The sequence below is a fragment of the Vidua macroura genome, chromosome 11, assembly GCF_024509145.1.
Source record: "Vidua macroura isolate BioBank_ID:100142 chromosome 11, ASM2450914v1, whole genome shotgun sequence".
Taxonomy (NCBI): Eukaryota; Metazoa; Chordata; class Aves; order Passeriformes; family Viduidae; genus Vidua; species Vidua macroura.
The window spans coordinates 6749086-6870981 of NC_071581.1; the positions used below are offsets into that span (position 1 = coordinate 6749086).

Below are 121896 nucleotides of genomic sequence, written 5' to 3' on the forward strand. Positions count from 1 at the left end.
CCCATTTTGTTTACACCATACTTTCAATGCAGTTCTCTCTGCTTCATCAGTGGCAGTCACATTTCTGTGTTTCACATAGTATGTTATTACTGATTTTATTATAGCTGAGAAACGTGTAATTATTCATGCCATTATTATGGCTCTGATGGAACAAGTATTCTGTACTGCTTGGTGTGTGTTGTAAAATCTGTAACGCCCACTGAATGCTCCTTTGTTATCAGCAATTATTCAGCAATGAAAGGACAATAGCAGTGTCTTGATGTTCAAAACACAGATGTATTTAAAATATTTTCCAATATAATAAAACTCCATGATATAAACAGAGTTCCTCAGTTCCATGCAAAGTTAGGTCTTCAGGACTGTCAGGAACTTCCAGAGCCTGTGGGTATAGACAGGATTTGAAAACAAAGCTTCAGAATTGGAACCTCAGTTTTCTGCTTGGGCCTGTCGTTCCTTCTTCAGCCATAACTGGAATTCAAATCTAATTTGTGAAATATATATTTGAATTATTTCCCTAATAGGGACAAGGAAGTCACCACAGTAGTAGTGATTTCTCTTGCACAAACAGCTAATTTCTAAAACATGCACAAAACCCAGTCTTGGCTAAGCAGGCTGTTCATAGTCACCTGCATGGGTCGCAGGGTGTTCCAGAGGATCTTACTACCTCTGTACTCCTGAAAGTGCATTTGCACTCCTGATTACGAAGAGTTATGTCTAAATATCAAAGTAAAAGGGTAATTTTTAACCCTGTGGTAGCCTACAGTGGAGTTAATTACATGAATAATTCAATATATCACAAGCATTCATTGTAAAACCCAGGCAGAGGAAGTGCCTGTGTCTCTTTGCCCAAAGTGCACTGAGACTGAGAGCTTTAGCCTTTTTTTTTTTTTTTAAATCAGTGTTCTTTTTGAAGTTTTCAAACAGTTTTATCCCACAGATAAGAGGAACAATGGTACCTGTGTTGCACTGCATTGCAGCAGCATTTTGAAGGGGTAAGCAAACAGCTAAGGAGGGGTGCTCTAAGTAGCCCCCAAAATCAGACTGAATTTGGCAGTCAGCTGCCACCCCATCTTCTCCAAGGTTTCCTTGTGCTCCTTAACCCTCCTTGAAAACCAAGCAAAATGTAAATCATGAAGTTGTTCCTTTCTTTTCCTTATCCTGATTTTTGAGATCTTGGCATGGTACTGCCAGGTGGGAAGAATCTGCAGCTGCATGTACCTTCTCAAGAGCAGGACAATGAGCATTCACTTCACTTAAATAAAAGGCTGGGCCAGGAAACTTCTTAATAATACTAAAACTAATACTAATACCAATACTAATAATAATAATAAACAACCCCTCACAAGCAAGGAAACATTTTTTTCTCCATAAGGATAAATTCATTTAAAACATATTAGAGGGTGTGTCTCACATGCTTTGATGAGTATGTCAGACACATGACATTATTTAGCATTACACAGCACAAGGCATCATCTTTAAATCAAAGTGTTGGCCCATATTTTCCCTTGACATGTAGCAGATGCCATTTGCTTACATAAATCTTTGGACGAGCTTGTTAAGTTACAAGAATAGGCACAGTACCAAACACAGAGCATTAGAGACCTCTGCAAGAAAAACTGTTCACTCCCAGGAGAAAAAGAGCCTGAACTGTACCAGTTCTAGTGCTAGTTGTAGGCAACACCATCAAGCAGTGCTCTCAAAGTATCATCCTGGTGTTTAAAGGAAACTGAGGCAGGTGATGACATTTACTTGAAATGCTGGTTTACCTCCCCGGTCAAAATAAAAATGCAGAGGTAAAGGCTTTTCTCTCCATCCTCACAACCAGCTGGGTCTTTATAAAGCTACCCACAGCCTTTGAACATAACCTTCTTCCTTGTTCCTCTGGCACATTCAAGAAAACTCCAGTTGCTCATATTCAGGATCCAAATCTTCCAGTTTAAGTGCAGGAGCAATTCAGAGGATCAACCCTTCCTTGCAGAGCCACATGACATGGAAGGAGCAGAACCTCAGCACTGCACAGGGTGTGAGATCTGCTGCACTGGACTGGAGGGAAGGCTGGAACTCTGGGCAAGAGCTGCTCCTAAGGAAGCCAAGGAGACAGCAATGTTCTAGCAGAGGAATTACATGTTTTGGAAAACAGAAAGTGACTGATTGGTGATTTGAACCGTATCAATACAATGCTAGATGAGAGGACACGTGAAGCAAAGCTGTGGCCAAAGGAGATGAGTGCTGGTGTTCCTGGGCATGAAGAGATTGGTCGAAAGTCTTTTAAGCCCAACTTTTGTGAGGCCACTGTTGGCTGCAGCTGTAGTAGCAGTGACACTGGAACAAAAATTCATTGCTACTTCTCTTTGGAACTGTTTCTCTGAGAGTCATCCCTGAAACAATAAAGGTCTATTCATTAATCAACTTTCATTAATAAGACTTATTTCTTCCCCTTTCTGTCCGCTCTTTTTTTCTCCTTTCTTCCTCTGCCCTTTTCATCTGTACACACATTGCCTCAAGCATTTGCATGTTCACTAATCTTTTCAATATTCATAAAGCAAAAATAATACATAACCTGTGGGGAAATGTATTCCTATTGATATCTTTTTTCAAGCTGAAGTACAGACCTTTTCTGAAATGATGAGGAAGCTTTGTCCTGGTCAAATGGCTGTCACACATGGCCTGGACACACAGGTGTATTCAGGGTTAGAGTGTGCTCCCAGTCACTTTGCCAGGCACAGATTGAAGCCTGATACTAAAGAGAGAATGAGCACACAAAGTCTCTAGGATGTTCTTTAAGACAGAAAAGACAGAAAAAGCAAAGATAATGTAGCAAAAAAATAAGAAATAATAAAGAGAAGAAAATATTAACAGAAAAAGCAAAAAGCAAGTGAGCTGCCATGTAGAATTTGTTTGTACACATCCTTTTGAAAGAAACTGCGATGTATTCTTCACAAAGAGTAGGAACACAGCCCCATGTACTGCACACGTCATACAGGGAGCCTTTAGAACTCCATTTCAAGTCCTTGCTAAAACAAGTTTAGCAGTCTACAAACAAGAATGCTTTTAACGTTGCAACATCCACAGCCATTTTATAGGTCTTGTGGCTTGGATCTCATTCTTGGTAGGGATTGCTCTTTATTTCTTATCCAGAGTGTTTACATCTTTGTGGTGTCGGCAATACAGATCCATCTTTATAAGAGCAGCAAGGAAAAAAACCAGCAATAAATCTCTGCAATGTGTTTTCAGTATGTCTATAAATCTGAAATATTTAAATGTAAAACAGTCCCTTTCTTTGAAAACTGTGGATTAAAACTCAGAAAAGGATTGATTACAATATTTTTATTCAAGATTATCTGAACAAAGATGAAGCTAATATCTTTCCTTGAATGTACTCTTTAAATTAACAGGCACTGAGAAAAAAACCCACAGTACTTTATAAAGGTATTGTTGGTGGTTTGTCACAATGGGACTGAAGCCAAAACTGTTCTTACAGAAAGAAATACAGTTCACTGACAAAATTGTATAACCTGTGTCTTAAAAAGAGATGGTAAAAAGTTCAGCTGTTTAGGTGAAAAAGAAAAACAGGTACAGATAGATTTCTCTTCTATGTCTATATTAATCATCTTAAACGTAGTGTTATTCAGGCAGGTGAATACAGATTCCCATAAGTAATCTATAAGTAGCTGGGGAGATTTTGTACACCCAGACGTCTGTGCTGGGTTTTTTGATGAAATAGAAGCTTCAATCTCCTCTTTGGACAAATGATAATATTTTCATAACAATGTGATCCCCAAAGGATCAAAGATTCACTTTGTTAAGTGCCTTTACAGTATTCAGCACTTTCTAGAGTCAAAAAGAGTTTCTGCCCAATAGAGACTCAATGCCTGAGGCCTGAGACAGAATGATAAATAGATAACTGAGGTTTGAAAGGCAGGAGAGAGACAGACCCAAACAAAGAAAACTACACAGCAAGGTAGATTTGAATAAATCAACAGGTTCTGTCTTCAACAATGTAGAGTGAACAGAGAAGAGGTAGGATTACATGGGTTGTCATTCTCTTATCAACTAAGGCTGAACCTAACAAAGCTGGAAGAGAATTAATAAGGAGATTGGAGGAAATAAAAGAGATTTTGATAAAAACAGAGTCCTTCAAAAGACTCAAGACAAAATCTGTGTTTGGGGAGACTCATCCCACAGTAAAGCCATTCTAATAGAGGTCTGCTTCATATCATCCTTTCAGGAATGAGAAATACATCACCTCAGCCCTTCCCCAAGGCATGTACCTTAGTGTGTGTACCCACCTTCCAAGGGATAGTTATATGCCAGGATTCCAGTAAAAAAACACTCTGTGTTCAGCTATCTCCTCTGAACACCAGCGTTTTTTACCGCATCTACTTAACACACTTACTGTTCTGTCAACACACAGTCCTTGGCCCTGGTCTTGAGAGCACCTGGTAGGATTTTGGCAAGAAAAGAGGGCACAGAGCATTGAACCTGAGGCAGCCACACCTAAGATAGAAGCTGGGTCTGCAGCATGTCCATAGGCTGCCCATGGGGATAATGCACAGGCGTTTTCAGAGGTCAAGTTAGCCCACTGAAGCTCTGGATTCTGGCCACCTTTGGCGTTCCACTTTTCGAGAATTTTTACAGCAACAGCTTCAAAATATCAGCACAGAATTTATAAGCTGCACATAGACAGATTCCACAAATAGTCACACAAGGCCAACCCACACACCCAAATGGATATTTCCCAGCTGCTGGAGGCAGCAGGGTTCCCTGCTGCAATCTCTGTGCATCTTAGCAGCTGGGAAGGAGCTTCCTGCTGCTCCAGGGGCACGTGGTCCTTTTTTCCACTTTTCGGATGGAAAGAATGGAGGACTTCTAGAACATTCCCTGTATCTGGGAAGAATCCTTCACCGTCAAAACTGCAAGAAGGAAGTGAGTCTTGCTTTTTGGGTGAAAAACCATCAATGATTTTATGTTATATTGTGTTGCTTTGCTTTGATTTAATGGGGACAAGAAAAGAAAGACAGAAGGGAAAAAGAGTTAATATTAAGCATAAGCACTGGTGGTACAGAAGAGGAGCTAGCACCAAAATTCAAGCATCCTAAAAAACGGAGAAAGTTGACTAAACTATTTTAGTGACTATCACGGGTCAAATCCTGGAAAAACATTAGCAGATATATTCATGCCAGCATAAACATTTAAGTAAATCAGTGTGTGTTATTATAATAGCATTGCATTTGAACTGAAGTTGTTAGAAATCCCCTTTCAGAAATTAACCCAGTTGTTCTTAAGAGCAATTATGGCTTTTTACAACTACATTTGCATTCATAATCTTAGAAACTGAAATATGTCTAATTAGCAAAATGTCAATAAAATGAAAATAGTTTGTGTATTAGGTTAGTGATTAAAAGTGTGTTTTTCTCTCAGCTCTGAGCTGTGTTGCTCCATTAGCTTTCAGAATGATTGCACATAGTAGTTTGCCAGGAGATTTGCTCTCTGTAAAGTTGAACAAGTGCTTCTGTACTCTAGAAAACAAGAAATGACAGGAATATGTTGTAAAAATGTATCCTCTCTGTTGGGAGGTTTTTTATTACATATGCATTTAGTCCAAATAATTTTAAACTTACATTTCCACCAAGGCTCATCTTTGCTTTAACAAGTGTTTTTTATTAACTGGAATGATGGGTTTTTCATTTTGAACTGAAATCTCCTTTTTGTGTTTTCAGAAGGGCATATATCTGAAGGCTTATTTTTAAAGCTGAAATGCAATATGTTGAAAAAGCATTTGTGAACTCTTTTTCTGTAATTGAAAAAATACATGAGTTAGACTTTAAAGTGTGAAGAATGATACAGCTACTATCTGTGCTGACTCAGGCCAACTTGCTTCCATGCTGGTATGACCTTCAAAAGGAGTTAGAAAAATCACTTGAGGAGAAGAGAATTTCTGTCTAAAAATGTGAATCAAAACTTTTCATCGCTGCATGCAAAATATCAAGTGTAATACATGTTATAATTTTGATCCTAACATAGCTTTTTTTCATGATGTTGGCAATATGGTCTGGCTAGATCAGGATCCTAAAAGAACACTGTTATTTTATAGTTGGAAATGATGCAGTAATAAATTCTGTTTCTCAAAAATGTAATGAGAAGCAAGTGTCATCACAGCCATGTGTCTGTAACAGTGCATTTTTTATTGTATCTGGCTCTATGTTATTAATACCCAGATCCAAATATTTTGGTTTGATTTGAGGGGCTTTTTTCCCCATATATTCTCTAAATAGTACTTAGAGATCAGAAAGGCCATAGTAATCTGAATGGTCATAAGAATAAGTAAAACATTTTTCTTGGTCAGGTAAGAACTTTGTTCAGTTTTAAGGGTACATAATCCACACTGATTATGTTCAAAGAATTAATATGGCTTTATGTTCCAGAACTGTCCCTGCAGGTCTCCATATCAGCCAAGAATAATATCTAGACAGATTTACCAGCCTGAAAAAGTTTTAAATGAACTTCATACCCATGCTCAACGTAGCTTGATTTAACTTGGTCAAAGTCAACCCTTTCACTAATGTGCAGTTTGCAGAAGGAATGTGAACCACAGCATGGAGGGATTTTCTGCTCCTCATCCACCTCACCCGTGAGGAGGCTGGGGATGCATTAGAAGTTGGAAGGAGACAGAGCCAGGCCAGCTGACCTTAACTGACCAAATGCTATACATGGTTTCACATTTCACCTAAGGTTTAAAGTGATTATTCTTTTTCTGAGCACTCTTCATTTATTTCCTTGCACCACTGTCCTCAAGTGCTACCATCTAATTAATACAATTCACCTCTGCCATGCCTGTCTGTACCTGTTGTTTCTTTAGGGAGTCAAGAAAGCCCCAGAAGGTCTGGAACAAGCACTGTAATTATCCCACTTGCCTTTTTCACTCTCCTAGTTTTCGTTATTATTGTTTTTCATAGGTGTCTTATCTTTATGTGCTGGGAAAAGGAGTTACTGAAATTCCTTCCCAGGCACTCACTACCAGTGTCCATTGTTGAACCGTACCAGGTCCAAAGAAGGAAAACCAAAAAGGGTCACATTGCACGTGTAGCCCAGAAACCACACCAACGCAGACATTTCTGTGACCAGCATCCCAGCCTGTTCCTCAAGTAAGAATTATATCAATACCATCATCATCATCATCATCATCATCATCATCATCATCATCATCATCATGATGCCGTAGCCAGGACCACTCAGGTGTTTCCTCTGATTCACACACCATAATCTAATGATCAAGATCAATGTACATTAGGATTTTGCTGCAGTGTCAGCACACCTGAGGGAATGGCAGAATGCATTCCTACCAAACTCCTTTCCCAAAGTCAGACAATTTTGTTTTGTAGCACTTATTATTATTATTTTGCTGTTTTCTGCTTATAATAAAGAATTGACAAAGTGTTGCAGTTGTGTTTTGTAACTAGAGTTCTGCAAACAGTATAAACTTAATTTTGTGAAAAGGAGCAAATTTTTTTTCCCATAGTTCATTCCTGTTGAAATGTTCCTATAATGTCCTTCTTATCTATCTTGGCATCTTCTTCCCTTGGGCTTCTTCTTCCCCATGGGAGAAGCATTACAAAAAGTGCCAAGTTCAGGCTGGGAGCAGAGTCCTTCATAACCTAATAATGTGGGATCTCCATGATTGCCTGATGCTGCTGTTCAGTGACCAGTGCAGCCTTTTCTGGAGGAGGTGGCTCTGTAGCTCCCACAGGAGCAGCTGAAGGACTGTATCGTTCCAATGTTGTTGCTCCATGGGGGTCAGAGGCTCAGAGGATGTTAAGGCCTGCCATGGTTGTGCCTTGCAACCTCCCAGGAAACTCTGGGATTTAAGCCAGCGAGGAGATCAGTGCACTTGATCAAAAAGAAAAGCAGTTCTTGAATGTTCTCTTTTTGACCTAACCATCCTTGTCCATGATTTGGGCTGGGAGCACTGGTTGACAGCCATCTGTGCAGAGCATACAGGTGTATTTTCTTTCCTCAGCTCAGGTGAACAGTCTGAAACTGCCTGAAGTTGGTAGCACAGAAGCCACAGTGCAAACTTTGGGGTTGCACACGACTGCGATGGCTGCTTACATAAACAGAGAGTGTCTCCAGGATCTGTGTAGTTTCAGATCAGAACTAGTTTTATTAGTAAGTGCTGGCTTGCCAGACAAGAAAAGGTGATTCACTTGGATGGGGGGAGAACTACAGTTCTTTTATAATGAATTTGTTATTAACACAGTGAGAGACAGAACCAGGCAGTTTTAAATTCACAAATCATCTGTCTTTTTACTAATATCTGTGTTTTTTGGCACCCCAAGAGCAGTCTTTGTTCCCCTGGAGAGACTCTTTCATAATGCTCAATAATGTATCTGTTATTATGAGAAGGATGTTGAGAGTTTAGAACACAGCAGCTCAGCTGAAGCAGCTGTTGCTTCAGAGACAGCAAAAGCAGAAAAAAAGACATTTAAAATTTTTAAATGTATGTTCCCATGTGGTCTATTTTGCAGTCCAAAAAGGGGCCTTTGCATTGCAGCTGCCACCTGTCTGCAAAGGGGGAAGCTTTCGAAAGGATTTTCCTGGAGCTGCTCTTGGCGGCCAATTCCAGACCACAGCCAAAGCCAACTTTTAAGAACCATTGTAAAGAGTGAATTCAGCTATTCCTCTCTGCTTAGATTTCTCATGACCCTGATCTTCCACAGGGGCCTGCAGTTGTGGAGAGCAACATGGTAAATCTTGGCCAATGAACAGCCCAGCAATCTCCAGAAACAAATTGCATTACCTGGCTGGTTACCTGTAGGTGATCCAAAGTGCCACAGGAAGCAGGAATCACAATTTCCCAGGAAAATGGAGTGTTGGTAGGCACAGCAGAGCTGTGCATCAGCCAGGCAAGGACTCTCAGAGCAGAGAGCTGCTGTGGGCATCCCTTAGGGCTCTGACCAAGCACAGCCTAGGGAACAACTTCCTTGAGAGGATGCCAGGAGCAAATCCTGTGGATGAGGTGTGCATGCCTTCCGAAGGCTGTACCTTATTGTGTACAACCAAGCTGCCACACTATGTGCCTTCTACAGCTTTTCTTTCCTGAATGGCAGAGATTTGCTGTGGTTGAGATTCTGCCTCGCCCTTGGAGCCACTTTCTCACATGAAGTAACCCCACACTCCTTGGTGAATACAGCTCGCTCAGCTGTGACTGCTAAAGAGCAGGGAAAAGCAGTCCTGCAGGAAGCCTTGTTTTTAAAGCTGTTTCATATAAGGTTTTATATCTACCTTCTTTAAGTGTGGAGTGGAAAAACTGAACTGTAATTCGTGCAGTAGTTCTCTTTCCCTGTGTTTTGAAAGTGTTAAATCAAAAGTAAGATTTATACAAATAAAAACCAGCAAGTGCCCGTTAACGCGTGGAGTGTTAGAATTCTAGATTTGCCACACTGATGTATAGAGACCAATGGGAGTCATATATATTTTAATGCATTTTTAGTCATTTCTAGAATTCAAGAAGTATCCTGTCCCTATTGCATATTATTTTGTTTATCTTCCTTGACTTTGCCAATTAACACGCATGGCCATGCTTGAAGTTATGGGATTTACAGACCCTTGTGGCTTTATGCTGACACAAATTGCTGCTCAAAAGAAAAGTAAGGGAAAGGAAAATTTATGGTTCAGCCCAACGCTGTATGCCAAAATCTAAAAATGGTTTAAGACAGCTTCTTAAATAATCATACTTCAAACAGCATGCTCAAGCTCTTAGGCCAGAAATTTCAGGCATTTTTGTACTTCCCCAAACTCTGTGGAAATAAATTAGGTTGTTGTTTTTTTTTTTTTTAATTACACAATTGTTGAAGGAAGTGCTGGACAATTTTCATCCAGACTCAGAGCTGCCAATTCTCACAAAATTGGGATTTTAAACAATATTTTCAGTTCCTATAGCATGAATTACAATAGTTTCCTAGTTCTTGTTTTATTTTTTTAAAGGTACCTTCCTTGTTCTTCTAACAGTGGAAAGAAAAACATAACTGTCAACCCTTAAGGCTAAAGCAAATTTCATAGTGCTATTCTAAAGTTATGATGGCCAAAGTTCATTTTGGAGACCTAACTGATGATACTACAGCTGGGCCAATACTGCTAATTTAAGATAATAGGTATTCTTCTGTCATCACACAGCTAAGTTGAATACTGTAAGGTTCATGTTTTATACAAAAATAATGCTCAAACTTAAGTGTTTTTACTGCAGATTCTAATGTCATATATGAGCAGAAAACTGAACCTGTATAATTCTTTATGGCCTACATAAAATGTCCTGTGATTGCCTCAAAATACTATTTTTAAAAATCCTTTAAACAGCTCAGATTATTATTGTTCCAGAAGATATTAGGGAAGGAAAGAAAATCTATGATGGTTTGAGCCCTTGTGCCCATAGAAAGGGCTGGAATTAGGTTTCTGATCCATCCTGCTGTGCAGCACAGACGAGCAGAAGCGTGTTAAAGGATGTGGTCAGTTTGTGTCTCAGGTGAGCTACAGACCATAATTATAGTAGGAGGAGGAATCTCATCTAGAGACCTGCTGTAGATTATTTCACTGCCATTACTAGTTGAGATTAGCTAAGCAAATTTTCAGCATTATTAACTATGGAAGAAACGTATTAGCTGTGAAAGAGATATATGTTTGGAATTTTTCTGCAGTCAGCAGAGTTGCCCAGGCTGTGTTCCAGGCACATTGGTGGCTTGCAGAACAAAGTGATGTCTGAAAGGTCACATAGACACCAAGGATATAATTTGGTCATATCTATGCTTAGGTGTGGCACAACCACAGTGACATTGACAGAGTTTATTTGAATAGTGCAGAGGACAAGGACCCAAGGTTTGGGGCCAGTCCTTGGGCAGCAGGATACGACTGCCCTTTGTGTGGAGGCAGGTGAGGTGTTCCCTGCCCAGCCCCTGCTCCCTGCACTGCTAATCCCAGTCTGCCTCACGGACCTGGAGAGACGATACTCCTGTCTGTGAGTGGCTTGTGGAACAGCTTGAATTTGACATTATTTTCTTCCTGTTGGTGCATAGTGACTGTATCAGTGTCTCCTTTTGTCAAGAAGGAGAATATCCCTGTGGTACTACAAAGGCAGGAGGAAGGGAAGCATGAAGTGCAAACCAACAATGAAGTGCATAGAGCAAAGAGATTATCCTACAGAAATGAAATACTGACTGCTGGAGACTGATGGCAACATCTGTACATTAATTTCTTTATACATTTCCTAAATATATAATAAAAATAATAACATATAAAAGTTATTATATCTATTATATATAATAAATATACTATAATATATATTTTATTATATATTTACAGTCGTTGACACAGAGAAGAGAGTGGGGCTGAGTAATATCCCATAATTGCTGGGGAAGTATTCCAATTTTTAGCTATTTATTCATCATTGCAAATCTCAAATCTTTCATGATAATCCACTGTTTCTTTTTCTTCCTAATCCCTTCTAAAATTAATCTATGTTAATACCTTGTGTTTATGTATTTGAAGCATGGATTCTAGTGTGTTGCACAGCTCTGGCTCTCCACTTAACTCTGCTTCTTATTACATTTATTTTTACATATGTGTATGTATACATGTATATACCCACAGACACACATCTAAATATTAATGATGCATAAATATGTAAGTTTTTCTATATGTATAAATATGTGTGTATTTGGCATTTAATTTGTGTGGCTAAGTATGTGGATACATACCTATATGGTTTTTGCCTTTTGCATACATATTTTTCCTTAAAAAGGTATTATGTTATGACAGATGTTGCTGCATGCAGAAACACCAAGAATTGCAGAAAATCAAGCAGCATCAATTTAAAAATAAAGTGTCAATGCTGTCCTAAGTATTTTTGTGTAACATATAAATACATTTGTGCAAAAAACTATTGTTCCATTGCTGTAGAGATTTATGCATGGGCTTAAGTCAATAAACTGTGGATAATCTCATTATGATCAGTGGATTGCTACCGGGGTTTAGTTAAATGTGAACATAAGTCTTTCTAGAATTATGAATATATAAATTAAATTATAAAGAACAGATGTTTATATGGATGGTTGCACGCCGAGAACACTTGATCACACTGTAGCAAATGTTGATCCTTTTCCTTGGTGGCATTTAAGTCCACTGGAAAACTGCCTTATAGTTGAAACCCTGATGTAACTCTGATGTATTGTCAAAACTGAGGGTTGGGAGGGTTGTTTTGTTTTGCTTTTTGCCTTAAAGATTGTCAGGGACTTAATCAGACTTGCTGGTTTATTTCTATATCAAAGTTAAGTAGGAAATATTTTATTAACAGATATCTGCAGATATCAAACCCTTCCATTTGGATATGAGCTCTCAGTACCAGGACTGACTGCAGAATCAAACAGTTCCTGCTCTGCAATTAGAGTTGTGATTGTTCTCAGACAGGAACCAACCAGTGCCCCACTAATGAATGTCCTTACACATTTCCTCCAAGGAATAATTGCGAAAAAATCAGAGTAATCTAGATGGGGCTCAGAGCTGAAAACTTCAAAATCACTTTAGTGAACATTTTCCATTAGTGTAATAATTTCACAGGGATCCTAAGTTGTAATCATCCCTAACTCGAACTGATACTCAAAATTATGGAAAAGAAACAAGCACTTTCAAATGAGTTGATTAAATGTGCTGAAGGAGAATATACCAAAGATAATCCCTCAGATATTGCAGAACAGGATTTTACAAACCCACCCATGGAAGAGCTGTTTATGTTTCAGAGAAATCGGAAGTTGAGGTAGAAATTCAGTTACATGTTATTAATAAATTTGCTTTTACAGTGGTCATTTTGGTGGGGAGTGCAGGATCCAGCAGACCTGTGACACTTTGGGATAGTTTATTTTACTGATTTTTCAGCCTTACTGCACCACAGCATGTATGTACACTGGAGTACAGCAGTGATTTGGGGACCGCCTAAACTGGGATTGCAGATTCATTCCTTCTTGAAAGTCTTTTTCCTCTCTCAAAACAAACATATAGAGTGGAGCAGCATCCCCCTAAGAGTAAAAAACCCATGGAGTCACCTCAGTTAGAAACCACAATGGCCAGTTAAATAATTTACTGCATGCTCCTGAATAGAAGCTGATTGCATTCTCTGTAAATGGAATAGAATTATCCTCTCTAGAGCTTTAAACACACCAGCTTTAAATATTTTAAGTGATGTGGCTTTTATCACTTCCTTTGGACGATATTTTCATTGTCTAATAGATCTCACTTTGAATTTTCTTCTGATATCCTGCCTAAATAGCTTAACCACATGTTATTATCTCTTATTCTACTTAGCTAAAATTCCTTACAACAAGCCCTGTCAATTACTGTTCCCAGGAGCTGCTCCTTCAAATGCTTTAGTAGTGATCATATAGCTAAAATCCTTAATCAAAGAAGGCATTCTCATTGGTATTAAAGCATTTGGCATTAAAAACTATATCTATTTCCTAGATCACTTCAGTTTCCAAGCCTATAAAATAATCCTTAATTCAGTTATGAGAACCGTATCCTTTATAATTCATGCCAAGTTGAAGATTGACCTAATGCCAAGGAAGATATGCCTCTCTGGGAGCCCTGTGGTTTGGGATGGACAGTGGGAAATCCTCCTGCTGGGTATTGAAGCATTTGGCACAAGGTGCCCTGATTTGTCTACAAACACTGTCCACCTCCTGCAGCTGTGGGCAGGAGCAGGCCTCCCTCTCTTCTGGAAGGCACCGGGGTCAGGGTTGTTGTGCCTGATGGCTGTGGGATATTGGAAAAGCAATCCTGCTTTCCTGGTGACAGGGCAAACGAGCCAGGGAGCCTGGCTGATGGGGAAGGGAGGGAGCTGGGAAAGGGCAGGGCTGGGTTCAGGCAGGTGAGTGGGTCTTGTCTGTATTGGCCAAGTTAATCCTGGGAATATCAGACTGAGTGCAAAGAAGGGAATGCTGATGAGAGCTCAGTAGCAGAGGCTACAGAGCTTTTCCAGTGCAGTTCTGATATCCAGGGTTGCTGATTAACTCAGGGCAGCCTGGCCAATGCCATGGATATGATGGGCATATCCACCCTTTCAGTCACATGCCTTTTGGAAAGCTCTGGTTACAGGGGCTCTCCTGAGACATGCCACAGTCTGAGTCCCCTCAACCTCAGCAAACACAGAATTTATATTTTTGTCAAGTTCAGTCAACAGTAAATGTTGGCATCAGCTCATTCTCTCCAATCTTTACCCAGTGTGTCCCACCATGTGTAAGGGCATCAGCCCAGTGCTTGGCTTCTGCTCTGAGCAGAAGATGCTGTGCAGACCCAAGCTGGTGCCAGGCACAAAGGTGTTTCACACCCAGTAACCAGATCTTGGGCACTTGCATTAGACCTTCAAATTTACTTCTCTGTAAACATTGACTGCCACTTGGCTGACAGTGTTGTTCCCAGGGTGTGCTCTGGAAAATGCTGCAGTGCAAAGCAATCTGCTGCCAGGTACAGATGCAGTGATTGCAGTAAATGCTGGGCAATGTGGCAGGACCTTTCTGGTGTTGCATGTTTGGCACAACTAATGGCTGCAGTGTACCCTCAAGTTGTTGGTGAGACATGCATTTAGAAGCTTGTCCCATAATCATGTGAGATGGGAAAAAGATTCCTGACCTATTTTCCTTCTCATGGGATGGCAACATCTGCAGAAGTTGCTTTCAAGTGGGTTTCACTCATGATTTCAACAAACTCTTCCTTTATGGAAAAAAAAAAATTGTCCAAAAAGTAAGATGATTTTATGTATTTCTATTCTCTCTCAAACTAGCATGATATTTGCGAAGAAGAAATGAAAATTACCTGAGATAAAGACCAGTTTGAAGACCAAGTCCTATCAGATCTGTCCTGCCATGTGCTGAAGTGATGAAAAGTGGAGATAGCAGAATTATGAGTGTGGTCTGGGAAAAGGATCTCATTTGAGACATTCTCTATAGATACAGAATAGGCTGAACTAAATCACTCAGCTACACATATATGATCAAACTTGCAGTTATTCCTTTTATTCAGCTCTGACAACTCCTGCAATGCCTTGTTGTTGAATACTTCCTTATGAACACTTTACTGTTAAACTAAATCAGTTGTCTGTTCAAGAGATTGTCTTGAGGACATGTGACTAAAATGTTTAAATTACTTACTGTCAGAAATGATGGACTTTCCAAGGACTGAACAGTCCATAGAGTTAGAGGACATGAGCCATATGGCTGATGAGATCAGTGTGAGCAAATACACTTCTAGGGCAGGGTTTAAGGAGCCAAGACAGAGAAGCAGACCCTTCATTTCTGGGCAGTTTCACCAACTCACTTAATAAGAATGAGTTAAGGTCCATCCTTTTTTAATGCATTAAGCATAATAGATATAAAAATGCAAATAGCCTCAGATAAAGGCAATAAAAAATAATATTTTGAAGATATTTGTTAGCTGCTGATAAAATAAGAGACCACACTAATAGTTTAAGGCTTGGTTTCCTAATTTGATAAAACAAGCTCACTCTATCTGTAATATGTACCACTGCTGCAACTCATACAATTTGTCACATGTTCCTTGAAACTCAACGTCTTTCAGCTTTAAAGCCTCACATCTATTTCTAGGTCTTACTGTATTTTAACTAAACCACATAATCTGTGTTTGCTTTGGAAAAAGCTTTTCTGATAATGTGACTGAAAAATCTCCAATAAGTCTGAAAAGAATAGCAGAGTGTAACTGGTTTGTATTTCTGCCTTCCATAGCTGGAGATCAGAAGTCAGAGGACAAAGAGAGCTCCACATATCATCTCTAAAAGCCCAGTCTGATGATCCTGTGCTTGGCTCACGCTGGCTTTAGCAGCTGGGGCTGGCAGAGACATCAGCATGGGCACTGTGCCTTCCAGTGGCAGCTCCTCCTGACATCTCCTGGCTGGGCAGGTGCTCCTGTGAGTGCTTCTACCACTGCAGCCACACGAGGAAGGTTGGCTCACTGCAGGACACTGTGAGGTGTAAAAACAGGCCCAGATACTCATTCAATACATTCCCAGGAGGAGATCATAAACAAATGAACAATTTTGTGTTCTAGAGCAGCCAGGGAGAGGAGAGAGGCGGCCTGAACACATGCTGTGCTGCTGTCCCAACCAACAGGCAAGTCAGCTGGGGCAGGGCACACACAAAGCCTCTTTCTTCAGTTGTTCGGGGACTCTTTCATTGTAATACACTCCACAAGCTGTACTAGACCTTGTTCTCCTGTCCAACAGAATAGACCAACTCTATATTAGCAATTTAAACCAGATAGGCACGGCAAGCAGTTTAGAATAGATGAAAGACTGCTGAAAGAAATGTCAAAATGATACAGTCCTCATGCAAAAACCACTTACTTCGTGGGCCAGGTCTAAGATCCTGTAACAATAAATAGAATAAACAACAGAATTGTAAATAACTGACTGAAAGGACAAAGCTGACTGCACATAATAAGGGAGACTACAATAATTCTTCCTCCTGACTGTTTTTCAACTTGCTGTGCCTCATGGAAGGGGAGTTAATCTATGCTCACCCTCAACATTGCTCCAGCACTGCACTTCCATACACAAAGCAGCTGAAAAGCTGGTCGTATATATTTTGCTTCTGCTGGCAGCTCCTCTCATCCCATCGAAGGCTAATAAGGCATTTTGGATGCTTCATCTCATTTGTTCTCTTCCTGATGGCATTATCATTCCAGTCAGAAAGGCACTGAGATTTCCATCCCTTATGGCCATGCCAGCAGGGAAAGCACATCCAGAATTATGGTCCCCCTGCAAGTTCTTCCTCCTGCTACTGTCACCACAGACATGCACACCTTCAGAGACTGTGTCTCCCATGTTTTTATTGAAAAAGTCCACAAAAACCGACAGGACAGCTCTTTTTCCTGTCCAGCCCTTGCTGTAAGGGTGCCTTAGCGCACTGCAGAGCACTCACTGGGTTATTTACATGCTGCACACACAGTCCTGTTAGGTTGGTTTCAGCTGGCATCATGAAAACATTTGATTTACACATTGCTAATGCTCCACTGCAGTACATGAGCCTCCTCCTCTGGTAACTTCTGCAGACAGTGCCCTGGAAGAGCACACTGACCACTCACAGGCTGAAGCTGTCCACGGGGGTTGGCCATGCCAAGATTCAGGCTGTTCTTTTGCAGCACTGGCACCCAGCCTAACTACACAGCAGATTTCAAATTGGTGTAGAAATCAGTACCTAAGATGCCATACCCCTGAGATTATTTATTAAAAGATTTTTATCTTGTTAATAATGATCTCAGAACCACCCACGGGTGTTTTGCTTTAAATTCTGTTTTTGTAAATTGATGATTAAGAAGTAACACCCAAGGGTTTTGTTCCAGTGGAACATTATTTTCTCCTTAATTAATACAGGATTTTCAGGGGAAGACACTCTTATCTTTGTCTCCTTAAAGGGAGAGGGAAACTTCATCCCAACATCAGTAAAGCTTAAAACACAAGCACTGCTTGATTTGCATGTACGTGGGTAGTCCCAAGTAGTTGGCCATAGCATATTTGCTCCTTGTCTTCAAAGGGGACAGTGAGCTTCACAGATTTGGATCAAATAGAGCTTAAGGGCCAAAAAAAAAGAGGTCTGAGCAAAAGAAAAAAAAATTGTGAGAGTGAGACAGTGAGACTCTCTAGTGGACCTCCTCAATGCTTTGCTGCTTTTATGGGAATCGGACAGAGAACTGTCAATTATGTCTCAAGGCTAATTAGGGAACAACAGGAAGAGATCGTTGCTCTGTGGATCTTTCTGTAAGATAAGGACATGATCATTAAGCACCATTCACAGCCTGAAACAGGAGTATGGGAGCAGGGAGGCAAATGCAGGTCAAAGAAGTCAACTATACAAGGAAAGTCCTAGACAATGGTGATTTAGGAAAGGTCAGCCTCTGGTGAGCAAAGTGAACTGCTGTGCATTTTGGCTGGTAGATATTTATGAGAAATCAATCTCCTTGGGTGCTGCAGTGACTTTTATTTCTGAGGCTGTATGTGGACCCTACCACAGGTATGTGACATAACATGCTCTCTGGTCATAATTTTCCAAACTATTTGGATTAGGAACCTGGCAGGATCACATAGGGACTCCTTTTGAAGACCTTGGGCAAGAAAAAAAATGTGTGCCAAATTCTCCTCCCTGATAGAAATCTATTGAGAAATCTACTGAGATCATTTATCTCCAGGTGTTTAGTTTACACAGGCTAAAATAAGCTTTAGTCCTGAGGAGAAGTTGCTAAATAAGTGCCAGATCAAAGTGATCTCCAAGGAGATGTGTTGTGGCTGCAGAAGAAGGGGCAGAGGATTCAAGTATTGAGACAAATCAGTGTTTGTGCAGTGAAACCCATGTCTGAATGATGTCTTTGGCACACACTTCTGTGCAGTCAGCAAAGGAAATTATTGAAACCAAGGGTTTGGAGGTGGTAATGCTGTGTTCCTCATTTTCTGGGGATCCAGCTTGAGACATCTAAGCTGATGTTTCTGGTTAGCAGATGTAGCAAGACCTCTGTTGCACTGACATCTGTTCTGAGTGGAAGTGTGCTATACATTGTAATTGCTTCACAGAGTCAAGCCCTGTGCTTCTTAACACAGACGACCGAAGGACAACGGCAGATTTGGCAGTTGTGGGAGACTCACCAGCCTGGTGAGGTGCAGCAGGGAATGCAGGGAACAAAACAATTTCCTCCCTAGTGGCAGTGAGCACTGCCTGTTTCTGTACAGGGAATTTGGTTGTGTAATGAGAGTCTGCACCATAACACTACGGGCACTCATGTCACCGCTGCAGCAACTGAGGAGGAAACCTTCGTTCTGGGACCTGCTGGTACCTTACTTCACAAATCCTTACTTCACAAGCTTAATGTCCTTTTGTAAATAGGGTTTGGGAGACTCGATGTCATTAATTTGCACTGCAGAACTCCCCAAAGGTAGGAGTTGTTGCATTAGGCACTGTTCGAACCTATAAAAAGGGTTTGGTCCTAAACCAAAGGGCTTCTAATTTACATTTAACAAAATACTTGATGGGTGGGGACAAAATGCACATAAGAGGTACTGAAAGAAAAGTGTGTCTCTGAGATGTATTATTGTGATCTCTCCAGTCCCCTATCAAACCTAAAGAGCAGCAGCTAATTCATAGTGGTAGCAGATGTTCATATATTATTGAACCCCAGCTTTGTACTGACACTGAACAAGTTAAAGACCCTTTAATCATCACAAGACATCATCCCTTTTGACAGTCCTATTTTCTTTAATAAAAACTATTTGTATCACATTAAAGAACCAAATCACCTCCTACTAGTTCACTGGAAACCAGCAATAACGTACCATAGGGTGCCTACTACAGGAGGGCTCTGAGCCTGGAGCCACCCAAAAATTCAACAGAACTGTCCCAGTAATAGCTTTGAAACCAAAGATTCTTGAGACCTTCTTAAGTTTCCTTATGAAATCCCGTTGTGCTTTTCCTGACCAACCAAAACAACAAAGTACAAGTCCACACAAGTCAAAGAGCTGCAGGAAAACCTGGTGCAAGCTGAAAAACAGAAATCCCAATGTTGGAGGATTGTGAACTCTGAAAATCTAACAAAGTACCCCCCTAATGTTCACATAGAGATGTAAACAGAGAGCCACATCTGCAGCACTTGGACTGGGTTTTTTCTGTGGGGCTGTTACTGCTTCAACCAGACCACATACACAACAAAGTAAAATATATCTTGGTCTTTCCTTGGCCTTACTTCTTTCAGAATTAAGTGTACCATGAACAGCTTTGGGGAGGTAATGGGCAGAAATACACTCAGGCTGCTTTCTTCTGTGTACTCACCTTTGTTAGCAACAGAAGAAATAAAAATTAATAATGCTATTATTCCTTCCCCCTAATCCTTCTCACCCCAGCTTTACGTCTCTTCAGCAAAAGGTCAGTCTTTTCAAGCATGATTTAAAATGTGCACTCATGAAAAGAAAAGAGCCAAACCACACAAATCCTGGATGTTAAAAATACACTCCTCTGTAAAGTGTGCATTCCTCTTGTGTCAAATACACACTCCCTTGCTGAGGTCTGGCTGTTTTGTGGTGCTGTGAGATACGTTTGCATGGAAAGAGCTGATACAAGTGATATCAGAGGAGCCAGTGAAGGACCTGAGATCCTGATCATGCTCTTCTATGAGACAACTCAGCAAAATGGAGCCTCAATAAAGATCCTTAGAAGACGAGCCACACTCAAAGAGCATGACCTGGGAGGGGACAGGTTGAATATCTTCAGATTCACATGGATTTGCTGGGTAAGATCCACATGCTTTGCTGCTGCTTCTCTGATAGCACAGAATAACTGAGGCCTCGTGCAATGTTCTCCAAACTCCCCCTTCAAGCATTGCACAGCCTGGTGCCATTCTGAATAAAGTCCTGTTGGGTCACAGAAGCATCTCCCAGTGACCTACGGGGACTCAGAGCTGCCAGGAAGCACAGGGCAGACACTGGGAGCACTGCAGGACAAAACAGCTGGCAGAGGTGGTGGGGGAAAGCACCACGCTGCTGCCAAGGGTTCTGCAGGCTGTGGGGATGTGGGGATGTGGGGATGTGGGGATGTGGGGATGTGGGGATGTGGGGATGTGGGGATGTGGGGATGTGGGGATGTGGGAAGCAAACCTGCCCTGCAGCTCTGGCTGGCAGGCAAGGAACTGATCCCTGTGCTTGGGCGGGAGTTCAGGTTTACTGGCAGGGTGTAATCTACTTAGTGTGGCAGTAAAACACTCTGGTTTTCCAACTTTGCATCCACCGAGGCTTTTAAAAATCCTTTGAATTTATCTCTAGTCATTTGCAGACACATTTTAATGGAGAAAGAGACATCATTATAGATTTCTTTACCTCAAACAACAGGGAAGCAGGGTACCCACTGGCAAAAACCAGAGCCAGAAACAAGAAAATAAATCTCTAGGGGACCAGGAAAATACAGTTCTGCCTAGAGATAGCATTTTTTATTTAAAGCTTTTATTGCCTAGATTTTCCAACTGTGGCTTCTGCTGTGTGTGAATGGGCTGTGTATTGTGTATGTTTGGGTTTTTGCTTTTGTTTTCCCAGGGATGTTTGGCGTCCTAAAGGAATCTGTGAACTACAGATGGTGCCCAAAGCAAGGAAATGTGGAATGTGGAGTGGAACACAAATGGAGCATCTGAAAGGCTCCTTGTCTGCTCCTGCAGGCCAGGGGAGCAATGCAGAAGAGACTCTTTGCTCCTTTTCTGTTGTATCAATGTGATGGCTGCAGGACTGTTCATTTTCCTTTTCTTGCTCTCTGTCATCCACCCCCAAAACCTAAACACTTAAAAGCCCAGTTTGAACAGTGGAATGTGTGGTACATTCTTGCTCTGTCTGATGGGACAATGTCTGTGCCATGGGGAGTTGCTGAGGTAATTCTTTATTGACCATTAGTAATTCTAGGAGTGCATTGTATGAAATTCCAATGAACTGTATTGTGTCAAAACCATGCTTAATTTAATATCTAATTTAATTAACTTTTATATTCCCTGTGCTGAAGAATGCTGATATGGAAAGACATCTCCCAGGTATTGCCTGAGCATTTCATGGGGTACATGAGCTGTTTTTCAGTGATTATTTTGGGTTTGGATTTAAGAGTTTTTGCATACACACAGAGGTCACTTTTAAGCAGCAAAAGCAAATTTAAAAACCCCAGTTGTTTCTTACATTGATAAAGAAAATTAAGAGTTACTGTATGATCTTTGGGATTTATTTATCTTTTACTTTTGCATTAAATTGTCAAAAACAGTGTTTTGTCTAAGTGAAGACATAATTATAGCAAATAAAGGGGCTGGCTCCTCTGTCTGCAATCCCAGAGTGAGGCGTCTGCCCTTTCTTCTGAGCTGAGTTCAGTCACACCAAGGCTGTGCCAAACCAACCAAACACATCTGATTGGAACAGAAATGCCTAATCTTCTAAAAAATATCGACATTGCATAGAAAAGGATCATTTTGCCTCAAGATATAATCACAGGCTGTTAATTATTTTGAAGGCTTTATATTCTGAAAAAGTTGTTCCAAAATTTTAAATAAAATCAGATCTTTCTTAGGTGAGGCATATCTAGATGGAACATTCAGCCACTTTCAATTGTATTGATTTCATTAGAGAGTTTGTTGGAATGGACAAAGGAGTCACCTGGGTATCACCAAAACCCCCTTCAGAACCATTCTCCCCAACACTATCCAGCCAGGATAGCACCATGCAAGATGCCAGATTATATTTCCTTCATCAGCTGCAGGGGCAGCAGTTGTAGCTAGAAAAAGGTCAAACAAGTCACGTGGTGTGATCCAAGCAGAAATATTTTTTCTTAATTTGTGTATTCACCTTTAGAGAAAGTTGAGGCTGTATAGTGTTGCTTGCAACTGATTTAACCCCTCTGTGGCAGCAATGCACTGGAAGAGGAACGGAGTGATTTAAGTGCAGTCAGAACATGAGGTTGCTGATGTAGCAATGACATTCACATATCTTGAAGATGTACAACTTCTGGAATACAAGTAATCAAATTTACTAGATAATTTAATTCAGATGTTTTGTGGTTACTGGAAAACAAACACCACAAACTGAGAGAGGGGCCTAAATATCCACTAATGATTTATTAGGAAGACTTTCAACCTACATAAGTGTTCCTATAAAATTGACTTAATAACCGAGATACAGAACACAGTAAGACCAGACATTTTTGTCTTACAATTCAGTGTAACCATATCCTACAGCAACATTCTGAAAACTCAAGCAGATGTTGTTTAAATAAATTGCTTCAGGAAAAGTGCTGCTCTTTTCTTAAGAACAAATGTCCTTTTGGCTGGGCTTTAATGGAGATACTTTTTTGACTTCAGAGAACAGCAGAGAGAAAACTATAACCATATTGATTAAAGCAGACATTTTTGTTCAAAAGCAATAACAATAAAATAATTGAAGACCTTAGTGAGATGAAAATTCATTCCTTGGTAAAGCTCCGTAGCTCTGACTGCAGGAATGGTAAAATGTTTGGTAATTTTGGAGCAATGCAGTGCCCTGATCCCAAACCCCAGGCAGTAGGGATGGCCCCACTGCAGGGTATGTGCTCGCAGTGCTCATCCTGCTGCTCTCACAGAGGGGATTTGCTGGCAGACAGCTCAGGAGGCTTCTCTTGGTACCTCACAGGCAGAGATGCTCTAGGCAATACCAGCACACCACGTTCCAGGGCAGGAATAAGGACAAGCCTCCCCTAAAAACAGTGAGAGGGAGTGGAAAAGACCCCTCTGCTCAGTTTCTAAAGCATCAATGACCTTTAAACCTACAGGAGACTGTAGCTGGGGTGAAGGGAATAATGCAGGGAGCTTTTTTATCCATATCCATTAAGGTCACCTCTATTTTACAGTGAGGACTACATGAGCAGCCTGTTGAAATATTTTATATGCCTGTAAGTTGCAGCAATAGATCCACTCAACAGCATCTATTGCTTCCAGTGTGTTTTGAAAATCCTTTGTGGGTACATATATTTCAGGCCATGGCAGTCAGCTGGGTAGGAAGTCAATTTTCAAAAGCCTTGTCTATTTTTTTACTCAAAAGTGAAATTGTCAAAGGCTTTATGCAAAACCCAAGGCTGCAAAGTAACCTGGGCAAAGCTTCTGGATTTTGTTTTAAGAATCAGTTCTTCAGATCCTGAAAGATTGTACCATGCTGATATGAACAGCTATTTAGGCAATCCACTTTCTCTCAACTGATTTGTTTGCTACCCTAATGTCCGGCTTTTGAGAAAGAATTTTCTGTGACAAGTCCTTTGGGAATGAACTGTCCCTGGATCCTTCAGAGCATGTGCAGTATTGTGATCAGACAATGCAATAGATGGCAATATTAATATTAGTAAAGGATCTTCTGCTAGGCAGAAATATGAGGAATATTCAATTTACTCATCACAAGATGACATTTGTGATTATTATCAAGCAGACCATAAATATGAATTATTTAGTGTCAGGTTCTTTGTAAAACACAGGTGATATTCATCACTAAGAAAACTCACTGTGTTGATGTGTATCTGGAAGTGACAGATAAGAGCTATGGTATCAGAAATGGGCTTTCCCTGCAGAGAAACAATAACTTAATCAGTGTTTCAAACATTCAGGACATCTCTCATCTCTCAGTATGTGCTGCTGTTTATTATGGCTAAGTGCACATGCCCTTAGATAAACTTCTTTATCCTCCTCATATCTGAGTCCTTTCAGCTGACAGCTCTCACTGAAAATCTCCTTTGACCTTTGGACTGTTTTTTGTCTCTAAGTGTCCAGATTTCCATTTGACTTGGGATGTTGAAAAAGGACAAGTGTGCTCAGAGATCTGACCTCTTTTCCATACAGGCTGGTATCAAATAAAGCAATAGAAAAACATTTGTCACTTCTCTGACTGAAGTGCAGTAGCTGCAGTGGCAGAGCAGCAGCCACAGCACATGGGAATTATTTTGCTATTGCCAGTTTTCAAAGCAGGTGAAGCCCACTGTGATACAGAAGGCCATGAAACTCCAGTTCCTCTGCATGAAGCAGTTCTGGGTGGAGATGATGGTCAGTTGGTCAGTGGATTGTTCTAGTGTGCACAGTAAAGGTGTTCATGGCACCGGCACCAGCATCAGCAGTGTGGCTGGACCTGACTGGAGACCGCATGCAGGGTGTATGAAAACACAGATTAATGAAAACACAGATTATTTGGCCTTAAAATACTGTGCAAGTGGCACAAAAGAGGCTGGGTTACCATTCGCAGAGTGCTGGCACACACAGAGTCTCCGAGTGTCCCTTTCAATGTACAACCTCTAGCTTCCTTATGCTTGATATAAGTGTAATATAACTTCCCTCTGCATCCCTGCATGGGTGAAAACAGTTAAAACCTTTTGCCATTTAAGAAAATAACAGTGATTTATGTTCTCTTCATCATTTATTAACATTTATTGCTGCCTCAGGGAAATTTTCTATTTGGCAACTGATAGATCTGGTGTTCAAATCTAGGAATTCTGCTCAGCAGTATTGCTGAGCCACAGGCTTGGGATGCAGGGGCATAAACATGGAATGACTGTGAAAATAGAGAATTTCACTGGATACAACTGGTGCTGTAGGTGTAAATGATGTCAGTAAATTGCCATCAGACACTAAGGCTGCAAGCTGCTGGAAATATGGCAAGAAAGGAGCATCTATGCAACTCTGAATCCCAGCAATGAAGGTGCTCCACAACAGTGTTGGTATTTCCTTTTCACTTGAGAGATGAGTGGAATTTACTTGCTTGAGTTCATCAGGAATGCATGTTATAAATGATGCACCAAGCACCTGCACCTGTGCTCAGTTTTGTAGTCATAGATATTTTAGTGGAGCTATTCATAAATGGGGACTTTTCTAGAAGATAAAAATTCCACAGAGGCCTTTTTTTTTTTTTTAAGTAGATGCAGAAATTCAAGTGAAGAGAATTTCAAAGACATGCACAATTCTTATACGTACTATGATTGATAAATGGTAAATTTGTATTTGATCTTGTCAAAAAAAATTACAAGAAAGAGTTCAGAAAGCTCAAAAGCCACTAAAATTCTTTCCTCTAGAAAAAAATTCAGACTGTTTGGAGGAGTTGTTTTTTCAGTCATCAGCATTAGACATCTCTTTTATGTGTTTGGCAAATTGTTACCTTTATTTTTTTCCCTTTCACTTTGATTTGATTAATTAGACCACATCGAAGACATTGGAATAAAATGGACTGATTACTTCTTTCTTTGTTTGAAAAATAAACATTGGGTTTGAGATCACATATTTCCACTCTAGTGCATGAGAATATTCTTTCAGGAGGCTTAATTTTTGAAGATATATTTGAAAAATATCAAATGTTTATGTTTAGCTTGCTTTAATTGCAGTTGCAATTTTTAAAATTCATCAATATTATTTGAACCATGTTCATGTTCTTTGGAATACACAGAGCAACTTTCAGCTACTGGAGCACTCTGGTAAAAAGATGATGTGAATGTTTTCAAATTCATGAGGGAAAAAGAAAGAAAAAGCTTACCATTTTTTCCCAGCAGTTTTAAATCTTTCCACCTCTTGACACACAACTTGTACAATCATTAAAGAGTTCTGTGACATAACCATGTGAAATTATGAAAATATATGGGGTGAGAGTATTACAAAGTGATGACAGCTGATTCCTAATTTCATCATCCATTATAGTTCTTGTCTTTCTGAGATAACCTGATTTTTGTGGTTGGTGTATTCATATGTTGCTATGTTTCTTGAGACATGTGTACTCTGCAAAATATGTTAACCAGTGAAAGCGCCTGTCTGTAAAAAAAAGCACCTATAAGTAAAATAAGGATAATTTAGGACATGATGAACCCATGTAGAATTCTTCCTGCGTAAGAAATGAGCCATGAGTCAGATCAAGAAAACAAGTTTGACAGTGCTTCATTTGCAGGCCCACAGAATAACATGGAGAAAGATGGAGTGAAATAAGGATAAAATCCAGCTTCAGTCAAAATTTAGATTGTTTACCTGTTTGTCTGTGAATCAGGCTAATGTAACATCATCACTTAAAGAGCCAGAGAGGAAGAAAAGGAAAACCCTCACCAGTGTCCCCTGGCATGATATTTTCACTCCTCATTACAGTAACTTCTGTATTTACTGGGAATCAAAGTAAGGTGGTTCTCCAAAACCTCATTTCAAAGTGCTATCTGCTTGCTACATTACAGCTAATTATTGAGTGATAACCCAAATACTGAAATAACAGGTGAGAATAGGCCTGAAGTAATTTCTCCACTGTTAGCATGTTCTTCTATTTTAAGATTTTTTAATGCATTTTATGGTATGCAGCAAGTGCTGCCACATTAACATGTAAATACTTATATTTCTATCTCTGTACTTTAATCTTATTCTTACATCCTTCAGCCTTTCATTGCATTACCATTATCTGATAAATGTACAGTTCTCTGTGTCCTTTGAAGTAGTGAATTATTATACAGCATGGACTAGATTATCCATAGATAATTTTCCATGCAGCACAGTCAGGAGATTCTTGAGAGCCTGGGCAAACACTCTGCATCAAGCTGCAAGGTCTGGCTTTGTACTTGCTCCAGGATTAGGCAACCGAATTTTTCTTGTCTGGCTTTAAGAAGCATCTGTAGCCACAGGCACCTGAAGACAGCGTGTGAGCTAGAATCTTCACAACAAGCAGCACTTAGTTTATTTTCTCTGAAGTGTGATTTCCTCATCTAAAAGCAAAAATTGTCCCTGCTCTAAGCATCGTCAGTCAGTACTAAAAGAAAGCTCCAAATTCCAAAATTCTGATTTTTCAGTCCACTGTTTGATGCTTATTTTCAATTTTAGTAATGGCATTAAGGAAGAGGTAAATGCCCCAACATCCCTGAAATCATGGGATCATTTAAGGATCTTTAATTTTTAATCTAAAAAAGGAAGTTTCCACCTTGTAGTTGTAAAAAAAGAGTGAAGTCTACAGAAAACTAAAGCAAAGAGAAGAGGAGTATTGATTTCTGCTGCACAAATCCCCCTGCAAACAGCAGTACACAATAATGTAATGGCTTGTACATTTCCCTCATGATTCTTAAGACAGCTCTGATGCATCTGGTTTGACATGGAGAGCCAGAGTCAGGACTGGAATGGTGCCTTGGTCTCTGCACTCTGGTGACATGGACATGAGGGTAGTGAGATGTGGATTAAATCTGTGCCTAAGTAGCCCCAGGATCACACACAAGTGTAATGTCCTTGCATTTATGCTCAAGACTACAAACTCCAAACAGTGTGAAAATTGCTGCCTATAACATCTCAGACCCAAATATTCTAAAATAAAGGAACAAGAGGAGGGAAGACATTTTGTTAGCCAGAGGTCTAAATGAAGAAAGGTGTCTGAAGCTTAATGAGCTCTGTAATTCTGTGTGTGGCTCCTATTACACTTCTTTCCTCATAGGGCATCATCAAACTCTGTGCTATTCATAGGAGTTGCAGTGAAAATAGTTTGGAATCAAATGGCAACACCTCCACCGCCCTCAGTTTCTGTTTGGAGAAAATATTCATCTGCACATAATTGTTTAGGATAAATGGATAATTCCAGCAGACTAAGCTGTTCTTTATGCTGGACAATTGTTTTGAAGCTTATGGTCCATGCCCATTTCCTAATAACTTTTTCCACTCCACAGAAAGTCGAGTGGTGCCCTTAGGAAATGTGTGATTCAGTCATTCCAATTCTCTTTTAATTATTAATTTCTAGTCTTCATTTATATTTTATTGTACTGCAGAAAATCTCCAGTCACCACAGTGCCATTTCCATCTCTTAACAGCCTGAAATATTTGTTAAACTCATTAAGCTCCAGTCTTGGTAGCTAATTACAACAAACTTATGTTTGTGGAAGCAAATCTAGCTGTGAAGATTAAATTTAAATGAGTGCCAAAAGCTCCTTGCCTTTGGAGATTTTTGTTTTTCCTCTTTTTAATTTGTCATGCTGATTTGTAAAGCTTCCTAGTTATTCTGGTAACACTAATACTGCTGATAACAACAGACACTGTTTGTCTTGGAGAAGTGCCAGTATTCTAAGTACATGCCTAATTTGTCCAGACAGTTTTAAAGTCTCTTGAATTAAAATTATAAGTTTATTCTGAAGAGTTACATGAGACAATTACAGATAAAAATTTGAAATGAGAATTTTTTTAAATAAAACGAACTACCAGAATTCTTTGAGGTTAAAGGCACTGAAAAAGTTCAACCCCTTTAGTACAATGAATGTCACCAACCCATGTACTCGAGCAGGGCTCTCAGAGGGTTCAGCATGTGGACTTGATGCTGTTTAAAGGTTTCAACAGACCTTTTGTAGCTGATTTTGAGGCCACTGCTAGATTTAAACCTCTGTGTGTGCATTTACTGGGACAAAGACTGTCTTTGGCTCTTTCTGAAATGCTGTCCAAGGTAAACCTCCCTTGAAGCACCCCTGGAGGACCATCTTCCACTCCTGAATGATGGATGGCTACTGGGATGAGGGCTTTGATAGGAGGCATTCCAGAGTAGTCTTCAATTTAGGGGGCATTCCAGAGTAGTCCTCCATCTAGAAGTCTTCCACAACAAAATCATGGAATGTTAATGGTTGGAGGGGACCTTAAAGATCATCCAGTCCCAATGAACCTCATTATTTTTTCAGCAGTGTCTTCCCATGAAGTTAGAAAAGTGAGTTTAGGCAGCTGCAGCAGACATTGTAGCTACTTGGGCATCAACTCTTACTGGCTAGGAATAGCTGTCTTCACTTCTACTTGTGAGCCTTTCTGGAAGCTTTCCCCAAAAGTATCACTGTACTTACCCAAGAACCACTGGAATCATTCTGTGAACATCAGGTGTCCAAAGCTTTCTGTGAGAGCACTCTCCTCTCTCCAACAGAAAGGGAGCAAGCTGAAATTGTAGTTTTTAAATAGCATCTTTCAATTTGAGGGTCAACAGGTGAAAGACAGAGATTTTTAAAAAGGCAAAAGGCCTCTCACATAGTCCCCCCTGCAAAGGAAATATTCACTGATCTTTTTAATATAAAAATGTATTTCCTTCTTGCTTCATATGTCAATGACTTTGTCCTTTTTTTTTTTTTTTTAATAAATTGAATTCCGTAAATGCCCTGAAAGGAACAACAGCAGAGTGTGTAACCTGAGGACAGATGGACGGATGTGTAAGTCTCTCTGCTGACATCTGCTGAGGGGAATTTCAGGTTTACTGGCAAAGGTAATTTTGTCTTGACTTGCTCCTTGGCTGCAGTGGAGCCAGGATATAAAATGTTATGGTGGTGTAGAACAGAGAAATTCCTTTATGCACACAGTAGGTGTAGCATAACCTTCCATGCACGGAGTCCCACCATTCCCACACCAACTGCTTTTCAGGCTGGAGCATGTATAGGGACTGGATGGAAAAGTGCTCCTGGGTTTGTCATCGCCTGCTTCTTACCCTATGGATTTAGAAAAAATTGCTTGGCATTATTTTTACTCTTTAAAAGAATACTTGTGGGTATGCTTCGAGTTAGGTTATTTAGATAAGCTTCAAGTTGAACAGGACGTGTTCCTCTGGCAGTGTATGCTGTAATGAGGCCCATTTCTAGGTCAAAGTGGTCTTTTTTTTTTTTAATCCAAAGAAATAGGAGTCAGATAAGATACTGTAGCTTCATGGCCATCAGTGTACATTGGAAAGTGAAATCAGATTATGTCTTAGAGTGCTTCTGTAGCTGCCAGTCACTCAGTACATGCAGAACTTGGGTCCTGGTCCAAGAAAGAGGTGACAGAGTGTGTCTGGTTGGGTTGTGCTCAGCCCCTCTGGAGCATGCTGCACTAGCTGCTCCTTATCCTGTTCTTGTCTTCACTCTGCTGAAATACTAATGATACATTGCTGAGGATATAATTACTTCTTCATTCAACTTTCCAGTTTTATAGTCCAAGACAGGGAATGTGGGGATGCACAGCAAGTGCACGTTGTGGAGTTCCAAAAATTTCTGAATACGAAGGACTGTCCCCAGATGAGGACTGCAGAGCCTCTTCAAAATACAAATACTTTGGAAGTACATTTCCAAAAAGCCCTGAAAGTCCCTAAAATCTATGGTAAAGATCAGGATTTTTAGTGTATATTAACAATACACATATAGGCTGGAAAGAAAAAGGCTTATTAGACTTTTAATGTTTCAAGGAGGATCTTTCCCTCTTGAACAGCAGCACTTATTTCTGTCCCTTTGTAAACAAGAGTGGACAATGACATATTTTTCTCTGTGGTCACTCAGGGCAATAAAATTTCCAGTATCTGTGGATACCATTCTTTTTAAAAAAAATCTGATAGTAATGATACCTTCAAATGTTTCTCAAAGATACCATTAAGCACATTAAATGAAACTTCTACTTATGCAGTTTACCTAGGACGGCATCTAACTTATTCCAGGAACATTGTCTTTTTCTACCTAGATATTATGTCTAGGAAAAGCCAAGGTTTAGTCACCTGATGAGCAGACCAAGGCCATTTGCAGACACCTCCATTGCACAGGGTCAGATCTGTTCTGTGGCACATGGACAATGGATCTCCTGCATTTGGGATGCAATGGGATCTGACGTGTGTGCGCTGAGTAGGTGATCTGTGTGAGCACAGTAAATCCAATTCACCCTGAGCTTACTGTATGGGTATAAATCAAGGATGCATCCCAGACACATTAGTCTCACTGCATTTCATTTTGTCTGGGAAAGCCTGGACAGAAATATGGTAGCCCTAAGCTTCCCACATTCCACACTCCACACACACACATAATAGGTTCATGTCTTGAACCCTTGGTCTCTCTCGGGCTTTCCATTATTGTTGATACAACACATAAATCTCAGGTTAAGTGTTCTCCTGACTTTGCAGTTATTTGCCTTTTTCCTATAGGCCCAACAGTCTTTAAATCCTTCCGAGTTGCTTATTAGAGTTTTAGGTGGGACATAACAGACGACCGACCTTGGTTTTAGCTCTCAGGCTGATTCAGGAGAAATCTCTTCTCTGTGTAATGCCCTGGTCTCTAACAAACCACTCCCAGTGATTTTTGCAGATGTGGCCATTGTTCTCTTTGTTTCATGTTCTCTGTTGTTTTCTTAGCCAAGTTGCTTTGGTATTTATTAATTGAGAGTTGTAAGTAATTCACTTAATCTAACACTTGATCAGCAATTTCAAAACAACATTTGAGAGGGAACATACCCTCAGGCAGTTGTTATTTATTCTGGTCAGGTAATTCCTTTCTGGGCTGTTTAAACAGCAACGTGTTTTTTGTTACAGTGAGACTGCCTAACTTAGGAAAAGAGTTTGCAAAAGTCTGCCTTTCTGTTTCTTTCAAAGTTTAACTAAGTAGACTGCTTAGTGTGATAACGATAACCAAGTACTGAGGTGGGCAGATAGCAGCATAATTAAGAATATGCAACACTGCAGTATAAAGTCCAGGCATCTGGTAAGGATTAGATTTGCTGGTTATACAAAATCATGAAGATACAAACCATTCTGACAGATCTGATAGATCTGATAGAAAGAAGAAAGATGAACACATTACCATCTAAGCTGCCCTTGTAGCACTGAGAAATCCTGTAGTGCTGTCCACTTAAAATATTTCACCATCAAAAGTTAAACATTTGACTCTCAGGGAGAAGTTGTATCACCCATTGCTAAATTTTCCCTTAAGTATTTTAAGTATTTTGCTCCTCTGTGGAGGAAATATTGACTATACAACTCACGTTTGAGTTTTAGGAGATTCTTCTTCTCCTTTTGGAGTTTTGGAGTATGAGTAAGCCTGACTTAGTATTCCAGAGAAGTCAAATAGTTATGAGGCTCCAAAGTAGAGTTCCTTCTGGCTGCCCATGAGGAAGTCAGAAGAATCTCACTGAAATATGGAAGACTGAGCTTTAATAAGAGCAGTGTGATAATTCAGGGGCTAGCATCTACAAGCCACATTAATAGTTAACAAACAACCAACCTTTAATCACTGCAAGGAGATGGATCCCTTTACACCTATTAAAAAGTGCTTTAAAAGTTACACAGGCACTCAGTGACAACTCTGGCATTACAGAAGTTATACCTCATCATAGTTAACAACAAGATAAAGCCATAATACAAGCCTCCATTCCCCTTTTCCTTCCTCCTCCCAAAAAACAACCACCAGCAGCTACCAAAGCATTAAGTTCTATTTAGTGAATCCTTAGAGCAGGTTTGTCCTGGACCCAATAAGGCAAGTGTCTGCAGCTCCAGAATAAAGTGGGAAACTGAAGAAAGCTTTGAATTTCAAACACCTTTCAGTGAGGAATTAGTTTTAAAAGACATACAACAATAAGCCATGAAATAAGTCCAGACACCATAATTCAGGGATAGAATATGCTATGAAACTGGCAGGCATCCAGGCCAGAGCCAGGTGCCTGTTTTGGATTAGATTCAAGTGGCCTTAGGCCACCTACGGAGCTTTCAGGTAGAATCTGGAATCCGCTCACCTCAATGTGCCCTACCTTGCTTCTATTTCAGGTACTTGTGAAGGATTCCCAGATGGCTGGCACTCGTCCAGACCCATCTGCTTTCACCTCTCCTTGTCTCTATACTGTCAGGAGACAGGCTGCAGAAAAAAAATGTATCTGGAAAACAGAGACTTAATAATTAACTGCCCATTTTCCTCAGTTTGCAGTGAGAAAATTTGACTCATGAGAGCTGCATTTATGTCTTGACAACCTGAGTGTGGGATTACAGATGAACAAGGCACAAGTGTATATTATAATCAAGGGGAAACAAAAGGTAGATACTGAAAAAAAAAATCTTGAAGCTTAGACTATTATAGGCCATAAAAAGTAAAACTGCTTTGTCAATCTAATGAATATTTTACCTGTCGCATTCTTCTGTTTACTTTTAATTCTGTTTTATACTGGACCATGAAAATAGGCCAAGATAACTCAAGTCCTGAATGTCAGTTGTAGAATTCTGACTGTAAATGGTTTTTGCCTGACTGTGGCTGAGTCCGTGATGTGCTGCCTTCCATATTTTTCTGGAAGATCCTGTGCATGTCCTGCTGTGGGACTCCAGTTTCATTCTATGAGGGTGGCTGGCTGGAAGGGCAGAGCTGGAGCCAGCGAGGTTCTTCCTGCTAGATTCTGTACAATTATCCTGGAAGCATAGGGAAAAACTAATCAAGCTACCCTCAAACAGACTAATCAGTCTGAGTTTCTGTTATGAAGCTCTAGCACAATGTTGCTGTGTCTGCCCTGCCAAGGAAGTTTAAATCTCATTTAAATTCAAGCTAAAATGCTCCTGCTCTCATTAAAAGTAAAATTATTGAAATGGCCATGAAATCACATTTATTTCTGTTACAGTCTTAAAGAGTTCATCCATGGAGCAAAACAACAGCACTGTCACAGTATCTGCTACTCCTTAAAGGGGAGAAAGGGAAGGATTTTGATTATGAGGCACCTCCCAGCAAACATAAACATACCTGGAATTAGACTTGTACATAAGGGTTTGCTGAAGAAAGCCTCAACCTTCAGGACTCCAATTTTCTTTAATATTCTATTCCACGTTTCTCTTATTGTAATAGGACTCGAAATCACTCTCCTAGCTTTCATCCATGCTCCACTGCAGCACTTTTCCTAATATGCCACTATAAAGGCCCAACTCTTGCCTCACTAAATTCATTTTAAGAAGAGCTGCTGATTTCAGTATTACAGGCATACAACATAAAATGATCTAATTCCTTTTTCTTCCCAACATCCCGCTCTATTGAAAACAGGCAAAAATCAAACACTTTCCACTCGGTACACAGACACACAGTACGATATTATTAAATGTTGTCACAGCAACTGGTGCAACACTGAGTTTGTAAAACAGCTGTTTGATTCCTCAACATGCTGAAATCACTTTGGAAACCAACACCACATTTGGGGAATAGTTTTGTTTGCAAATTAGGAATGCAAAGAAGGCTGTGGTGAATTAAAAACAGAAGCTGAGCTCTTGGGACAGGGACCAGTTTTCTGTTCTACATGTGTTCGGCACCTAGCTCAAGGAATCCTCTACAGCTACTGCTACCATATTCTTCATCTGTTCTCATCATCTTTTGGCATAAAAATTAGTGGTAAAAAATAAATCTCTTTGCAGAAAAATAAAAGGTAGGTCACAAAGGCCTTGTGTTCCTGATGAAAGTGTATAAAGCACTTTGAAGGGAGTCAATGTCCTTATCCAAAGCTGTGATTGCTCACTGCCATTGTGGTGCAGTGCAGTCCTCAAGTAATGAGCTCTGGTCCTCAAAAGACATCACGTTCCAGTGTCTGACACAAATCCCACCCTTGTTATGGAACAAGAGTTTAGAGTCTTTCAGTGCACAGCAAGCAGAGTATCTGAGCAGATTTTTTAGACAACACCTTCTTTGTACAGTACTGCATAGTGCTGCAAGCCCTTTCTTATAGAAGCAAATATGGAACAGCTCCATAATTCTGTGGGAGACCTTTTCCTGTTTGTTTGCCAAGCTGTAGGTAAAATTCCCCCAGAGAAGTCCAGTTTGGGTAAGAAGGACATGAAGGTGGTGGGTCTGGGCAGACACCTACCAAGGGAAGATGAACACATGCAGTACCAGAAGTAAAACTACCTAATTTTCATAGGAAATGGGCTGATACTTAATTGAGCATGGTAAAACAAAGGATTTGTGAGTACGCCTCAACTGTTCCACAGAAGGGACTGAAAAGGCTCCTGAGCTCCTTTGCAATCTGTGTTCCCAGCAAGAAGGCTGAACAAACAAAGGCTCATTGATGTGAGAAGGGAGGGAAGTTTTTAATAGAGGAATCCCAGGAGCCAGCCAAAGAAGCATTATCTTGTATAAAAAAATCTGCAAATAATGAAATTCAGAGAAAAGAGAAGCCAATTTTCTTTGCCTGGCCCATGAAATGAGCAGCAAATAAAAGAAGAAACACGTTTACAAAGGACTGGAGACTAAATCTTCCCAGCAATGTTCTTCTTGGGGTATGTTGCTCAAAAGCATACAGGGATCCATGTTCATAAATGCTTGGGAGGTTCAGTTCCTCTTGATCCCAACTGGAGCTGTGAATTCTTGGTACTGTGGAAAATTAAGTCCCAAAATTTTCATTCCAAAACTCAGACTCCCAACCTGAAACTAACTGGGTACAAGCAGGAGAATTGTTATCAGAGATCTTATCTTCAAACTGATGCCAGGACTCGTGGGAACTAGCCACATCAGCAGAAGTTACCTTTCCAGTCCAGTAATAAAATGAAAAAGCAAGATAATATTTCAGGCTTGGGTGTGATGAAGCAACACTACCAGGAATGGGGGAGAAAAGCACAAGTTTTAGCCTCTGTTGGATGAAACAAATATATGTTGTTTACAGACATGAAAAGAAGAACCAATAAGAAATGAATGAAGAACCATTTCATCCCAATGCCATTTGTTTTGGGCGTGGAATAATCTCCTACATTCCTAACATGGAAGACAGAGGCGGAAACTTCCATATGGATTTTGTTTCTTGGCCTGGTTTATCCTTTTCTGGGGTGCGGATGCTGGCTGACTGTAACAGGGACTGAGCTTTCCTTCCTGCACATGATGCCAGAGTGTGTCTGAAACCAATCCTAGTGTCTTAGAAGTAATTTGCAGGGGTTTTAACTGTGTCTTTGTGATTCCATAGCTGCCCAGCCTTCCGGGTAGAGTGCAAATCGCTATTTATAAAAAGCATTTTCAAAGTGAATCTTTGAACCTGCTGGACTGAACAGTTTCTCCTGTGCCATTTTTGATCCATTGTATAAATACAAATTTTGGCATGTGCACAACATTATAAACTACATAATTGTTTTTATTAGAGTTCTGTGAGTTTGGAGGTACCTGTGCTTTAATCACCCTTGGCATGCTTCCAGGAAAACTCTTCTAAAATGTAGTGCTTGCAAAGCCTTTGTCGGGCCACCCACAATGACAGCTTTTATTTTTCCTCCATTAGTGATGGACATTTTCATTTAATTTTGGTCTGGGTGTGTGACAGAGCCCCGGTGTACTGAGCTGCAGCTTCCCCCTGTTCACTTTCGAGCCACAGAGTGGTCGGGACACCGTGGCAGCCACTTGTGACGTTTGGACCCGAGCCAAGCGAATGCTGTTTGCAAAGTTTTTTAGGTTGTCTGTATTGCTTCCTTGGTCTCCCCTCCCCCTTTCAAAAATTGCTGGTGACACTAGAAATGCAAGTCAGTTAATCTGTTCTAAAATCTAAGCACCAGCCTACAGCAGAGACGGCTGGAGAAACGCAGAACATTGCTTGGAAGGTGGGTTTAGTTCCGCTCCTGAGCCCAAATCTCGTGTCGCAGGACAGAGCAAGGACAATGGTAACAAGTCAGCAGGATAGCTGGAACTTCATGCCAGAAACCGGGATGTCCAGCTAGCACAAATAAATGTGTAGAACTAATCAAATTAGGATGGACATGCTGTGCAATACAGAGAAATGCATGTAAGCAGAAAATTGTGTTTAATATTTGTAATCAAAAGCATTTATTTGGGACTATAACAGCCCAGTGCTACGTGCAAATTGGGTGAGGAAAAAATGTAAACATTGTTTCTTTGATTTCACGGAGCTAGGGTGCAACAGGAATGCTGGATGGAGCTCCTTCTCCAGGGGCTGTGATTCAAAAGCTATGTGAAATGAATTTAGGGACTTATTGACAGAAAATATTACTGTAAATGGTGGTGGAAACCTATTCCACAATGATTACTCTTTATTGCAAGGAGTTTGCCAGAATTTATAAGATGCAAACTGAAAACTGTGGGTTTAGAGACAAGCTGAGGGTATGACTTCCATCCTAACACCATGTTTTAAGGCTTCTGCAGAGAGCAAATTTAATACAGAAACTGGTGAGACAGTGGAATTTTATTCTGTGAACTTTCAGGTCCTTAAGGATCAGGAATTAATGGAGGAACTACACTAAGTCAACCAGTATGTGTTTTTGTTACTTACGAGTTTTCATGTCAGCTGAAATATAGTTACCCATAAAAACAGAATAACCAGTGACATGGTGTAGCCTGTGCCACGCGTCACTGAAAAATGCAATTAACCATCATGCAAAAGCAACTCTATTCCAGTAGCTCATATGGTAAACTGAACACTGGTCAGAAATGCAGAAACATGCTTTTGGGAACATGCTAGACTAGCATTTTCCATTCCTCAGAACACTGTAGTCAGCTTCAGATTTTGTGGAAGTAGACAAAGGAGTCCTCGGAGTTTCTATTTATGAGAGTAGCCTTTTAAACTTTGGGGTCGTGGGGGGAAGAGGACAGTGCAGGAGTGGATCTGCTGTCAGCTGCCATTCCAGTGCTCTCTGGTACTTTATAACCCTGCTCTGTGTAAATCAGAGCAAGTGTAGAAGGTGCTGCAGCTGTGGGGAAGCTGAGCAGTGTCCTCAGACCATCAGTGTGTCAGGATGTGCCCTCATCCCAAACCTGAGGGGCACCAACTCTCTCTGTTCACAGCCTCCTCTCTGCACAAAGGATCTTTTTGGCAGGGAGGATACAATGATTGTCTTCTCAGGTTCTCTAACCCACCCCGAGAAAGGAGCTGTGGTCAATCATGCCAGCTGGCTGATCTGGCCTCAAATTGTACAGTATTGCATGGGTTTAGATAATGTACAGATAGACGTGCCAATGGGATTTGATAGCAGCTGAGCATATCCCTGCAACTCCACTGAATGTATAGGAACCCTTCCCCAAGGTCTTTCTTAAGTTGTTCATATTTTGTTCAACCAGCGGTCTCATCCTGCTACAACTGAGTAACAGCTGCTGAACTCTTTAGACAAATTATATAAATTCACAAAATGCCTTGAGGTTATTGAATGAAAATGTAATGAGAAAGAAGAGCCTCCTTAACTGTTCTGTTGAGTATGGAGCACAACCATCTTTGGAGCATAATTTCACTACGAGGCCTCTTCAACTTGTGACAAAGATGAACCTGATGGGTTTTAAAAACTACCAGCTCATTCTAAAGAGGGTCATTTGTAAAGGGGATTCTAAGAAGACTTCTCTGCAAAAAGTTTCACCCAGCATGTGGATAATCATCCCTCACTAGAATTGAAGGCAAAGGGCTTCTGTGGCTCACAAAAGGGAAACTTCTTCATGAGGATAAACATAGAGGGGGTAAAGATGGAGCTGGAAGAATCCTATGGAGTGCTTCTATGAATCCTGAGTAACCCAACAAGTATGTAATTTGACAAGAAATGGTCCCAGAAACAGTCAAGCAGGAATGGACAGTTGCAGAAACTGAATGCTAAGTTAGCAAAGGAAAATTCTGTTCTGATTCTACCGTGCATATTCACTGAATATCGATTAAAATGAGCCCTTCCTGCACCATTTCCCATTGGATGTACTCTGCCTCCAGTCATCCAACCATATGTGGTTTAACTAAATTACACAAATTAATTTTAAACACAAATAAATCTGGAAGATAATCTAGATTGACAGTTCTCTGTCTTCTGTGAATTGTTTGTTCATCTCAGTGGTCACAAACGTCCCACATGATGAAGAGTTTGCTCTAACAAAGATGGCAAAACAAATATGGTGGTGTTTTAGTCCAGGGTTTGTTTCTCCTGCATGCCTGTCAGTCATGTTAGCAGTAAGCACAGAATCATAGAACCACAGAATGGTTTGGATTGGAAGGACCTCTCCTTCCAACACCCCTGCCATGGGCAGGGACACCTTCCTTTAGACAAGGTTGATTCAAGCTCCATCCAACCTGGCCTTGGGTAATTTCAGAGATGGGGCAGCCACAGCTGTGTGAGTTCTGTGTGCAGTTTGTTTCTGTCATGAGGGTCATGACAGCACAGTTCTTTGGGAAAAAAAATTCTGGAAAGTTTATTGGAAAAGAAAGATTCAGAATTAGAAAGAATAGACTCCCGAAAAATAGTAATCAGTTTTCTATGATACGCTCACAAGTCAAAACAAGAAACAAGAACATGTTTGCATGCAGACATCAGGACAGTGGACAGACACTTTGCATGCAGGTGTGGTCTGTCTAGTGAGGGGGCTGAGACATCCTGGTGAAACTTGGGCTCTGCTCTTGGTTGGAGCTTGGTGTGGGGAAAGTGAAGGAGTAACTCACTGCTGGTGTGGAGTAGCAACCTCCTACTGTGCCTGGCAGCTCTGAGAGAAATCCTGACCTCCCGAGTCGGGGTCTGTAGCTGATCTCTGCACTGGAGATGGCTCCCCAAGAAGGTTATTGCTACCTGCAGGGCAATGCTGCTCCAGGGTGACAACTTCACTGGCTCTGCACAGTTCCTTGTATTCCTCAGCAATAAAAGAGTTTCTCACATGAGTAGAACACAATTATGACAGGTGGATACAAAGCAGTAGGGGAAAATGACGACCTATTAAGAACCTGACAAAACTGATCAGCATAAAAAATTGGTGGGAGCGTCCAGCCTGAGAGCGTAGGGAGGATAGAGCCCAATGAGACTGCAGCGTGGTAATGGCTGTCTCTGAGGAAATCAGTGTTTGTGATTTCTGAGGTGGGACTTGCTAGGGAGAAGAGGGAGGAAAGCCCCCCTCTGACTGCATTGTTTACTCCACTGCTGGCTGTGGAGCTTTAGCTTTCTCTGATGTTTGTGTGTTTGCACATGGAACGAGCTGCCTTGCAGGATTCTCTGATGTTTATGACCATCACGGCTGGGATCTTGATTGACTTGGGGAGCAAAGGATGATGTTGTCTGAGCATGTGAACTGATCATTGTTGCTGCCTACAGGCCAGGAAAGGTTGGGATCCCCTGCCTAATGCCAACTCAAATTTAGATGCATGTCATTTATAGTCATGCAAAGCAGTGTCACATTTTTTTCTTCTTCTTTGATCGTACCCAGAAACTATAAATCCCCAGGGTGAAATCTTAACTCTACAGAAACCCAGAGCAAACCTCCTTTCAGTGATGCATGGTTCATAGTGAAAGTTGTGGTTTTATTTCTTAAACAATTCTTGTAATTGTTAAAGAATTGTATTTATTTCTCTCCCCTCACCGCAAATGAAATGTCAGTTTTCATGGTCAAATAGTCTACTAAAAACAGTCAGGTCTGTCTGTTCAGGGTGCTGAGGGCTGATAATAAAATTACAGCCCAGTAATTTTATATTTTTCTCCTATTATCTGCCATGCACAGCATATTTTAGGTGTTTAACTCCACTGGGACCATCATATACCTGTGGCCAGCTCTTTCATTTGAATATACTCAGTGGGAGGTGGCAGGTGCACTGTTACAAGAAGATTCTGAAACTTTATCACAATATATTCAGCAAGGTGATAATGTAAAAGCTGCTGGAAAATGGAGAGAGGTAAAGCAGAAATGCCATGCCTGGAAATTTATTTAATGTTTAAAGACAGGAAATGCTTTAGAAGCAAAAATATCTCAGATCTGTCTAATTCACTGCCCCAGACTAGTTACCACGATACTCCTGGTAAAGGGGGCAGATAGAGGAGATGACCTCCATCTCACCTCATGTTCTCCAGCTCCTGTGCCAGCTGGGACAAAGAGGCACCTTAAGCTGACACAGTTACTGTTTATTTTCACTGTGTGTCTGTGGGACAAGGGAGATTTTGAGTGAGATTGGATTGAGACACATACTGGAAAACTGTCTGGCACAAAAGGGAGATCATGAGGTGAGGGACACTTCTCGCAAGTGCAGCCAAAATCATCAGAAATAAGTTCTGTGTTGATTTCCAGCCTGGACCCATCCCATCCACCTCAATACTTGTTTGCTATTAGATTATTTGGATCTTTGATCCTTTCCTGAATTTTCTGTAGAAAGGAGTGTGTAATAGCACAACTACATTGGTTGGGACCAGAACCTGGTGCTGTGTTTGGCTCCATTCGTGTGAGTCACTGTGTGAAAATCAGCACCTCGATGGACATCAGTGTTCAGTGTCCAGTACTTGTCACAGCTGTGTTCACTTCCCAGGCACCTTAATCTTTGTGTGATTTGTTTCTTTGTTTTCCAATGATGCAACTTTTAAAAAGAATAGAAAATAACAGCACCTTGTCTCCAAATGAGTGGTGGAAGCTGCACAGCTTGTCCTGGACTGTGCTCCCCCTGCAGCATCCAGAACTCTGCTCTTTGTGAAGAGAGGGGATCTCATCAACGTATGAAGGCGCAGTGCCAAGCATCTGAAGTGTCTGAAGGAGGAGTGCCAAGGGGATGGAGCCAGGTACAACTTGGAGGTGCCCAGCAATGGCACAAGAGGCCATGAGCAGAAACTGATGTCCAGGAAGTTCCACCTGGACATGAAGAAGGACTTCTTCCCTGTGCAGTGGCTGAGCACTGGAAGAGATTGTCCAGAGAAGGCGTGGAGTCTCCCTCACTGGGGACATTCCAAAACTGTCTGGAGACAACCCTGTGCCCGGTGCTCTGGGATGACCGCGGTTGGACCGGCCGATCCACTGCGATCCCTTCCAGCCTGACCATCCTGTGCCCAACCCCAGCGGGCCGGCCCCCCATTCTGCCCCGTACCGTAGTTCCCCCGCTGTGTGCACATCCCCTCAGGTGCGCCCGCCCTGCCCTGCCCTGCCCTGCCCTGCCCCGCTGCCCCGCCGTGCCCGGCCCCAGGTGCCTCCCGCCCGTTGTCCCGCCCGGCCCGGCCCCGCTCCGCCCCGCCGGTCCCGCCCGCCCCGCTCGCCCCCCGGGTGCGGCCGCGCCAGACGCGGCGCCGGAGGCAGCGCTGCCCCGCGGCGGCGGCGGCGGCGGCGGGGCTTAAAGCGCTCGGGCGGCCGGGGCCGCGCTCACCTGGGCGCCGCTCCCCGCGCTCCGCCGGCCGCCGCAGCGGCTGCGGGGCAGCGCCCAGGTGACCATGCGGGGCAGGCGGGCGCGCCCGCCGCACGCTTCGGGGAGCAGGTAGCACTCGCCAGGTGCGCGGCGGAACATGGACTGTCTCCTGCTGGCCGTCTGGACTTTACCTGCTGCGATTCTCGGCGGCAGCTCCATGCAATTCCAGACTCTCCCGTGGCTCGGAAGCACTGTAAAGGCAGGTCGAGAGCACTTTCTTTTGCAGTTGCCTAGTGTACTTTCATACCAGGTTACTGCAGTTTCTGGTGCCTTGTCTTTCTGTTTTGCCTTGTCAAGGAAACTTCGCCCAATACTCCTTTTCTCTCTCTCTCTTTAATTTTTTTTTTTTTTTTTTCTCTTGCAGACCCTTCAGCTGTGTTGCCTCTGTTGCATGTCTCATGCAGCAACTTTAACCAGTGACAGCATCAGTGAATTGACTCATGGTTTGTATAGCTCTTTCTATGTCTGTATGTGAACATTTGCATGGATTTTTTTTTCTTTTTTTTCGGGGAGTGAATATTTAGAGGGGAGATGTCACAGTGTTTAGGGAGCGTAAAGTGCAAGCAGGCTGGCTACTGTGGGATGGTGAACCGTGGGCAGGGATTAACTTGTTAAGCCCTGTGTGCTAAAGCTGAAAGGAACAATATGTAGCAGCAAAGCAAATGAATGAGATGGTAAATACATCCACGTTTCCATGTGCGATTAGAAAGATGAATGCGTGTGTAGCCACAACAACAAAATCTCACGTGTCTGTTGTGGAAGCAGTGAGACAAAAGTAATGAAAATATTTGTGTAAGGGAACAGGAGGAACTGTGCAATGCAGGCTAAGCAGGGGAAAAACCTGGAGAGAAAGGGCTTGTGTGAGTGGGAGCTCAGGAGCCGTTTGTTCCCAGGTTGGAGTGACTAACACGTAGATGCTGATGGCTTTGGGACTTTTGAAGTGCAGTATATGCTTTGTATTGTGTGTGAGTAGAAACAAAGTACAATAGAGAACCACATCAGGATGCAGAAAGGAAACCCCTCCTGCACCCTATGCTCTGCTCACTGGGGGATTCCCTCTCTCCAGCAGCTGCCTGCATTTTTTGGCCACCAGCCTGCTTAGTGCCTTCAACTTCTGCCGTTGATTAACACCACTTGAGGAAAGTGAAAGCTCTTGATGCATTGTTTCCACTGTCCAAGGAAAAGCAACCTGTCAGTGGCTACGTTTTCAGCCTATTGTGTGTCCAATAAAGTCTATTCAGGCAAAGAGATTGATTGAGGGTGTTTGCAACATCTGTTACAACACAAAAAGGACGGGGGTTCTTTTTTTTTGATGGTGTTATTTCAATTTAGGAAGAGAAATTAATTGTTTGCCAAGTGCATGGACATCTCTAAGTGTCCACAGAGAAACACAGCTCACAAATTAAATGGGGTTGGGAAGCAGTTTTTTCAGCATAATTACTTAGGCTGCCAGGAATGGGTGCAAAGATCCTAGTTCAGGAAACAGTTAAAACTCAGAGCCTGGTTCCAGGACACCGGTAATCCCTGCATGGTTAGGTCAACACCAATAGTAGTGTCCTGCAAGTGAGGCACCTGCTTGTACAGCCAGCTGAATTATGGCCTCTTTCCCCCTCCTTTTTTTGGGTGGTTCTGAGTAAATCAGAGTGCTCTCCTCAAAAATAGTTTTGTAATTTTTTGCATATTTTAGCTAAAACAATAAACTTCTTTGACATGCAATTAGCAATGGCTGACTAAAGGTTATTAGGTAAGATGTAATCTCTTTCTGCTGGAGGTCAGTTACAATTTGAAACCCAGTCTAATCAAGTCACTACAAAGAGATGAGGTCTCACTCAGTTAAGGCATTAATAAATTAATCCTTTAATCCATTTGAACAAGTGGTACAGTTCTGCAAGGTCTCAGTCATGGCTACCCCTACAGTGATACAATATTTGCTGCATTCTTAGGGAAGGGAAAAGCCTCTCAAAGCAGAGTGGCCTTCACATTTGACAACAATTAATACAGGGGGAGGGGAAAATCCACAGAACTGCTGGTGATGACAAATGTCTCCAGAGGAGCAGTTGTGGGAATGTTCACAGCTATGCTAGTTAGTCTGCGCCTCTCAGTGGGGCACAAAGGAAACAAACACAGGCTGAGAGCCTTTGTGACTTACAGGGGTGAATTTATGCAGGCGAGACAGCACACACAGAGCCTGCAGGCCAGCCCCAAAATGAGGGAATGCTCCATGCCATAGGAAATGCTTAATGCCGTGTCAGAGTGCCTTGTTTGTGGCATGCCAGAACTGATGGCAGACTCTTTATCATTACAGATTATGTGTTTGTGACACCTGTCAGAGTGGATGCCAGCGGATCATACATTTCACACGATGTTTTGCACAGTACTAGGACAAAGAGATCAACTCAGAGTTCAAAGAGTTCCTTGCACTACAAATTTTCAGCATTTGGACAGGAACTTCACTTAGAGCTTAAACCTTCGACCATTTTAAGCAACAGTTTTGTTGTCCAGGTACTCGGGAAAGATGGAGTGTCAAATTCTCAGGAACATGAAATTGAGCAGTGTTTCTACCAGGGATTTATAAGAAATGATAGCACCTCTTCGGTGGCAATATCTACGTGTGTAGGCTTGGTAAGTGTCTATTTAAAACAAATCAACATTAAAAGTATTTTCATGTGTGGAATAGTAGCTGAAGGTATGTAGTTCACATAATATTCAAGACACCATAAACACTTTTCTGATTTTTCTAGTATCACTAGTTGCTATTGTTTTTAACAGAAGAGACTTCATTATGGCCAATGAACAGCATCAAAACCTTTGTAATTTTTGATGACATTCTTTCAGGAAAAAAAATCAAGACTAGCTGGTAGTCCTAGTAATTATCCCATAGCAATTTGTTACAGTTTGTGATAGTTTATACCTATTTCTCCTCCCTCTTAAGTAAAAGTTCTTCCTTCCTTTGTGAACTGTGGTAAATAAACAAAAAAAAAAAAAAAATCAGTCCAGAACATTGTGAAAAAACAATATTATATCTAGGTTTGTCAACTACTTTAAGGAAGGGTGAATTTCCTAGCTTGGCAGGAGTTGTGAACAAATTTCTCTTTGTATCTTTTGATAATTCAAGCATTATTTGGGTTTACAGGTCTTGTTGAGTTGATCTCTTATGAATGTGTTAATTATCATTGTGTATTTTCCATTTATGGCTGTCAGCCAAGTTCATGAAAAATCATTATTCACAGGTGATTTTTTCAAAATACGTTTGACTGTGCTCACTGCCTGCAGAGAAGGCTTTACTGATGACAATTTAGGAGAATTGTCAACAGAATTAATAGCTAAGGATGTTTTTTAGGCTTAATCGCTTGTAGTTGCAAAGCAGTCTGCTGTGGCTGCAGAGGAAGGCAGTGACATTGAGTGGCAAGTGTATGAAGTCATCTGTGTGCTTTGTGGTTGACTAAAGGTCCAGAGGATATGTTGGGTCACCCTCTAGAAATCTGTTTTGCAAAGGTACTTGTCTCTGAGGGCTATTAAACTGTGTGACGGGACCAAAGAAGGAGCACTTGAGACAGCCAGTGTTTCCTTTGAAACTGGAATCAGTGACTTGAGAAGCCTGTTCATTAGGAAGGGCTGTTGATAACTGGTTGAAGTGGTCTGGGTTATATTTTGAATGCTGTGCTCTTTTTTTTTTTTTTTTTTCCTCCCATCAAGTTAGAGGAATCTTAACAGTTCATTTGAACAGTTGTAAATGTGAGTTTGGAGCAGGTGCCAGGAACTGGGTTGAAGCTTTATTTTGCTTTTAAAGTTGTGTTTGTGATGCTGAACTGTTAATATCAAATGTGGTCAGTTGTTTTAATGGAAGCTTCATGTTCACAACTACTACCTTTTATGAGATTTACTTGGAAAAATACCCTGTTTTCACTCATTGCAGTATTTTGTCTTTTTGCTATGGGAAGTGCTCTACCTACACACAGCAGATATAGTTTGGGAGATCTCCCCTGTTTCGCCACATTTTGGTTTTTAACATGCTTTCTGAGCTAAGTGAAGTTGGGCTTGTCAAGTCTTGTCTGGAGAAGGAAGGTTCAAGTCTGCCTCAGTTCACAGAGGAACAGAATGTGGTGATCTTAACTGAGAATGAAGTGGATCTTTTACCACTGTCTCGACACAGAGGTTGTTATGACTGGTAAGCTTCACTTAGAAAAGATCCAGAAACTGATCAAAAGAGAATAAATATTGTGGTATGAACAAACTTATTATGGAAGTACCTAGATTATCAACAAATAGAATCTCTGTTTAAAATTAATTTCAAGGTTCAATAGATTTTGCCTTAAATTGTTGTTTAAAACTGGCAAATGAAGTAAACCTTTACTTACAATAATCTCCTGTAGGGTAGATATCCCAAAGTATAATTGTCCCTCTCTCTCCCTATCCATTTATTAATTTCCATGCACCTAATGAATTCCAGGCAAATTACCGACAGGATTCTGAGTCTTTCACTTTACAAGGCTGCCCTCTTAAAGATGTTGTCAGCTGTCTGTAATGACACCCACGTCACTTTTCACTGGGATCCAAATTCAGTAATCATATGTTAAGTCTGGACGCTGTGCTCTGATCAAGAGAACCTTGTGAATAGCTTCTATATCCTTTTTCACCAACTACTTTTGTCACTTGGTTGCCCTTCTTTCCTATTTGCTTTGTTCAGTGCAATTAAACTGAAAGTGGTGTTTCTTCTATATGGTTGGTAGCACTAATCTTTCCATTGTTCCTTTCATTAGCAATAGCTTCTCTACAATAAAGCTGCAGTGACCCATTCTTTCAAGCCTGGAACACCACAATGTGATTTGGAAGCAATTGCATTTCAATAGACTACGGGGACTCTTTGATCTAATTTTTTGGATGACCTAGAGTATTCAGTCATTCAGCTGTCTGTTATCTGCCAGTGCCTGCAGAGGAGACTTTGGGGAGAGGCTGTATGAAATGGTTTGTTAGGCAGGATGACCTTAACTTAACACTGGAAAGGAGCAAGAATTTGTTGCTTTGGTCTAGATCTGTCAAGAAATGTGTGTATATTACATTTTAATGGCTTAGTTGACAGGAAGGCCCCACGTTTTTATGCTGATTTGTTGATTTGAGACCAAATGTTTCCATCAGTCAACACAATTTTCTTGATGTGTCAGAAGGCAGAACTGGATCTTTATCTGAACAAGTCTCTAATAGAGTAAGTGAGCATTTCAGGAGAATATGCACAAGATTACTGTGAGTACTACCTCTTTTCATCATCAAACTGCTTAGACTTTCAAATGGAAAATTGCTTTTTTTCTGTCTTCTGCCCTTTTTCTGCTTCAGTCAGCATCCTTTGCTTGCTGGAGCATCTGTTATACAGCAAAAAAACAGTGCTTTTACTTGTTTTTTAAATGAAAACTCTGTTCTTGACCGTCTGTGGAGAACATGATATATACCTTCCACAGAAGTTACAAAATTTTTCACATATTTTTTTAATGCATTCTCACTCCCTGGGATAATTTTTTTACTCTTGCAACTTTAGGACAATGAGTTTGTTAGTAAATGCAAAGCTAGTTTCTCTCTTTAGCATCATCTTAATGCATCCCAAATAAAAAGTAATGCAATTTTTTTTTACTTTTCTTCATTGATTTTTCATTATTGATTTAACAAACCTCTTGTTTTATTCCTGCATGATATTTTGGAGTTTCCTTCAGTGCCTTGTGCTCTCCCAGTTGCTATATCCAGGCCACTGATTTGTCTTGCTGCTTCATCCCCTGTTTACATTCTCCAATTCATAATATTTGGTCTTTCCACATTCAACCTTTTTTCCCAAAATCCTAATTGGAGCTAATTCTTACTTACTATAATTGCATTTTTATTACTATTATTATTTAACAATTTATTATTACTCATAATTGCCTTTAGGTGGCTCATTGAGAGGCAGACTACACCAAATCCACAGACTACCGTGGTTTTTCAGTTTTTTCGGAATGAGATTATGCTGGCCACTATTAGAATAAGAAATTGTTTTTTTAGGACCTACTCAATAGCATTGTGTATATTCCTACCTCTTTCCCCCTTTCCCATTCTCATCCACTTTGTGCTATTTAATCTGGAGATCTGTTGTAGGTTCACCACCTTTAACTCTACTTCCATGATGAAATCTAAAAGGTTTACTGCTGCCTTCCTAGCCTGTATCACAGTGTTGTTTGCTTCTCTTTATAGGCCAGTTTTTGTCTCCTTATGTTAAGTTTATGTGTACAGAATCTCCTGTATAAAGTGAGTTGTTTGCAGTCACACAGTAAATCAGGGCAGAATACAAGAGAACCTCAGAGGTCTCCAGTTGTATTGTAGAGACATTTTCAAAAGTAATTTATAACTGTGATTTTGAGAGCAGAAGTCACGTTCCCCTTGTGAACATGAACTCTGGCAAAGTCAAACAAGTTTATAATCCAGTACACAACATAGGAATTGGTGGCCCTAATGAATGAGGGATTTGTTATACAGCATTTGTGGGCTGCAGGACACAGGTGAAGGGTCTAGAGCAAGTACAAAATGTGTGCCCAGAGGAAATAACTGTTTATCCAACATAAAGAACTCTCCTGCCATTCCATCACAGAGAAGATGTGTGTGTATTTTGGGTCAGAAAAAGGGAGTTCAGTTCAGTGGAACAGTTCAGGTCCTTTAAAACTATATGACACACAGTATTATCTTCCTGGCCAAAGTTAGCCCTGGCATGGGGGCCTGAGAGGCTGCACCTGCTGACACCAGAGGTGGGTTTGGGCGGTTCTCTCCCTTTGATTTGTGTACCTCAGTTAGAAGTAGTGGTGCCCTCCTCTGGTTTTGGCAAAATGTGTTTGAATCTGTCATTGTAAGGAGCCTCTTGTCTCAAGTTGTGTTATGTTTATTAGTGTCTAGTCAAAGGAAGAGAAAGAGGAGGGAGGGATGAATCATGTTACACTTGTCGAGCTGTCAGAGGATTCTAGACAAGAAGCACTATAGACGTAGCTCTGAGAGATAAACAGGAGATGTATTAATTCAGTGGAGGGAGGTGTGTGTGTGTCTGAGGGCAGGGCTTTTCTCAAAGTATCAAAGAAGCCACAAAATTAAAGCTTCTTGATGCAGTCTGACCACCTAAGAGGCAAGCAGGCCAGGCAGCTCATGTACCCACTCTTTGTAGTCGTTTAATTGCACCTGCCTTATTTAGGTTGATGGTAACAGCAGTCTCCTGTTCCTAGAGCTCACACTTTAAGTCCAATTAAATATGTTGAGACAAATCCCAAGGTTCTTATGCAGACAAACTGCCATTAAACTCGTTGAGGCAGACTGCTGGTGAAAGTACAGAATAATTGCTGTTTGCGATGAGGGTCCTTTAGAAATCAATAGCTGTAAAAATACAACAAAATTTGGCCCAGTGGGACTTTGAGGAGAAGCTAAGTACGGAGCTGGTGTTTTTTCTCATTCTTAAAGGTGTTTTTAGTCCACCCAGAAGCCAATACACAAATCCTATATTTTCTGCCATTGTACCAGCACAACGTGAACAGCATATTTCATGGGAGTTCTGTGATTTTCTTTGTATTCACACACTATTGCATCTCCATCCTTTATAAAACACAAACTGTTTTTTACAGGATCATCCTTTTGTCCACTATTTTGATGAACATTTTTCCATTATTATTCCATTACTCCATATTGCGGTAAATATGAAAATAAGAAAAATCTCTACAGGGAAATGAGATGACAATGGGAAATAGTCATATTCTTGAGGATATTTTAGGTTATACTAGAAAAATGCAAGTCAGTGTTTCTGGTCTCAGCACTGACCTGACTGGTGATGAATTGTGTGATTAGGTTATTGATAAACCTTCTCCATATCTGTCTGATAAGCTTTCTGTTTAAGTCTGCCTTTAGCTCTGAAAGACAAAGGCAGTGTTATCCCAGGTGTTTTGGCACTACTGATTTCTGATAGGTAAGAAGAGGAATTAAAAAGGATTAATGATGAGAAAGAATCTACTTCTGCTTGGCAGAAAAAGTAATAGAAGCTGCATTTCTCCCTGTTATGTTAAAAAACCTGGAATGCACATAGAGGAAACTGAGCACAGTAGGCTGTGGCTGCCCAACTGCTCTTGAGTGTCCACAGGAGCTGGTCCTCTGTCACTTGTGCCTGCTTTGTCATTGCTCAGCTGGCAGCAGAGTGTGAAAATAAATGGTTCGTTGGTGTAGTTCCAATCAAACTTCAGGCTGCTGTGGGCACCATTTCTTGAACCCTTGGAGTGATTTTCCAGAAACAGGGAGTATCCATTTGTACAGAGATAGTTCATCCTGCCCCTTCTTGTTAAGCAGCAGTCTTATCATCACTTCCAAAGGAATCAGTAGTTGCTCTCTATGCTTGAAGCATCGGTGTTTTTCTTGCCGTAGCAAAGCCTTTCCACTAAACCTAGTTCCCACATTTTGCCTAGTCCATTAGAGAGAAGCTTACAGACAAATGCCCTTGTGAGGGTCAGGAGTGGATGACCTGCCTGCACAGACGTGATCCCTTCATAACAGGATGTCTTTGATGTCGTGAGGATTTTTATTTTCAGCGCCACTATTTTCATGTGGGCCATACCATCTCTGCTACTGAGAGGCAGTGTATTCTCTTCTGCACAGCTGGGAACTGCAGGACATCACAAATAGTTCTCATTTTGGAGGCAGATTTTAATAACTAATAGAGGCTTTTAGTCACTGATTAACCTAAACAGGGTTTTATTTCTGTCTTTCCCCTTTTCTTTCTCCACTTCAGAAGTGTTTGAGGAGAATACCGGGTTGGCAGACCTGGTGTGTAAAGGCTTTTGTTTACCCAAAACACAATGTCAGTTTGTGAAACTGCAGCTCAAGTCCAGCTCAAGCAGCTCACTCCTGGAGATTGGTACCTGACACATAGCACAGGAGTGGGAAGCACAGAAGTACTTCCACACAATTCACTTATTTTGAGCAAATGCTGCTATCAAAACTCTTCTAAAAGACTGCTGTTTTCCCAAGAGTATTCTCTCCTCATAAGGGCCTTGTGCAGAACCAGAGCCCTGATCATGATGACAGCTCTGTGACATACTTGCTACTCAGCTGGGAGTTGACTTCAAGTCACTGTAGGCTGCTCAGTTGTAACTACTCTGGATGTTCACTGGGAGTTCTGTCACCAGCTCTAGAAGTCCCTCATGTGTTTTGGCTCCTCAAATTTTTGTTTGTTATGGTATTGTGCTTAAGTCCACAAGATATTTATGATAATGTTTTCTAATTTGCAGCTTTTTAGGGAAGGGTTTGTCTTCCTGATGTACAGCAGGTTCTTTACTCTTTGAAAGAGAGGATCACTGGGACTGCTGTCCAGTACTGCAACAGGAGGGAAGATTGGCGGTCCAAGACCTGTGGTTTGGAAATTTGCAGCACATGGATCAAGATAAAAGCTGGAGCTATGCTAAATAAGGTCTCCACAGTGGTGATGCCCATGATATATCAGTCAGTTCCTCAAGATCATTTTAGAGCTGCTTGCATCTGATTTCGTTCTTTCCTGAGCATTAGCACTGTTATTGACTTACAGAGATAAAGCCTGCTAGGGATTTTCTAGAAAATACCTGCTTTCCAGGGGCTCTGTGTACCTCACTTTGTCATGGTCTTCTCCCAGTGAGCTGGCAGAAGAGGGGTTAAACTTAATTATCTCTGCAGTGAGAGCTGGCAGTGGACCTACAGTGATTTTTTAGCAGCTGAAACCCAGACTTGAATTTTTTTTTTCCAAAAAACACTTATTTTTTCTTCAGAAGGCTCTGACTAGCCCTTAAGTGGTATCTGAATTGAATTTTAACCAATAATTCCATTGCAAACAAGGTTTTCTTCTGTCTTTTTGATCATGTCACTGGGAGCAGAAATGTTGGTTCTTTCTTGCCTTTTCTTATCCCATTTTAATCCCAATTCTGTTGCTGCAGGTCTACCATAAATTACTGTATGCTAAAGGAATTTCCTATTGATTTGCTCTGACACTGATTTGACCAGCTATGTGAATAGCTGATGGAAGCAGAACTTATCTTGGGTTCAGACAGTGGAGCATTGACTAAAGCTCTGAGGTAAACATTTACAGAAGAAACCTGAAATCATAAAGCTTTGCAGCTCAGCACAATTTACAAACACGTATTAATTAAGCTTCAGTGCTGGCTCTGCTCTGTGTTTGATGAGAACAACATCCTGGCACACAATGGGTTGACATCAGTAACCTTTTATTGTTTATCGTGCTCGGAAGTCACCAAGAATGAGGGTGAAGAAATGTCAAATAATCAGGTCAGATGCGAGTGAATGAGTCTTGATGGTTGAAGCTTGGTACCGTGGGAACCATTATTGTCCAGAGTAATTTCTGGAACATGCAAGTTAATTTCTTTTTTTACAATGTTAGTTCATAAGCTGGGGAAATCTGCAAACAACTTCTACAGTCAGATGAAAACCCTTTTCCTGAGTCTCATATGTGGCTGCCCAGCTAGTAACTGCCAAAAAATGGTAAAAGACAAAAGCTGGATGACAAAGATAATAGGTCTTGAAGTTATTCCTACTGCAATAACAAGGCCCAGAACAAACCTGCTTAAGAGAAGAGGAAGCTGAGGCAATAAAGTGATATTTACTTGCAGAGACAATGGGGTGTTGCCTTTTCACTCCCCTGGGCATTTGCATTTCAGGCTGCCCCACTCTGTACACAGCACACCTGGGGCTTTATTCTTTGAGGGCTGGTTTCTTGCTGTTCACAGTGGGATCACTTGAATGCTTGTGCCTGCCTGCCTGCCTAATATATGTTAATTGAAGGACTTTTGTGTCTCAACATCTTTATTAATATTAATGGAATGAGATTTTTAATGGACCTATACAAAATATGCTTGACCTAGCTTGAGCCCTCACTTTTGTTTTCATACTCTGCAGCACAGTGTGGCTTCTGACTAATTTAAGAACGTAATATTATATTCTGTGGCAGAGTACACAAACTAATGAAACATGGATTGCTCTTCAGACCTGCAGTTTCCTTGCCATGAGATATAGAATTTATATAACACCAGAATGTAATTAGTTATTTTTAAATAATGAAATTAAAAAGAGGTTTTCTTTTTCTTTGTGTGAATTATTGCACTTCAGCAAAAATATTTTTAAAGTAATTCTTTCTTTCTTTAAAGTAATTTTAAAGTAATTCTGGCCTATCTTATGCCACACACTCTTTTTTTTTTTTTTTTTTTTAAGAAGATGTCATTAAAACAGTAGGCCTTAAAATTAGGCTAGACTAAACCTCAAGAAATATTTCAAATTAATATTGCTGTTAAAGTACAAGCTGATCATGGTGAGATATAGGTATAAATGCTGTAATGCAGCACCACAAAAGAAAGTTTAAATTTCTCTAACAATGCGTCTACCCAATGTCATTTCTTGTTAACACTTGACAGAAACCTATGTTACTTGTTTTGTTAGATGCAAATATAAATTAAATGTTAAAATAACAGTCTTGGACTAGGGCAGAGATGATTTTTGTTTTGCAGTCCACTGTGGATGATTATAGCATATACAAGAAAAATGCTTCTGTCATGTTGCACTTTTTTGTTACATTTTCTGATAAAGAATAATTCCTTGTAGGCTGCTCTACATTTCATTGTTTGTAATAAACATCTCTGCAACCACTGTGGAGACCAGTCTGCCACAACAGGAGCTCTGGGCTCGCTCTGTCAGCTGGTTCTCTTCATGCAGGAAGCCATGCTGGAGGCCATATGGATATTTTTTTTACACTACATCACATACTGGTGGTGGGATTGTTAGCCTACCCCAAGCAGCAAAAGCTTGAGCAAAGGGGCAGGAGAAAAGTTTCCAAGCTGAGACAGCAGTGAGCTGCTGATGTCTGCTGATTCCTGCAGCCCAGTATCGTCCACTCTTGTTGACAGGTATTTGTTTGCTGGTTGATGGGCTTCATCTAAAGCTTCTTGTGGTGAGTAAAAAGTTTTCTGCTGACTGCTTTGGATCTGAACCTGGCCTCGGGAAGTGTCTTTTATTCCTTCCAACATCATCTTGGCCCTTTAGTCAGTAGGCACGCCACTTTTTTGAGATACACTGCTGCAATTGCTGCTTGGTTTAGAAAGATATTTTGGAAAGGGGAGGCACCACTGGCTCATGGAGAAAGTGAAACGTGTCTGTTGCTCTTGGCAGACCCCGAAATGCTTGTTGGACATACTCTGGGGTGGTGCTGTATAATCAGATTTCACTGAATCAGAAGTTAGATGGAGGCAAACAGCATGCTGGAGGGCAAACTCCATCTGCAGGCTGAGCCTTGCTGTTCTCATGGACTGCTCACACCAGAAGTGAGATGTGGCAGGAGCTCAGGCAGTTTCCAGAGTCAGCTGCTACTGTTACTGCTAGAAAGTGCACCCAAGTGCTTGGCGTGTAGTGCCTGCAGTTCCCAGATAGGTTTCAGTGCCCTGGTGCCAAGTGTTGTCATTCCACTCTGCTGCCAGAGCATCCTGACAATGAAGGAGCAAAGGAAGCCAATGGCCACCAGAAAATGCAAAGCCACAAGTAAATGTAAAGGGGTTATTTGGCCTAACCCAAATCCAGTCCTGATGAAGTCAAGTCTGGTGATGGGGATAAACGGGGATGGTACTTTTTGAGGCCTGTTGTCCTTGTTAGACAGGAGATGGACTTGGCAGGTTTTGAGCTGTGAAATTGTGTGGGAATATTATCAGATGTCATCACAGAACACCTGTAGGGGACAAGACGTCATTCATCTCCTGCTCGTGGTAGGAGAGCTGAGTAATTGCAGAGAGGGGAGCATGGTACAGCAATGGTTAATTGATTCCTGTGTTTACCAGAGAGAGCTGGGTGGTCATTTGAGCTGCCTGAGGCACAGAGCCCTGCAGGTCTCGGTAATGAAGACCATGCATGATCCTAGGGACAGAACACGGTGCAGGTGGTGCCATGGCTGTGAGCATCAGGATAATGCTGTGGTGACAAAGGTTTGTGTTTTCCATCAGTGGGACAGATGAAATACCAAGGAAAGGACAATTTGGACCAGCAGCTGAATCAGTGAGGGCTGATATATTACCAGTTAAAGCTAGGAACAAAAATGTGCCAGACTGTGCTCTTGACCTCTGAGTACTACACTGGTTCTATTTACAAGTTCCCAGCTTTTGGGTTATAGTGCCATCAGAAGTTTATTTTTGTTTTAATTTTCCAAGCATTTCTTGAAAATTAGCTTTCTGGTGCTCAGAACACTAAATTAGTTGCAAATAGCTCAAGGTCTGAGGGAATAGTATATTTTTTTTGTTGTGGCTGTTCACATGATTTATTTAGTCATTTGAAAGAGTACAGTTTGGGAAAGTCAGGAACCCACTCTAATGTGAGAAACAAAACAGAAGGAAATGTTATTCCTACAGAATGAAGGTCTGTCTTCTGCAAGCCAACATTTGTGCAAAGCCAAGGTCGTTCTGCCTCCACAGCCCTACTCCTGTGTTAGGATTAGCAGAAGATGGGGAATATTTCCCATTGGGAATGTTTCCTACCTACCATCAACCTGCTCAGAATGGTGCCCATAATATCTCCACGGATATTCCACGTCCTTTAATGACAGCTTAGCCTTTGGACCTAATTGCCAATAAAGAGGAAGAAGAACTTATACACTGATACATTCTTTTCTATACCAGTGCACTGAATTGGTGCCTATTCTTTATTAAATCTTTATCTTGCAACGGTTGGTGCAATTCAGTGTCCACTGTATCTGAAATATTAATATATTTGTTTTTCTATAGAGGTGCACATGACAATGCTGTTTATGGCTGTAGTCTTTTCTGCTGTTCAATAACTTGTTCAGTCATTATTATGATGATTTAAAGCAACACTGTTGTGCTTCTTTCAGGAAAGGAATTGCATTTTAAAGAGAAGATTGTTGTAGTTTGCCTTTAATTTTTGTAGTAAATGGAGGGTATAGGTTTATTGCAAAAATTTATAATGTGGAGGATGTATATGAATGAGTCTCACATGACTTCTTTATTATTTGTTGAAATATGTTAAAGGAGTAAGTCACTGTAAATCTGTAAAATATTTTATAAATTTTATTTGCTATTGAAAACAAAACCAATTTTATTTCAGATTGGTGAATCTTGTAAGAATTAGTATAAATAATCTGAAAAACTATGATCAGTGTCCTATTTTAGTCCTTTTGAGGGGCTTAGTGGAGGTGTATACAGAGAAGCCCTGGAGAGGGGCGATCAAATGTGAAATCTTGGGCTGAAACTATTCCAACAGGATGGGGAGTGTAGCTTAAACCCTCTCTTATCTTGCCAGTGTTCTTGTGTGTGCTACCTCTCTCCAGCAATATGCCTGACTGATTCACAGCAACTGATGGGCAGTTTAAAATTACAAAGCTTTCGGTTTCCTTGTTCCCAACAGATAAAGAGGGTGGGCATTTCCTGATTATATGCTATACACTCAAAATATTTAAGTTCCCCATGGTGCTAATTGTGCCTAATTTACTTCTCTAGCACATTAACACTGCTGGTTTTCTGCAGGGGGAGGAGTGTGTGCTGTAACATGCTGTGAAGAGAGGAAATGTTTCACAAGAGCTCCTTCTGGCTTTTCCTCTGTTTGCCTTACCACCTGGAAAGAAGAAAGGGTGGAGGGACTGACTGATGATCCAGATTATTTGCAGGAACAGTCACATCTGTGGTCAGATGTGTTAAGCTGGGCAAATCCACACTGGGAAGTGGCAGGATTGCACTTCAGCTCCTGAAGCACATGGAACTTCCAGTAGGAAAGTGTGTAGGAATGAGGAAGGCTGAACTACCATCAGCCAGTAACCTTGGGGCAGGCTGTGCCCCTGCAGAGGCCACTGAGCAGCCAGATTGTTTTGGGGAAAAGTTGGGGTTACACCACTGTGAGGGATGGGGGTTGAGGACAGGCTCCAGCAGAGCAGATACCATCTGAATATAATAAATCAGAGGCTGTGCAGGTCAAACGGAGCTTCAGAGAGACTTGGAGTGGGAGAACCACGTTTATCACTTCTCATGTTCACTTTTCTAGTTCTTGCCTATGAAAGCAGCCAAATTGTCTCCTGTTTATGGGAGCTGGGTGCTTTGCTGTACTAATTATTCCACTCATGTGGTACTTCTCAGCAGAGCAAGCATGCCCCGATTCCTGGCTAACGGCTCAAGATGCAAGAGCAGCTGAGCTGTGCAGCACTTCTGCCACTGCTGGCTGTGCTGTGCAGCCAGCTCAGGTCCTGTGCTGCCAGGATGGAGCAGAGAGCACTCTCAGGCCCTCCAGCAGGAGCTGCAGTGGAGACTGGAGTGTCTGTGACTCTCACACACTCCCCTGATGTCCCAGAGCCTCTGTGACCCTAGCAGCACATTCCTCTTCTTGGAGCTTTTTTCTTAACCTGTGCTTAACCTGACCTTTGCTTAACCTACTGTTCAGTAGATTCATAGCAGAAACAAGGTCAGGCTGCTTAGGAAAGTCTGCCTTCTAAATCTTCTGCTGATACAATTTTTTTTACCATCCCTTTGTAACTGTGAAGCATTCTGAGCTGTCAACAAATATCTCCATTGTCTTCACTGCATCTTTATTTCAGTCAGAAGGCCTGTAGTGTTTAACATAGTGGCAACATCTGTTCAATAGATATCTGGTTATCTTGGACCTATTTAATATAAAGAATATCACCTAGAATAAAAAGTTGCTTTCAGACACTACCTTCCCTTTTGCCACTTACATTTTCCGGTTTCCTGAGATCTCAGAGAATATCACAGGGTTACTTTGAGCTTTGATCCACAGACTATACTTTGAGAGCCTTATATGTAAGGTATTGTGCTGAAAACTCTCTACTGTACAGATGCTTTTGTGAAGAAATGCTGTTCACTTGCATGAAAACCCTGGCAAATGGTGTTTTGGTGCCATAACACATAATTGGATAGATTTCTTCAATGAAAAGACATGAGTAAATGCTCCCACACTGTCTTTTTTCCTGCTGTTTCCTTAACACTCATCCCTGCTAAACATAATTCAGATGCTCGTACTAAATTCTGGTGATGGCAAAATCAGTGTAACCTTTCATGAGCAGTTTAGTTCTGCAGGCCTGTTCAGGGGGTCCAAGTCAAACATGGGGCTGAATACCTGGAAGTCATTGTTTAACACTCCAAATGCTGCTTTAGACCTGTGTGTTGGTCTCTGACCTTGTCGCAGACAGCATGTCAGGAGGTGTAAATTGGGTTAAAAAATTGATTTCCCTCACCTTACCCCAACCTGGGCCAGTATTAAGTAGTATTTCTATGTCCATTTTAAGACAGTTGTCGCATTATGTTTTATTTTATACCAAACCAGGACCTCGTTGTGGTGGGTTTTGCATGTCATCAGAGTTATTTCTACTACAGAGATTTAGAAAATAGTACCAAAAATTATTTCTCATTGACCTTTCATTTTTAATATTATTAAAAGCAGGAAATCTGGCTGGATTTGTCACAGACTAGCAAAGCTTTTAGTTTGCTCTAGCAGAGCAGTTATAGCAGTTTCACCCTTGGGCATCATTCCCTTAAAATAGAAGCTGAGGCTAATTTGATGGGAGAGGAGTGAATGAGTGCACAGCTTTAAAGCAGGCCCAAGGTGGGTGTAGAATGGCTGAGCAGTGCAGACTGGTGGCATTTGGCTACAAGGAGGGAAACAGAGACTGTCTGGCCTCAGGGTACACTTGGCAGTGTAATATGGTGAAGGCAGGTTTTGTGACTGTAAGCAGGGACTGCAAATAGGAGGCTTTTTCATGCCATGGAATGTAGATGTATGTTATTACATTTATCTTTGTAAAAATCTATTTAAATGCCCATGTAAAGTAAGCCCTGAATGCTGAGGGTGTTTGTATGGTCATGGAAGTGTTTTGTGGAATTGCCATTGTGCAGGTTTTTGATGTTACGGGAAACTGAGAAAAGGATGAGGTTTTATTTCAACTTGGTGGATTTCTGGGATGCTGCTGCCTTGTGTGTTGGGTTTAATTGCGTGAATTACAGTCAACGTGTTACTGTTTTACCTTTTCGTGGTGGCGAGAAGAGATTCAGACACACCTAGGCTGCTGTTCTGCTTCAAAGAGATGACTGCAGCAAGAGGGCAGAGGATGCCCTTGATTCTCCCCTGCTCTGCTCTCACAGTGGTGCCACCCTGGTGCAGAAGGGTGGTTGAGGGAGTGGCTGTGTGGTGTTCCATCCCCAGCTGGGTTTGATACCATGACACCAAGTAGCACCCTTTCTCTAAAGGCGTGTGACAAGTGGGAAGCCCCATGGCACAGGAATTCCCGAGATGAGCTCAGCTCCCAGCACAGCTCCCAGCAGAGCTCCCAGCCCTCCACAGCTGGCTGTGCTGTGTGTTTCTGGGTCAGTGGTGGGGCCACCTGGCACGAGCCTGTCCAGGATGTGCTGAGGGACAGGGCTGTGTCTGGGGACAGTGTCTTTGACCAGGCAGTGCCAGCTGGGAGCCCTGTGAGGTGGCACACACCTGGCTGTGCTCTGGGTCTCTGTGCTCAGAGCTCACTGTGCTCCTGGATCACAGCTCTGGCTGTGGCATCCTGAATGCTGGGGCTGCAGCTTAGAGTAGAGAAGGTGGAAGCACTTTAACAGAACAACCCAGCCAGGGTCAAATGTGAGCCTTCACAAGTCCCTCATGAGCATTTTCTGCATTGATTACAAAATCCTGCCTATTAAACTGATAAATAAGGAATAGAGAAGATGAAATGCTGAAGAGTAGGGAGTTTAATCCAGATAACCCAGGCGCCAGCCTGACATTCTCACTCTTGGGCCATCTTTGCTTCTTGTTTTCCATTCCCTTAATGTCCTAAGCTCTTTTGTTCCACTCCCTTTCTCCTTCCCACATAGATATTTCAACATATGGATATGTCTGTGTATGTGGAATATCAGCAAAGCTGATACTTTGCTCCCTTACAGAGTTCCTTGTGACCACTCTCTCATGTAACTAATCCATAGCAATGTATACTCCAACACGGAAAATTAAATGGTTGGGAAGCACTGACCTAACTTCTTAGTAAGCAATACAGCTGGCAATCAGATGTAACCCGAGCTGCTCGTTATTGGAGCTGCCTGAGCTATTCATAGCAAAGCAAAATTGCTATGGGAATTGAACTGGATTTATTTTGTTTGAATGCAAATTATCCCAGGTCAGACAGGCTCAGATCTTCTGCCCCCTCAAATTCATTTGCATCAGCTCTGGAAGGGAAAGCTCATATCTGGAGCATCTACACTGGGGAAATGTGGGTATGGGTAGGGAACCACCAGATGTGGAGAGCATTTGCCTGTGGCTTTGATGCAGTTGGGTGTAACTAATTGCAGCCCAGAGTCCTGCCCAGAGTGAAGGTTCTGCCATCAGGTAGCTCCAAGTGGTGTCTCAGTGCCTGGGCAAGTGTCTTCTCTCTCTATTGTCTGCAACCCCAACAGGGTGCACTATAAGGGAGTATTAAACCTTGCCTAATTCTCACAATATGAAATGTTCTGAAGGGTCCAGCTACCAAAGTCCCATCATCACATAAAAGCTGTTTCTTCACTAAAAAAAAACCCCAACCCTACTCAGCTTTGATTCTAGTATACATGATTATAAAGGGTAAAAAAAGCTTTTAAAAACTCAGCTGTAAATGGTTCAAGAAATCAGAAAGAAAATAAAACACTGAAGCCCTTTGGCATTATTTTAAAAAATCTCATTATTTATAGTGTTGTTTCCTGCAAGGCCTGATTCATGACTTTTAATGTTTGGAGTTGCCTGTCTGATAGGGAGGAATGTTGCTGATTGGAAACACTCAAGCAAGCATCTGTTAATGCTAAGTACCTATGGAAAAGGAATTTCCAAGTACTGATTTTAGTTATATATCATCAGTTGTTTGGGTTTTTTGGGTTTTTTTTTTTAAGCTGTTCATTTTCTGTGTCACTCTGCCCTAATCTTACAGGTTTTGCCTTTATTACCACTCCAGGAGCAGCAGCTTCATTAAGAAGGCATGCACTTTCTCTACAATATTGGTACATCTGAACTCCAGCCCTGTAAAATTGATTAGCTGTACAAAAAGAGGGAGGAGAATCTTGCCACAACATTTTCATTTCACCTAATCCTTTGAGCAGCATAAATAATTCATAGCAAACCCACCTTAGGGTTTGAAGATCTGGGCACCCTGAAGGCACATTTCAGATATTTAAGAGGGACATAAATGGTGCTTTTGTTTTGTGCTGTTACAGGGAATGACAGGAGCTGCATTTCCTGTGCTTGTAAAGGTTTCTAAAGGTAATCCTGCTCTCACCTGGAGTGTTCTCTGAAGCTGTGCACCTAGTTACATGGGATTTTAGCTCAGGGGACACACTAAGCTACTCTCTGAAGTCTGTTTTTCTGTTATTCTTGAGGTACCCTAAGTAACTAATCAACTGTCAGCACATGACAAATAGTGGGCTGCCTCTTTTTAGGGAAAGTGAAGCATAAATGCACTCATTAAATAATCCTGCTGTTTCCTGTTTGCTTTGTGATGGATTTCAGAACTGTCATAACTAATAAAAGCTCTAGATTTTATCTTATGGTTGCAGGGATTTGCTTAAACAGACCATACCCAAGTGCTTGTACAGCTACCAAGGCTAAATTTGAGCTGTTGGTTTTAGCTAATTGCCTTCCAAAACCTTTCTAGGGAGCCAAAGAGTCCCTCTGATGGAATTGTAAATGAAGTGATCCTGACTGTAACTGGGTAAACCTCTGGCACTTCATTTAAATATTATTGGTGTATAGTTAATGTGGTTATGCTGTAGTTTGCATTAGTATTTTTCTTCTATTCATTTATCATGCCTACTCCTGGGGTGGTTTCTTTCTGGTTTTTGGCTTTTTTTTTAAACCCAAAACATGAGAAATGAGTGAGTTCACGTACTGACAAGCAAGTATTTAATCTGTGGCAAAGCAATCAACTTTGTGTTAGTTCTAGAATATCTCATTATCCTGCAATAAATACCAATTTAATACATTTAAATACCAATGTGACTGGGTCAATTACCGTAAGTGGAGGAACAAATAAGAATATTTCCTTATTTGCCATATGCTGACAGGGGGTTGCATAAAGACGTTTGAAACAAGCTCAGTCAACTGCAGAAATACAAAGGCACTATTCAGAGATAACGCTGGCTTTGTTCATATAGGAATAATTAAAGACATGCAATTTTGTTACCTTGTTTTAATTGCTGACTGTTCTGCATAGCACTTCTTTTGAGCAACCAAACAGAGTAGTCTTTCATGGCTAACTCAGACTGGCAATTTAAACCTTGTACTCTCCTTCTGTCAGATCGTCAGGTAATAAAATACTATATTGTTAAGAACCCTTAACATTTTACATTTGCAAGAAATTTATATTGCATTAGAAAACAGAATAATTGAGTTATTTTTCTGAGTCGGATTCGAAAGAAAAATGCCATCTGCTGACAACTCTCAAGTCAGAAAAGGCAACCAATTATTCTAATGCTTCTTTCATGATAAAAAATATTTTAGTGTATATAAAGGCTATTAACTTAACCTAAACATTTGCTGTGGTACAGAGCCAGGTATTCCAGTCTGGTGAAAATCAGTAAAGGTCTTCTGAGGTTATTCTCATCAGCCAAGGACCTAGTCCCATAAAACATCACTTTGTACTTCCCTGACTCTGGGGCCAGCATCAGGAATTGCCCATTTACAGGCTTGATACTTTTCTGGAGGATGGGTGAATTTTTTTGGCAAAATAAAAGCTAGGGAAAACTTTAGTTAACTTAAATTCTCTCTTCGCTTCAGTGTGCTTGCATGCCTTTGTAGTGCCTGGTTTGGGATAGGATCAAAAATGAACATGCTCTGAGTTTTACTCGTGGGATTTCTGACTTCAATAATACATGTGTATTATTGGAAACCTCATGAGAGTCCATTCTCACTAGTTTCCCAGAACATTTTCTTTACAAAATTGGTATAAAAGCACTCTGGAAATGCTTGCACAGACAATGTTCAGCTCAATGGGAGCTCCTGGGTGCTTAACACTCTGTAAAAGTCTGTCATTAATTTAACAATCTGTGTATGGATTTAGGGTCCAGACTTTTCACTTTTTGTAGGTGGATTACAGATCGTGTCCCTGTCACGGAGTCTCAGAAGCTTGTTCCATTTACCCAGTGCTTCAGTAACGTGGGTACATTGTGTAAGTGCCCTTCTCAGGGGGACAGAAAGAGGCAAAATGTCCCTCAGCCTTGTGGCTGCTGCTGTCCCCTCTGCAGCTACCTCCCAGAAAAGGGGCTGTGGGTCAGAGTGGAGAGGGAAGGAACTCCCTTAATTACCATGATTTACTGCCATTGGCTTGGCTGTTTGCTCCTGATGCTTCCCGAGGGTAAAAATATCTTTCACCTCAGCAACACTTTCTGCAATTCAGCCCCTTTCTCCTTTCCAGATATGCTGCTTGTCATTTTTTTCTATCTAATTTCACATCTTAATTTGCTCATTTTGATTGTATTTTCCAGAGCATTGACACTGTGACCCTAACTTGAGAGGGGCTCAGTAAGCCATCTCTCAAAAAGTCAGTCAGAGCTATCGGGTATCTGCAGTTCCAGGTCAGGCTGTACTATCCTGCTGGCTATAATTCTTGGAAGTAGTTTTGCTTATGACTGTAGTAAGGTTATAGTCTCACATATTTTTCAGACTACCAACTTAACCCATCCCAAGAGGTGAGTCTACTTCATTACACATTCCCTAAAGAAACAATCATTTGTTATTTAAACTGCTTACACAATGCAGGATTTCTTTGAACAGCCTCATGATGGTATTGGTTGAATACCCTTGCTTTGGAGGAAAGAGGAATTCATAAGATGAATGTTGGCAAACTTAACAGGACTTTATTCTTCCTGGGATTCCTTGGCATAAGTGAGAAAAAGATACATTTACCACATTTTCAAGGCTTAACCCAAAACCTGTTCTAAGCAGCTGGCACTTTTCCCTGCTGTCTTGGCAGGGTTTTGTCTCTGCTGGTGCACAGGGACTGCCACCTCCTCACGGGTTTCTCCGTGGGGACATTCAAAATGTTTCTGAAATCGCTGCTGCCGTGAACTCGCTGTTACACCATGCTGTGTCCACACGTGGATGTTGTGCTGTGCTTCTCCCAGTATCCAGGCTCTGAGCAGACCTGTGGCTCCTGGGCTGGGCTGGCTTGCTCTGGCAAGCGTGTGTTCCAGGCAGGAACCGAGGGATGGTGGCAAACGCCAAGGTGGTTTCTGTACTTGGTGAGGGCATTGCCATGATGTGCTCATAAAACCCAAGGGAAAGGCCTCTCTCATCTCCCCTCAGTCTGGGGTGGAGTCTGAGCAGAGGTACAGGACTTACAGGGAGACCTCCCTCCCCTTCTAGCACATGTTGTTGTATGTTGGTGTTTAAAAATTGACATCTGCCCAATTCCAGAGACCAAAAACTGACATCTGCCCAATTCTTGGCCAAAAGGCAGCTTCTGGCTGTTGTCAGGGAGCTCTAAGCTGTGTGAACAACTTTGTGTTCTCTGGGTCTCTGTCATACCCTCTTTTGGCTTCCAAGCTGCCCTTGGTTCCATGTGGGAAATGGTCTGGCAGGCAGAACCCCCAGGTGGGACAGCTGAGTGGGGGCAGTCTCTCCTCCAGCAAGGGAAAGCTTTGGTGACAGAGCTGGGTTTTTTGTGTTTCCTTTGTGGTGCCAAAGCACCGAAGACTTAACAGAGCATCAGGGCAGGAAACAAGAGTTGGATGAAAATGAGCTGTAGGTAAGGTATTTTCATGAGTTTTGTCTCTGCAAAGTGAATGAGAAAAGACTCCACTATGCTGTAACATGAGATGGCCCCAACCACACTGTGATGTGCATATTAGATTTCTAGGAATCTTTGGCCTCAGATGGTTTTAAATAACCAGCAACCATAGTTCATAGGTCATCTGCTCTCCTTATTCTTTGTTTTTCAGGGAAGTTCTTAGTTTACATTTTTATGTGTTTTAAGTAGAACTAAAGACTGTACTTTATGTCTCTGTACATGTTCTGTAATTCTTGTTGGGATGTGTTTGAATCAATGATTTGGGTTTTTTTAGGAGCTGGACAGTTGGGAAATAACAGAAGTCTTGGATCAATGTCCACTAAGTCTGTGGAAAGCTTTATGCCAATTTCAGTTGGCCTTTTGTCAAGTCTTTTAAGACTTTTCATAAATATGTGGAACTATTTTAATGGGTGTGAAATGACATTTAACTCTTCATTTTTAGTGATTTTTCATCTTGAGCCTGCTCACATCCACATAATGGTATAGATTTCATTGATTTCTTTGGCCATTGTTTTAGTTAAGACACAGCGGGTTTGTTAACACCTTATTTTATGTATATGCTCCTAACACTGAATAAGGCATTCTGGGTATGAGTAGTATTCCTTAGGAAATATGTGCATGCTCTTTCCTACCTCGTTTAGTTGAGATACTCTTGTTCTTGTGCAAACTGTAATTTAACTTTACCTCAGTCAGTATTGAGTAGTTACGTTTAGCAGAGACACTGAAGTTCAATTATTCATCTGTTTTAATTCTCAGTTTCATTTTGTTAGGTTTTTACCTCATTATTTGCATCTGGTTTCCGAAACTCCTCTAACTTTAATATGCATAAAGTTGTTGCCTTCATTTTAATTAGCATGTAATGAAAGGGTCTTGTATGCAAACAAGGCATACAAGGCACTTGTATGCAAGAGAACCCTCAGCCACGAGGCCTTTCCAGTCTGGAGTGAGGATTTGTCAGCACTCAGCTTTGTTAAATTATGGGAGAGAAGTAGAAGTTCTGCAAATCCTTCACTCACTGTCACTGCTCTGCTTTTTATGGAGGCTCTGTTTTTTCTGGAGATGCTGAAACCCCAAAATGAATTAGGTTTACAGGCTGGTAAGCTGCCAAAGGCTCCACTCCGAGTCTAAGAACAGAGGGGAGCAAATGGGAGCAGCCTCTGCTGTTCCAGTAAGAGGCCAATGAGATGTGTTTGGGACAGATATATTAGTGACTCTGAAAATTCTTCCTTGTGGATTGAAAATCAGTGGAAAATCTACCTGATTTTGTATAGTTAAGATGATCTTTTTCAGTGGTTTAAAAAAATTCTCCTTACTTTTCAATTTATAGTCAATGTTCAATTAAAAAAATCTTGAAGCAGATACCATGTTTTCATTGCCCTCATCCAAATCTCATTTTGAAATTCTTCTTCCTTTTGAAACACACCAAGAAAACAGAACAAGTTCCTTACCTTGGTGATTATAGCCAAGATAGATATAGATATAGATACTGAGGAATTTCACAGAGGTGTATTGGATCTGAAAATTCCTTTAGCCCAGAGCTAAGCAAACATTTCATAACAAATAATGAGAGGAGGAGGAATGCAGCCTTTTTATCTCTTCTCAACTTTTCCTCAAACAAACTGCAAGTTCCTCTAAATTATTGATTCAAAATTATTTGCTAACGCCATAGGTCAACTTGTGTCTTTCCATTTTCTTCCCAATGGCATGGAATATCCCTTCCAGAAGGACAGCAAATATGTGTTGTGAGGGAAGAAGAAAACAGAAACAGCAAATTCCAACTGAGCATTCTCTTGTGTATTCCTTCCCACCATATTCTCACAATTATTGCTATTATTAGTGATAGCCACATGGGATACAGAAGGAATAGACAGGAGTCCCTGGCCTTTTTCATGCTGTGTTGTCTAGACTTACAAGAATGTTAGATTTTGTCATCCTGCTTCCTCTCGTGGTGTTATAATTGCGCAGAATCTGAAATAAAAATGGAATTTTGACCTATCTGACCCTCTCCTCATTGTGTCCTAAACCCATCGAGGTTAATGGAAAGTCAACCTTGATTCAGGGAAAATCACATGTAATGCATAAAGCTATTCTGAATGTAGAAAACCCAATGCATAAATTTCCACAACAGTTTTGACAGTATTTGTTCTGAAGCATTTGAGCTGGATGAATACATTGAATCTAACTCACAATTATGGAGATTTTTCATGTATTTGTAGAAGAAATTCCCAGGAGTACACAGTAACCAAAATCTGGCCTTCAAAAACTGGAATTCCTTCTTGGTGTAAAGCTAGAAAAGATGAATCTGTGTCTCTGAATGAAGACGAAAAAGAATGAAAAGATGTATCTCCTGCCTCTGTGCCATGGCATTTCTCAGCTGGCATGTGTGCCAGCCAGCACAGTGGAGCCATCGGCCACTTTGCTTCACCCAACACTACAACTTAAGAACCTGCAGGAAAAGTACCTGGCAGTTGCTGTCCCACTGCCCCCTTTGCAGTACTCCAGAGGTCTGCAGCTCTGTCTGAAGCCAGGTCAGCATTCTCTGCATTGCTTTGGGATTCCCAAAGTGATTAATTCAATATGAATGCTTGAAACCATCCCATGCCTGGAAAAAATGGCAAGTGGTGTGTGATTGAATGAGTGTCCAGACTGCTCTGTGGCACTTCCCCTTTCTTCTTGAGAACTTCACAACTTCATAAAACTGGATGTTATCAAAAAGAAGGTATCTTTCATTCACACAGCATTTTTCAACTTGGAGGATGAGTTTGATGTGAAACCCAAAGGGAAAATGTCTTATTGGAGATTTAGGGTCATTTCTGTTGGAAAAAAGTGACTACATTTGTAAGGCACTCAGTCATCTATTGCCTCTGTAAAGGTGCAGCAAAATACAAGCAGGGCCCAGAATTCAGTCACTTCTTCTCCCCCAGCCATGAATTCTCAATCCACCCTTATAATGTTAAATATAGAAATGATGTTTGGGACTGAGACTTCATGTGCATCAGGGACAGTTTCTTACAGGAAAATGTAGAACCCCCTTTTTTTCCCATATGGTTCAAATCATTTACAAAATGAATCCTACAGGAATCATTTCAGATGTGGAAACCTTTAAAATGGGAAATAAGAACCAGATTCACTACATTTCTGTTTTCCAGCTGAAAAAAAAATCTCTTAGCAGTGCCCAATTATCAGTGCCCTTGAGATAAAGATTGCCTCTCAGAACCACTTGTAAATTGTGTGATGACACACATCATAAGGATTAAAATATTAGTCATCTTCCCTACAGGAAAGTACTTTGTCATGACCAAATGTGATCTGACATTTGAAATATACCAACTTATTGCAGTAAGTAGGCGACTTAAATTCCTGTCAATTATTTAAAACCTATCTTTTATTGATGGAGGCAACTTCTTTTAGAATGTTAAGTAGATACAGGCTGAGATACATAATTATTAATTCATGTTGAAGAGAGGAAAACAGGAAAATTGTATCAGAATATAATTTGTGTGTTTTGTTGTTGTTGTTATTATTATTATTATTACTATTATTATTATTACTATTATTATTATTCAGAGGGCAAATAGGCCCTCTCAGTTCATAGTGTGGAATCTCTTCTATTGCCAAAACTGAGATCACAGTGTGACTTCGTGAGCACAGTTATTGGGCCCCTGTGAAAAGTGCTTATATTGGGGAGTACTGCAAAGCTGCCTTTGATTTGGATCAACAGAAGAGGATTTCTGTTGCATCCCGGAGTTTGGGTTTAGGTTAGGGTTTTTAATTTATGTTAAAATAAGTCAAGTTCTGTAATCCCGCGTTTCCCCCGTGTTGTTCCCCCCCGCGGTTTCTGCCCCCATGTTGCCTGCTGCCGGCTCTTACCCCTGTGCTGCTCCTGTAACCACCCTGCCGTCCGGCCCCGGGAAACCCCGTGCTAGCCACACGATCCCGCTCAGCCCGCGGCTCGGCGCCCGCCCCTGCGGGGTTCTCTGGTTGGTCGCTGTTGCTGGCGTCACCGCCACGGCAGCCGCCCCTATTGGGCAGCAGGCCGTGGATCCTCTCGCCCCGCCCCTCTATAAAGCCCTATCCCGCCGGCAGTCAGACGCCATTTTCTCCCATGCGAGTGCCGGGAGCGGTCGCGTCTTTCCATCGAACCGCGCCACGTGACCAATAAACCGTTCCTGCCAAGCACGGAGTGAATGGACAAATTCCTTCCTCTTTGCCGGGTCCCTAGCGCACGGTAACAGCGGTTGGCCGGCCCACGCATCCGAGACACGGAGCCGTGTCCGGGAACCCGCGGCAGCAAACCCCGGCAGCACGTGGAAGCTACGCCACAGCCGGGCTCCCAAGAGCCGCGTGCGGCCGGGGAGAGCAAAAACCCACGCCGCAGATTTCTATGAAAAGAGTGCAGTGGGTGACTGTAGTCTGTTGAGAACCTGTAGATCTTTGATAAATCTTTCCAGCTGGAATAGACTTAAAATCAGTTTCTGCGTTGGTTTAGTTAACGGTTAAAGCTGTGAAGATTCATATGTAACTTTCAATTTTCACTTGCTTTTCACTGTGTTGAGTTTTCCTCTTGGAAAACAGTTCTTAAAGCATAGAAAATTCCACAGATCCTTAAAAAATATAGTGCTTACATTAGGCATTCAAACTGCTCTCCTTGTCATACCCAAGGCATTCAGGCCCTGGGAGGTTTTGCTGAAGAAGAATATCCATTTCAGAGGGGAAGAGTTGATACATGTGACATGTCTGCATTTTCAAAGATTTTTTTTTGAGGAAGGAGGTTGGAATCATGGTCTTGGAGGACTCAAGATGTGCAGCAAGATGGTTTGCAATTGACATTTGTTTGTCTGCACATATTTTTCTGAAGCCTAAGAGATATGTAGTCCTCGTGGGATGTCAGTTTTGGCAGGAGGGTGTTGGCACATGGTAGATCCTCACTGATCCAAACCAAAAATCTGTATCTAGTATTTCGTATATAATGTAATAGAATTACCTGATGAAACTTCTTTTTGGTTTTTGACTTGGTAAAAGGAGTGTTTATTACAACATGTTTTACAAAACCAAGAAATGAAATAAAATCATAACTGATTAATGAGCTGCATGGAAATACTTCCTCAATGCCACCCACATTTCCCTGGCCCTGATCCTGGAAACACTTCATCACATGTGCAGTTTTATGCACAGATCCTATGTGAAAACTACAGTGTAGTTTTCCCATACTTGTGTCTTTCAGAGATCCAAGAAGGAAAACAATCAGATACTTGCCTTTACTGATTAGCTTTCCCTTGTAGGAGAGTATACATTTTACATCGTGTTTAAATTATGATTAAATTGCAGGGAGTTGATTACTGAATGATGGTCCTTAAATGTTCAGATGCTTCAGCTTTGTACTGCTGACCTGTGATGTCATTTTCTACTTGGAATCCCCTTAAGTCCTGCTTGGTAATACCTTATTGTGAAAAAGCTGTGAACCTTAATTCAACTATTTTCTTCTATGATGTCTGCACTTATGTGAAGTTGTATTTTCCAAACGCATTTCCTTTTTATGTATATCCTGTACACAGACATCCACACAAACAAACCTGTACTGTGAAGAATGGGTTAATATTGCATATGGAACCAGCAGTGCTATTGTGTGAAGGTGCTGTGCCACCCATCATAGTTTTAACCACTACATCATCCTACAACATTCCTGGTTTGTGTTTTTACAAATGGGAAACCTGGTTATCTCCAAAAGGAAACTATGCATATTTAAATGGGAAGAATATCCAGATCATAACTTGAATAATCTGTAATTGAGTAGCTAACCAGTGTCAAGGTGCACGTTGTGGTCAGTCTGGGCTTTTCAGGAAGGTCACTGGCTGTGAGCTGACAGCCTCCTCTCTAATTCGCGGTGCTGTTTCTCTTTTCAGTCAGGTTTGATAAGGACGTGGCAGATGGAGTTCCTGATCTCTCCGTTACCTCAGCAGCTGGCACGGGAGCACAACTTCACGTCCCCCGCCGGCCACCACCCACACGTGCTGTACAAGCGGACTGCCGAGGGGAAGGTGCACCGGTCCCCAGCTCAGCCCCATCCCAAATCCTCCCCTTCTGGCCGGCGCAGAACGCGCGCTTCCCACGCGCATCCCGCGCGAGCCAGCGGTTACCGCCATGGGAGGTTTCAAAAGCAGCACTTTTGTGGACGTCGCAAGAAATGTATGTAAGGAAACTTTCTCTCCTTTCTTGAGGTAGTGGCTGTTTCAGGCTGTGTGGTGGTCCCGAGGTGTGCTTCACATCTCTTCACATCCCTTTGGGATGGAGGTGCAATAACTTTAAATTATATATTTCTAACGTGAAACGCATATGAGAAACTTGAGTTTTGCTCTAAGTTCATAGAATTATCTCTTTTACTAAGCCATCAGAATCACGGTTTAGTTTTCTTGTTCTTTGTCTAGATTAAAAGATCCCAGTGGTGATTTTTTTTTTTACATTGACATAGTTTTCAGTAAGCAGTTCTGCACAGTGATGGATGCCAAGTCCCTGAACTTCTCTCTATTAGATTGGGGATAAAAAATTAATTAGGCTTGAAGATGGAGGAAAAAGCTTCAAAATCATTAATTTCTGAGAGGATAGAGAAAATGTCTTTCAGAACTCACCATTTGATAATGAAATTTTCAGCAACTGAGATCTTCAAAAAGAATCACCCATGTAAATTGTTTAAATAAGATTTTGGAGCCATGGCTTAAAAAATATATTGAAATATGTTATCCTGCCAAGATCCGTTCTGAGTCCTTCATTAGGCCCTCAAATTGCAGAACATTTTAGAGCCCCCTTGGACCCTATGTCTGTACTTTTAGCATTCAGTTGAGTCTTTTTGAAAGCTGATCAGCTTCTGAGCTGAGTTTCTTAATGAGGGTTTCCAGGACTGCAAACAGTATTGAAAACAGTGCCTGAGTCCACTTATATTCTTCCAACTTCCTACAGAAGTTCTGAGAAAATGAGCGGCTTCCTTTTCCAAAGGTGTGTAAGGAAGAAGGAGAAAATAAATAGAAGGGAAAGAATGAGAAAGGAGTTAGTGGGAAGGTGGCTGGCTGCGACTGAGGCCTGAAAGCAAATGGCTTGTTAAAATTTCATAAATCCTTCCCCCCAGGTTTAAAAGCCAACCCTCAAATGCCAGATGCACAAGCCTGTGATTCAACCTGTAAACATTTGCCATCTACTGCAATCCAAAACTGCCTCATTACATCCTCCCTCTCCCTCCTGTCTGGTTTTCCTGCTGCAGAGCAGGGCTGATGATGCTCTCTTATCTCCCCTGCTCTACACTGGCCCATTTTGTTTGGATTGTCCACTGTGAGTTTGTGCTTTATTTACTGCTCCTCCTGTGACTGCTTGTTCAAAATGAGAATTATCCATGTCCTCTTGAGCTTTTACACAGTGCTTATCCCTATAATAGATGAGAGCATTTTGAACACTGTATTTGTATGACCTCCTGGGATGTGAGAAGATATTATTGTTATTCTTGTCTTATAAATGGGTCACAAACACAGGAGAGGTCAGAAGTAACCAGTGATTCTGGGAACCTAATTGAGAAACTGAATTTTTCATTAAAATACTTTTTTTGTTTTTTAAGTCTACATGTATATCCATTTATTCAATAATTTCACTTACTGCTATAAGCTCTTAGCTGCAAGTAGGTTTTATGTTAAATGAAGAACATGCAATTAGCATCCAACTATGATGAATTTAGTAAAAGTGATTTACTCGTCATTGTTTAGGAACTTGATGTCAGACACACTCTGAGGATCTGATTCAACAAGATGGCATTTAAGTACCTTACCCTCAAAACTCTTTCTTTTCACACTTATGTGGTCTTTCACTTAGTGCAGTTCGTACCTGTAACCTTTTTAGAGAAAGGAGAGTTCTAAAAAATAACAACTTATTTCCAGACCCAGTCATGGTTAATTTATAGAACAAATCAATCTCATGTTTACTGAATGAAATACAAATAAAATAATATGTCATTGTTTAATTGAGTAGAGGAAAATACAGGATGCAGAAGAAATTACCCCAGTAAAGGGAACCCTTTTTCTATGAGTATTTGGTACTTTTCTTCTTCTTGCCTTTTTCTTTTTTTCCTTCTCTTTTTAAATTTTTACATTGTTTTCCTGGTCTTATTCTGAGATCTGGAGTCATATCAATTTGAAATTTTCATTGAAATCCAATCTGGTCACTTGAAATAGAGTTTCAGCTCGAATGAACAAAGGGATGGAAAATTCAGGCTGACAAAAGGTGGTCGTCTGCTATTAACCCTGCCTAGTCAGGGTTAATTTATCCTAACCTAAGAATGAAATCAAACTTGCTAAGCAGTAAGAGGGAAGAGCACATTGCCACTTAGGTGTCATAAAAATAACTTGACCCACACACCATCTTTTAAAATTTCATGTGCAGGGACTTTGTAAGAACTAGAAAAGCCAGTTAATCATCTTCTAAACTCTTTGTCACAACCTAAATGCTTTTAGATCATGAGAGTTAATTGGACTACAATTAGTAAAACATGCATGAAACTGCTGCTGCTTGGGTTTTATGAGTAGCAATGAAGAAAATTCAAGAGCAAAACGTCTCTGCTCATGGATATATGTGTCCAAAGCATTGGAGCTAAAAGAGTACCTGGGCACTGATGTGCCTTGAACTGAGCACTTCCCTCTTGGGTGAGGCCTGTCCTTGTGTCTTTATATGCTTCCAGAAAAGAAAAGTTCTTTGAGCTTGTAAAGGATAGTTGTGTATAATGAGTGATACACTTGAAAATCACCATAACCTGGTCCTTTGTATGTTAAATGCATGTCAGAGTGCTGAGTTCTAGAAAGGAGACCACTGTTGTGTATTCTATATGTTCTTGATCCCCCAGTTTGGCAGGGTAGAAAGCAGGGCCTGTTTTAGCTCTTTGGAATAAATTTCTGATGAGGAACAGGCAGGATTTTTTTCAATACCTGAAGCTCCCTCACTTGTTTTGTTACATCCTGTGTCAAAAAACCCCCATTATTATCCAAAGAGTTTGTTAAAGTGGCCTTTGAGTTAATTCTTTATGCAAAGGCAGTGTGATTTATGCATAGGTTTATGCAGAAGAACCTGTGGATAGGAGGAGCCCTGAAGGATGTGGGAGATGGATTTCTCTTCCTGATTCCTGGTTCCCTGAAGAACGGGAGTAGAAAACACTCTCCAGCTGTGTCACTGCCTGCGCTGCACCAGCACAGGGGGAGAAAATGCTCCCTAGAACTGGGATGTGCACTGCCTGCTGTCAAGCCCTCCTTGGTGTTGCCTGACTCAATAAATACATTCCCAGCAGAAATAATCTCACTGGCAGTTTGGCATGGAAGGCTATGTCAGTCCCAATATCAGGCTGGCAGGAATTTACTTGTGGTGTGTATTTCTGATTTCTGTACTGCCCATGGACATCTGTTGTGGAAAGAAATTTTTTGCCAACTGCTATGTAAGTAGCACATGCCAAACACCTCAGGAAGTTATCAAAAGGACAGGAAAAATGCAGATACTCTGTTAAAAATTCTGTTGTATTTTTTTGCACAGATGCTACCATTTTATTAGATTAATTCCTTATTTTAAACTGCTTATTGAATACGAATGTGCTTCTCCCATTTCCTTCTCTCCCTGTAGCAGTCCTTCCCTCAGGAATGAATCAGGTCTTTTTTAATAAATATGGAAGAACTTAGCCAGAAGTATTAAATCACATGCTATAAAAATAATCTAATGCTTTAAACCTGTGATACTTCATTTTCTGATGAAACTGTTCATGGGTGATCTGAACTCTTTCCAAAACAGTTTTATTTCCTTTTAGATGCACCCAAGCCACCCACAGAAGAGACCTACATTCGCTCAGATGAGTATGGGACTTCTGCGAGGTTCAAAAGATCATCTGCTAAAATTCAGAAAAATGGAAGTCTAAATGTTGAAACCCTTGTTGTGGCAGATAAAAAAATGTTGGAGAAACATGGCAAGGAAAATGTAACAACATATATCTTAACAGTCATGAACATGGTAGGGTGTGGTGTCACTGAAGTGTCTTTTGACTGGGGAATATTGTTGTGTCAGAGTAGGATCTTTATTAGACAAATACTGATAACAAAAAGAATAGAGACGCCTTATGCAAACCCTTCTTCAAGCCTCATCTAATGTAGTACTTTTATCAAAGAGCTTATAAATACACATCTTTAGAACATCACATCTCTGGCAACAGTACTGTAGAGTAAAAAAATAATTAGAAAGTATTTAAAATGTTAAATTTTAAAATATTTCCTGTACAGTAAAGAAAGGCAGATACTCTGAAACTGAAACTTTCATTGAATATCATGAAGCTTTATCTGTTTCATCTCATGTCTCCTAGAAACACTTATTTGAGAAAGCACAAATATATTTCCATAAAATTGGTATCATTTGACTAGAAATATGTTTTCCTGCATAGCCTTGCTCTTTACTTTTGTACTGCAAAACTTGAGCTTGAACTTTGGCCTTAATTCCATTTGATCCAGAAGACCAAGGACAGATCAAAGCCCATTCAGATCAATAGAAGGTTTTCAAGTTTTTGACTAAGTGTAGTTTGGGGCATAATTCTTCTGGTTTGAGTTCTTTTGGATTAATCCTATAAGGTATATAACTCCATAAGTTAGTACTGAAAATTGAAGTCCAAGGCAATAACTCAGTACATATGTTTAATCTATTAAAAAAGGATTATGCATGTAGGTGATATTTCCTCTCCAATAATCCTTGCAGGTCTCTAGTCTGTTTAAGGATGGAACAATTGGAAGTGATATAAACATTATTGTTGTGAGCCTGCTTCTTTTGGAACAAGAGCCTGTAAGTTGTGTCAGAATTTTTGTCTGAGCTACTTCATTTGCTGCTGTTCATTGGGAGCATTGGGTGCTCCCATGTTGTGTGTTGGGAGGTTTCTTAAGGCACAGAGTGTGAGAAGAAGATTAAAACTGCCAAAAGCTCCAAATGACACTTTCTACTTTTCACTGCTTCTTGGGTTTTGATTCTAAATTCTTCATTTCATATAAATATTCTTTAGAAACATTGAAATGTTTCCAGTCAGATAAAGCCTAACGTTTTCTAGTGTTTCCTTGAGGAGAAATGGCTGGAATGAGAAATCTATTTAATAAGTATTTAAATAAATGGAATAATTTTGAACTGGGCTTTCCAAGGTGTGGTGATCAGAAGTGGTAAGGAGTCAGAAGTCCCAAACTGAAGAAACCATGTAACAAAAGTGGAGTGGAGTGAATTCATGTGTCAAGGGTGCTGAGACAAAAAAAAGACAAAAATCTCTTTTGCTGAAAAGAAACTTGTGAAGGGTTGAGCTACTTGGATAATACTCTTCTTCCCCAGCAATTACAATACATTATAATCACAATATTGAATATGACTTGATGTTCAGAATTCTCAGGAATCAAGTATATTTGTACACTAATTCCAGCCACCAGCTTTGGAAATATCTGTGTTTCTGGGGAGAGGCCCAGTTTTCTTTTACAGTTGTAAGAGATTCCCTCATCAGCTGACTCAGCCATCACAGACAGTTAACGTGGGAATACATAAGCTGATGTGGAACAAATATGAAATATTAACTCTCTTTTCCCTAAGCAACTCTTACTCTTTCAATCTCCCTTCTCACGCCTTGTCTGTGTGTCTGTGTGTCCGTGCCCTCCCTGCAGGGTGGGTTATTGATCAACCACCACGCTGACCAGTCCCTGAACAGCTTCTGCCAGTGGCAGTCTGCCCTGGTTGGGAAGAACGGGAAGCGCCACGACCACGCCATCCTTCTGACGGGCTTTGACATCTGCTCCTGGAAGAACGAGCCCTGCGACACTTTAGGTATGACACCAAAACACGGGCTGGGAAACCTGGGGGTGTCCACAGCAGGAGCTGAGTTGGTTTCAAATAAAAGAGTACATTTTTGCACATTGTTAGTCTTGTTGTTAGTCTTCTTGAAGAGGACAGGACAGTATTATTTTTGGATTGTCACCTCTTCAAGGAATATTTTTGATTTTGAGAATATTTCTGAGCCACTCTATTTTCATTTTCTTTTTGTGACTGCTTGCCTTTTTTGAATGGGATTCCTCCCTAACTGGAGAGCAGTAAAGGCATGGGGGATGGGTTGCAGGGAGAATAATCTTTACAAATAAAGTGTAGTTGGAGAGGTTAGGTTTGATTTATACTTTTTATATAGGAGTTCCTTTATTGTCAAATAAAAGTCTGCTGTAATTCTTCATGATAAACCTAATGGAGTAGACAAGTGTCTCCATGTGCCAAAATAAACTGGCTTATTAGGACCAGTGCAGCTAATATGTGAATTTGGAATTTTGTAGATGAACAAGCTATTTTACTACTTCCTTCCTTCAGGATTTGCACCCATCAGTGGCATGTGCAGCAAATACCGCAGTTGCACCATTAACGAAGACACAGGCCTTGGACTGGCGTTTACAATTGCTCATGAATCTGGACACAAGTAAGGTTCTTCTTTTGTAAACAAATATGTAAGTGAATGGAAACATAGCCTATTTAATATAAATCAATTAAATATAGATCATTTGGACTGGCAAACTTAACATTCTAAATGTAAATCATTTGGAAGCCCAAGGAGGGGTGGTGAACAGCGTTCCATCCAGCTGGTCACCAGTGGTGTTCTGCTGGACTCAGAACAGGCCAGTCCTCTTTAATACCTTTGAGATTCCCACAGTGCTCCCATATTCTAGTAGGCAAATCCCTTCTGGTATCCCTGTGGTTGCTCCAAAAAGAGAGAGGTTGCTGCAGGTTACTGCAGCTTCACTGGAGAGGTGATATCTCTGGGTCTCTTGGAGGTCTCCTTTTCCCAGAAGACCTAGTGTTTCATAAGAAACTTAGAACCTGTCCTTTGTTCTCTCTACTTGTTTAATGAGTGATTTGGGTAAACCCCACCTTTGTAATGGTTTCTGCCTTTCTGTATTTATGTTCATTGGATTTCCATTGGTTTTCTATTGTAGAAAGACTGTCATTTTCTTAGAACCTGGTGTCTCTCATACAAAACCAGTAATAATCTTTTGTGGAGCTTCAGCTATTCTTCAGATTGTTGAATTAAATCTAAACAAGGTGATCAGGTTTTCTTCTGCTCTTTTTTCTCCCAATAATTTTGAATTACTTTTCCACAACTTTGTGCATGGTTTTGATTTCCAGTTTAGCACAGTTCAAGCTGGAGTCTGTCTCACCGCTGGCAATAGAGAAGCAGAGTTTCTCTGTGTGGGACAAACCTAACATCAAGGCTTAGTTAAAAGGTCTTTGTTTTTCAGCAACATTAATGCACAGAAAACCTTTGGAAAGCAGTGGTGCTGCTGTGTTCTGCTGATTGGCCAAGGCATGAAGCCTTCCCATTCTGCCTGACTGCATCAGGACTATTCAGTTTTCATTGCACTGAAATGCTCTGCAGTACACACGATGACCTAATGTCTACACGAGTGACCCTTTCACAGGTTTCTGTACATCTGAAGGGAAGCAAGGAATTAAAGAGTAATCCAGCTACCACTGAGGCCTGTGGGAATTGTGCCAAAGCATTCAAAGAACCAGATATATAATATGAATATTGTGTGATCCTCCTGTCAAACTAATCCCATTTTACTGACCTCAGTACCTTTTTAATGCCCTTCGATCAGTATTAGGAGAGAATCAGGCCCATAATTTATTTTTCAAGAATTATCCCATTTAGTCTTTTGATGTTCTCCTCCCTTTTTATTTTTTCTTATTTGTTTTGAGAGGTTCAAACTGGAATTTTTTCTTTTTTTTTTCTTTTTTCCTTTTTCCCTTTTTCACCACTGCCTTTGATTCACATATTATTCAGCCTTTCCTTGGTATACTTCCATGCTCCTAATAAAATGCTTCTTATCTCCTGGGAAAAACCTGTGCCAGACACAAAATATCTTTATCATCATTTGTCATGTTCATGGTCCTGAGACTACCTAATATGTGATGTAAGACAACAAAGACAACAGAAGTTAGTTTTTGTGATGCAGAAATTCTTGGAAGAAAAAAAAACTGTGACAGCTTTGGAGGTGCTGAGGTCCACTGTGAATGTATTAACCAAAGGTCTTACAGGGGGGAATATCACACTCTGTGATCCACTGAAAGCTTCAGTGGTTAGACATTTTACTGTTTTGTTAGACATTTTAATGATTTTCTAAAGTTTATGTTTTTACCTGAAGCCTTAACAGTTCCTCTGGGTGTTCAGAGCCCATTGTGTCAGTGGGATATAAACTGGGGATTCTCTGGCTGCAGTGCAGGGGAACACAGTATTTTATGAAGGGTTCTAAAACACTGACTCAATTGGTACTTTTTTTGTCCATTTATAGGAAGAGCCATATATTTTAGGAAGTTTGGAGCCTCAGCTGGTGGCAACACATGCAGTAACTCTGATGAGCCTGTAATGATTTATAGCAGCAGAGGCTTGAGTCCAGTAAATGAGATATTCCCTGCACATGCACAGATTACATTTATAAAGTCGCCGGTGTTCTACAATATTGAAGTAACAGATGATGAAATTTCTATCCCAAACACATTGGAATTCACAGATGTCCCATACAGTCAGTAAAAACAGAACAGGAAAAGGAAAACCTCTAAAAATTATCTTTATTATATCAATAAAATACCTATAATTTGTAATTATAATGTGATTTTTTATTATTGCTTATTATTCTTTATATCATCCTAACATCTCTCCTGGTGAAAGCGAGGCCTCCTTATGCTCAGACTGAGCAAAACACCCCGTAAGAGGCAGTTTTCCCAGTAAGAGGCACTATTCCCATTAAACAGTTCCAGTCTAGACAAAATGACACTGTATAACAAAGGTGAGGAAACCAATGTGATTTGCCTGAGATAACATAGCAGGTTAGTGGCCAAAATTAGAAAAAATGATAATATTTTTATATTCATACTTCTGTATTCTATTCATTCACACCCATTTCCTTTGCTACAAATGGAGCTCTGTAGCTCTTCCCTCCGATCAGGAAGGCAGTTGTGGTGTGTAAAGTACATTCCTATGGGTGGTGTTTCCCTGGATTGTGATCTCCACAACATTCCTGTTAGCAGGCATTGTCCCTGGGCAGAGACAGGCTCACACTGCTTTGCAGGTTTTAAGCTGACAGATCCCTAGGAAAGGCCAAGTGTGATGAACACAAATCCGTGATGTCCATCCACCTCACCATGGAACTGTTCTGCTTTGGGGCTGAGAAATGGGTAAACTGGGAAACCTGGGGCACAGGCTGCAGCTCCTCTGTGCAGTGTCCTGTCACTGGCTCCCTGTGCAGCACCAGTGTGGCTCTTCCTTGGAGCCTGACCATGCTTTCCCATCAGTATGTGATGACAAAAAATGCTGCTAATTGGAACTTATACCAGTGCTAATTTGTATGGTGCATAAGTTTTCATCCCTTTGGAATGAAAGGGATGAACTCCACCTTCCCTATGGAATCCAAGCATAGAGCTGTTACCCAGAAAGTGTTTCTTTCCCCCCAAATTTTGTCTTGCTTCTGTTTAATCTAGACTTTCTCTCTCCCACCTGGTTCTCTTTTCAGCTTTGGGATGATTCACGATGGAGAAGGAAATGCTTGTAGAAAAGCTGAGGGAAATATTATGTCTCCCACACTTACTGGAAACAATGGAGTGTTTTCTTGGTCTGTGTGCAGCAGGCAGTATCTGAACAAATTTCTCAGGTAGGTCAGATGTAAATCTGGGCCAGTGCCAGGGATTGCAGTTTTAGTAACTGGGCTTGAATTCTTGAACAGCATAAAAATTACTGAAGTATGAAATTCTCCTCCTTTAAAATGTGCTCAAACCCTTGCAGTGTGTGAGCCCACATGCTCAGGCTGCTGCAGCATTGAGGTGGTGTGGCCTGAAAGGGCTTTTTTGTCCTGCCTTGTTCCAAAAGCATGAGTTTCCCCCTCCAGGAATACCCTGCAGTAATGACTGGCATATCATTGTTTCCCAGGCATTCCTGTCAGCAGCTGGGTTTATTAGAGAATGGGTAGGAAGCGTACACAAAAGAGGGCGGACACAGTGGTACCAAAGTCATTACAAAATGTAAATTAACATCAGTGGCCTTTCTCACTGGAGTTTCTCTCCTGATCTAGCTCATGTCACAAGTATAGGCCATTTTACATTTTTCACATCCTGTTTCTGGGAGAAACAAAAAAGGAGAAAGGGAAGGTTGTCAGTTTTTTTCCCAGCGTGTTGTCATTACTCAGTGATGCTTTCAGAGGAACTGTTCTTCAACCACAGTTTAATTCATGATTACATTAATCTTTCCCTTATTTTTTTGGGTATTTTTTTCCCTTATTCATGGGTAGACTATACAGAAATACTAAAAAATTTGTAGGAGGTATTTTGAGCAAGAGCAACACAGGCATTTCAGATGTTAATTCCTTAGAGTGAGAAGCAGGCACCTCGGTAGTTATGTGGATCTGGTCCTTCTTGAACTCTCAGTCAATATCTTTGAGTAGCAGCCAGAAAAGGTAATGGAGTTCTGGGTTTTTTTCATGTTGCAGTGATGCAATATATTTTGCGTACAGAAGCAAATTGCAAGATGATAAGTCACATGAGCCCTCCATCCTGCCATATGGTCCCAGAGACTGACACTTGGGAGGCAAATCCAGCATGGATTTGTACCTCCTGTACTCAGGGGTTTCAGGCAGAGACAAAGGGGAAAAGGTGGAGCTGGGAGCTGTGCTCTGCACAGCCCAAAGCACACACCCTGCAACAGCCTCCTGGCAGCTCCACACAGGGCAAATCCTGCAATGGGGCACTGTGCCTGCTGCTTCTGCTGCTTCCTGATTTGGGGAATCCACTGAAGGGAAAGAAGCAGATGAGGTCAGCTCGCTCTTGGTTATCCAGGAATACAGGGAGGCAAGGAATTTGAGATCATTCTTTCTTGTTGTCACAACAGTCCCAAAGCTTGGAAATTCCTGCTTCCTTAAAACTTTGCAGGTCAGGCTACCAACAAGATGTCAAGAACTTTTGGTTCCTGCACATAGATATTCTTGTTTCAGAGCATACCTCTAAAACTAGTTAAAAGTACTGTATACCATATTATGTATTTGTGCTAGTCTGTAGCAAATGAAAATATTCTGATGTCAAGATCATAGTCGTGATTCATTTACCTTCTCATTATAGCACAGCTCAAGCTGCCTGCCTGATTGATGAACCTAAGCAAACAGGACAGTATAAATACCCTGACAAACTGCCAGGGCAGATCTATGATGCTGATACGCAGTGCAAATGGCAATTTGGAATGAAAGCAAAACTATGCAACCTCAGCTTTGTAAAGGTACCTATCGATGCACTTTTGAGAAGTTACAATGGCGTGAGAGAACTGCAGTACACTGAAAAAGTACAAGAAGTACAGGGTTCTTCAGAGGCCTGGGCTATTTCTCTGCCTTATCTGGCTTGGCAATTTGCTTTGAAGGTACTGGCCTCTTCTGAGGAATATCCCAGTCCCAGGGGAGTTTCAGAAGGAAATGTGTTCCTTCCAGGAGTCATAAGGAGGGCACTTGAATCCACATGAGCCATGAGCCCTTGCCTGCTGTGCTAAGGGAAATTAGCAGGCAGCAGAGTTTTGATCAAAGCTTGTGTGGGGTAAGAAAGACTCAGTTTCTTGTGTTTTACTTTCATGACAGCAGAAAGTCTGGGAGAGACCTATGGGGTTATTTTAGAGCACTGAAATGTAACTTATACTCTTGACTTCATGATGAATGATTAATTTAGTTTAACCTATTGTTTTAATGACTGTTACACTCCTTACTGGTCTCTTCAGAGAAGGCATTTTTAAAATAAGCTGGAGTGCTCATTCTGAAAAAACGTATGGTAATTTCTTTTACTCCTGTTATTATCCTGGAGTATTTTGATTTATTATATACTAACCCCATTATTCAAGTGGTGGCAGCTGTGTTTCTTCCACAGCTAATAGACAAGGAAAAGGGAGTGAACAGCACTGTGCACAGACTGCCTTTCCAGATATCTTCTGTGGTTTAGAAAAATCTTGTCTCTTCATAGTATTATAGTCCCTGCAGACACGATGAAATTTTAGCCATGAACTTTTTAACACTTTGTGTTCTATTATAATCTCACACTCAATATAATTTTAAGAAATATATAGTGAAATGGTGCATAAACAAGAAGGCAATATACAGGGTACATCTGTGCTAAGAAACTTTAACCCAGGCTTTTCCAAATTCAGAAAAGTTTATTTATACATCTTTTAAGGTAGCAAAAGCATGTTTCATTGATTGTTCTTTTAAAATACCAGGAAATAATGGAAATTATGAGCACTGTAGCGAGTACTGTTTCCTTTCCAGGATATCTGCAAATCCCTTTGGTGTCACAAAGCAGGTCACAGGTGTGAGACAAAGTTCATGCCCGCAGCAGAAGGAACAGCTTGTGGTATAAGTATGGTAAGTTGTTTTATAAATAAAATATTGTCATCCTAGCTTGAGTTTAGACTCTGTTTGGTCAAATACAAGCTCCCATCAAAACCAGTTTTAGCCAGATCCCTCCAGATTTGTCATCCTGGGCTTTGAGATTGCTTTGTAAATTATTCCACTGTGGTGCATATTCAGGATGTGGCCTCCCAGTGGTATCTGTCTGATGGCAGGGCCTGGTGCCTCTGCCAAGGAGCTGTAGGATCAGATATCTCTGGCAAATCTAAATCAGTAAGAAAATACATGAATTATAACAGGAGTTAGGACAACGCTTCAAATTCCACTCTGATATGAACATACCTTAAGCCATACTATTTACTGTACAGACTAAGGCCATATTTTCATCAGTGATCACCACTAACAGAGCTTGTTTGACTACAACCTTCTAATTTACACTCATCTTCTTTGTTTGTATTTACCCTCATTTTTTTGCATTTATTTGAGCTGAACCTTCTAATTTACTCTCTTAGTTATGCAAAATATTTTCTTTACCTATAAGGTTTCTTCTAGCAGAACATTATTTTGATTTTCAAGTTACTGACAAATGTTCTATTTTGCTTTTTCTCTTTATGCAGTATTTCCTAATTGAATCATAAAAGGAAGACATGTTAGCAGAATTCTAGGAGGCTGTGTGTAAATTACACAGGAAGTGTTGAGGCTCTGTAGCACAGGGCCATAAAGTAACATGGATTTCTGGGTGAAGAGTAAGGCAAAAAAGCACTCTTCAAGAGAACAGTTTTGAAAATTTGCTACCTCAGGGATCTTCAACTCAAAACTTGGACAAATATTAGAACATTACTTATCTATGTCACTGTATGGATCAATGTCTCACTCCAGAATCCTTGTCTTGCTGCAAGCTGTTCATTGAGTTCAGTGGGTGACTGTGTTAGGATCAAGCACTGGAGCTTTTAAATTTTTTTTTTCTTTTTTGCATCTCCTGGGTGCTGCTAACTGTGTTTTCTGTCCCTGTTTTGCAGTGGTGTCGCAGAGGACAGTGTGTCCAGTACGGTGACCACGGGCCCAAGCCTGTCCATGGCCAGTGGTCTGCCTGGTCCGAGTGGTCAGAGTGCACCCGCACCTGTGGAGGGGGGGTCACCTATCAAGAAAGACACTGCAATAATCCAAAGTAAGACACAGATATGGGAAGGTAGTATTTTTATGCTATTCATGTTACTATGAGCACGGTCCATTTCTGCAGGGAAACAACGTGTGTGGAAATGTTTGTAAGGCTTTCTCCCATGCCCAGTATGAGCAGTCTGTGGGTGGAAGACAGTTCTGTGTCCTGACACCAGAAAGCAGAGGCTGGCTGCAGACTGCTGGAGTACCTCAACATCTCCAGCCCAACTTGCTTCATTTATTTTGGGATGCTACAGTTTATCAAATACCTGCAGAAGTAAGGAGGCACTGTACACACATTTTTACATTTTACACTTTTAAATTTTATGTTTAAGGAAGTACCATACAGACATTTTTATACCTAACAGAGAGCAGGAGAAAAAGATCTTGAAAGCTATTAAGACTTCTACTGAGATCATATTATCCAGGATGATAAGGACAGATGTCTTTGTATGTCTGTCATGTTCTTTGCATTCTTTTATATTTCATGAACCAAACTAAAGTTGCTGAACCCTGCAACTGTGTGCTAACTCGTGCAACATTTTTTTTAATTTACCTCTAATTAATATCTTATCTCTGTAAACACTATTCATAATGGTAAGTATTTAAAAGTAGATGTAAAGTGTTAACTGACCAGCATCTTTCCCAAGTGCTCAACTCACCACAACTTACAAAAAAAAATAAAGGATTTCCCTGTTTTATTTCATACACAAATTCAGCAGGCATAGACACATGTATTCCTCATTGCACACAGTAAAAGCAGCATTTAAACTGCAGTAATAAAAAACAGAGAAAATATGACACAGTTTATATGAGGCTGTAAAGAAGCCTCACATCTACTATACATTGCTGCAGTATAATATCCACGCTTCATATACTATGTTATAGGAGAATGTGAGTTAGTTAAAATAGTCTTTATTATCCTCAGCCAAGCCAATTTTTGCAGATCTGTAGCAGAGCGTTTTGTCAGCCTTTTTTTTGTTGTTTCTCAGTTCATTTTCATAAATAAAATACTTGGATGTTTTCCTTTGTTAAGCAGTTTAGCACAAGAATCTCAGAGGTCTCAGAGGCCATATGTATATATTTTGGTCTTCCTGCTTTGGTCCCTGCTTTTCTTGCTGAATGTGTATGGCTGCACATTGTTCTTTGCATTTATGCATAAGCTCCCCCTTGCTCTCCTTGTGTGACAGGAGAATGTCCAGTGGAAATGGTTTAGTTTGGTGCACTGGGGTGACTGATAAAGATTTCTGGGGTCTTCAGACAGAATCTCTTCAACGTGAAGTGTGTCAGCTGCTGTAGCATTTGGAACTTTCCTTCAGAGTGAACTATCTGTTCTAATGAAGTAAAAGTTGATGCAACCAAGTCACACTTGGTACCAGAGCTGGATCATGTTTACACTAGATTTATTTCCATTGTATTAGTGCTAATCCAGTTACGGCTAAGAGAAGATAGTATAATTCTCTCTCAGAGTTACATTGATGGAATGACAGGAGTATAAATAAGCCACACAACAGTGCACAAATGTCCAGGTAGCTGTATTTGCTATCACAGCATTTTGTATGAATGTGGAATCAGAAGAAAAATAATATAATCTATTTTCAATGCTACACCACACAGAATGATTTAAGGACTAGTCCCTGTTCATTGTTAACCTCTAAAAATACAAAGCAATTCAGAATAATGATTTCTTTATTTCTGAATTTCTGAAACATATTTCAGATGTTTATATATTTTGGTACATATATGTATGTTATTTTATATGTGATATATTTATGTCACTTTTCCTAATCCAGGTTTGTCTAGGAGCTAATGATTCTTTTGTTCAAAAGCTTGATAGATGATTTTGGATAGCAAAATGTTGAAAATTACAAAGAATTTGCCATTTCTGTAAATTAGATTAGAACAAGGGGTGTGGATCTGTGAAGAACTGACTAGGCTCTAAAATGAAATCAAAATTATTGACTTCTTATGAACATGGAGGGAAATGTCTCAGTTTCTGGTGATTTTAAAGGTGACCCACCTTACCAGAAATTTAAGGGCAAGTGAAGAATACAGCATCAGGCTGTTGTGTGTGAAAATCTTACCTGTTACCTGTGTAAGTTTGTGAAATCCTCCTCTTGCAAATAATATCAAATCTCAATTCCCTTCCCCTTGCCAATTTTCAGGCGGCCCTTGTGACCACACCCAAACAGCCCTGGGTATGGCTTTGGAATTCCCACTGGAGCTGTGCACAAATTCTCACTGACAAGCACCCATGGGGATCACCTGCAGACCACAGAGCTGGGCAGATTTGCTAAAATCATTATGTTCCTGTACATTATCACAGTGTAATTTCATGGGTCTGGTTTTCATACACCACAGAACTTTACAGTTGAGGTACTTTTCCAAGATAGAAATTGATTACATAATTTAATAGTTTAGCTGGGAAAGAACCCGAAGAGTGCCCGAGAGATTTAAATTAATACCTGAATCATATCTGTGGGACTGCATCCTACGCCTCACAATAATGCATTGTTCACCAGAGCAGAATGGAGTTGTAGGCATGTGGGCAGTCAAAAGACTGAATCAAAATGACTTGAACACACTTTTTAAAATCTTTTGTGTATAACATCTGTATGTTATGATTATAGAAAATGCTTACAGAAACTGATTACAGAAAATTTGAGATGCAAATTGATACAAATTAATGATGCCATTTAAAATACTTCTAAAAAACAAAGACTGTGAAAGGCATTCAGATTTGTGCAGAATAATAAAGCTTTGTGATACTATCATAATATGGCCACAAGATGAGCAGAAGGGTTCTTACATGAACTTAAATGATTACAAAGAGTGAAAATTAGGAGTCCAGAATTTCAGAGTCTTAATTGATTTGGTATTGCATTAAATACTTTCCTTGATCACATGAATTTCAGGATTTCTCACTCTGTGCTGTGTTGCAGTGAAGATTGTGGTTTAGGAAATATACCCTTAAAAGGGTACTCCAAAATTAATTTAAGCTACTCTTCTAGCATTTTAGTATTTGAGTCTTATATGGAGTGAAGTATTTACCTGTTTGCACTCAGACTCCTTTTCCAAATCTATCTTTGGAGACTTTCTTTGTGGCCTTTCTCACCAAATTTCTCCCTTTTCCAATTATCCTCAGCAAGACCTCATGTAGGTCAACCTGTTTCTGTCAGTTCTGGAGGGGGCCACAGCTTTAGACCGTGTCTGTACTGGGGGAACTGTACCACTACAGAAATACTGGAATGTCCTTGGTGCAGGGCATTCCACTGTAAGTGTGGATAGACCAACAGCTTCTGGAGGCATTCCACCCAAAATCTACTGGTGTTACAAACATCCTCAAGAAAAGCATGATTTTCTCAGTGTGGATAATAGTATTTCCACAGAAATTTGCATCTGTAGATCTCCATCTCTTTTCCTGTGAATTACTTAACTCCTACTGACATCTTGTTGGTGGGGAAGTTTCCATCATTCTCAAGCCAACAGTTTCAGTAATGGGAATGTACTGTAATATTAAAATGCTATCATGGAGCTGGGAAACAGAATGCCTCTTTCAGAGCTGTCCTGGTTCAGGGCAAATTTGGGAGAGAACCCCCAAAGGGGTTCCTCCAAGAAGCAGATTCAATCGGCCCCTCCCCACAACCAGTTTGGGAAAAATACCTCCTTGGAGAAAAGTGGAAAAAACTCTTTATTAAACAAGAAAACCTAAACAATATTAAACAGTAAAGCTTCTTGCCACTCCAAAAGAGAGACAAACTCAGAAAGTCCCCTCCCTGGGCTGCAGCTCGGCTCACTCAGTCTTTGATCAGTCCCTCTGGCACTGGAAATGCCGCGGCCCAGGCCCGGCCCGCTGGCCACAGGTGCGAGCTGCCGGTGCTCTTCTGGCTGTTCAGTCCAGGGCAGATTTGAGCAGGTTCAAAGAAAAGGAAAAGCCACAGTCCAGGGAACTTCTTTGCCTCAGCTAGCTAAAACTACCTAAAAGCAAAGGAGAGCCCTGTCTCGCTGTCTGTCCATCCCCAGACAACACAGTCCAGGAGAAGGAATGTGGAGGAGTGAGTGCAGTTTCTGAAAACAAACTCCGTGCTTCTTCTCTCCCCGCTTCACTCCTGGAACAAGTCTTAAAGGTGCAAAACTTATTATTAAGTATACATAGAACAGACAATTGGGGATAAAAACATCATACAGTCACCCTATGACATTCCACCCCTTATCGCCATATCATCAGCTTACTACTAAAACTAATATATATATTCTAACTCTACAAACACATCCAATATACAGCTATACACAGACAATGGCACTAACATTCAGCAAACAGTGATATTTACATGTAGTTCTCACCCAACAATCAGATCTTCCTGAGGTACACATCGTGTTCTTCCATCTTTCTGCATTATCCACCATGTGCAACCTGGTCCCTGAGCAAAGACAACCCCACAAATGGGTTTGTCTGTACTCAAGGCAGAATTGATCCACACTGTCTTCCCTAACAAACCTCTGACATGCACCACTGGGACTTTGTCTCCATCTACTATATGCAGAGGCTCAGATTGGGCAGGGCCCACTCGATTGGTAGAGCCTCGGGTGTTAACTAACCAGGTGGCTTTTGCCCGATGCTGTTCCCAGTTTTTGAAAGATCCCCCACCCAATGCTTTCAAGATGGTTTTTAACAGTGCATTGTACCTCTCCACCTTGCCTGCAGCTGGTGCATGGTAGGGGATATGGTACACCCACTCAATGCCATGTTCCCTAGCCCAGGAGTTGATAAGGCTGTTCTTAAAATGAGTCCCATTGTCTGACTCAATCCTCTCAGGGGTACCGTGCCTCCAAAGGACCCGCTTTTCAAGGCCCAGGATGGTGTTACGGGCTGTAGCATGAGACACAGGGTAGGTTTCCAACCATCCCGTGGTGGCTTCCACCACTGTGAGCACGCAGCGCTTGCCTTGGCGTGTCTGGGGCAGTGTGATGTAGTCAGTCTGCCAGGCCTCCCCATACCTGTACTTGGACCCCCGCCCACCACAGCACAGGGGCTTCACTCGCTTGGCCTGTTTGATGGCAGCACACGTCTCACAGTCATGGATAACCTGAGAAATGCTGTGCATGGTTAAATCCACCCCTCGGTCTCGTGCCCACTTGTAGATGGCATCTCTGCCCTGATGGCCTGAACATAGCTTTCTTAGTTTGGAGGAATTTTATCCCATCCTTAAATGCAAGAGTGCAGCTGACAATCACAATCTAGCCATAAATAATTTTATTCTATCACTTATTTGGTGGCATTTATTTGGAAGGAGGTTGCTTCTTTTCCTTACACTAAAGCAGATTTGTTCTCTGGGGTTGAAGGAGGCCAAAAATCCTCCATATGCTGAAGCTGTAAAGAAAGTCTGTAGGGAATTGAGTCAGTACCCAAGAGTCTGGCTGCCTTAACTCAAAGCTCTCACCAATTGCACAAAGTCAACATAAACCCTCCCTGATGTTCTGTATCCTCCCTGCCCTTCACAGGCTTGATTGCCAACAACTAGGACAGAAAATTTGACTTTAAGACCTTCATCATTATACCCAGTACCAGTGTAGCTGGCAGGTGACCTCAGGAAAAGTCAATGGAAGTTGTGGTTTTATTCCACAGCACTGGTGATTTAACACAGTTTTAAACACAGTAACAGGTGGGTTTCCATCTCTTTCTCTGAAAGACTGTTTTGCAGCCCAGAATTCTGGAAAAGGCAGATATTGTGTAAGTAAAACATAAAAAGGCAAGTCCCAGCTTGGTTAGAGGGTTAGACATATGGGAGTTAAAACTGATACCACAGTAAACAGAAGAAGCACCTGGATTTTCTCCTCCATGTTGCACAGAGCTGTCTCCATGCTACTCCAGGCATGAGCAAGTCAGGAGTTACACAGGATCCTTGGATGTGGGGAATAGTTAGAGCATAGTGTTTAGGGATTTCAGCAAACACTATGTTTCAATTGCACATTCTATACTCTTAGAATTTTTAATTTTTGCTTTTAGTTAATATATTATTGCTATTCAGTATCTTTTATATTAATCTGGGTTTTTTCCTTAATGTGTGTATAATATGGGCAAAGCTGTCCACTCAAAGTTTATATCTTGTCCTTCAAGTATGTAAGTTCCCTAATTTTTAAAAAAGTCATTATATAAATAAGTGCAAGTGTAGCATTGGAACATTTCTTTTCACTTGATGCTGGAAATGTATAATACAACAAAGAGTTCTTAGAATTTGTTATTTTGAAGACTTGGCTCAGTGCTTGCAGATGTGTATCTGAACATTGTGAAACTGCACAAATGACATCAGTGACTTGCTAAGTTCAAAAGAGCAACTCTTGCATTTTACATTGTTTCACAACATCTGTGCACAGACCAAATGGTTAAAAAAATATTCTGATAATGTGGGGTATGAGCAAAGTAATAGAATATGCTCTTTCCATTCTGGCCAAAATGAAGGGAAATGCCCAGGTGAGGTTTGCTGAAGTGGATGTGACATGTTTAAAATTACCTCGGAATTCCAGCACTTTCCTAAAGCAGGACAACTATGCACAGTCCCTGTTTCCTCTGACTATTTAAAAGCACATTTTTTTCCAAATGATTTACAAAATAAATGAACAAGCAAATGTAATCATTCATTCTCTTTTTGTTTGATCAGTGTTATGTTATCCTTTATTAACTCTAATTGTGATAGGTAATTCTTTGCACATGTTCATTCCTTGGTTACAGCCGAGTAAAAATAGCTGTATAACAAGGTTGAACCCGGCCAGTACCAAATAGCCCTATAAATTTAAATTAGTGCAAACATGACTTACCTCTAGATGGTTGCATCTTTGCTGAGTCTGCAGCGATCCAAGTAGATAACTCATGTCAACTGCTTTGCTTGGTTTTAGGAACCATGAAAATTAATGGCCCATATAAGAAACACTGATCTCCCAAGGCAGAATGTCCTGTCCTGTTCCCTGTATTCTCACACACGTGTAACACGCCAATCACACAAAAGGGAGACTCTGCAAAATCATCTTTTTCTCTTTTCTTTGTAGGCCTCAGTACGGTGGGAAGTTCTGCCAAGGTTCCAGCCGTGTGTATCAGCTTTGCAATAAGCAGCCTTGCCCAGCAGGCAGCCTGGACTTCCGAGCCCTGCAGTGTGCAGAGTACAACAGCAAACCCTTCCGGGGCTGGTTCTACAAGTGGAAGCCCTACACCAAAGTGGAAGGTGAGAGTGGCCCTGCTGTCAGGGACAGGGAGCTCTGAGCGCTGCTTCACCCGTGTGCTCTGGGTGAGCATCACCCCATGTGAGCAGATACAGCTCGCGGGCTCTGGGTGAGATGTGTTTGCTTTCTGGCAGAGCTGGAGCCAGGCTGCTGTGTGATCCTGCCTGCAGGGACATGCAGGATTGATTTGGGCTGGGAATTCGAGTCCTTGTCCTCACCGTGACTCCCCGGCTGTTGCCGCCCCTCTCTCTCTCATTTTATATTCCATATTGCTTAGTCTGAAACCCAAGCAAAACAATTTCCATGGAATTTTCAGCATGGGAAATGTAAGCTTCCATAGTAACGCTACCAGAATCATCCTTCTTTTGGAATGTTCTCAGATTTCGAAATGTAACAGTAAATCAACCTTTTGACTTTTCTGCTGGTATGATCCCATGAGAAGTGGAAATGCAAACAATATACTGGCATACATTTTTTAAGGTCATCTTTTACTAAGAGATCTTTATCAAGTTCAGGTCTCAATAACTATTTCTGTTATTTTGCACAAGCAAGTTTAATTTTATTTTATGCATCCTAATTTTGCAAATATTTTGAATCAGTATTCACTTTTATCAGCTAAAACAAATATTTTCTCCAGTTTGAAAGCATTACTTGAATAAATGTGTCTGAATTTTCTCACATCATAGCTGCTTTGTTTAGCACATGAACAAATTTGCCTTTGATGATAATATGTATAATTAAATATATACATGCAGATACATTAATTCATAATATGATTATATTTTCTTCAAAAGTCTTTGTGGATATTTTCATGAGTATTTAAAAATATCCTAACAGGCCAGTGTGAACAGAGGAAAGAAGTAATATGGTTTCACAGCGTGCAGCAGTGGATGTTATATGATAGGGCAAAAAATACATCCTGTTTAATAGAAATTAAGGTGGCGTATATTGGATTTACAGGGAGGAGCTGTGTTTAGTAAAAGAGGCTTAAATTTAGGGACAAGGGGCGTAATTTTCAAAAGCAAGATGTCCCCAAATGATTCTGAAGTTGAAAATGCCCATCCTTCCTCTCAGCTGCTTTGTAAAAGCTCCCCCAAGATCTACATTTATCCTCCTGGAAACATAATCTGGTTTCCAAAATTGCCACAGATTCTTTGCCTGTGTAGAAGGGACTACTGGAAATCCATCTACTGATTTAACAGTAAAAGGATTCTCTTTTGAATCCAATTTCATGTTCTTAAAAACTGTTTTATTTGCTGCACTTTAATTTGTATTAAAACTCTGCATTTCAGCAGTTGTGATAATATTTACAATTTCATGACTGATTTTGTCTGTGCAGAATTCGTCAGCCCTTTATAAACACAACACACCACCCTTGTGTAAGGAGAAATTTGACAATGGTTGGGATTTGTTGGAGGAAAAATACTTTTGTTAGGGGTAGTCTGGCTGCAGTTCTAGCTTTCAGCAGAACTGATCATTTGTGCCATGTTATCTCTTTCCCAAATTTTAAGTAAATTTCAGATAAAATTATTGCAGTCTCCCATTTATCTTAATAAAAATGAAATTTGAGCCTGTGAGGCAGTGTAACTGAAAGTAGGCTGCAGCATCAGGGCTAAGGCAATGCTTTTACACTGAGTTTGAATTCTCAGTTCTTTGTGTGGACAAGCAAACTCACGTGTGCTTTTAAAAAAACATAATATAAAGCACTTTATTTAGCTATATTTCTATTTAGCTACATTCTGGTGTCCTAAGTTGTCATCATGCACAGTTCGTCCTTGTAGCTTATCTTCTGGAATACAGGAAGAAACAACAGCCAAGATGCTTTTTATCTCTTTTAACAGTGCAGGTCTCCTAACGCTTCCTTGTCTTTTGTTTGTTTGTTTGTTTTCTCCCCAGAGCAAGACAGATGTAAATTGTACTGCACAGCTGAAGACTTTGACTTTTTCTTTGCAATGTCCAGCAAAGTGAAGGATGGAACTCCGTGTTCTCCAAATAATGATGGTGTTTGTATTGATGGAATATGTGAAGTAAGATAAAATTAAGTTTCTTGCAATCCTAATGTCTATTTATTTTTTATTAGTGGGCAATTGACTCCTTTAGGGAAAATGCAGCTGTTTCTTCAAATTCCCTTTTGTCTGAGTCCTTCACTTGTGCCTTTTGGTTGCAGCAAGTAGGGTGTGATCATGGACTTGGTTCCAAAGCTGTGTTGGATGCTTGTGGAGTTTGTAAAGGAGATAATTCAACGTGCAAGTTCTTTAAAGGCCAATACTTGACCCAGCACAAAGCTAATGGTAAGGAAAACTGTTCCCCATGATCATCAACTCACTGCTCTGCTGTGTCCCCATGCAATATATATGACTCTTTGCTCATTCAGGCAGTGGCTGAGGGTCCAGATGTGAGCAGAAAATCACAGGGAGAGTGAGAGGAGAGTTCACATTTCTCCTGTTTCTTGGTAACAAGAAGGCTGTGAGCATAAGTCTTGGTCAGTTAATCAATTCTCTTGTTTCTTAAGCCACATTTTCCCTTTACACATGTGAATCCTCTTAAAAGAGATTTTAGGATTCAGGCAAGTAAAAAAATAGCTGTCAGCAGCTCTGACTGGGATGGGACTGTGGAACATATAAAAAGCAATACACAGCATAATGCCAAACATGACAGTATTTCCATGTCCATTTTCAAATAAAGTAGGCTGGAAGTTGTTTCAGTGGAAGATACAGGCACTGGGAGGTGGACTTTTCCTTAGTGGATTTTCACAGGCTTCTTGGGAAATAATCTCACTGTGCTGCAGTTTTTTTACGCATAAAAATGCAGATAAGATTTTGGTACCCACAGGGGTATTTTGAGGATCTCTTTGCTGTTGGTCATAAGACATGTCCTTACTGCAGTAATATAGGCCAGGAAATTGTCCAGGATGTAGTAATGCAGCCCTGGCTGGCAGCAGGGAGATCCTCTGGTATCCAGGGCTTTGTGAGGACTTTGCATCCCTGTGCACCCCACCTCACAGCCGTTGTGCTTGGCAGTAGTACTTTCCAGCTACTGTAGGGAACTGCAGGAAAAGCTACAGTGGAGCCATCATTAGTGTGTTCTGAATTTTTCTAAGGTGAACTTGCTTTTTCTTGCCTTTAATCACAAGGAAAAATTTCAGGAATTGAAATACCTCAGAGTTACTCTGATTACAGGCTGCATGGGGCAGGGGGGATAAAATCAGAACTGGTTTTTCCTGGTGAAAATGGACTAACTTGGTGGGTCAGAACAGCTGTGTATCTTCTGAACTGTGCTAATTTTCAAACTGGCTCAGGGAGATGAGCCAGCCCTGTGTGTGCCAGCTGCCAACACGTTGCTGCCTCCTCTCCTCACAGACTACTATGCGGTGGTGACGGTGCCGGCGGGTGCGCGCAGCATCCAGCTGCAGGAGATGCACGTCTCCCCCAGCTACCTGGCCGTGCGCAGCCTGGCCAGCAAGTACTACCTGACAGGAGACTGGACAATCGACTGGCCAGGGAAGTTCCCTTTTGCCGGGACAGTTTTTGATTATCAACGCTCCTTTAACCATCCCGAGAGTCTCTATGCTGCAGGACCCACTAATGAGACGCTGGTCTTTGAAGTAAGCCTGGCTTCTGTTTGTTCTTGCCCTGATGTCCATTACAGAATTGCTAACGACAGCTTCAGCTCTGCACTGGGGCTCTCAGAGAGATTAAAGAATAGTGTTGAGTTATGATAGCATTCAGGTTTGATTGTGTGGTCAATCATGCTGGATTGAAAGGCCTTTCACTGCTTTACCGAGGTCTGAAATTTAGTAAACTGTCACAAATTCAGTGAAAAGGAAGGTGCATGAAACACCCTGTAGCATAATTTCTGAGTTTCACAGTGGTGATGGAGATTATGAATGCCTCCCATATATGGCATACAATAAAATCCAATAATGTAAAAATTAAAGGCACCATTACGTCAGTGCTTGATGGTTACAGGTTCAAATAATACTTCTGAAACTGCAGGTGAGTGGAGCCATTTTCACATCCACCTTGGAATGCAGTCAAAATACCACACACAGGTTCCTGTAGCATGAATTTCTGTTGGTTCAGTTATTCTATTATATATGTTTATCTCACAATCAAATTTGTGTCACCTACATTGTTTGTCAGATGTCCTGTGTTGAAACTATTGTAAGCAGACAGGAAACTTGCTATTTACATGGTTAGTTCAAGTTCTACAATTTTGAAATTGGCCTTTGCTACTGTTCTAAGAAAAAGCTCTTTCTGCATCAGGTTGCTTAGCTAGATTTTCTTCTAAAATGCATCAGAACATCTGAGGGGCCATTTCAGTCTGAATCATCAAGGGCTTTGCTTCCTGTTAGCACCATTAGTTTGCCCTTTTTAGCTCTAGCAGGTCTTTGGCTTTGTAACTCAGCTGTTAAGTCTCTTTTGATGAATCCTTCCTTCCCTGTGAGAAGGAAGGAGCCCTCCCCATCAGGGATTCAGTTCCTTTCCACACCTTCCAGCAGCACTTTGGAACGTGCAGTGCCCCTGGGGAGCACGGCCGTGTGTGCTGTGCCCCCTGGCCATGGCAGCATCCTGCTGTCCTTGCCCCCATCCCATATCCCAGGCTCTGGAATCCGCTCCCTTGCCCAGCTTGGGCCTGTTAAACCAAGAAAGAGCAAGCACAGACTGGGACATGAAGCATATTCTTCAAGGGTTATTAAAGCTTTCACCAGTGTCCAGTGAAGTGTGTATTTGGAATACTGAAGAGCTTGGCTGCTCTTCCTGCTGGCTGAGTAATGGACTGAAATGTGTCCTTAGGAACCACTGAAGGCCCTAGAGCATGGGCATGTTAGAGCTCTGGAGAGTGAACACAAGTTTTAGAACAGGCAGCTTGACATGGGCTAAGAGTTTGTCTTTCCACAAATTGCGATCACAATTCACAATGCCTTTTGCAACGTTTTTCTTCATTGAAGAATTTTCATTTTGGTTATGTGTGTTCATAGGGATCTTCCTTTAGTCCAGTCAGTTTGGTCTGCAAACTACAGACGTGCTCCCCTCTCTGCAAATCATCTGCCTTACACCAAAACCACCACACTTACAAATACTATGAAATGTTAAGCTGAATTCCCAGGAATCTTATTTGTCATAACCCAAAGTAGATTTGAACTCTATTATTATTATAGAGCTGAAGTATGAATAATAAATCGCCTGCAGGAAGACTTGGCTGCATATCATGCACATACTTTGCAGAATAAATATTAAAGAAAAGAAATTAATGCCAAATAACACTTCTATTTTCATCCTTTCAAATTATGCTAAACAGTTTTATTAAGATATAACATTTAACTGGAGGCTGTTGCTGCTTTCAGAGCTTATTTTAGCTTCCCTTTTATTTTTATTGAAATACCTACACCACTGGCATTGGTATCTGGGAATTCTAATGACTAAAAAAGTTTTGTGTTCCCCAACTACACGTATCTATGAACTGCATTTAAGATGGTTTTTCCCCCCTTTAATAATTTAGGCAACATTCAGCAAGCTCAATTCTGAAAAAAAAAAAAAAAAAAAAAAAAAAAAAAAAAAAAAGCAGAATTTTCTGTTCAGAGATCTGCATTATTTATAACTTACCAGTAACTCTAAGAAGCAAAAAGGCCTGAAAACTGAAGAAATATATTTTGAGAAACAAATTTGCTGAATGTCTGCTACCAGCCATAATAGTGAAACAAACCCTGCTTCAGCTCCAAATACCAGAAACTGATAGCAGGATGAAAAAAAAGGAGCATTTAAGCATACTACAGTGTAGCTTCATTTTCATTTTTATCTCACCTGTAATTTTCAAAGAAGCACAAAAAACTGTCCTGCTGCAATTTTTTATTCAACAAAATTAGTTTTATGTAAGATAAGCTTTTCCAGGGTTTGAACTCAACTTCTTCCTGCAATCTTTAGATTTTTATTTTTTTTTTTTAATTAGGCTGTATTCAAAAGATATTTAATGCTTTTTTTCTGGATTAGGGCTGTTGTTTTTCTTCCAGAATAATTCGGTGTGAGCCCTAGTGAAATGGCGCACTGCAGGTATTGAGGACTTGGATAAATTGTATGTATAATACAGGAGCTTTTATTTTTCAGGTGGGCTGAAAACAGAAGGTTTTGCAGCTGTATTTATTGCCATTCACCTATGACTGAATGCCTGATTAACACAGCTCGTGCCCATTTCATTCTGCAGTTATAATTTTGGTAGAGAATTGTGTGGTGACTGAAATGGTCCAGGTTTTTGCCTTTGTTTCTGCATGCAAAGCAGGCTGCAGGTATCCAGGAAGCTCAGGCTGTGCATGTCCTCGTCCTCTGAGCAACATTCCCAGGAGAGGATGGGACCAGACAGGTCTGGCAAGTCTGTGCTCAAGGCAATCACTTCCTTTGAAATGCAGTCATCCTCCAAAATATTTTCTTGAAAGAGACTTCTGAAGCATGTATTGAGAGAGCAGAAGGAGATGCAAATAAGAAAAAAAATCTTTAAATTTCCCATTGCCTTGCACACCACAAGTTCAGCCTTGCAGTTCTGTGAGATGTGGTGTATTTATATTTTATTGTACAGTGTGTTCCTATGCATTTGCTTTTCTGTCAGGCTTTTCAATAGTTCAGCTGAGCACGTATCATTTCATCAGACATTGCAGTCCTCAACACTATTCAAAAATGGGTCAGAGACCAGAAAAAGACATAAAGTGCTTTTCTTATTTACCCTAGAATTTCACCAAACCCTCCCTTCCATATCTATACTTCTATATATTATAGATATGTAATTATGGGAATGAAGCATACTAAAAAAGACAAAGATAGTGACTCTGTAGTTTAACTGGGTTGTGGGAGAAAAAGTACAAACTGTAGTGGCCAGATATTTTCTGAAGAGGAGAACATTGTGAGATGTATGTGGAATTAATATGCATGACTAGTATTTCCTGAGCACAACTGCTGGAAGGGTGAATGCATGATGAGGTTTTAGGATTCATCAGGATCCCTTCTGGATTGTTCAGGAATTGATTTCACAGAGGGGGGGAAGGGAAAACCCAGTAAACTGATGTCCTTCAGAATTTGTGTATCAGTGTCCTTCTGAAGTTAACACTGATATTTTTGGTGATTATGGGTTTTCAAAAGCCAGTAAAAGCTGAAATGAAAAACATTAATAGATTCAGAAGACAGTCGCTGAAATGGCCCAATTTAGATTACATGAAATAATGGTCAGTGGTCAGAGGGGTAGAAATATGGTAGATGCCAATCTAGGATGAGAAGTTCATACCAGCTTTTTAAAACATAGTTTTTGTAGCATATTTGTCTCATCTTGAATAGAAACCTGTTGGGTTTTTTGTTTGTTTTTTTTTTAATGTAGCTGAATACCTTCAGCTCATCTATCTGTTATTTGGACCTAGGTAATCCAAGGTCAGTTCTTCCAGTTTAAAGACCTTTTCAGTGTTTTTCTGTTAAGTGAAAGATATTTAACTTGACGAGAAACAGTCAGTATATTTATCATTATTTATCTAGCTTTGCAAGCAAGGGCTGCCAGTGGGCACCATCAGCTGCTGAAAATCATATGAAGGAGGACAGCCCTCACAGAGCTCTGTTACCTGTAGGGCTCACTAGGGACATTCGTTTGGTGAAATATTCAGTCACCCTCCACAACTCACTCAAATGCTGAGAAAGATTCTGAAAGGGCACAAGAAAACAAAACTTTATGTGGGCATGAAAGAGGCTGCATGGCCAGGGATTGAGGAACTAATTTAAAAACATGAGAGTTTTGTAATTTTGTGTTCCATTCTATCAATAAGCAGATGAAGGAAGAATTGACTAGATTGAGAAGTCAAATACAATTGGAGAAAGCAAAGTTTCCCAGGATGAGACAGGATGAGAATCCTCACTGAAGTTTACCTCAAACTTGGTGAAACATTAAATCAAGAGATGGCGACATCTTTGTGAAATAAAGAGAGTTTATTTTAACATCAATAAGTAACAGATGGAAAGGATGCTTTGTAAAGAGGCAGGCGTCCACAGGAAGAGAAGGTGAATGGAGCTTAAGGGCAGGAACACATCTAATTAAATCCAGTAAATCACTTCCTCTTTATCAATAGGTGAAAACAGGAGAAGGGAGGCCAGGTGGAATGGCTTTGCTGATGATGTAGCTGCCACTGGGAGAAAGCCAAGTTGCAGTTATAAAGGATTACATTTATTATTAGCTACTAGATGATAAATTTGTACTGATTTCCCCTGAAGAGAAAGTAGGCTAAAGAGACCTAAGATGTACTTATAAGATACAGATGTTGACTCAATACAATGGATAAAAGGGTTCTCCTGTAGTGAGGAGAGATTAGCTGGACAGCATCCCTGAAGGTTGTACATTTAGCATGTGAACAGTGAAAAAATGGAGCATAATAACAATGGAAGATACATTTGAAACAGCTGAAGTAGAAATGAGATCATCTAGGACCCTTTCATACTTCTTTTTTTTTATCTTTCTTTCTTTTTTCATTTTAATGACCTTAGTGGACTTGAAAAACAGTAGTTTGTCATAAGCTTTTAGTTAGGACTGTGTTTATAGTTATTTTAGATACTGAAGAGATAAAACCCCTTTTGTTTTAAGGTTTGGCTTAAGTACCCAGTGGGTAATTCTTCCTTTACTGCTTTCCAAGCAGGTGTTCTCCCACTTTCCTTTGAAGCCTTGGTGCTGCCACTGTCAAGGATCCCATCCAGTAACTGCCCATTGAAGACAACAGACTAATTTTAAAATTGTTTTAAACACTTTTCCACCAGAACCATATGCTGCATGGTTAAATATACCAGAATAAATTCATAGAAGTCTGTGGAATTAACCTTGACTGAACAGAGAAATCAGAATGTGGTTTAGGATATTGGCTGTTACAATATTTATTAAACAGCATGTAGATCCCCAGTGGATGAGAACTGCAGGTCTCAAGCAGAGCACAGCCAGGCACTTGCCCTCACACAGACTTCTCTGTCTGCCCTCCCTGCAGACTGGTACATCCCCCTAAAGAAATTATCCAAGGCCTCCAAAGAATGGGAATGACCCTGGAAGTGTAGATGATGTTTGCAGTGTAGATGCAGCCTGAGGATGCAGATCAATGGCACTGTGGATACTGGGATTCAGAGTTTGGGCTCTTGCCCATTTTGTGAATTGGGCACATGCAGAAGAAAATAGTCCTTTTTACCTGGATTTTTTCCTCTGTGCTCAGCTTCACTATGTAAGTGATTTGTAAATGTCTGTTAGACCTCCAGAGATAACAAGTCCTTTTCTCAGCATGCTACAAGGCTGGCATTAGTATTCTTTCCTATACATTGAACAAAACATTATGGAAAGAATAGGAACTTAGCTTGTATCAATTAATCTCTCTTAATTCAGTGTGCTGCAAGTAACTTCACATGCACATTTTACAATAAAAAACACTGGAAAGCACCAAGTCAATCATAACAAAGCAATGTTAGTAGACTCTTTAAAAAATTGACCTGCAAAATAGAGTATTATATTGGAAACTTAGGATGGCCATGAGAAAAAAAATCTCAAACAAAGGAGCAGATGCACAGCTAGTTTAGAGAATTTACTGGTTTAGCTTTCACATCAAAATTAGCAGCAAAAGGAAAAGGTTCTTTACTCAGGAGAGTTCAGTTTATCCATTGTTTTACCATTTTGTGCCGTAAGCTAAGGGCACAGTTCTTTTCCTTTGGAACAGATCCAGCAGATTCCAGCCATAGAACCTGTGGTTTTCCAACTCAAGAAGCTGTAAATTTTATAACTCTGCGCCCTGCGGTCAGAGCTGCTGAGTGCTGTGTCTGAAGTCAGGTGGTTGGTGTGTTAAAGGTAGACATTAAACAGTTCTGTTGAGGAACTGGAAATGTTTAAGGAGGTTGTTTGCCAGCTGTAAATTTGGGAGCAAATGCCAGTTGGCTGAAAAGATGCTGGAATGCATCCAGTTAAGTAGACTAGCACTGGAGGTCTTTCCATATTTGTAGGTCTGATAACTTGGCTGAATATGCAGACTTCAGTTATTGGGTTGTTAAGAAGGGGCTTTATAATGAATGTTTGAAAATACGATAGAAAACTTTTTATATGCTCGTTACTTTGGCAAAATTGCAACTTTGCAATAGTATTGCATTCCTGATGAAAACTCAGTCAGACATTATACACCATGTAGTATTTTTCAGCTGAGCACCAGGGACTTCAAAGCATATGATTTTTTTGTGCCCTGCAATATTTTTGTCTTCAATACTGCTCCATATTTTGATTTTGCCCCTTTTTCTGCATGGCTGGGATGATACAGGAGGAGAGACACCTGACAGTGATGCAGCTCCTGCTTAGTAAACATTCCCTCTCCTCGCCTGCTGGGTGGGAAGGGGCTCTGGCTTTGGCTGCTGGCCAGGAAATGGAGAGGAAGTTCCCTTCTCCTTCCTGTTAGAATTGTGGCTACTTCCCAATGTGCAAGGAGGGGGTGTAGCCCAACGTCTTAAAATGTGTATGGCCCGGCTTGCCTGGTGTGCAGGATTTACCCCCCAGGCACCCACCCGGCTACAAGCTCCCTGCATCATGTTCTCCGTTCTTTGAAGGGATGGATTCTCATGGGGCTTGTTCTCACTCGTCACAGACCATCCCCTTCACACTGCTGAAGCACCAGCAGAGTATTGCTCTAACAGGAGTAAAACTGCCCCTCTTACCTTCTCATCCTCCCCCTTTCCTGTTCTGAACTGTGTTCAGAACGCATTCCATCTGTTCCTTGCCTCCACTGTCACAAAGAGCACTTTCAGAAGACAAATGTTTGGTCTAATACTTCAAGATATTTTTATTAGAAAAGTTTTAAACTTTGCTGCTTTTTAGCCACTGGCACAGCACAGTTTTATGACAGTTGTCAGAATCAAATGAGATGAGGACTAACCCTTACATGAGGTTTTGTGGTATGGACAAAACCTCCTCCTCCTTTGACACAACTTATTAAAAGGCCAGACAGAATTTCAGCCTCTGCTCTTGAAGGAACACAGAGCATCTACTGAAATGGGAGAGAGTGTTTCTGGCTGCCTAAGATGCCAAGATCTGTGCTAATACCTTAGACTTGGAGGATGAGTAAATGTAAATTAAAATATTTTGAGGTCTAGTCTGTAAGAAGTAGCAGGGAAGGCATTGTTTTAAACAAAGAACAGTATTGGAGAGCTCAGTTCTTTCTACAATTAAGACACTGCATTTTTTTTCTGAAGCACATGTTCTGAAGCTTTATGCTTCAGATATTGTCTCAATTTGTCCTTGAGAGAAGAAGAGTAGAGTGAGCATGTTGTTGCAACCTGTTTTATCTGTAATGCCAGTGGACTTGGGGTTCAATATTCAAACTGTAGAGCAGCTGTTGGAACAGCTGGACTTTTTGCTGTCAGCAGTCTGATAGATTTGTGAAAATAAAAACGTTACTTTGGCAAAATTGCAACTTTTGAAAAGTATTGCATTCCTGATGAAAAGTCAGTTGAGATCCTGTAGTATTTTTCAAAAGAGATATTTTCCTTCATCTGAAGGGGCTGTTATCTTACCACACTTACATCAGATAATGATGAATAACCAAGGGAACAAGAAAAGTCACAAAAAAAGTTACACTGGGAATGATTTGAATAGAGTATAGCAACTAGGGTGCAGAAGCATACCCTGAGGAAGGAGCCTAGAGTGAAATATAGAAGCTTTGTGAGATGCTCATTAGTGAGCCCCATGTGCTGGGAGCACTGGACACTGTGGGGGTTTTCTGGGGAGCCAGTGAGAGATCCTGAGATCCGGGGTGCATCTGTGCAGGGCAGAGAGGAGTTGCACAGCAGTCTCAGTTCTCATGTTTCCTAATTTCAGAGTATTCCATTTTAATCCTGTTCTTGTAAAATAGTTGTGATATATACTTGCATCTATAACTCATCCCTAAAGCAGATCTGGTAATCCTATTTCTACCAAGAGTTTTCATTCAAAATAGAGGTCAGTAATCACTCTCAGATCTATTTCTTCCATAACCTCACTGTTATTCTAAGGTGCTCATGAATTAAGCTTGGATGGCTGAAAAAATTCATATGAAATACTGGATTTACCTGTGCTTGAAGGAGTTTCTAATATGAATCCTACAATTCATTTGGAAGTATTTGCCTTTTGCAGCCCTAATTGCTGTTTTCTCAGTTTGGATCATTACTGAAGTTCCCTGACTGAAATAAAATCTTTGGCTACTAAGAATGGAAATGATAGCATCCATTTTTCTTTCTTCTAGAAAAGTAAACATTGTGCAGTCCAGATCCTTCATGTGTTCAACATTATTGAGCTGCAGGTCATGTAAATTTGGTCTGAATTTTCAGTGTCATGGGCAATTTATGTTTTCCACTAGGTACATTTTCAGAATACCTTAAAACCCTTGGCTACATTTCAAAATGTTACTATATTCCTTGGTGTTAAACAACATAAATGCGAGTTTGTTGCTATTTTATGAAACCAGTCTCTACAGAGATCAGTTCTGCTTGTTCAGATTGCTTAAGTTCTCAGGTCAGACATTATGTAAACTTCACTGATAAGTTATTAATATTTTGAATGGCAATTATTAACACAGACTTGAATTGTACTTGAAATGCTAATGCTTATCAAAAAGCATATTTAGGAACTGAGGTCAACTGCACCTGCTCTTTATGTTACTGTGACAAGATCCATATTGGTGAGGAATTAAGAGTCATTAGAGATCTGTAACTGTAAACTCCCACACTGTTTCTACTAAGTGTGGATATAATTGCACTTTGCTGCCAAAAGTTTCTAAAATAAATGTTGTTAAGTAGAAATTTCTCCCCAGATTTAGTTATGTGTCAGATGTTCATGCATCTTGCAGTGATTATAATTCAGTCTTGAAATGAATATGGTGAATGAAAACTACAATATAATTCACCACTAAAATAGTACACCCTTGAGAGCTGGGCTCCCTGAGTTAAATGACAGAGATTGTTATTATAGTCAGTAATCACACTTTCTATAACTTTCCCAAAACATTATGCTGAAATAGTGAATAAAATATTTTTCCAATTCTTTTTTGCTCTCTAGACACCCAAGGACAGGCTCTCTCCTGCACTGAAGCTTTATCAGCTTCAATCACCATGAGAAAAATTCCAGCTGAGGGTCTTACAAACAAAATTTATCACCAGTCCACACAGAAAAGAGTGTTTTACAAGAAAGAGACTTGTGTTTTAGACTCTTAGCCCCAAGAACTGAGGAGGTCACCTCCAGCCCCACAGCTGTGCTGCTGCTTTGCTCAAGCTTCTGCCAGGAAAGCATCTGAGTCCTGCTTGGTGGGCAAAGGCTTCCTCCTTGCTAGATGTTGCAATGTTGTAAAACCATACAAAGGGAAGGCCTTGTAAACCATGGCTCAGACCTGCTAGGTAGAAAAGGACTGTGGGAAAGTGACTCAGCTGAATTAGAGGTAGAAAAACAAATTACATCACCATTATGTGTTCTCATCGTGGTGTATGGTGGTTGGTTGAATTATGTTTGATATGATTTAAAGCTGTGTAACTGAGAAAGGCCTGGATTTTGCAATAAAGCAGCTCTCCTTTGCACTGCCTGGGGACTCTGTGTCACTACAAACCCTCACCCACAGCTAGAAGGATCAGCCAGGGCTTTTCTTACTAAAGAGAGGAGATGTCACCCATCCCCAGATGCCAAATCCATGTGCTGCAGTGCCCCAGGCAGAGTCCAGCCCCTGCAGTGAGTGCAGGGGTCAGAGGGTGATGTTCTGGGGGTGATGCTCCACCTCTGCTGAAGGCAGTGCTGCTGCTCTGACCCGGTCAGGTGCCCCTGATTGTCAGGAGGGGACTCTGTTTCTGCACCCTCTCTTACAGACCTGCAGGTGTTTTTCCAGGCAATGCTTTGCTGTTTAGGAATTGCTCTGATGGTCTTTCCTTTGGGTCTCCTGAAAATCCTCTCACAAGCATGCTGTGTGTCTGTATATTTTGTGTTTATTGTGTTTAGTTCATCTTCTTTCAGACTGACAGAATCCTTTTTTTTACCTCCTCCCCACCTTTTTTTTTTTTTTTTAAACAAACCCCAAATATCCCTCTACAGATCCTGTTACAAGGCAAAAACCCTGGGATTTCTTGGCAATATACATTTGCCAAAACCAGCATTGAAAACAAGACATCTGTCAGAAAACACAGCTACTCCTGGGTGACAGTGCAGTCTGAGTGCTCAGCGACCTGTGGTGGTGGTAGGTGACTTTCCCATTGCCAAGCCTCTTCTTTTTCATTTTTTTAAAAGCATCTCAAAGCTTTTCAGCTGCCTTTAATTTTGCAAATATACATTGATGCATACAGGGGTTTACACTGAACACCTGGTCCTTATTTTTTCATCTGATAACCTAGAACACAGGGGAAATAACTTTGTATGATCTTTAGAGTAAAAAATATTCATGCCAGTGAGTCAGTATCTTTTGTTTAGGTCAACCTGTATGCATATCACATCTTCCTGTTGAAGTAATGTGGAAGTTAATTATGAACTTTGATTTCCTCTTTTCTTGCACAGACACCTATTTGTTTTTATAAATCCTGCATGTTTTGTCAGTGAAAGTAAATCTAGGGTGTTATGAAAGCAAAAAGCTGGCATGTGGGAAGTCTGTAATACTAAAGGATATGACTGGGCACTGAAGGAAATGCTCCTGTATTGACAAAAAAGTTCAGGTGAAATTCAGTAATACCTTGCTGGTGCAGTGTCAGAACTTCACAACATCTCAGTAAATGGTTTATGGAAGAAAGATCCACCAGGAGCACTGTAGCCATAAAATATTACAGCTGTATTTTCTTCCTTCCCCTTAAAAGGCCGCAACATGGATATAAAAATGGTGAAAACAGCCTTGTTTCCAGATTTGATTCACTGTGCCCAATGAACCATGTGTGAAGTGAATGATAGATCTCAGTTAAAGATAAATCTATAAAATCACTTAAGGCATTTTGGTAATTCTCCTGCTGCTGACACTTGATTAAGTCAAAGGTACAGGTACCTGCAGAACTCTGGAGTCTGTAGAGATTCACTGTAAAAAGGTTACAGAATGTTTATTTGTAGTTTTCAAGTGGGTGAGGAGGGTTCTAAGCAAGCCCTGCTGGTGTCTGCAGGGAATTAGGATTTGAATAATTACTAATTTTTGCTGGGGGAACAGTCTTCAAATCTGTTGTTTATAGCTAAAATGTTTTATCTGACTTCAGTAGCATCAATGCTACAGAGAACAAAATCAATGTTAAAACAGGTTGCTGCATATTTTATTTATTTCAAGTCAGTGGATTTTTAGCAAGGATAAGTTTAGACTTGTTTAGTTAAAATTGTTCTCTACTATTTTTTTCTCTTATAATTCAAATACGGGTTTATTATAGCATATTCTTGTCTAATACTTCCACAGGACACATTACAGCAAAAGCAATTTGTTTGGAAGATCATCGTGCACGAGTCAACACCTCCTTCTGTGGCCCAAGGACAAAGCCTTTAACTGAAAGAAAACTGTGCAACACAAATCCCTGCCCAGCCTAGTAAGTTCTCTGGGGTTTTGAGCCTGCTGGCTGTGCCCTGTGCCTGGCTGTGCCACGGAGGGAATCCTCTTGGGGGGAATTGTTTTCCTGCTGGATGAACCCCTGGTGCTCTCTGAACGGGAACCAGGAATTGTTTAAGATGCTCTGCCCAAGCCTCCCAGTGGGGTTTTGGGTCTGGTGCCTAAAGCAAGGGCTCCTGAGGGCTCTGCCCCTGTGCTGGGGTGACTCAGGGCAAATCCAGTTTTCTCAGGGGCTCCTTCTGCCACCTTTCCTCATCTTGAATCAATAAGCCCATTTCCTGAGTAAAGTGCTGTGTGGAAGCTTGGCCCCATGACTCACATTCCACATATTAGATTAGGTTAAAAGAGCCTTGTGAAGTGTAATTAGTGATTTTTGGACAAAATGCCCCACAGAGTATTGTGATGCCATGAAGAGGACTATCTGAACCAAATGAGCTGTCAGCAAAGCTTCTGGTGCCCACAAAAATATATATGAAGGCATTGCCTTTGTGAACAATCTTATTTTCTAAAAGATATAAGAAAGGCGAGATGCAAAGGAAGACATTGACATATAGTTAAGCACTGAGAACCCAGCTGGTCTAAATCAATTTAAAAACCAAGGGAGTTAACACTGATTTATAGTAGCTGAAGTAGGGGTCCTTTGAAAAAAAAAAAAACAACAACGTTCTGTGCTTATATAATTAAACACAGTATTATGTGGCTTAGGATAAAAATGGATAGATTAAAGGACACAGTGGCCATCTTTCTTCCTCAGGTTATTTCACTTTTGGATTCCTGACTTTGCAACTTCAGCATTATTTTAATTTTATCTTAAAGATCAGAAGAGCTGTATTATGTTGGACTAGACATTTCAGCCTCCAGAACAGGAGATTTTCTAAAGGAATATGTTGAAAAAATTAAGAGTCTTTTAGTCAGTGGGAAGTAAATACACTTGAAGGTGCATTGAAGCAGAAGAAATGGAGGAAGGGTCCAGACCTGGCGTCATCTGCTGGTTTTACTCTGGGGTGATAAAAGCAACAGTAAAAGCAGTTGGCTAAGCCTGCTCCCATAGTTCATAAAATATCCCATTTAATGATGTTTAATAGGAAGCATTCCTCATCCTCCTCAGTCTAGGAGAGGATGGTGGGGCAAAGCAAAAAGATGCATATATTCTGTAGTGACTTTGGTTTTACTTAAAAATCCATACTTTGCAATATGTTGAATATACTGAAAAATAGTCCAGTAATAGTTTGGAATTTCCTGCAGATTTAAAGAGTACAGCAGAGTGCACCAAACCCAAATACCAAATTACACACTATGACCACAAAACAATAGAGATAAGGTTTAAATAATGATACCTTGTGACATGAGAGCCCCATGTTACTGCTTCAGCAGTTTCTTTAGATTGCGTTTAGCCACATGATTTTCTCAATACCAATTTTAAGTAATCTTTGTAGCCAAACATAATGTTTTCATGTGCAACTTATCTTCTGCTAAGACTATTTTTATCTAATGAACACAGAAATGTATTGTCTGTGATGTCTGCAGGAGTCTGCCTAAGCTCTTTCTGCTTACCTTTGTTTTGATGTGGCATCATTATGCTACAAAGCTCCACCCAAATCAGATTTACTTATACTGACCACACACAAAATTTCTATTTCTGATAACCCGAGATCCTGATGTATTTTGAACATCTACTGATATATATTTACCCTGAAAATGCTTAATATTCATTTTGACACACAGTGCAGTGTTTTGATACTGAAATCACAGCTATTCTATGATTTACTACTTTAAAACAAAATTAATGAGTTGAACCATAAAATGAGTATGATGCTGTTGAGCAGGACGGGAACAGAGAATTTTAGATCAGAAGGCTAAGAAAATGAACTCTCTCTTTATTTCAAATGTACCACTCTATATATAGAGAACATCAAGAAGGCTAATTTCATTGGTCTTAGAGTGAAAACATCTCACACCATTGGTGTGCAGTGAATGATGCACAGTGGCAGAACATATCTATAAACAATGTGAATAACAAGATAGATTAGAGAATTATTTACATTCTTTCTCAACTGTTTCTCAGGCTGTTACCTGGTTAGAAAACCTTTCTCTTTCTCTCTGACTGAGCTGAGAATACCCACATGAGTACAAAAAGAAAACATGTAAAAGCCCCAAGCACCTCTAGGGAAAACTTGTTCAACTCACTAATTAATTATTCTTAAAATCCTTAGGATATATTAATGCATGGAGGGTCTACATGTAGGACCATGCCTTAAATTAACAGGTTGCCATTCAGCTAAGTGAAACTGTGCCAGGATATCTCTGCTGAGGAATCTGCCCAGAAACTCACAGCATGTAATATTTCTCATAAACCCAAGACTGCCAACAGAAAAAAAAAATAGGATTAATAAATACCATGGAGGAAACAAAAGAATGTTTAATAGTCAGCAAAGAAAGCAAACCCAAATACACCAGGCAGAACAGGCAGGGGAAGGAGGTGACAGATGAGATACAAGTGTGTCAGTTTGGGGACATAAAAGAGGCTCCAGACTTCTAAAGGTCAGTGAGGAATAATTTCTGCATAAGAACAAAGGCTGATTAGTCTGAGTGGGACCAAACTACTGTCTCACACAGAAAGGCACCAGCACTGCACACTGCTGTTGTTGGATTTCAGAGCTGCCAAATCTGGTCATAATTATTTAGTTATTTGAACTAATGAAAGATACTCTTGGTTCACAGCCCAGATAATCTTGGAAAATGGAAGTTTACTAGAGGACATTAAAGTAGGTTTACTGTCCTCTCCTCTGTGAAGAGGGGAGCTTTCCAGGCAGTTATGGTGAATAAACTTTTAAAATGAATACTTCTGGTCACTCCACCAATGGCCATTGTCAGAATCATCAAGGCAAACTAATTAGAAGTTGTAAAATATATTTAAACTCTTTCCTCATAAGTTTGTAGTTCAATGGCCCAAATATTTATAAATCAGACAAAAATGAAACTTCTGATGTGTTCTGGAATTACATAATGATTGACTTTTCACATTAATATTTCTTTGTCCTTAAATTAGTGCCTTTTACATTTCTCACTACTTTTGGCAGTTCCTGAAGTTGCTAGATACTGAGAGCTGGGATTTCTTCTATTCCCAAAGACATTTTTCAAAAATAGGCTTTTTATGAATTTTTTACAATTAAATTAGCTTTGTTTTCAGGCAGCTGTGAATAGACAGGCAAATGGGACGCCATGTGTCTTTCACACAGGATGAAGAAAGCTTTCTTGTCACTAAAACTTTATGTGAGCAGTTATTCCAGTGGTCACAGGATTGATGCTGTGAGAAACTGTGGAAGTAGGATCGGCCAAGTGGTCAGATGTGAGACAAGAACCTTTTCCATGACATAAATTACTAAAAAATTGTCAAACTGTTTAAAAATCTTCAGTTTAATTTCAGTGCTGGGTCTTTGAATAAGAGTTCTCAGTGAGTAATCATTTAGTCATTCATAATTTCTTCTGCTTTTTCACTTCTGTGTTCCTATCTGGCTGTGACTATGGTCTTATATTGGAAGCCTTCAAGGACAAAGGCACTTGGTTGCATGTTTGCAAAGTGTCCCACAATGCCTGGGGACCCACACAGAGCTTCAAGAATAGAAATAGTGAGCAGCTCCTGGCATTTCAAAACTGAACTTAGCCCAAGCAACTGGCAATAACCCCTCAGACTTTGTGTCACTTGAGGGACATGACGTGTAAACTGCAGCGTCCCCATGCCTGAGCACACATTGCCCAATAGCTTGTGCTGGTTAAATTGCCTCTGTTTTATTTTGATTCTGCATCAACTGTCTGCCAGATTTATTAGTCTGAGGATATGTAAATCATTGAGTTAGAGAATCATAAAGTCACTGTGTGCTTTGGGTCAGAAGGGACCTTAAAGCCCACCCAGTGCCACCCCAGCCATGGCAGGGACACCTCCCACTGTCCCAGGCTGCTCCCACCCCCAGTGTCCAGCCTGGCCTTGGGCACTGCCAGGGATCCAGGGGCAGCCACAGCTGCTCTGGGCACCCTGTGCCTCCCCCACCCTCACAAGGAACAATTTCTTCCCTTATATCTAATCTAAACCTGCCCTCCTTCAGCTTAAAGCCTTTCCCTCTTTTCCTTGTGCATTCCCTTGTGAAAAGTGCCCCTCCAGCTCTCTTCCAGGCTTCCCTCAGGTACTGAAGGGATGCACTTAGATCACCCTGGAGCCTTTGTTTTTCCAGGCTGAACAGCCTCAATTCTCTCAGCCTTTCAGAGCCTTTTCATTTCCTCAGGACGTCAGTGACAGGACTGCTGCTTTTAGCAAGCAAGTTCTTTTTTTTTTTTTTTATGAATACCAGTAGGGCCAGTAGGGTTTGACAGAAATACCAACATTTGTCACCTTGTGTGAGTGGAGTGTATCTCAGCACAAACGCGGTCAGTACGTACTCGGCTAAACTCTATCTTATCTAATTCTATCTTCTAAATACTCCACCTGCCTCAATGGCAGCATCTCTTTCAGTCCCTGTGGAATTCCAGGTCAGATTCATAGGCAAGCTGGTTCTAGTGGATAAAAGCTATAAACAAAAAATACTTGTTTTTCTAGTTGAGTGACTTATATTTCATTACTAGCAGAAAGTTCCATGCTTTGAAAATAGATCATATAACTGCAGCTTTTTGATTGCTTGAACAGATCCCAGTACAGCAGGAGATAGGCTGAGCAGGATCTCTGGATAATTCACATTTGATAGGTGGCTGTTTTTATTGATTTTCTACAGCTAATTGCACTCCTGTGTTTCTAACACACGTTTCCTTCTTTAAGCTGGTCAGCAGGTGAATGGAGCACATGCAGCAAGTCTTGTGGAGGGGGACAGCAAAGTCGTCTCATTCAGTGTGTCCAGAAAAGGGCTTTCCAAAGAGAGGAGGTGGTGGCCCATTCCCTGTGTCCTGTCAGCACCCCAGCACAGGTGCAAGTGTGCAGTAGTCAGGACTGCCCACCCGAATGGAGCCCTGGTCCATGGTCTCAGGTAATTTGGAGAAAAACTTACATTTTTGTCCGATGGCATAATGAAAATACTGCAAAAAATTCTCCCTGAAAAGAAGAACAGAGCAAACTTTGTGAAGATCAGTGCTTTTTTCTTGAAGATAATCTGTAAATCATGTTTGTATAAACATGTAAACTAAATGTACATTGTAACCAGCCTTCAGAAGAGCTGGCACAGGAGGGTTTGCCAGAAATGGGCAGGTGGTGTTCTTTTAGGTACATACAAACAGATGGATAATTCTTTCTGGATTCATAATTTAAGGCTCTATGACCAGCAACCCCCTATGAGATTACTTCCCAAGGAGTACTGGCTTCTCTTCGAGATGGCAGGCAGTCAAGGAATGAAGAAATATTTGAGGTTAGAGTTGCATATTAATGCACATGTGTATATGGATTGTGGATTGATAAATTTGTGATTTACACATTCACTACTCACTTCTGTGCTTTTGCCTTTGTTAGAGTAACGCTCCTGCAAGCAGTGCTGCTGCAGCTACTGCCATGAGGGCAAATTCCTTTGTGTACATGCTGCTTTACACACCTGAGCTAAAAACACACAAAACTCAGCTCTGCTCTGTGTTTCACTGCTATTGGTGCTGTTCATGTAAGGATAGATGAAGTATCCTTCAAATAAATCACTCATCTGGGTTTTAAGAGAGAGCTGACATAACCCTTATAAAAGGATGTACATTAATTTTATTTTTACATCTTCATTTAGTGAGATTGAAGATGGATTTCAATTAGCTGAAAAATGTATTACTTATGTGTTCTGTTCTTGATGCTGTTACTCTTTAGGTGTTCAAGAACATCTTGACCTCAGCACCCCCAGCTGAGCAGGAACTGCCTCTACAGGGAGTGCCCTGTAACGTACCATAACAGATGAGTAACTATTCAGTAGTCCAACACAACTCTCAAAAAAGAACTTTTTCTTCTAGTGTGTCTGAAGAAAACCTGAGTGTTGCAGTAGATTATATAAATCAGGTTTTCAAATGCATTCACACTTACAAACTTCCTTTCTTCTAAGGCAAATAAATAAATAAACAAGACAATTACAAAAAATCTGTTTTCCTCCTCTTTAAGAGGTGTAAAATTCAAGTTCCAATTTTCAAATAAGGCCATAAAAAATAAGTTCACCAGTCCTGCTGAAATAGGGAACAAGTTAGTAAAGGTTTGTACAAGTATTGTACAAGTTAGTAAAGGTTTTAAGACTCAGCTGAAAACTGCTTTATTGCAGACATAAAGGTGTTAAGAGGAAAAAAAAGGTTAAATCGTAGAATCATAGAATGGTTTAGGTTGATAGGGACCTTAAAGCTCATCCAGTCCTGCCCCCTGCCATGGCAGGGACACCTTCCACTGTCCCAGGTTGCTCCAAGCCCCAGTGTCCAGCCTGGCCTTGGGCACTGCCAGAGATCCAGGGGCAGCCCCAGCTGCTCTGGGCACCCTGTGCCAGGGCCTGCCCACCCTCACAGGGAGGAATTTCTTCCTAACATCTCATTTAAACCCAGCCTTTCTGCACAGATCAGTGTTGTTTTAAATGAAAAGATCATTTTATTTGGGGAAGGATTAAACCCACAGATTTTCAGCATGCAGATATTTCTGTTACAGCCTCAGCACAAGGGTGCTTTCATGAAATCTTTTAAAGACATTTGTAATTTGATACACGGAGTGATTCTACCTTGGAACATGCCCCGTAATTATCAGTAGAAAGAACAGTTAGAAGAGGATGCAAGAAGATAGGAAGCTGGCAGCATTATTTCAGGGCTTTACTTCATTTCCTCACAAATGGATCATTCAGGCATTTTGTTGTATGTAAGGCAGTGCAAACCACAGCATGCCTGTGCCACTGAACCATGGCTCAGCAATGCATATTTATTCTGGTGACTCGTCCTAAGCTGCAGTTGGCAACTAAAATATCTCCTTAACCATTGACTGTATCAGATTCTGTCTCCTTTGGTGGAGGAGTTGTGTATCAATTCCCTGGGCTGTTTCCTCTGCCTCGATCTCATCCCTCTAGGCCAAGGTGAGGACAAAATGAGAAATAGCTGAGAGCATCTTGCCATGGAACATTCTGTGGTGGGAGCTTAGGACCAACTTTCAATTATGCTGAGCAGGGAAAAAGCATTTTGCTCACAAGTCCAACTTACCTCATCTACAGAAAAGAGATATTACTTGTCTGTTCTACATGGGGGCTGAGAGAGTTCACCGCTAACATTTAAGAAAGTACTTAGGACAATGTTTTAGAAATGACACACAGATGTTACTGTTACTTATTTACCAATAGAATTTCACGTTTACTTATATCACAATGGCAGCTGTATAGCACATTCGCCATGCTTTTGTGCTCTGCTGGAAAATGCAAATTGTGCCAATTTTCATTTCCTCCAGTTCAAAGAAGTGTTTCTTTCCATCACAGTGCTCCAAGACTTGTGGGAGAGGTATGAAGAAACGAGATGTCTACTGCAAGAGTCCTGGTTCTCCCAAGGTGAAAATCTTGCCTGAAAGCATGTGCAGCACAGACCCTAAGCCTGAGTCCCAGCAGACCTGTGTGCTCAGACGCTGTCCCAAAAATGACCGGCTCCAGTGGGTGATTTCTTCCTGGAGTGAGGTAAAGTGGTGCAGTTTCATGGCTCGCTGCCTGTCCTGGCTGCTCTTGGCAGTGCTGGCTCAGGGACACACACAAACCATGGGGAGGAAAGACAGCTGAGCTGTGGTTTGAAAATCAGGTATTCTAGGTGAGGAGCTGTAAACCCCAGATGTAGATGGATGTACCCCAACGTCTTTGTTAATCACTGACTGGAGTTCATATTTCAGTTTACCCTGTACAGAGCATGGGCTTTGTGGGATTAGTTCTGTGATGCTTTTATAATGCACAGTTTGGGGTGTCTGGCACATCACACTTTCCCCTTTATTTGCATGTGTTTGTGAGGCTGCAGAAGCTGTGCTTTGCCTCTGCAGTGCTCAGCCTCCTGCGGGCCCGGCCTGCGACAGCGAGAGCTCAAATGCGGCGAGAAGAGCATCCACGGGAAATTGGTCACCTTCCCTCAGAGGAGATGCAGGAACATCAAGAAACCAAACACCAACCTGGAGGAAGCTTGTAACAAGGGCACCTGTCCATCGCAGATGTTGTATAACATGGTGTCTGGCTGGTATTCCTCGCCCTGGCAGCAGGTAGGAATGGGAAATCAGAGGTGGCACGGCACAGAGGAGCTGCCTCCAGTGCTAACAGGCCCCAGCACAGAGCCATTCCCTAAGGAGGATCACACCACTCAGCCACTGAGATGGGATGCAGCTGGTCCACATCCATCATGAACTGTGGTGCAGCTCAGTGCTTTGTCCTGAAACTGAAGAATGTCACTTAAAAATGTTACTCATGCTTGAGAGGCACTACATTCCACACCCATTTTCCAACACTTTCTTCTCAGTCTTCTTCAAAGTGCATTGTGGTTGAACTACTGCATATCTCTATGCACAGTGTATTTGAGCATCTGCACAGATTGCCTGGAATTCCCTAAATACTATGATTAATTGTGGGATCAGTCTGTATTTGTTTCTACATTCTTGCAAACAAGCTTCTGTATTTCTGGAACTTATCTACTTTATGAGTCATATATCAATGAGACACGCACCCATTTAGTGATATTTACATGAAACCATGTATGCCTGACAATTGCAATCAGATGAAAACGATCATGTTTATCTTAAAGACAACTTTTCATGAAGCACATACAAGTAAAAGGCTTATTAATTTTAAAATACTTCACAGCTCTTCCTGCAAACCCACAGTGGTTTTCCCCAGATACTGCCATAATTAGGGTTCTGATGGGAGTTTTATCTGTGTTCAGGCAGCAAGGTTGGGCCCAGAGGCTTAGAAATCTAAAGAAATCCATGCAGACAATCAGGAACAGGTTTCTAAAATGTTCAGTTTCTGTCTTGATGCCTAAGTAAGGAACCAGATTTTCGGCTGAGTCCTTAAATAACCACAAGACACACACGTCTTTGAAAAGTTGGTCCTGATGGGGCTTGGTGGACAGCAGCACACCTGATCCTGACCTTTCTTGCTTTGAAAGTTTCATCCAAGGCTCTTCAAAGCTCCCCCTTTGGTTTTCAGGGGCTCTCAGAGTCTCTGCAATGAAAGCCAAGGTTTTGTTTTCCCTCTGCTCAGTGCACGGTGACCTGCGGCGGGGGAGTGCAGACCCGGAGCGTGCAGTGCCTGCGCCAGGGCAGGCCAGCTGCTGGCTGCCTGCCCCAGCAGAAACCAGCTGTCTTGAGAGCCTGCAACACCAGCTTCTGTCCAGTCCCCGTGAAAAGAGGTAAAACTCAGCTCAAAATGCTGCAGCAGGCTTGTTGCTTAGAGTTCTATACCCAGCAAACATCACCTTTTCGCTACACCACTGATCTGGCCTGTTCCTTCATAGATGTTTTTTTCCCAGACTTCCAGATTTACAGTAAATGTCTGATATTAACAGCATCTCTTCTTCACCAAGTGAGCCCTCTTAAAGCAGACTTGGGAGTACCACTGGCACTGGAGATTTTATAAACAGGCATATGTTAGAAGAAGTATGTGAAAAAGTCATGCTGGTTGGTTCTGAACTGCACCTTTATTACTCTCTTGTTGAAAAACACAAGCATTCTATGCTGGTACTGCTTGTGATGAATAATAGCAACTTTGGAAGTAAACAATAAGAATTTGCCATATATTTTTAGTCTTCCAGACTCCACCCGGTTCCTGGGATTCCAAAATTGCTTTACCTAGAATGTCCTTCTTATTGCTTCTGACCAGTGCATGACGTGCAGTCAGGGAACATGAAATTAGGGTCTCTTTCCACTTTCATGTCAACTCTATCTCTCCACCTCTTCAGTGTGAGAAGGGAGGGGAGAACAAGAGGTTTTGTGCCGCATGGAATGAGGGAAGGGGAATTCTCTCAGCACCACCACAGACAAAGAGTGGTGCATTGCCCTTTTCCAGAGATTTGCTTACAGGATCGTTGCTGTTTGTGACTCTTTCCTAACTGCATAAAAAATGCTCATGGAGGTCCACATTTGTCCCATATAATCTGGTTATCTAGGTATGCTTAAGCACTTTAAACTGTGACTTTCAAAATACTGCACATTAATTGACTTGTTAAAAGTCAATTAATTGACTTTTTAAAACTGGGAGCTGAAAGCAACCTCTATAAAACCTAGATTGGACTGCCTGAGGAAGGTGGTAATGGAGCTGGGAGCAGAGGTCAAGCTCTGGCCCTGCATCTTGTAAACTGACATTAGCCAACCACCCCCACGTCTGCCCAATTCCTGGCATTCTCTGTGCACAAAACCCCTGTGAAACCCAGTGAGATCCTAACAGACCATTCTGCTGCATCAGCCCCAGACATGCAGGCTATCAGCCTCATCTATCAGGGGACCTGAATCCAAACAAGGATATGGAGATGAAATGGTCCTAAAAGGGATAAGTAAATAGTTCTGCTGTTTTTATCAGTAAATGTCCCTAACACCTCAAATTAACATTCCTAAAAGTTTCTGCTGTACTTTGGAGTTTCTGTACAACTTCCATTTCTGTTAGGATATAGCAAGGAGTTTTCTTTCACCCCTGTTTTCCCCTGCTATATTTCATGTCTGAAGTACTGTATGTTATTAATTTTGGCTTGGCTTGTTTCTCTCTCTCGTCACATCTGCAGGAGCCCTTTCCCCTTTATTATACCTGGGTCGTCAGGCTCTAGAGATCAATTATCTCCTCGCTGCTCTCTAACTTTCTGACTAAAGCAGCAAAAAGAGAGGAAACCAGCTGGGCTGGAATCACATTGAAGCAAATCAGTCTCTATTATCAGCCATGCAGCTCCAGCTCAGTGATCACAGGCAAGAAATTAATGTTTCAGGGAGAGTTTGCACACTTTCCTAGACAAACTGGGTCATTTCCATCCCTCTCTAGATGCAGTTACGGTCACTGTAACTCATAGTAAATCCAGCTTCTTCAAATGAATGAAAATCTAAATAATTTATAAATACTTGGGTAAATAGAAATAAGGACCTGACTGCCTGATCACCATCCACTGAATTTTGTGGGACTCTTTGTGTTCCTTCCAATAGTCCTTGGATTAAGTCCAAATTTCAGCCATACCTCTGCAATATTAGCATTGCCCTCTGATCTTCAAAGGGGACATAAAGATTTATTAACATGGCTTCCTTAGTGCTTATATTTTTTTTTTTAAACAGTAATTTCTAATTTTTTTAAATTCACCCTTACGTGGCAGGAGAGCTCCTTCCTGTCTTCATCAGAACAGCTTTCCTTCCTTGGTGTGGTGTGTGCTTTTCATCTCTTGTCTGCTTTGGGCCCTCCCAAATTCTGTCTGGTGGCAGCAGGGGAAGGAATGGGAAGTCTGGTGCTGAACTCCCAGCTGGATCCCTCCTGACACTCCATGCAGAACAGAAAGGCAGTGCAGTGGAGCGGGAAGGCTGTAGTTCAGTCCTGAGCTCCCCAGTTCCTGTTCAAGAGCAGTAATTTCTTTCCCTACCATTAGAATTTAAAGACAAGCTCATGTTTTTAACACCAGAGGAAAAGTGGCATTTTAAAATAATAATTATTATTAAATTATTTTCTTTTTCACTCAAATAAATTTGAGGGTGATAAGGGCATAAAAAATCACCTTTGCCATCATATAAAAGGGAATAAAAAAAGAGCAGTGGTGGTTAAACCAAAGAAGTTGCTATAGAGAGATGGAGATGCCTCCTGGCCAATGGAACATGCAGAAGTTGTCTGTGCTCTGTGAGGGAGCATTTATCTGCTGTGACTCAGTAACTGATCTGAGAATGCAGACAGTGGTGGCTAGATTTTTGTTCAGTCGCCCTGTAAATTCCTTTTATTGACCATGTAAACAGTAGTTCTGAGAGCTGAACAGAATCTTTTACCCATGCTCACAGGAGATTTCAGTTTAGCTATAAATTTTGCTAAACCCCATTGAGTCTTACTGCTCTCTCAGACATAGTGAATTTGTTTATAAATCACCCATATGAATCGTCACTTTCCTCTTTTAAGGAAACATAAAGCATCCACTGCAAAACTGGAGAGAGGAGCAGCTACGAGGTGTTTTTAAAGCAATGGAGCTGTGTGTATAAATGATATCTGTACCTAAATTGAAGAGTAACAGGATTTTAATTGAAAACTATAATTTGACTGTATTTGTAATTAAAAACTGGGCTTTTGAGAACTAACTATGGTTAGCAAGTCTCTTCTCCCATTACAGTTAATTAAGATTTTGCCAACATGGCATAGTCAAGGTCCTAAAAGCCTGACTCATGACACCTAATTGAAGTGTCTGAGAAAAGAGACTTCTGGGTTCCCTGCAGAGTAAAAGGGAGATAAAGAAGTGTCTCCAGAAAGTGCTGGAATGCAAGCACAGAGCAGAGCACTTTGTGCAGGGCCCAGGCATTCCGAGTTCCGTGAGGTCTGTATGCAGCTGAACTCCACGTGATGATGGTGATGGCAACCAGCAACTGGTATCAAATATGGAGCAGGCTCATTTCTGTGAGTACCCAGCTTTGGAACAACATTTGTAATCAGAGATGTAAACATGGATGGCTTTTTTTTAATCCTCTAATGTGGAACTTCCTCCTGTCTTCCTGAGCTACAAAGTGTGCTCCAAATTTTTTAATTCCTTCAGCTTTTGACCCCCCTATAATATTGGTTCTATCTCAATCAAGTCAACAAATCTCTTGGCAAAAATTTAATGGCTCTTAAAATAAAGCAAGAAACTAGTATTTTTGAGATGAAAGCTCCTTCATGTTTCCTCTCCTTTGAATCGAGTCGCCCATCATGTTTTTAATATTACCAAAGGCATACAAGGGTGTGGGACTATTGCCCGGCTTGCAGACTTCCTAAAACACAGTCTCACCATATTGCTTGGGTTTCTCTCCTTCAGATGATCCTTCTTGTGTGGATTTCTTCACTTGGTGTCATCTGGTGCCCCAGCATGGTGTCTGTAACCACAAATTTTATGGCAAGAAATGTTGTAAATCATGTACGAAGAAGAACTGATAGCAGCGTGTCATCTGAACCCTTCAGTGACAGGATTCTCTTCTTCAATTTATGTTGGAATTATCTCTGCTTTGAGGCAAGACATGGTGCCACATAAACCACTGATGGAAGAGACATTTTTTCTAAGGGAATGTCTGAGGTACAGTAATTTTTGGATATATGTTGAAAAAGGAATGTTTCTTTCTTATTCTTTCTTAATTTGCTGACCTCACTAAAGCACAGGGTACTATGGATCACTTGAACACTGAGACTCGAGGGGAAGTTCTTCTTTCTTTAAAAGTGTCATTTTGCACTGTCACATGTTACATGGAAGAAACTAAGGCAAGGGAGCCTTTTCTGCCTGATTTACCAGAATGCAAAGCAGGAGAGCTTGGCAGCTGGAGGAGGAAGCAGCATGGCAGCAGGACAGATCACACCATCAGAAGCGTGTCCTTTCCTATTTTTTGTGACTGTTGTCCCAGGGTGAGGAAGCTGTTTGCTGCCCCAGAGGGACATCCATGGCTGAGGGCTGGAGAAGGCAGTGTCACTCGTGGGGCCACCAGAAGTAAATAGTGCACTACAAAGATATTATGGTGCTTCTCTACCAGACTTGCTGCTGGAAAAGCAAGTTGTGCATCATTCTAATGTTTTTATAATTTTTGAAGAATTCATTTTCTGCTTTGTGTAGAAACTCAGAGGTGGTTAACTAGTAACTTGAAATGTATTCCTAGAAATATGCAGCATTAGAATATTTGGACTTTTAATATTGCTGTGTTACAAGTAAAATAGAATTGCATATTTCAACTAAAGGAACTCAGATTGATTGAGCTCAATGGTTATGTTTTCAACTTTCTAAGCTCATTAGATATGTAATTTTAAAATTTAAACTTGATATTTTTAAGTAGTTTTGTTTCAGAAGCTAGATTGTTTGAATGACAAGATACTGAAGAATGTCTTCCTTCTAATCTCAAATCTCTCTGCAAATTTTGATTCATCCATTACCCAAAGGAAATAAGAATATTACAGTCCATTAATTCATGCTGAACTTCTCTAAACAGTTATTTATTCACGTTAAACACAAAAAAAAAAAAAAAAAAAAAGCTTGAAAAGATAAGTGGATTATTCACTCTTACCAAATAAAAGTTAATTCTATTTTTATACACCCTCCTAGTACTTGTATTTAGTTCAGAATCTATCAGCAAACAAAAGAATTGTAAAAATGCTGATATTTGTGGCCGTTCAGTATCGAGATGTTTGATGGCACCATGTATCAAATGGTGCCATCCAGAAGGTTTCTGCATTGAAAAAACCCCAACCTATTTGCCAAACCCATTCAGAGACAGCTCTGTCCTA

At 40.9% G+C, this 121896-nt stretch overlaps 1 protein-coding gene across 1 annotated transcript; it reads left to right on the forward strand.

Annotated features, from left to right (window-relative positions):
- Positions 1-42451: 42451 nt before the first annotated feature.
- On the forward strand, positions 42452-121560 carry ADAMTS18 (ADAM metallopeptidase with thrombospondin type 1 motif 18). Its single transcript, XM_053987772.1, has 23 exons — positions 42452-42553; positions 42719-42797; positions 44660-44976; positions 71065-71347; positions 74982-75181; positions 75914-75997; positions 76849-77008; positions 77537-77642; positions 80731-80868; positions 82325-82478; positions 83506-83601; positions 84606-84754; positions 91789-91961; positions 93856-93986; positions 94127-94250; positions 95319-95563; positions 106039-106180; positions 107363-107489; positions 112317-112521; positions 114949-115140; positions 115491-115703; positions 116698-116845; positions 120449-121560. Exons 1-23 carry the CDS (start codon positions 42452-42454, stop codon positions 120562-120564), a joined length of 3684 nt encoding a protein of 1227 aa, XP_053843747.1. The 3' UTR covers positions 120565-121560.
- Positions 121561-121896: the final 336 nt, after the last annotated feature.

Bases quoted from the DNA above. Each gene is read 5' to 3' on its own strand.
- ADAMTS18 (XM_053987772.1), top strand. From the start codon at position 42,452: ATGGACTGTCTCCTGCTGGCCGTCTGGACTTTACCTGCTGCGATTCTC. The intron at 106,181-107,362 runs GTAGGTGACTTT...ATACTTCCACAG, and splicing joins CTCAGCGACCTGTGGTGGTG to GACACATTACAGCAAAAGCA. The intron at 115,704-116,697 runs GTAGGAATGGGA...CCCTCTGCTCAG, and splicing joins ATTCCTCGCCCTGGCAGCAG to TGCACGGTGACCTGCGGCGG.